This window comes from Corvus moneduloides, chromosome 6 (assembly GCF_009650955.1).
Source record: "Corvus moneduloides isolate bCorMon1 chromosome 6, bCorMon1.pri, whole genome shotgun sequence".
In the NCBI taxonomy this organism is placed as follows: Eukaryota; Metazoa; Chordata; class Aves; order Passeriformes; family Corvidae; genus Corvus; species Corvus moneduloides.
Genome location: NC_045481.1, coordinates 31413315 through 31557493, shown reverse-complemented (window position 1 = coordinate 31557493; position 144179 = coordinate 31413315). Strand labels below are relative to the sequence as shown.

Here is a 144179-nt window from a genome sequence, read left to right as displayed (position 1 = left end):
TTAATATCAGATGGAAAAACAGGAAGAAGCTTCGTACAGTTTTAAGTTTATGAGTATGCAACACTGAGGAGAAAGGAGCGTGGATCTCTAACTGATGCCTGAAGGTGTTGCAATGATTCAGGTAAGATTGATAAAAAATAGCTGTCAATGACTTCTTTTTTTGGCTAGTGAAATTTTGATTTTTCTATTACTGTACTTCTCTGCCTGTAAGTTTTGAAGACATGTGAGGCAAATAACATCAGGATCTTGCACAGATGAAGATGGTATTTCTTCTGATGATGTACACAGAAGGTGTCTAAAACTCAAGGAAACCATAATGCCTGTGACTGATACCTGATTTATTTGTGAACCTGAGTTGAAAGGGACTGGTATTCCTGTATCCATGCATTTGTTACAGTTTTCTACTTGTAATTTCACTTTATTATAAAATTCAGAGTACTCCATAGGCAGTCACATTGATTTCTTACTTGGACCAAAGTAGATGAATGCTGGTAATCCCCTAAAATTAAGGATGGTATAACTGCTTTAAAAGATAAAAATCCTTTGGGTGCTCCATTTTCTGGACTCCATGAGGGTACAAGAAGAATTAAGACAACTTTGCAGCACTGCATCATAATTCACAGGCCACTGCAGTACAAATTTTCAGTTAACTGACTAGGTATTCTCCAATTTATGGCAAGAATTGTAATACACTTTAGACATTAAAGTTTAGAGCATTGTCATCCTTTCATACTCCTGCACATATGGCAGAGGCAGAACTAGAGAGTCTTACTGAAAAAGAGTAAGGTGTTTAGGTAGAAGTGTATTCTAGAATGTTAAATAGAATAAAAAATAATGGGTGCGATTTTGAACACAACTCTCTACAGATGAAACTAACTGCAGGACCATTCTGTGCTGCTAAGGAAGACACGCTGATTCTGCAGTCAGAAGAGCCTGACTTCAAACAGCCACCATAGCTGCATAAACCACTTGAAAAAAAATTATTAAGTTTTTCCATTTACAACTGAGGATGACAATTCTGTTCTTATTTCACAAGTATAAGGAGACAACAATTTAGTTAAGTTTTTATAAAATACCTTCTTCATCTAACTACCATGTCTGATGGGAAGCAGATGCTGCACAGCTCTTAATGAAACAAAATACTTAAACAATTACCATGTTATATTGATGAAGGCCTAATATACAAAGCTGCCAGATGCTTTGTATGTCTAAACAATATAGAAATTTTTCTGGGAATTATACGAACAGGTAATTATTGTAAACTGGTTTTATTATGTTGCCACAACAGTCACAAAATGACTTTTTTATGTCTGTGTTTACTTATAGATTCAGCTAATTCAGTGCTGTAAAATAACTTGTTTGAGTTTTACATAGTGAGAGTAGAGTAACCTTTTTTTTTCTGTCGCGTGGTTCTGTGGTAATTCAGTATCACCACATCTCACCCACCCTGCTTCGTCAGTGGATGATTACAGAATTGCCACAAAGAGGAGAGAGAGGTAGATTAAAAAACCCTCAGGCTGAGAATGACATTAGTTCTCCATCTCCCATGTCCTAAATAATGTCACTAACCATTATCCTAAACACAACCGACAGCAAATCAACTTCTGTTTTCTGTGTAAGAACAAGCATGGGATGATCTCTTTTATAGAAGGCTCATGTTTCTATGGGTGCTAATGGGTAGAGACTGAATTTTAACATACAGTCTTACTGCATATCCTAGAGAGAGACCAGGTTTCTGGAAGTTTGAGGAGAAAGCTGCTTAAGGAATTTGAGAGACCTGAAGATCACTAGCCAGGTGAATCTAAGTCCATGGCTAGCATTTGGTGCTGCATTTAATTTTAGCAAGACACAGACAGGAAAAATATACTCCCTTTCTTTTTTTATTTTTTTGTTAGATGATACAGTATTACCCCTGTAGTGTCAACTTTTACAAATGCCACAGTCATATAAGCATATTGCATTGCTTTAAGTTACCTGTAGATTTACATTTCTTTTCCCAGGTGTCTTTTAAAACTGCTCCTTAACAGAATGTGGGATAAAAATGTTGTAGGCATTATTTCCTTGACTGGTCATTAGACTCTACAAAGTAAACTGTCCTTCATGGGATAAAAGCAAATCATAGTCAGAAAAGTGACAGAGCCCCATTAGGTGAAAATATTGCCCTTTTTTGTTCACTAAGTTACCATGGGGCACATGATTATGATTATTTTAAAGCCACACTTCATTTAGATAAGTAATCAACTCAACGGAATTGGCTTTATAGAACTGCTGAACTAAATCTAGTCACACATGTAAGCTTTATGAAATGAGAAAACCTTTGCTACACTGATGCACCAGCATAAAAAATAATGGTGAACTTTACATACCATGGATATGCAAAATAAAATTGCAAGTGCCAGAAATATTTAAAATAAAAAAGAAATTGTGCAGGTAGTGAGTGTATTCTGAAAAAATCTGCCTAATTCTGTCAATTTAAGGCAGTGTAAATTACTTCAACTTGTAACACCAACTTGTTAAATTAGTTGTCCAGTTAAAAGAGTGTCAGAAATTTGATCCTTAATTAAGTGTTGATATTAATAATTCTGACAGTGTTAGGGTATCTGTCACAAATATTTTAGTTTTGAAGTATGTTACATGACACTACAACTGTTAAATACTTTTTCTGCACAGAGGTTATGGTAAACTGTTAACGGTGTATGGTGTTGCCAAAAGCAGCAACTGAAATGTAAAAGACTTCAATTCCTTGTAAAGTCTGCACTTCACAGTCTAAATCAATTTGTAAACTGTAGACAAACAGCTAAAGGAAATGCTGATTTGATATTTTAATAGCAATGAATAAATACAGGTACTTTCACTGGACAAGTGCAGTCCTTGTTGTTATCAAAATGAATGCTAATGATATTCTTGAGCAAGTACAAGGTCTGTAATCACACCAGCATTTTCCCCTTCAGTAAGTGTATCTTTAACTAGATTTCAGATGCTCCTGTAATTCATCCTGTATAATCCAGTAATTGCCAACAACAAAGAACAGAAGACAAAAGCAATCGACATGGCAACTTCAGAGTTAAGGGCAAACAACATGTGGTACTAAGAATGCAGAACTGAAAACCAGGGCTCCAGCTGAGTTCTCCTTTAGTGGTTTCTGCTTGTTGTGTTGCCTCCTTGCTTGCCACAGTCTGACATGAGCCTTCCCAGCCACGGTTTCTATCAGCACATACTGGCTGAGTACCAACCAAGAGACACAATCAGGGAAGGTGCACTCCCATCGATGCTGCGGAAGCATAACATGTCTGAGCTGAAATTGTCACTAGATGAGTGCAGCTGTGCTCTGTGTTTCATCAAATGGGGATAAGAATCAGAATGACCATCTGCAACATCTTTTCTTTTGTCTCCTCAATCCTTTATTTTAGTGGTGTGGGGATTGGCTTCTGCTGGAAACAACTGCAGCTTCTATGGGAATGATTAGGCCAACAATTTGTGGAATCATAGTTTCTGCCCTGAAACTGGGGACTCAGCAGGCTTGTACTGAGAAGCTTTAGGTAACATGAAATTGATTTCATTAAACTCAGACTTCTGTCTTCTCATGTATTAGCAAAAGATGTTTTAGACTGAAATTTGTAGTTTTGAAAAGCAAAAATGTCTTCCATTATTATAAATACTGACAGAAATGTGTGTAGAAATCACTGCAGATGCCGAAAAACATGAAATCAGCAACTTAACAGATTTGGAATTATGTTGTTGGTTGTGGTTGTTTTGGCTGCTTTTCTTACAGAGAAAAGAGACAGAAAACAGGTATAGAAGAAAGAGAAAATAACTGATAAAAATATTATCCAGGTTTTATTTGATGCTACATGGTTATGAAATCAAACAGTGTAGTAGTCTAAAAAAGCCAGAGTAGAAAAGAAAACAAGGATAGTGTCGAATGGGTTGTAAAAGAGCTCCACCAGTCACAAACTGATAGGTAGCTTTCTTTACCAATTATCCAAACTTTTTAAGGGGTGCTCATAGCACACTGTAGCTAAAGGTAATCTGAGCTCAAAGTTTTGAATATCTTGCTCCTTTAAAAGGAAAATTCAAAGGATTTTGTATCTCTGTGGGGGGGGAAGGTTCAAGTTGACTTCAGTAAGAGATGTTTTGGTCTGACATAATTACAGCAATATGTTACAAGATGAATATAGGATATTATTGCATTGATCTTATTTTTAATGTGTGCGAGTATCCTTCTTTTATGTGATTACCAGTTTATCACAGAATGGATAAAGGAAACCTTATGCTTTTCCATTTTTACTTCCAGGGTTCCATGAAGAAAACAGAAGTGTCTGTTCTAAGTCATGTAAACTACCCAAAAGCATCCTGCCAAACATGAAAAAAATAAAGCTGCTGTTCTTGGTGTTTTCAGTCACAATATTAGCCATGGGAATTCAGCTTGTCAGAAATTCGGGTTTTGCTGTTATTATAGAATGAAAAGATGGCATTTTGCTGCTGTGGAATGGTAATAATATGCACAATGGAATCTCAAGTCCTACTTCTTGGGTAAGTTCTGCCGCAGGAGAACTTGAAGATTACCTGACAAGAATAAATAATGGTAAACATGAAGTACTTTTCAGTGAAGCTGGCAATGCTGTGAAAGAGATCTTTCTTGATACACGAAAGTAGGGGCACATGTGAAAGAATTTAAATCCTGTACCCAGAAGTTCACTCAGAGCAGTTTTCAGTACTAGTACTGTAGTGCTAGTACTACTTACTTAGATCATCTTCACAAAGTTCTTAATAGTTTTTCTGGGAATGACTGCAGGAAGGGAAAGGGAAAGGGAAAGGGAAAGGGAAAGGGAAAGGGAAAGGGAAAGGGAAAGGGAAAGGGAAAGGGAAAGGGAAAGGGAAAGGGAAAGGGAAAGGGAAAAGGAAAGAGAAAGGGAAAGGGAAAGGGAAAGGGAAAGGAAAGGGCTATATGTGAGATGCACTAAGTCCCAAATATTTAAAGCTAGGGATGTTACTGGGTTTCTCACACAGAAACTGTTTTGAATGAAAAAACCAAAATCAACTCAATGACAGTTCATGTGGTACTGCTTGTGATCGATGGACATTCAGTATTTTGTTTTACTTTTAAACACCTCATCCAAGATAGCTAAAGAACAGCCTTGTGGATGCTGTTTCTCTGATCAGAAGATGGACTAGACCCTAAAACAAGCCAGGTTTTTACTGATCTACTTGTTCTCCCTATCAAAGCCATGTTAGCAAGCAACTTCAAAAACAAGTGAGTAACAGTACTTCCACTTTAAAAGGTTCTTTTCTTATGAATCTGGATAACTTAATTCTATTACAAAGTGGCCATTTATGATTTGTATAAGCAAAAAAATCACAGGAGGATGTGGCTTATTGAGAGATAACCATATGCCCCATGGCTTTGCTATTATACCCATAAATACTCACTTAAGATGATCCTCTCATTGAAGTTGGTGACAAAACACACACTGTTCAGTGGGAGCAGACTCATGCCTTAATGCAAGAAACACATAAAACGCTGTCTTCTTCAGGTTCTGGAAACCTCATGGAAACCTATGGGATTCTTGAGCAAACATGGACCAAAGTATGCAGACTGAAGTGATTTAGTTTGTACTAGTAGGATGGGAAGCTCTTTCTAATCGTGCTTGATCTGAATGAAAATCAGAGCGTCATCTGTTTGAGACTAATAATATTGCTATACATCCTTTCATCTCAGAGCGAAACAAGAGCTGACATTCCTATTTATTGTGTTATTTTGAACAATTTCAGTGCAGAAATAAGGAAATACTTGGTTTCAAGGTTTTCCCAATGAAATATTTTCATATGGCCAAACTGAAGTCTTTTGCTTAATACACAGGTCATGTGTCTTTGATGAAGTACCGTCCATCTAATTGGAAAAGAGAGTTTGACCAAGAAACACTAGTCTGCAAGAGGAAATAGGAGTATGAGACGTATAGCAAAGCAGCTGCAGAGGAATATTGATTTCAGTATGTGCTGACTTCAAATGAAACATTTCAGATTAGTTCAGCAAACCAGAATATTTGGTTTCATATTCAGTCAACCGGAAAGAATCTTTTTCTTGATTTTCCTAAAGGGAAAGGGAAGGAATTCTACACAAAGGCTTTTCTCCTGTGGGGAAAAAAAAAAAAAAAAGATATTACACCATGTTTTCTATAAGGAAAAAAAGTAGCCCAAAACATTTTGATATAAAGTCTTCAGCTAGCTCTGAGGTTTATGAAACCCCATGATAGTTCTGCAGGCCACACCTACTGGTAATAAAAGACAAAAGAAGTTGCTTCTTGACTGCTCTTTAAAAGTTTTCACCCGGCTAACAAAGACGCAAGGTTGATTTTATTTCACGGCTTCTTGCTTTAGTGTGGGCAAGATGACATCTGCCAGGAACTTCCTCTTAATGGCCAAGAATTTTGATGAAATAAAAAAAATAGAAAACCTGAAATTAATTAGCACTTTTTTTTTTTTAGAAGTGTTAGATGAAGAGCCACTGACTTGGAGACCTTTCTATGGTACAAGGTCCTAAAGTAAATACTATAGTAGCATAATATTGGCTGCATTATTTGGTTTCCTAAATGCTATCTATATCTTAGTTCTTTTTTCTTATTCAAACTCTACTCTCCTTCCTAGACCTCTTCAGTACAAACACCTAAACCAAATTGTGTTCGTCATTCAAAAGTATGAGAGAAGAAGACAAAAATCAGAACAATCAGCCAGCTTTGCAGCCAACAAAATTCAAAGGTACTTGTATAGCTGGGAAACCCTGCCTCTACTAAATTCCATTAGAATTCACTGACATCCTACAAGTGTAAGGCTGCCATATCATCAGGTTTTTTTAGCAGAAAGTGTTATATGTGAATTTTGTTTGGACACTTGTGTGAGATACCAGTGCTTAAGAGCAGTGTAGGTGTGTGACTTACCAGTGAAGGCTGCAAAAATTGCATTTCAGGAATGAAAGTCCAGATACATGTGTGTATGTGTTTATGTTAAAATGGAGGAAACAGGAGTATTACAATGAAATAATGCAAAGTACATCACACATCCATGGGTTGTTTTATTCAACTGCTTTCTCTGCAATTTATCTTCATTCTTCTGGAAGCTGGTTCTTAAAGGTTTAAAAACTGATTACTCAAATAAGTTTATGCAAATGACCAATCCATTTAAATTGCAGATGAGGACCATTTATTTCCCTGTAGTGAATACAAGAAATATAATAAAAATAAATCAAAATCAGAAGTTTTAGGCAATATCACTGCTAAAGATTATTCTCCAATTTTGGACTGGAATCCTGATGCAATTGTTCAAAAAATCCTCATTCACACAACTATAGGACTTCCTAATATAAGAGAATATGCCAGGTAAGATGTAACAGCCTCATTTGCTGTAGTATAAATGACTCCATTAGTAACAATACTCTAAATAAATCTATCCATGCCACTTAGTCTAAGTATACAACAACTTAGAGCTAGGTTAAAAAGTGCTGGGAAAAATACTTGCCAGTATTGCCAACAGTCCAGGAATCTTTCTATGTAATTATGTGCCAGCCAGTTTTCACACTCAATTCAAATCGCTTTGTTTCTGAAAAATGCTGCTGGACAAAATATATTTGGTCAGTGAAGAAACTAGGGATATTATTGTGTGGAAATGGCTAGATCAGCCTATCTAGAATAAAATTAATGTGAAATTCAAACCAACAGGGAGCATATCTAATCTCTTAAAAAATTTTTTTAAGCTATTGCGAAGTTATGTCTTGGCACTTCTCTGTTTCAGCCAGAACTGAAATTGGAAATGCCAAAATATAGTTCTTGAACTACAGCTGACCTGAATGAAACAAGGAAGCACTACAAAGTCACAAGACAGACTGTTTTTAGGAAATTGCCATCTAATTTCCCAGCTGGAGAAATTTGGATGAGATCAGGTAAACTCTGGAAACTGCTAAACTTCTGGATGTGTATCTGAACTGAACTACCAATCCTTTGTGACTCATCTGTTACTGAAGTCCACATTTTGTGGATGACTATAAATAAAATAGTTTTACTTTGAGAAAGAAAGGAGGAAACACAATATACTACAGAAATCAGAGGTTTGCCTGCATTATCCTCAAATTAGAACTGTACTGTACATTCAATTGTACTGATCATAGTGATTTAAATAAAGGGTACGTCCCTGAAGTCATTGGTGCTAAACTGGTTTATCTGGGAAAATATTTCTGCCATATCTGTTCATGACACGCAGAAGTAAACTGCAGATATAGTGGGCCTTATTAATCCATGATATAAACTTCCACTGCTTCAATGCTATTTCATTAGGAATAAAGTTGATGAACTAATCTTAGCTTGTTTCTCTTTAATCACTGGCTTTCAATGTTGTACTGGCAAAGCTCATAATGGTGACTGTGTTGAAATGGTGCTTGTAGTCATGGTGGCCTAACCTCTGTCAGCCATATCTGTTGTTTATCTATGAAGAAAAGCCTGCCTTTTGAATCTAGTATGGGTACTATGTAATCTAGGGCTTGAAAATGAAAGTTGTGACCTGGTTTTGCTCTTTAAAAAAAAGATGTGTTGAAGATTGACAGAACTCTTCCTAAGAAGTGTTAAGCTTTTTATGAAACTTTAACATTTTTTTTGTACTTTTCATCAGCCTGAAGTCTGAAAATGAACCAACACTATGAATAAGGTGTTCCTTTCCTTGCAGACAGTTTATAACTTAATCCTAGTTTAACTATTTAAATCAGCAATTGCCTCTATATTAATTTTCTTAAGCAAAATGGTAAACTAAAGTAATTTCTTTTATGTGCATAACCGAGGAATATGGGAAAATACATCACTTATTTACTTAGTTTACAAAGTTACAGGGGGTGGGAACTTTCAAGGGACTGGATTGAAATGAGATAAAAGTCAGGAAATGACCCCTGCGATGGGATCCCAGAGGCGGCAGATTAGAAACAATGTCCTCTTACAGCTTCTGTAACTTCGGAACATACCATCCCAGCACACAGTTGGGGTAGTGGAACCAGCCACCTGAGCTCCAATGAGCAATAGTTTTGTGAAGTATGATCCCAAAGAATACGTCTGTATGTAAAGAGCGGGGAAACAAAAGCAAGTCACAGCTGTGTTTCAGCGCTCACGCCAGTGCTAAAAAGGAAGTCTTCATCCCACTGGACTAATTCAGGATGCCAAAGGGGTGTCCTTGGGGAGTTTTGTTCAGGCAGAGAATCCTGTGTCGGTCAGATAGCGTGCTCTAGCCAAGCTCGCCGTGGCCAGAGCGCGGTGCGGAAGGGAAGCTGCTCTCCACGCTGAATGGCGCCTTTGTTTGCCCTGCCGCAGCAGTTACATTCTGCAGGCCCTGCAGATACAACAGTGGCTGTATGAGAGTGGAATGGAAATGAGATTTTGGCTCCCCCCAAAAAGTTCTGCTTCTTTCCATTAAAACTGCAAAGGAATTCTGGCAACTGAAAAATAACCCTTCCTATCGAGCAATATTTTCCTGCCTCTAAAAGCCAAAGGAGCCAAAAGCATAAAGTGAAGCTAAAATATGGCCTAGATGGGCATATTATAGGTTGAACATTTTATAAGTTGGTCACCTTCCAAAACAGAACCAAGGCTTGCTGGCAAATTAAAGACAAAAATCATATAGTGGCTGCAAACCACCTGTAAATCCATACATTCACTTAAGCCCTAAATGACAGTAGAACTGCAATGCACCTAGGACTGACCTGTTTGCTAAACAAGTTCTTTAGTATGTACTAGTTGAAAAGGTAAATAATTAAGCCCTTGATCTGTGCACCTTTTTCAGTCTTTTTCTGGGCCAAAATCCCTGTCTGTTAAGAAAGAAGGCCATTTTAAAATGACCATAGATTGAGTCTTCCATGCAGGGGTAAACTGCCAGCAAGCTATGGGGTGTCATATTGTCTTTTCCAACTAGAGGAAAGGAGTCTCCTTCTTTGGCTACTGTCTAGTGGGAATCAGCCTATTAATAGAGAATTCTCTACTCTGTTTTCATAATTCATTTTAGAAAAGCAACATTGAGAGCTTTTTTCCTTAATTGTCTGCTTCCATACAGACCTTGCTTATATTCAAAGCTTATATAAATGTATAAAAATATCTCTCTATATATAAAATATCAACATTTCTTTGAAATGAGACTTTGGGATAGTCTTCTCAGAGAAACTAGAGCTGTATAGCAAAAGTGGTGCAGGAAATGTATCATGTATTACAACTGAACTATGTTACTACTTGTGGCCTGATTTACTTTTCTATACAATTTTATGTAATGAAAGGGCAGTTTGTTTGCAGTAGCAGAGCTATTTGCTATTGTGATCATTGGTTTTCGTACCATATAGCTGTGATTGCTTCATTCTAATGTGTGTATTATAGTTCTAAGACTCCCAGTAGTTTTTTTGATTCACAGTGGTTCCTACAGCCTGTATGATTTCCTTTCTAATACTTTTAGTTAAGGGAACTCATGAAAAAAACCTCTTACAGTCATGTGGAAAATCTTACAATTTAATTTTGGAAATGCTTCTGTTACTAGCCCTTTTTCAAACAAGAAGTCCCATTGGTGTAAATAAATACAGGATTTAGGATAGGTAGAACTCTTCATTTGTAACAGTTCACTCATAGGCTCCAGCTGTGTGTTTTTTCAGGGAAATAAAGGCAAAGTAAGAAACTCTTATATTCCCTTGCATGGCCTAAGTATTTCGTGAAAGCAAGCACAACTACAGCAGCAGTTCATCTTTGCAAGTTTTAAGTAGCACCTTGATCAAAGCAATGGCATTCATCACCTTCAAGGAGATGCTCAGCTGCTGAAAAGATCAGGTCATAAATATTTAACCATTCACGAGCACAAAATAACCAAAACTATACTATTATGTACCTACAAGAAATGCTATTAAAATGAATGCTCTTAGTTAGGGGTGGATGGAGTGCTTGGGAGGAAATCTTTCTGCCCACTATATATAAGCATTGTCAGTGAATGTGAATAAAGAATTTGAACCTGGGATGGCAGAATTTCCAATGAGGTTTTGTGAAGCCTTAAAGCTATAATTGAAAAGAGAGCTTATTCAAACATAACTTGTGTGCTAGATGCTGAGGCTTGAAAATCTGGAACACAGCAATCACAAAGGTATGTTTAACCAAATCCACGGAGGTAGTGATCAACAAACTACAGTTTAAGGACATTTGTTCATATCCATGCCTAGGAAGTATTAACAACCAGACCTACATGAATGTTGTGGCTATACATGGATAGCAGTTGAAGTGAAATGAAAAAATAAAGAAATGGTAAATATCCATTTTTAAGGGTACATCTAGTAATTCTTTCAGCTTAAGTTCAAAGTTAAACATCTTTAGCTCTCAAAGATACATAAAGATAAAATATAACCTGATAGAATAAAGCAAAGCATTCTTCATAAACTGGTGCAATCAGTAACACATTCAAGATAACAGTATCTAAACCAGATAATTTTTGAAAAGTTAAAAGCTTTATTTGCTTATTAACTTGTGGGTGCTTTTCTACACTTGTTATTTACCTAGAGGCTAGAGAAGTAGAACAAAGCCGAGCCTTTATTTGCTTAGCAACCTGTTGAGAATTGCACAGAATTATTTTTAAGTAGGTCCAATGGCAGCTCTTTTGAATTGCGTGTTGAGTTTTTGTTTACCTTGCTGTTACAGCAATAATAGCAAGGTGGGGTTGTATTCACACAGTAGGTAGGACCCTAAAATTCTGAATGCTTCATTGTTTACCAAGTCACCAGACACATGAGTGCTGGGTTGGCCCATGTTTACCCAAATCCTGGTCCACTGACAACTAGGTGTGGCTTTATTGGACTGTTACTCACACAGCTTTGACAGAGAAGCTCAGCTTCTTAGCTGAAGTGCTTTAAGGAAATTATGGAGACATGCAGGGATGAATTAATAAATTTATGGCAATACATATTAATTGGGAATGTTTTGATTATGGGAACACAATGACCAAGGGCCGGAAATTAACAGTCTGTAACAAAGAAAAAAAATCTGTTTGTGCTAACTTTGTGGGCAGCAGTTAAATAAAGGGAACATCTGTTTATCAAAGGCAATGTGCTGCTTCTAATTAAACCATCATCTTGTTTGATGCTAAATTAGTAACTAGGGATGCAGATCACACCCTTAAACAGACAAACTTTAGACTTCTCTCTCCAGTCTGCTACATTGTCAGAGAAAAAACCCCAAAGTTTCCTGCTTCATATTTTGAATAGGTGTTGTCTCATAGTTACAGTAGTAAGATTGAGGGAGATATTATGTAATGCAGTCCTTGCTGCAATGTGTGTTTAAAATTGCAGCTTAATAACTTAAGGGAAAATTTGATTGAGCAGGAGTTTAGCTGCTGTGAACTTTAACCAAGGAAGGTTGTCATATTGTTTACAATGAGAAGAATTTTCAAATGCTTTGAGGAATAATAAACAATTTTAAATACTGTAAGTATTAGTTATGATCATAAGGCCTGAGTCTTTGAAGTAAGTTACTACATCTCTGAATGTCTCATGTCCTTCAGATAAAATAGTTTCATTGCACAGCTGATCTATTCCAAAGGAATTATGACACTTGCAAGAAAAAAGGAAAATTTAATAGTCATCATCTAAAGCAGTAAATAATGACATAATTTATTTTTTAAAATTCTCATTGTGCTTATTCATAGTGAAGGAAAAAAAAGGAATCTCTGCTCTGTTTCCTAGCAGACAGGTGTGGTGTTTGAAAAGATTTTAGAAAGAATATTTTGGCAAAGCTGGTATAAAGTAGCTACAGTAAACAACTCTCTTTTGCACCTCCCTTCCCTTACCATGAGAAATATCCTGTATCGTCAAATCTACAGTAACACAGAAGGTCACAATACAGGACATATATTAAGGTCACTACACATCCAAGAATAATTTTCAAGATGTTGGTAAAGTCATTAATTTTAACGGTATGATGTCCTGATCTACAGGTATCTCAGCCTGCTTTTGGAGGCTGCCTGCTTAAAATCCTACTTAAGAAACTATAAGTTTCTCCCCTTCACGGTCTCCTATTTTTAAGAGAACATGTCTTAAAACATGTTATGTTGAAGCAACAGCCACGTGGAAACCTGTCATTACCTCTTGGGATGCTGTTGCTGTTTGTCATTACAGCATCCAACCAATACACATAACATGCTCCTGTAGGGTCAACCCTTGGGATCACAAGAAACCATTAGATTTTTTTGTTGTTTTATATGTGTCCATAGCCATGGTGAACAAGATACCGTTTTCTGTCCAGGTTGAATCTGAATTTATGTACTTTCTACATTTGAGTGTTTTTTGATTTTTTCAAGAAACCGTAATCTGATACATTTAAAGAACGGTTCACAATATTCAGATTATTTTTAAACTGCCTGAAGGGGATAGAAATATACTGCACAACTACCAGGTATGAATAATCTTAGCTACTAACTCCAGTAACCTTTTCTCAACAGCCTCTCTTGTGGTCACAGTCCATGCTTCAAAAAACTTTATAGACTTATTTAAAATTAGATTTTTTATTATACTCCAGGATGGCCACCCGGAATAATAAAATCTCTCCCATCCTTGTATTAAATTTGCAAATCACACCTTTCTTTTTCAGGTTAGAAGAAGAATCTTTTTTGGACACAGTTTACCATTTGGTAATTGGGCTAGCGTTTTTCTATAAATACACCGCCCTCTTATAAATTAAAGAGGAATAGGAACAATAAATAGAGAAACTTTCCGGTGTCAGGGATTAAGTCCAAAGTCATTGGCTTCTTCTGTGAGTACATTGACAATTAATTACTAAGAATGCCTACGTGCATAAAATACTGGTCCCCACTTCTGATGAAAGGAAGATACTACAGCCTGAATTCGAAGTTAATCATGGACAATTTCGTTTTGTACAGTCCAGTACATTAGCATTACTTTATTGCCTCTGAGTGCTTCAAGACAGCATTTTTGTTACAACTAACTCCCCATGTCTATTGAATATTTCTGTATACTAATACTCCGAGGTTGCTCATTTGGTGACTTTGACTAGGCACAACTTACTGCTTCACGTTTCATCATCCCAAGAAATCTGTTTTCCTTGTTATGTTAGGTCTTTCAACTGGTCTACTTTTGCATTCAGAACACTTTTTTTTTAATGACATCCTGTTCAGAAATTACTAAGAACTGAGGAACTGAAGGATGTTTGCTTGATTAACTGACTCAGTTCTTACTAGTGTATATTGTATAATTTGCATCTCTGCACAACAATCCATTCTCAATGGCTTATGCCAGAGCTTTATAAAGGTGCTGCTCCTCACAGAATGAGAACACATATATTTATTGAATACCTGGTAAAGGAGAATTCACAAGGATGCAAACCTTTAATTTAGAACACAAATTTATATCATTTAATTATTTCTAGGAATACGTAACAGTGACTCAGAATTGATACTTGCCTGTTCACTTTTGTCATAAAAGGAAATGTTACCTTTGTTCCATTGATCAGCAAATATCCTTTGGAAATTGAGATGGAGTAAAAGGTGAGAAAATACACTAGAGCACTGAATTTATAAATCTCACATAGTTCAGGAACTGGACAGGCAATTAGTAATATTGACAGTGAAAAAGTCTGAGTTAACAGCATAGTTTAGGGGAGGCTTCTTATATGTAAAGCCTGTACACAGATTTTCCAAGGTGGAAAATGGTAACTTGATCCCATAATACAACTTTGCCAGTATTCATTCTCTTAATTGTTGTTTCATTATTTTTGAAGAGCATAAAATATACGTAATTTGTACCATGATTATAGAGCTGAACAGCAAAGGTGGGGTTAGCAGATACACGTTCACAAAAGACACGTAAAATTCATGACTCAGTTCACAAATATGAGTTCAACAACAATAACCCTTCCTTTCTCTTTCCATTTTGTCCATACTTTGGTTTCCTTAGGAAAGAAACACAGGTGTATACAGTAGAAACCACAGCACATTCCAGCCTTTGATCTGAATAGCTGCAGGTCCAGGATTTTGTTGGGCAAGCTTTGGAGCATATTTTAGGCTAGACACAGACAAAGAAAGGCTCCAACCAGTTCAACAGCAAGTGAGATTAAATGTTTTTATGTTTTTTTCTGGAAGGAAGGGAAGAACAACTCATGGTGAGATAGTTAAGCAGAGTACACTGTGGAAATGCACAAGTACAAAAAGCCACACCAAAGAAACTGATGGCTAGATCCTTACCATGGTTTTGTACACCAAGATGAGAGAAAAAAATAACATGGGAGAAGACAGTGAAGATTCTCAATAGACTGACATTACTGTATACCATTAACTATTTGCATGAATAACACCACTCCTCCTGCATCACCCTTTTTGGTAATGTGTAGATGATAGTACTGATTTAACTCTTAGAGAAACAAGCTGCATGTTAAACATCCATAAAACTCAACACATAAAATTTATGAAAAAAAATTACTTGCTGCAAGCTGAAATCTGAATTTGGAGGAGCACTTAGGTTGATGGTGCAAGGGAAACACATACTGAAACACATACTGAAACGTATACTGAAAAACATGTTGATGAATAAACTTTCCATAAATATCTTCTCACAGCATTAAAGAGAGAGTTGAAAAAAGATAAATCAAAAGCAACAGATGGCCAAACAATCTCACGTGAGGAAAGAAAACAGCATATTCAAAGCAGACAGCAATTCACTTGAAAACATGATAATTGCTGTTCAAAGCTCAGACTTGGACATTAGGGAATTACTGGTATCCGCTACCAATCCTCTACGTGCTGCTAGAAATATATGAATTAATAAAAAGAGTAAACAAAGCAAGCATAAGTAGAGAAAGAGTACAGCAGTGTCATTAGAAGTCTCCCCATGCTATTTGTTTTCTTGATGGAATGAGTCTGGATCAGAGAGGGAAGAGTGTTCATGACACATCTGGATAATATGAAGCATTTGTTTGGCATTTAGTACTGTTTAAAGGTACAGAAAGCCATGGAACTTGGGCTGTGTTTGATATTTACAGGAAAAAGAGCTGCAAGACCTCACATCAGATTTGCTTCAGGAATGTAGCAGTAGATCAAAAAACCCAGAAGTGGTGAGAAGCCTCTCCAAATAAATATTTAAAGAATGAAAAAAGAATATTAACACAGAGTACATGACAGTTCTGTACACAGGAAGTAAGTTTCTATGTAATGTGCTTTATGCTAACTAGAAACAGTTTTGAGGGATACAAAATCCTCATGCACAAGCTTTTGCTATCTATGGCTGCACATATTCTCATGTTCGAAATTAAATGTAAGTTACACTTAGAGCATGGTGCTAGTAACTCCAAGGTTGTGGGTTTGAACCCTTTACAGGCCATCCACTTAAGAGCTGGACTCGATGATCCTTGTAGTCCATTCCAACTCAGAATATTCTGTGATTCTGTAATCCTTGTGTGCTGTCTTAGGTTTGACAATGAAAGGTCTTACCCAGTCTATGAGAAAGAATTGAACAAGGCAAGGCTCACACACAGAAATTAGTATGATGTCTTCAGAGTCAGAGAGCACTGACTTGGACTGTATGGCCTTTATATTATGGTATGGTGTTTTTCATTAGGGGTTTGTTTCTTCTTGTAACTCTGTTTTGTTTTCTTTTCTTTGGGTTTTGAACTATAAATTTTTTAGGTCTTTTGTAGGTCAAAGATGTTCATGCAAAGGGAGCAGAGTCCATACTTTAGAGTCTGGGCAATAGGAGCTATTACATCTCTTCTAGAAATGGCAGGCATTGCCATGATTTCAGTATGTCTGTAGAGATTTGACAACTGACTAAACGTATACTTTTATTAGCTATTATTAGCAGATATGAAACTGATTCCACATAATTATCACTAAGCAAAAACTCTATTTCATGATGCACTTATGCAAGAGCTCAAATAGGAATTTGGAGGCAAACTTTGGAGTGATACACACAAGTTATGGCTGGATAACTCAAGCAAAAGTGAATTTCAGTATTGTGGCAGTGACTGCATTTTCAGTACCCAACAGAAGCCTGAAGCTTAGAAATGCAACTGTGTCCATTCCTTTCAAAGAAATACATTTCTATGTTTTAGTAACAGACTGAGATATACAAAAAAGTATGAGCTTAAAACTGCTAACATACCAGTGCCAAAAATATAAATGCTCATACACCCAGCACATCAATTGCTGTAAACTGTCCTCTAGTGTATTGAATATGCTTTTACGATGGGAGAATATGGCATTACGTATTTATAGTTTTTGATACAGTTAAACAATAAAAATATTTTAGTTCTTTATTTCTTATAATGCAAAAACATTTTTATCATGATACTTGCTGTTAACATAAAATTACCACTGAGCAACAACTCAGCCAAAATTATTATACCTAAGAAATCCTGCCAGCAGACATCTTGAAAATGCAGCTCCAAATTTTGTACCTTAGGTGGATGCATCAACTAATTTTTATAAGCTTAGTTTATTGACTAACACGGTGAAGATTTTCAGTAATGCTAGTAGTTTAATCTTTTACAACTAGGATGAGTTTTAAATGAATCTGAAAAGAAATAAAGGTCTAAAATATACTTGGCTGTATTGACCTCTGTTCTTCAAAAACGCAAGCGAAGATAAAGTGGGTCTAAACTCGGATATCCATCACAGTTAATGTTGTCCCTCAAAGAATTGTATTCCATTTCCACAAAGCAGTACACATTTCTCATGTCAACACTTGATACACTTAAATGTTAACCATGTGTCATCTGAAACTTGAAGCTGGTGAACCTCTTCTTTGGGTTTATATTTACTAGAAATGACTCTGAGAAAGATTAATCATGGTATTTAAAAAAATATATTAAAAAATGCAGTTCTTTCAACTACTCTAAGCTGTGAAGAGGTACATACGTAGTCAACAAGCTGTCTCTGCTCATGGTAGGGGCAGGGAAAGGGAGAGATGGCGATTCATTCCACCTATGCTAGACACTTATCTTTGGATGGGATGAATCACCCTTTGGGAGTCTCTACCTCTCTTCATTTATGACAGAAATGAAGATGACTTGCTTAGACTCGATGCCTAAATTTAGATTACTAAAATTAGATGGGATGCATTCTATTTTCATTCATTTATTTAATTAATCCAGTTTAAAAAATGATCTATTAGTTATACTGGAAAAAAAAAAAAGTGGTGCAATTTTGTTGAAAGCTGTAATAATACTGTCCTGCCTAGAACAGCCTGGAGTTTAAGTTATGTGTGGGTGAAATGAAGTATCATCACCATTTTACATAGAGGGGATTCAGGATGCAGAAAGACAATGTGAATCACTCTAACTTGCACTTAAACTTTGTGTCAGAGTAAAAAGACAGTGATAGCCTGTCAGGCAGCACAAAAAACATTAGTTCTTCAAGAGAGCCCTTGTATTTTTTTTCACAAATAGATATAATACATAAGGTAAAAGTGCTGTTCTCTTTTAAACATACCTGGAATGGTTTGGACCAGACCTATCTAAATGGTAACTAATCTCTTGGCATTCACTGGAAGAGCTACAGTCAGCCTATGTGATCCCCCACCAACATGCTAGAAGTCTGATGACACCATGTTGTATTTCCAGAACCAAAAATTGCTACAGACTAATCTGTAATTATTCCAAAGCTACATGTTGCAAAAAACCACCAAGAAACAAAACAGCCTTTTTCATGGCTTTGGAAAACATGGTATTATACTTTCAGATTTGAAAAAAGAGAGTTATCTTACTATGTTTTACATTTAACCTTTGGCAATGGATAGATGTTATTAATCAGAGCAATTTAACACAGAGAAAATGCCTTCCTGAATCTTATTTATTACCCCTTGAGAAAATGTCTGGTAAATTCATAATATAATAAAGTCCTATAGAACAAGACTATAGCTATTAGAGCAATAATGTTTATTGGAATACATTTGGAAATAGTCCAAATTACCCCATTTTAATAAGTATTTCGTGCTTTTAAGGATCATTTTTCCAGTTATTAATACAGAACAATGTTAAGGTAACAAATTAAATAAAGATTTTGATATTAAATGAAGTAAGGCCTTTTGGGTCAAATGGGAGATTTACAACAAATCCTAAAAGTACTGCACTGCCACAGTCCCACTCCAGACTGATTATGATTTATAATACCTGCCCCATTCCTCCATTTTTTTGTGTGTGTACATATGAGTTTGTGTGTAAGTGTACATACACATGTATATAAACGCATGTTCTTTATGCCAAGTGTAGATGCCAATTCCAAGTTCAGTTAGTAACTACACTAAGCACAGGAGAATTTGATTCCTTTCAGGAGTGGAGAGAAGAGTGCCAGACATTTTCCTGTTATTCTATGTAGAAAATATTTTGGAACATTTGTGGAATATTCAACTTAATAAAGGTAATTAACATGTGTGTGAGACATTTTTGCCTTACTCATCTGCATCTTTAATTTGGTCTGCTGCACACCATATTAACAAGGCTGCTGCATGCTATATTGGTGAAAAGTCATAAAAATGAAATGTTTTTCTCTTCAAATACACAATTTTACAACCTGCTCTGTTTAATTTTAATCCTTGAATTGTTCATGGTAAGCATAACTTGTATGGATTATGAAAATACCATCATATGGAAAGATTGCATTAATGCCTGATTTTAAGAGCAAATGGGGATTATCAGAGATTTTTATGGGAGCTGCATTAAAATACATGATAGCATTTCTCTGTTGCTTAGTGTAATGTTAGAAATACGTTATGGGCTGAATTTCTCTGTAAAAATCCACATTATTTTTTCTTCTTTGATATCCAGAGCCTCTTCTACCAGTATGTCAAACAATTTGCTTAAATCAAGAGTAGCAACATGACAATGGCATGGTGTATGTTTCCAGTCTGAACCTTTTCTTTGGATTGTCAATGAATATCCAAATATTCAGAATGTATAAGGTAGAAAAAAGAGTTGCAATTTGGCAGACAGCTTGTGTAAACCACTGAATCTTTTGCAGAGTGGCATTAAAACACATTTATAACAGAGCCATAGGCAATCTTTTGGCAAATCTATTACATGCTGCTATCTTGAAGACCATCTGATAACAATCAACTTGGCCAAGAAGGCCTACTGTTACTCAAAAACTGGTTAGAACACATTCATCACAGTGATAGATAGATGTAATCCTAATAGGACTGTATTTGTGCCTGGTTATGCTAGTGGTCCTTATACTTGGTATTTATTCTTCGCTACATAGGCAATCTAGCTAATGATATTGTCTCCCATTTATTTGTTCTTCGTTAATCTTTTTTTTTTCCCTGCATTTTTATTACCACACACAGCTGGTTTTCTAACAGAGATGCCACAAATACTCTGTGTATTTTCTAGCCTCATGATCTTTGCCCTCAAAATGAAATAGAATGAACATCTGTACTCTCAAAGATGCAGTGCTGTTTCTTGTTCAAGTCAAACATGGAAGCATAGGATCTTCTCTCTACCTCTTTTAGCCTTGAATTAACTTAAGAATGCACCTTAATTTTTTAAACATTTCTGATATCTTAATGTATAAAATTGTGTAGTTGAATAAAATATTATTCCTTATGTTTTCACAATGTGGTAGCAATTTTACATTTCAGAATAGAGCATCTGTTTCTCTTCTTTCGCTTGGAGGGCCCAGTTTATGCAGTCAGACATGAAAACTGTAAAGCCATCTTTGTACCAATAAGGCCTTGATAGACTTTGAGATACTCTTTCTCAATTTGTCCTTGCTTTCACTAACACTGAACACACAGTAAGCAATACCTCTCAGATGCCAGTAAAATGTCTCCTCAAATGTTATCAACAGAACTACCTTAGATCATCCATCAAAAGCAATTTTTACATGTGTCAAACATGGAAGGCTTCAGTGAGAGTGAACAATCCTGGATAAACTCTGCACTTTAGGTTAAAGCAGTCTGCAAAGGGACCACTTACTGGGGATATTTAGTAGGGTTATTAAATTTCCCTGTAAAAGTGTGCGCATATATATATATATATATATATATATAAAATTGCAGTATTGGAAGAAATTAGTCTACCAATGATAAAGTAAATAACTAGATAATGAATTTCCAACAGAATTCAGTTATGCAGGATGAACTGAACAGAAAAAGAAACCAACTCTTTCACCTTGTCTCTTCTCATCATATTATAGTACTATTGGTTCCGTTTTGGCAGATTTGAATGTTCTGAGATCTACATAGTTTCCTTAGGAACCTGGACTGCTGAAACCCCTTACACCCTTACCATGGGCAGTGGGGAACCTGTGTTCCACTCCAAATTAACAATCCCTTTTCGACTACTACTTGCAGTGCAAATATTGCGATACCAAGTTGACTGTGGTATCTAGGGATTTACAACTTCTGTAACCAAGCTTTAGGCTTCACTATTAGATCTTGGTTTGTTCTTGTCTATCTACAATGGCTAACTGCAGCATTTTTCTTCCAAAAGAGCCATTTAAATCAATAAAGAAACAAAAATTCAAATGAATAAATAGAAAAAGATTTCCTTAGTGCTGAGACGTCTGAAATCAGAAAAGTACACTAATTTTACATTGCATCTTTTTTATACCTAGCTCTTACTTACTCACAGATAAGCCTTTTTGGGCCACATCTGATTGCTCTGTTTGCCCATGCATAGTATATTGTGGGATATATATTTTCAAATTGGAAAGAGTACAAAGAAAAATCCATGAAAAATTAGCTGAGCTGTAAGAGACATGACTGAAAATAATACATTTAATCTATCAATCTATTTAACTTAGAAGCTGGAGAAAAGAGATGGCTGTGATGTGAAAAAAGTACACTGATAGACAATACTAACTTTAAACAGTTATTTAATCTGAGGAAGAAAACTAAATAATTTCTAGATTTAAAAATGGACTATTAAGCTAGAAGTGCACTTACACATTTTAACTATGAGAGTGAAAATACATGCATAAAAATTAAGAATTATGATGTCTTGATTATAAGAACTCGAACGTGACTATCTAATGGTAGCCCCAAAATTATATACCACTAAAATCAAATGTAGGACTTGTTATATTATATGGATGTCAAAGAAAATCCAAATGATCCACCGTTAATGATGCACTGCCCACCTTCCCCATCACTCTATGCAGTTGTAAGTTATATAACATGAACCTTAACAGCAATGAGTTGCTGTCAGATGTGGTAGATGTGGTCAGACTAGCTCAGACCAGATCAGCTCAGACCTGATCTTCTAAAACCGTAAAGCACTGACTTATTTTCTGTTTTGGCATCTACTTCAGGTATAGGGACATTTGGAGAGGATCACATTCCACCATAATTCTACAACAGTCTTTCTGTCCTCCATCACCTCCTTAAAACAAGCTTTCAATTTGCCTTAAGAAAAGATTAATTTTCATTTAAGATCTTTAGTGCCTGCCAACACTCCTGAATAGGGAGCCATTTTCCTTACTTAATGTCAAGGACACACACATTAGTGATCCACGTTTTAACCCCTCCCCTCCACCTGTAACAGCTGTACTGGTTATAGACTGAATGAAGGTTAAGTGTGCCAGTCATACTTTAAATACGGTGTTATTATATTTGCCCTTTGATTAGAGTACTTGTAATACTGAAAAAAGGGGCTATTCCACTGCTATATTTGCAGGAAATAACATGAAAGTGTTACAAGATTAGTGTGGTAAAAAGTATATTCATCAGCTGGTCTAATATCACTGTATGGGGAATATGGTACACATCTCCCATCATCGCTGTACGTCTACAATAAATTCATATAATGGCAAAAACAACTGCAGTTAAACTAACACAATTTAGACATATTTCTCACTTCACCACAAGATTAATTTTTATTTATCTAATCTAATATTTATTAATTATCACTTTTATCCCTTTTTAATCTCCTTCCAAACTTGCTAGGATATTTTAAAATCATAGTGAGGGCATTATAATGTATACAGGAACCTTGAATGAATTTGCTCGGATAACCAAAAATGTAGTTGATTTTTTCAGATGGCATTTAGGCTAAAGAATCTCTGTTTATTTTTTACAATTGTTCCTCAGATGAGAGGATTCCTGTAGTGTGAGAGCTCCTTGTTAAATAGATTGTATATGCATCATATGCCATATGATCTCCTGGTAAAAGCAAAGGTCTAGCAGACAAAAGCTTCTCTGGTTGAAACATCAACCAAGTTCATAACTCATACATACACTAGGACATGTGATCTTCTTGTCCTTTTAGTCAGTGATAGTGAAAATTGGCTGAATAGGAGAACTGAAAAAACTTCTGATAAATATATTCTGGTTTCTAGAAATTATCTGACTTGAGACAAAACATTTGAGAATTAGTTAGCACTGTCAAACCTTAATGTTTTGATAAGCACTTGAGACAATCTTGGAAAAATTGCTTATACTGATTAATGAGTAAGCATTTTGTCTTTCATTGACAGAAAAGAAAAATTTAACCTCACTCATGCTTTCAAGACTCTCATAAATTTGAATGTCAAGTGGTAGGAAGGTGAAAATTTGTTTCCAGATTTCTATATGGAGGAAGATGCACAATTGTTCAATTTTTTTTTTTTTTTTTTGCTATAGCACACCTAAGTTACTGAAATTCTTGTTAGAAATATCCCACATAATCTTTACATTTATTCTTGTGGATTTAGAAAGTTTCCTCTAAAATTTTAAATAACATGTCTTCTCACACAGGAAAGATGATGACACAAACTTCTTTCACCATAATAAAAACATTAAAATGATAAATACATGTGTCCTTTATTTTCATGGCATCTGTCCTTTCTACTAAATCCTTTCAACTTTTCTGATTGAGTAATGACCTACAAACTGGTTCTATTTCTGAAACATCCAAACCAGCTACTATTTTCTGCCAAGTTGTCTATCCAGGAATCATTAAAGGTTGCTATGCCTAAAATTGTGGAGCTTGGTAATTTCTGGGCATGATATCATCTGTTTATATATTTTCAAAATCTACCATTTGAAGATATTTAATAAGAAAGCAGGGAATATGAAGGAAATACGACAGCTAAACACTAGCTGCGCTTCTGAGTCACAGACAAAAGGAAGCTACAATCCTCTTTTCCACTCACTCCTGCACTCAGTTCTAGTGAAAATAGTGAATAAAGAAGATAGAGGAGCAATTCAAAAGCAATTGATTATAACCTATGCCTCTCTGTCATGATGCTTGACAGTTCCACAGTATCTGTAAGAAATGTCTTTGTTGCTGTTGGGGCAGTCACGACACACACGGACAGTGCCTCTTTCAAGGGCCAAAAAGCCATTTATTAAACAAAGCAGCTTCTTTTATACACCTTTTGTTTGTTATCATTCGTGTTACAGACTCATTGGCTCCTAAACTACGACAATAGACTCATTGGCTATTATTAACTTCAATATACTACCATTGGCTACCTATGGCATAAGCATTCAAGCATTCAGAAAAATAACAGGTGCAGATATGTTGCTGTTTTCTCCTTCTACTGTTTAACTTTCATGCTTCTGTTGATACTACGTTCCCATGGGTAAAAACTAATTTTTTTTCTTCTCACGGACTTTTCTCACAGTCCTTCTCTAGCCAAAGTAACAGGCCTGAGCCATAATTTTACAAAGGCAACAAGGCCTTCATTTTATAAGGTTTTACTTAAATGACATATGTCTTTCCCAAGGGTTGTCCTGGTGGTGCACGATGTGACTAAGTATAAAGTTTTCCCTGTATAAATACGCTAATAGCATAAATCATGGTGAATTCAGTATGTATTTTGGGCAGCTCTGACACACAGAAACTTGTCAAGAGGATGATACGAGCATTTTGTATTTTTGCCCCTTTCTGGAAAAAAAGTAAATTAATTTAGACTTCCCCATAACCACAGATAAATATATTCATATAAAAGAATTAAATATTAATTTTCCATATTTAGAACCATTAAAATAGAAGTCTTTAACATGTCATAACACAAGATGGCATGCTTAAATACACCTGGAAAGTAGTGTTGAGATTATTCTTGTTACTCATAAATGCAACCTCATTAGCAAGGATTTATGTAAATGATAAAAACATGCAGATAGGCACACATTCAGTCTCAGATTTTCTTAGTTTGTAGATAAGTTGCAACTTTAGATGGTGTTCATAATTTGAAATTTTACTCTGGATGCATTTTTATGAATAGCTGGTGATCTATAATTCGTAGGTAGCTCATTGAGTATTTGATATATTCAAAATTATTGATTCCACCCACTATAGGATAGTCAGTCTATATAAGCTAGTTAGTTTTCCTCCATTTTAGAATCAGATGTGTGTAGCTAACATTTACCAATGTAAATACAAAATTTGGTGAAAATGAAATTAACTTTCAACACAATGATTTAATAATCATAGTAATATGAATAACATGGTATATACAAAAAAACCTTCAGAAGACAATAAATCATCTAAACATTAGTTTTTCTCGTGGAAAGGATAAAGCTTATAATGTTTATCACCAGAAAGGGGTTCTTCTCATTACATTTTGCTTGGTCAGGTCTGCTACTCTACGCAATTTGAGATATCAGCAAAACAGGAAATATAAAGGAAGCTAGACTTCCTCTGCAGCCTTGCAATTTCAAACATGCAGAATGCAGATATAGCGACAAAACAAAATCGATGCTTCTCCCTTTGATTTCTCAGGAAAAAATCTATTTCCTAAGCCATTTCTTTTTAAAACTCTCCAGTTTTCACATGTCTATTTATGGAACACAGTTCCCCACAAGGACAAGGAATTAGGCTTGGGATTACTTTCTGGCATAAAAATATATTACCACAACTATTTTTTTTTTTGTATTGTAAGAGTCCAAGATCATATCCCAGTTGTGCTTGATGCTGTTCAAACACAAGCTCAAAACAATACCTTTCTCCAGCTTAGAATGAAAAGATGAAAAGGAGATAACATTAGTGAAACAAGGAGACAATATTCTTCAGCAAGACAGATGGTAGTTTCAGCCATTGAATCACACCCCACATTTTCTAGTTTTGAAAGAGGATGATATATTAGCATATATGACCATATTTGGATGGCCATAGGGACTGCCTCTCAAGCATGAGAAACAGCATGAGGTAAAGGATGCAAAAATGTTATAAATGGTTCTCAGTCAAATGGAAGCTACTGTTGTGGACCAGTTAAAGGCAGGATCCCATATTATCAGGTAGTGAGGGAGAGCTTATAAAGAGCTTGGAAACTGCATGCAAATTATTTGAGTTAGTACAGAAGCTTAGACATGTCCAAGTACTGAACCAGGGAAACAATTTTGCAGAAACATTCTTTGTACGTGCTCATCTGAAAAAACCTGCCTAGGGAAGAGACAGCTGAAAGCTAAAAATGAATACAACAAGATGTGAAGAGGGGCTTTTGCTGTGTGAATGGACAGAATTATTTTAATTCTGCAGAAAAAATAAAAGCTAGCACTGAACTAATATGAAAACTTATAAGAGGTAAGAATTGCAAAAAATGCTCAGGCTAACAGCTTGAACAGGCAGGATGCGGTATTGCTCAGGATGAATTATGAAGTGAGGGAGGCTTTGGGGAAGGACTAATAAGCTCTGGTTTGATCATGTTGAGCTTGAGCTGACCCTCCACAGATACAGAAATTTTAGTTTGCATATGAAATAAATTTGTAGTAAACTAAATGCAGATAATCAGTATGAAGCATCAGTGAAACAAATTAACTGATTTTGTGCTTATGCATTAGACTGCCATTAGTCAATGTCCAAAGTGAGAAAAGAAATGGAGTTCTTAAAAGGCTGTTGGTGAGAGCATGTGAAGTATGCCTTGCAAGCATGCACTTATACCAGAACATGGCAAGAAATTGGAGAACATCTAGCACAGAACTGGAAGAAAAAGTATAAGGCCTCAATTGTTTAGATACAGTACATGAATATTTGTTGATCTTAGCAATAAGGGATGAAAGACAGCAGGCAGTTGTAGAGGCAACTAGAAACAAAACAGTTCTTTGGATGGAAAACATACATATAACTATATTGTGTATGAGGAACTGAATGAGACTGAGAAATGGAGAAATAGGATGGGAAGGAGATGGGATGCATGCAGTGGGCTGCATGGAGAAACTGGAAGACAATCAGGTATAAGACTTGTATTTCTTCACAAGAGAGACAAAAGATGGAAGTGTAGAAAGACTATGGTGAGAAGCTAGGCCAAGCGAGAAGGTAATTTTGCATTTTGTTCTTGTCCTCATTTTTTATGTGAGGGGTTGTAAAGGCAACAGGGAGAAAATTAAGACAGTAAGTGGACATGTGAAAACTAGAGCTAAACTTGTAGATTTGTCAATTAATGAAACTGAAAAAGTGGTCAGTCTTTATAAAGGAAAATTAGCAAAGATTAAATAACTGTGAAATAAGAGGAAGTCTGGCTAGTAAGCAGAGATCTTAGGGCTTCTGACTGGAGCTACTGAAACTCCTTTTCTAATCTTAAAGGCTTCCAACTCCTACTAAAGTGTTAGTTTACAGAAAATCTCAGAATAGGGGAAAGACAACAAAAGACACAAGAAATGAAGGTCTCACCTTAGTCTCTGCATGAAGTGTACAAAGTTTATACAAAAACAACTCAATCAAAATCTGAGGACCAAGACTAGAGGGAAGAGTTGCCTCCACCAGCCCTCCAGCAGGATCTGAAACACATGCACTGCTATGTTATCAAATTCTGTCTTTTTTAAAGAGATATTTTCATATCTTTGCTAAGACATCTCTTCAACGTATTTAATAAGTGACTTTATTAGCAGCATGAATAAAATGCATCAACTTCCATTTACTATCTGAACAATAAATGTTTTCATACTTAACTGTGAAGTGCTGAGAATTGTTTTCCCAAATTTAGTGACCAGCATTCTAGTACAGCTATATTCATACCTGATTCAAATCAGTGTACTACATATTCAAGCAATTCAGGCACACACTTACCAATAAATTACATTAAGAGTCTTTCAACAGATTCAAGAAAAAACAGAACCTCAGCTGCCAAGTGTCAAGTGATAAAGGAAGAGAAGGTATTAAGTTTATGTTAAGCACCTATACATACCTTCTTCTGTGGTCAAATGCAAAGATGATCTAACCTTTCTGCAGGGAGACAGGAAAAATGCTGAAAGCAGAAGTGGAGAAACCCATGGAGTTATAAAGAAATGTTTGAAAGACTTTTGACTTTATTTATAAGTCACGACTAGCCTTAGGAAAATCTACCCTCTCTAAACATAATTTAATGTGCCTGAATTTTGCTGTATGTATTATTATTGACTTCTATATGGGACCAGCTACATTAATAGTCTTCAAACTAACTTCAAAAGTAATTGTTCTTTTTCAAAGTGGGAGAGTTTTAGGCACTCAAATGTACTGATGCCTTTGGATTTTCACAATCAAAATGTTTCCTAAAACTCAGGATATTTATTTTTTAAAATGTGAGAACATCTACTGCTTAATGATTCTATATGTGCTGTCCTTGTCACAATTAGTAGCAGCCCTGTTAGGGTCAGGGCTGTTGTTGATATCATATGAGAGTAGAGAGTACAGAAAGATGGAAGTCCAATTCATAAGTACAATCTTGAGAGCACTGTCATCCATGGGCCTTTGATATCAAAGGAAAACCTGTATGTAAGTACACTATATGCCAAAGGAACAAACTCATGCAGTACAGGCCTCATTTTTTATGCAAAATTTACATCATTTTAACTAGTAAATTAGAGAAATTAGTCATGGTGAGATTTTCCTCTGCAATCACACTAACTTCTCTAAAGTTTCAAAAATTCATGTGCAGAAAAGAGCATGTGAACATTGATATTTCAAGAACAGACTGAAGGTTCTGGAGAACATACGCCTTATTCTGACTGCAAGAAGCACTTCTTACTTTAATTGAAATAATGGTTGACAGGATGCAGGGAGTGGTCAAATATTATAAAAGAGCACTGAGAACAATTTATCTGTTGCCAGATCAGCAGAGCTTCCTCCCTAGAGATAGGCACTATCTAGTTTTGCCTTGATCCATTGCAAATTGTTGCCGGGTAACTTGAGCTGCTTCCCTTTTAGGTCAGTTTTTATTAGTTGAAAACCTTTTAATTACAAGCTTGACTGCTGCAATATTTTTGTTGTACAAAAACATGACCCCAAATACCTACATAAACCATGTGTAATTCCTGGCACTGCTTTCCCACTGCTATCTCTACACCTACTTATTGTCAGGATTTTCTGAATAGTTCAATCTATTTGTTAGGCTAAAGTATCAATTTTGACACAAATAGTTAAACATTCATGCTTTTTTCTGAGAATATATTCTGACCATCTCCCTGTTCATGGGATGCTTTCTGCTCTGTGCCAGTCAGCCTTCTGCCTTTTGCATTGAATGTGTTCCTTCTTCTGAAGCCTGCCTGGAGAAGCTTTCCCTGCAATAGTGTGCAGGCAGGACTTTCTAGGTTAAAGTCCTAATCTTACCACTGCACATTATTTACTGCCATAAATATAATTTGTTCTTATGGAAAGTTTTCTTTATCTTTCCAGTAATCCTAAGATAGAAGAAAAATCAGCCTACCTCTAAGAAGCACAAATTAAGAGCAGTAATCACAGAATAGTCTGAGTTGGAAGGGACCCAGAGGATCATTGAACCCAACTCTTAAGTGAATGGCCCATACCTGGATCAAACTTGTGACCTTGGCACCACTAGCACCATGCTCTAACCAATGGAGATAACCTCGGGGTTTAATCAGGGGAGATTTCCTGATCCCCAAGTGAGGTCAAGCTATTCCCACACCAGAGCAGTCCACTAGCACGAGGCAGCTCCTCCTCCACTCCATGTGGTACCAGAAGAGTAAATGTAAAACCATATGTAAGACTGCATGTTTCCAAGAGCTTTCTGAACTGGCACAGCTTGTAGCATAAGGGAAGTATTTTTTAAATGCACATGAAATATATTAGGACATAAGAACTGTTTGTGTTGATTTGATGAACCCCCAGCTGTGGGCTGCTGGGTGTTGATGCACAGTTACTTTATCTATCAGTCTACCAGCATATGAAAGTACTGATTTTGGTGATTAACAATCAGAGCCCAACAATAATATAAAAAAGCATTTTGTTAGCAGCACTGTCATATTTACCTTGCAATTAGTCTTCTTTTTCTGGTAGAGCATTAGAAGAGCCAAACATGGAGCAATTTGCTCCAGAAGTTATACTGCAGGCCCACATGTGGAAAGCCTTTATTCTTTCCCTTTGATTACTAACCAACTTCAGTCACAGCAAACATGACTCAATATGTAAAAAAACTGCTTCTAATAGGAATACTTATAACAGACAACAGATTATACAACCAAATTTACCTCCAAAGGTTTTAAAGTTGCCTAGCTACGGGATTGGAAAGGTTGAGGAACTCCCTGCTAAAGGCAGGAAATGAGGCAGATGAGCGCTTGAGGACTGAAGCTTCAAGCTCCACCTAGTGACAAAACCTTATCGTTGCCTCTAGAGATAACCCCGGAGAAAGCATAGGGTACCATGAAACGTTCCAAAACTCTGGTGTAGTATTGGCAGGAAATGACAATCAGATCCAAAAGAAGCACAGGGATTTTTGTTCGTTTGTTTGTGGGTTTGGCTGGTTGTTTTAGTTTTTTAAAAATATAAACATAACTTTAAAAAACAACTCAAGGGACACTAACTGGCAATGGAATGTTCAATAAAAGTAACACCACACCATCCCGAGCTGAAAAATATGTCTCTACATAGGGCAACAGTGTGACCATAGTGACAATAATTAATGAAATTACTCCACTCCTTGGGAAGGAGATTTTTGCATTAATGAAGGAGACTGAACTCTAGCAATCTTTAATATTTTTTTTTTAATAACAAGAGTATTTTACACATTACATTACAAGATTCCTGGTGGGATAGCAGTGAGATTTTCTTCACCAGCTACAACAAGAAGTCCAACATTGTTCAGCAAAAAATCTGGTGAAATGCTTATTTTATTTTATAAATATGTCAATAAAAGTTTTCCCTTATAGCAAAGAAAATAAGATTTTGAAGGTTTTTGAACTAACCAATTGGACAAAAGACTGTGAAGAGCAAGCACATTGTTTCAGAGAAAGTACTGCTGGCTTTAAAAAAGAAAGCTGTATTTTGGTGTATTCTTCATATGTGGAGGAAGGCATTCCAGGTTGTCTGGATGATCAGAAAATAAAAATTAACTAGACCACATTGATAATTATAAATGCATTATATATTCTGTCAATACCAATGCTCCAATGTTTCATCAATTAATTTTTATATAAAAATAAAAAATACATAATTTCCCCCCCAAAGTATATGATTTAGTAAACATCTAATATATTGATCTTTATCTTCTGTTGAGTATCTGAATATACCTGGTCTTCAAAAGCAGACAAAAATTTTCTTGAAGAAGAAAGACTTATAACCAAGAGAAGTCTAAGGGTGTGGATTGAATTGCTGACTTGTTAGATCACAATGTCATCTGAGGTCCAATAATAAGAATAGTAATACTTTGCTATCTCAAAAAAATTAATAAGTTACTTAATTCATAAAGTGCCTTGACATAGTGACATTTCTCTGGAATACATTATTTTTTTCTCAAAGTTCCACTTTTGGTTTTGATTGCAATCAGAAAATCTAGTGTAAAAGGGAGCACTTAAGTTAATAAGACTTATCTGCAGAAGGACCTGTTCAGATTTAGATGGGGAAAGGCATTAATTTTGTTTTATTCAGGCTGTCCTGGCCAAAGTTCTAAAGTAGCAGATGACAATGAAATGACACGTGGAGCTTGAGACACACTGTATTGTGAAAAACAATATTAAACTATGTTTCAAAAGCATGCAATTCAAAAGAAATGCTGACAAGATTTCTTATATATGTGATATCTTGAAGCCATTTGTCACACTGAATGTTGTCACATTCCTGTGTTTCAATTAAAGAAAAGACTGTAAAAGTAACATATTTGCAAGACAGAGAAGAGAAGCACTTACTGGAATTGTATTTACTGTTAAATTGTTCCAAGGTTCCTTTTAATTTGTGGTATTTTAATTCTATTTAGGGTGGCGCCTGCTAGTGGAATCTGGCATTGAGCTACTGTACTTATGCTGTTCATTACGGAATGTACTGTGTTAAGGATTGCAGTGCGAAGTATGGGTAATTGGGAACTGATCTGTTACCATGCTGGAAAAACATGCAATACAGGTTTCAGCAACAGACTTCTGCTGATATGCTAGCCTAAACTGTTTACTACACTGATTTTGTATATAGAAGAGGCTATATTATGAGTCTTTTAGCAATTTGTCTACTCTTTAATGCTTGCCTGTACCTATATGAATGAAACTATTGCAGTAATTTGTCTTGGTGCAGATATAATTTATAACAACAAAACATGACTTTTCACATTCATATTGCCAGGTGGAGCAAAATAAGTTGTGACGATGGCAAAAAACACATTAATGTTGTACAACTATAATTACTCTGGGGATTTTTCTTGAATAGAATCTTGCCAAGAATTCACAAATGAATCAACACTGCTGGAACATACTGAAAAATTGTAGTTATACAAATACTATTCAGATCTTGCTTTAGAGTAAATAGTCAGTGTATGTACTTAAGAAAAAATAGGTTAAATTAAGCAGAATGGCTATTCATTCAGACCACAACAGGAAGAGAAAGGGGCTAACACAGGAGGATCTGCCAAATATCCCCAGTGCGTCACACAGCCGGGCTGCAGAGGGATGTGCTGAATTTCAATGTCTTCTCCCTAGACCGACACTGACATCCATGCAGTCCCCTTACTGAGCTGGATTTCCTCTCATGATGGCGCCCAGCCTCTACAGCTCAGTGCTGGAAGCTGCAGAGCCCTGACTTTTATGTACATTTTTCCTTTTACTGCTTTGCTTGCTGTGTTCCTGGGGAAGCAATCATATGATCTGGTCCTTGCATACAGCCAGTCTCAAAGGGAAGCGTGTGCCTGAGTGTTTCCCTGGACTGGGGCCAGAAATGGCATCTCACAATGTTGGTGTGGACTCACACTGGTGATGCACTGGTGCTCTGAGGGAACCTCTGGTGTTAGCCCAAGGGCAAGCAGGAGGAGTCTAAAGTAATGACACTGGTTTGTGGTTTTTTTTCACTGAGAATAACAGAAAAAGGTCAAAGGACCTACTGCAATTCACTGCTGACCTCGTGTGCAGGTGCCACTAGACCTGCGGGGCTAAGGCTGGGCCTGTCCAGGTGAGGCCAAGTGGGCAGGAGGGGCCTCCTCATGGTGTAGCCTCCACACCCCTGGCCCTGCACTCACTCCTGGCCCCTGGGCAGCCACGCTGGATGGCCATGGGGAGGAAGGAGAGGAAGCAGGGCCTTCCCTGGGAGGTGTGTCCTTGCCAGCTCTCTGGAATATGGAGCCTTCTCGGCCACAGGCTGTCCTCAGCTGGAATGGTAGCATTTCTGTATGAAGGGATCTTGCAGGGTCCTGGTACCAGCTGGGTGGACACCTTGGGCCAAAGTCTTGCCCAAAGTCTTTCATCAGAGTCAGTTTCTGACACTGGAAATGGCTGTGTGCTGAGTTTTAGTAAAACTGCAACTGCTGCAATTGCTGTAAAGTTTCTGTATGAGAGACTTAAACTAAAAAGGAAAGGCAACAAGGTTAATACAAATCTGGAAAGAGGTTAAAATCTGAGCAGTTAATGAGAGTATTGTTTTTTGTCAAAATGTAGATTTAAAGCATCATCAAGACATAAAATAGCAAAAATTTTATTAACTATGAACTATTCATAACATACAGAAGTTCTATATTCATTTGAAGGGTAAACAGACTTTTAAAAGCCCTTCTAATTATAAACAGTGTTTCAATTAGCAGCACTGCAGATTTATTTTTTAATCTAATCATCAATGATGCATTTCAGTGATATAACACTGCTCACTCACAGATCTCAAAGCACTTTGGCTTTGATAAAGACAATTATTTTCATTTCACAGAGATGGTTTAAGACAAGAGTGTCTTTGTCACATGTCTAGGAGAACACAAAGCTCATTTCCTTTTGCCAGGGGCAAGTGTGCTAAGAAAAGATGAAGAAATGCCTGAGACACATTTATTTTGTACAAACCAGCTGGGTCTGGTCAAGGTTTGCCAGCTTAGGTGGGGCACCAGGCTGATGCAGCCAGCCCCCAGCTAGGCTGGGCTAGTTCCTGCCTTGTATTTCTAGTTTCTTGTGCACATAGAGTCTGGCTGTACTAGCAAAATACACACGAATATGACTCTGATTCCTGACAGTGAAATACCATGGGGGCTTTTGCTTGTTTGCATGCAAACTGAATCAGCAGAATTACTGAACTTGGTTGAGCATGGGACTCACCCATTTTGACTCCAGGGCCCACAACAGTCAATGCCACTTTGTATGGACTCCAAATCTTGTGGTTCCTTTTTAACTTGGAGTTTAAATGAGCTCAATATTCAAGCAAAACACTAAGAAAGACATCGAGTGTCACATGGTTTCATGTGGTTTTGATAAAACTCTCTCAACAGGACCAGGCTTACTCAAAACTTACACAAGGATTTTCCTTAAGGTTTTTCTAATGGCAGCTGAGTTTTGAATTCATGACTAATTCAAGGCCAACCTAGTTTCACAGACGCTTAGAGTCTGCAAAGAAATTTTCTGAAGCTGTGATTCCAATCTCTGTTAATTTATTATGAGAAAACTGATGACAGTGGCAATGGTCAGTTGTGGATAAGGTTTCAATATGGAGAAGAGGCTGCTGTTTTGCAGAATGTGCTGTTGGTCAAAAGTGCATTTTCAGTCCCATTTTGCAACTTAGCACATCCTTCCTTTCTCTTCTGTCTTGATGCTTCCTGTACAGAAATAGGCTGATACTGAACAGTTCTCCCTACCTGCTGAAGTGGACAGCTCTGTTTTGACTTTGTGCAATCACAGGTGGAGAGACTGCTTTAATTAATGAGCCAACTTTCTCATGAGACAAGCAGCTATCTGATTCATGATTTTATCTAAACTCAGGTCAGTCTGTACCTATATGTGAAAGTAGTTTTAGTCTTGGTTTCTGTCTCTCCTTATCAGTTCCTTTCTCTATCTCTCCCAAAACTGGATTATGGTTTAGACTTGAGATGTTAATTTCATCCATTATAGAGCAATTATGCTTAGGAGTGACCTCTGATGCTGTTTCGGTAAGGGAGGGTAGAGGACAGCTCAGGATAGACTGCAGAGGGATGCAAATAAACACCTGAAAGGATTACTTTTCCCTCCTATATTGAGGAAGAATGATGATAGGAATTGTAAGTGCCCTGTTTACTAGTACTCTTAAATTATATTTGTTTTAGTGTTTCAGTTATAGCTTCCCTTCCTCCTTCCCTCTCACAAACCTACTCCAAACTGCCCAACATGGAATTAACACATGTAGAAAGCTCCTCTTTCACAAGAGTCAGCCAAAATCCTACTAGCGACCTGTACCACTAGGTGTATTCCCTCCACTCCTTCAGCTCTCTAATGAGTCATCACGTCCTGCTGAGACTGTGCTCAGTGACTGGCAGCAGTGACTGGTCTGCCAGAGAGCCACTGTAGAAGCCCATGTCTGTCATTAAGCTATTCTTAAAATAAAAAGAGATTTTGTTGTTGTTCCTTATTGTATGTTACGCTTACATAGCTCTTGCCCTAAGCTTAGATTTCAAAATAGTAAATAGACAAAACAACTTTTAAACTGCTGTTTGCTCTTGCCCTGGGAAAAAAGGTTATGCTACTGCCTGACAGAGAACAAGAAGCCTAAACATTGTTCACAGAGGCTTTAAAGCTGCTTAAATAAGCAAAACCAGTTTTAATATCTTTTTCTTAAGCTATCTGATTTTCACTAAAATTCTCCAGGACATGATGATCTTGTTGGTATACTTTCAAGATTTGGCAATTGAATAGTTTTAAACAGTTTTAAACTGTTATTACTGCTTTCCATTTACAGTAGCAATACATCAATTTTCTTAGAGGTTTTAAGATAGATTTGTTAGCCAGCCATATTTTATAGATTGCTTTTCACTGAGAAAATCTCATCATATTTTGGGGGAGAATTACAAATTTGGAAGAAAATTGAAATAAGAAGAAAACATTTTTTTCCTATATATGCAATGCATTTGATTGTAATCTATGGGTTTAAGCCAGGGGTTTATGACTTTTCCTGTTTTTGTTCCAATCCTTTGCTAACACCAAATTTCGGATTTTGCTGGTAGGCCTAAAGAGTATATTTAATTCTCATGTCACCAGTGAGCATAGGAATTAGGGAGGAACATTAAGCCCACTGTTGCCCACCAGAGAGACTTGAAGATTCCTTCTCTAGAAGAACATTTAAAAGTCACAGATCACTGAAAAATCAAGACAGAGATTGACAGACACCTTGACATTAGCATAATTATTATGGCATTCTGAAGCAAATGAATAAATAAATTTTTGCCATTTAGCTTCTATGGAGTTTTCCGTGTAGACGGGCAAGCTCAGAGCTCCTTATTTTCAATAGGAAAGTGAGGTTCTCACTGAAGACATTTAAATCCAGAAGGTATGGGTTTTGTACAAATGCCAGATATTATGTAACTTTACAGTAAAGTGATGAGTCAGTGACATCATTGACATGTGTTTTAAAAATAGTGTCTAATTCATAGAAAGTGAGCTACTGAAGTCTCTAATCACTCGTCAAATCCTTGTCATTTTTGTAGACTACTGAAAATTGATTTCTTTGCAGCTTGTGCTATCTTGACTTACTACAAGAGAAATGTCATTTGATATATTTGCGTACGCATTATAAGCAATTATATCTCCTCATGGTTAGTGGGGACAATAAGGAAAGAGGTCAAATGCACTTCAGGTGCATATATAGCACTGTAATTAAAATATTTTTCAATTCTGGTGATTAGAATAGAGAAGGCAGACTTCTAAAATGCTGTAAACCATAACTGGTGTCAAGTAGATAATTTGGAAGCATATGAAGCAGTTCAGATTTACCTCATCATACAACTGCTATTTTTCTTCAGTGCTTTTGCATTTTCAGTTAATACATAATTCTTTTTTTAAATGAAGAAGCAAAATGATGGACAGGAGATGATCAAGAACTTTTAAAATTTTCTGAGGAAAATTCAAGTACATAGTATTTTTGCTTAGATGAAAGAAAGCAGATTTGAGATAAGAATTCAAAAAAGGTAAATGGGACATATAAAAAGCAGATGATCTCTGTGGAGTAGAAGTGGTTAGAAGGCAATTTCTATGGGTTTCACAGAATGCCAGGATGTCCAGGAAGCTTATGTAGGTGACAGGGCAAATTACCTCATGTGTGGGTAGGACAGTCTGACCAGAATCCAAAACTAACCAACCTTAAAGCTTACTGTCCTTCAAATTCGACTTACTATGTAATGTTTACTCTACTGAAAGTCATTAAGACCTACAGTCTTTTTCATTATTCAAATAAGTAACTCTTATAAGCAGCTCTATGAGCAGCTATTCATAGGCTATGGAAAGTATGTTCTGAAATCAAACCTGAATTTGCCCTTAAGAAATATTCAAAGCCTCATCACTTTGTCATAAAGAACTGGACTGACGCCTTCTGAGTCCATGTTTATTGACAAGTCAGGTGATAACTTTGTTTAGATGGCCCGTCATGGACTTTTCAAAACACTTTTATGTTTCAAACATTAATGTAGCAATCAACATCATCAACCAAGCCATTTCAAGTTAATAAGACTGAGGGTCTCAGAAAATATTTAGGAGTACCAATGAATAAAACAGGACCCACAGAAAAGAGGAGATACCAGATGAAAAGCTTTATCTCAAATTGGGATTTTTGTTTAGAGACAGTGTGCTTAAAAGATGTGTCCAGGATGCCAGAGGTCTGTTGGTCATGAAAATGGTGTTGCCACTCCTGCTTTTCATGCCTGGTATCTTCTGGCTGAATGAAACACAATCAGGATCCAAAATTAAAACAAAGCTGCATATTATAAAAAAGTACATTATTGGTTTTGTTCTTTGTTTTTGGATCTAGAGATTAGCTTTTTGTCAACCCTTTCCTGGAACTAAAAGTAATTTCATGAAGGTTGAGCAAATACAGGGTGCTTTTCTGCAAAAATGGTATGTAATTACAAAATATTATATCATTTTCCACACAGGTTTAAAAGCCCCTGTGAGGCTTCAGTTTTCACTAAAATGCAATGGTCTAGTTGTAAGCTAGGATACAAAATACAAATTAAAAGAAAAATCTTGAGGCAAACATTAACCAAGGCCTCTGTAAGGGGCATGAAGTCCAGGACTCAGGTTTCACTCCAGACTTGTCATTCAGAGACTCATTACTTATTTTTTTGTTTAGAATCCTCAAAACCAAATTGCAGGTCTGTGCTGTTGGGATACTGAGAAAATACTAGTGGAAAGAAACCACAAAAAGGTTGCATCCTAAAAATAAAGCATAGGTAAACAAGGCTTAAATACTGTCATAGGCTAGTGGTTGGTGACACCATGTGAATCCTTTCAGAATACAAAGTTTGTATTACCACTGAGTATTTAAATCCTAAATGTTTTGAATAAAAGGTCAGTGGGGTTTAGAAAAAAACATATGAATGGGGATCTTTCTCATGCCTTACTAATCTGAGAATATTAGTACTTTGTTGGAGGTCAAAAACTGTCTGGGGATGATTTTGGAGCAAAGTGGGTGCTACAGGGCACTGGAAGCAGAGGAGTACTTTATCCAGTCCCTCTTCCTCATTCAGTCCTTGTCTGTGACTCACATATCCCATATATGTGGCAACTCTAAAGGAGTGCTGATTGACAGAGGAAGGGAAATAGAGCATGACCAAACTGGTTCCTTTCCCTCTCAGTGCTATAAAACCACATGAGTAACATTGGGGATCTCTGGATGTGATAGAGAACAAAAACAGAACTAGAGCAGGGTGCAGAGTAGATTCACTGCTTGCCACTGTGGGGAGAAAATTCATATGGCTAAAGCTCAACTGAAGTTGAAGCTGGCCAGAATTGTGGGGGACAATAAAATGAGGTATTTTCAAGTATATTAATGGCAATAGGCAGTGTAAAAATAGTATTGTCCCATTACAGGATGACGATGGTCACCTCACAAACAGGGACTTGAACAAGGCAGAGGTGTTTAACACATTCTTTGCCTTTGTCTTCAACATGGATGATGGACCAAAGGGCTCTCAGAGCCCTGAACTGGCTGACCATGACCACAAGAATCATTAACTCCCAGTCAACCCTGAAATTGTGTGGGATCTGCTGCTCCAGCTAGATCCCGACAAATCTATGGGGCCTAATGGGGTTCATCCAAGAGTCCTCAAAGAGCTAGCTGATGTCATTGCAAAACTTCTCTTGATGATTTTTTTAGCAGCCTTGGGAATTCGGAGTTGTCCCAGGTAACTGGAAGCTGGCAAACATCCTGATTTTCAAGAAGGGCAAGAATAAGAAGCCCAGAAACTACAGACCCGTCAGTCTCACTTCAGTGCCTGAAGAAGTTATGAAGAAGATTATTCTGGGAGGTATTGAAAAACACCTGAAAGACAAAGTGGTCATCGGTCACAGCCAGCACAGCTTCATGAGAAGAAAGTCCTGCTTATCAAACCTGATTTCTTTTTATGACAAGACAACCCACCTAGCTGATCAAGGGATGCCAGCTGATGTAATCTTTTTAGATTTAAGTAAAGCTTTCAATACTGTCTCTCACAGTATCCTTTTGGATAGAATGTCCAGCACACAGCTGGATAAACACATCAAATGACGGGTGAGCAGCTGGTTCATGGGTTGGGTGCAAAGGGTTATAGTGAATGGGGTGACATCAGACTGGGGACCAGTCATTACTGGGGTTCTGCAGGGCTCTATCCTAGGCCCTGTGCTCTTCAGCATCTTCCTTAATGACCTGGATGCAGGACTAGAAGGGATACTAAGCAAATTAATGGATGATACAAAACTGGGAGGAGCTGTTGGCTCCCTCAAAGGCCTGGAGGCCCTACAGAGAGACCTCAACAAATTGAGGCTCGGCAATCACCAGTGGTATGAAATTCACCAAGGGAAAGTGTTGGATTCTGCACCTGGGATGGGCAACCCTGGATGTACGGACAGACTGGGGGATGAGAGGCTGGGAAACACTGACATGGAAAGGGACCTGGGGATCCCGGCTGACAGAAAGTTGAAAATGAATCAGCAGTGCTCTGGCAGCCAGGGGGGACAACCGTGTCCTGGGAGGCATTGGGCACAGCTTCACCAGCCGGGCAAGGGAGGGGATTGTCCCACTCTGCTCTGCACTTGGGCAGCCTCAACTTGGATACTGGGGGCAGTTTTGAAAGCCACAGTATAAGAAAGATAGTAAACTATTAGGGACTGTCCAAAGGAGAGCAACAAAGATGGTGACGGGCCTTGAGGGGCACCTGTATGAGGAGCAGCTGAGGTCTGTTTGGCCTGGAAAAGAGGAGACTGAGAGGAGACTTCATTGCTGTCTACAACTTCTTCATGAGGGGAACAGGAAGGGCAGGCACTGATCTCTTCACTGTGGTAACCAGTGACAGTATCCAAGGGAATGGCATGAAGTTGTGTCAAGGAACGTTTTGTTTGGATATTAGAAAAAGCTTTTCCACCCAGAGGGTGGTTGGGCACTGGAACAAGCTCCCCGGGGAAGTGGTCACAGCCCCAAGCCTGACAGAGCTCAAGAAGCCTTTGGAGAATATCCTCAGGCACGTGTGATATTCTGTGATACTGGGATTCTGTGAAAAGTGAATGCCATGGCTAACTCCATTAATTACAACACCGGTATCGACACATTATGTATGATATGGTATATATCTTCAGAATCACAGAAGAGGGTGTTTTATGGGTATGCAATCCATCCCTGTGCTTGGCCCAAGAGTGACTATTTCAGTACTATAGGGACCCATCAGTAGCCACAGACTACACTACAATGAGCAAATGTGCTTAAACTGGGTGAAAATTCAAGTTGGCTTCTATGGTTCATGGTGCCATTCAGGAACAGACAGCAACTTAGAAATCCAACTTGATAAAGTGTTCTAGCTTCCTTAAATTAAAATTTTTGTACGGAAAAATGTGAAGATATAAAGCACATTTTGAAAAGTTTTTTGTCCAGCACTGATTTAAGTTTTGAAGTTACCAAACTGAACATTTTATTTAAGTAAAATGAATGTGCTTCAGAGATCTAAAATAATAGAGTATTTGCTTAATAGGCTTCCCTGACTCTCTTACTCATCATGTTAAGTCTCCTGTCAATAGCTGTTTTTATTCCTAGAAACAGTGATTTTAGTTAATGGTATCCATTTTGCATTTGATATTACTTGTCTTTTACAGAATATAACATAAAAATGGAAGCTCAACTAGCCCCAAAATGCACGTTCATCTGCATGCTCATCTGCATGCTACAGAAAAGATTATATATGTAGAAATCTGTAAAGTCAGAAATTCTTCCATAATCACTTAAAGGTATAAATAAAAGATATTAATAATTACCAGTATAGAAGTCCAAACAAGGAAAGAAATGAAAAACATTACATCTAAAACTTTTATTTAAAAGTAATTATTTTTAAAAAACCTATTTTCATCTACCCTGATTAACTTACACCCTTAGTAGCCACCGGCCACATGTATACAGAAGCTCTGCAGTAACTTTTCCCATACCAAATATACACACTTCCTCAAAAAATGGAGAAATGACTACTGATAGAAGTCAGAAAAAGTTTAAAATGCAGAAATATTTTCAGGCTCAGAAGTAGCTTACAGCCATGCAGTTAATAAATGAGAAGCTTGCAATTTCTTTACACTGTCTGAATTAGCAGGTGCAGAGGGAGTCAGATGGAATGGTAGATTTTTTAGAATCAGAGACAATCTAGCAAATAATACTACTCAAAATGCTGTAATCCAGTCATATTGTTTTAATTGGGCAACATGGTATTGTGATAACAGATGGCAACTCCATGTGAACAGATTCAGCCAGACTGATAGCATTCTGCCCCAGCTCCTCTGAATGAACAGCTATGTGCTTCCAGTTTATTTTGCAATAGCTTCATTCAGATTTCACACTTGCATAGACACTGTGCCATTATGAAAGCAAATACCATTTAAGGCTCTATGCATTAGTGTATGGAGATTTCACGGCAGCTTCCATTACTGAAATTTCAAGTTGGTTGGAGCTGTAATAGTTACTTAAGACATGACTGGTATCTGTCTACCCCTGGCCAAAGGTTACTATTACTGGGTTCCCTGCTGGCTCCGTGGCTCACATGCATGAGCACACAGACACAGGGATGGCTTCAGTAATATTAAGCCAACAGCAAGGATTTGAGAAGGGTCCTTGCTTAGAGTTCCACAGAAAGCAGTTTATTGCTGTAACTTGCAAAGGGTTCTAGAGGCAAATGACCCCGACCACATGACAGCTCGAGCTTAAGTACAGGGGTGTGGCTAACACCAGGAGCCAACCGGGGAATCAGAACTGGGGTACATTACCATAACTGAACAAGGCATCCTGAGAGAGGCTTCTGTCCCTCACCATAACCAATAAGTCTTTGGCACCAGAGACTGTCTTACCAAGAACTCTCTCTGTCTCTTGTACCACAGGTCAATCGACCACCGCAGGTTACAGTTCCTGGCTCGAAGTTAGCAGAAATAACATATCTAAATCTTAACTACTCCATCTAGATGGTGCCAGCTGACATCTGTCTTCCAAAGTGGTTTATCCTAGGACACCAGGCATTTTCAGTGGAAGTGCTACACATGTTCCCCTCTACTGACTCTGTGGTAACTCCTGGCAGAGAAATGGGATGGACAGCTGGAGGCAGAAACATCTTTAATTTCAGAGGAAGGATTTGCCAGAACTTGCTTCTCAAAATTCTAAATGTTAATAGCTTCCATCTACAGAGATAAGAGCAGTTTCTAGGTCAGTGGACAGCTAATGTAGTGCTGCCACTTTGGAGAGGGAAATATGTTAATGGAGCACTTTGTCAAAAGATGCAGAAGCATCAGCTACTATGTTCTCCATAACACTCTTCATATCTGTGCACTACACAAAGCAGCAAAATATGGGAGGGGTGGAACACAAGTCAATTGTCTTACCCAACCCGTAGGGCATTACATCCTTTGGGATATGAGAGCCTCAGCCATTTGCTTCCTTCTATCAGTAATGTTCCAGGGGTGGGGGAGGAGAAAGAAACCAAATGTGAACAGACTCTGGCTGGCTCCTGTGCTCTGTGTGCTTTCTCACTCCCTGCAAACTCTCTCAAGAACAATTGTAATCCAGCTGAAGTTTTTCCTGGCTCTTGCCCGATTTAACAGATGTTTAATAATGGTTCTGGATCACTATTTACATGCTGAACAGTTTTCTGTTAATCTGAAAAATTTTTAGTGAAAAAAGACTGTTGGGGAGGTGGTTGGAAAAAAACCCCAACAAAACAAACAAGAGGAACCCCAAAAATATAAAAAATATTTTATTTCTCAGGATGTATATATCTGATCAGCAACAATTTAGCTGCTTCCAGAGTGACTTTCTTAATGCCCCAGTACTTGAAATGATTTTGTAGTACATTTGGCAAGCAATCCTACGAGAAGATCATGATGTACAAAACCATATTAATTCCAAACAGCAGGCTTTATCTATCTCAGCTGGCCCTTATATGACCTGTCACATTATAGTAGCTAAGCTCCTCACAATCTTTCGGGTATTTCTCCTTAATGCTTTAATGAAACACAGAAGTGCTATCTTCTGCATGTTCTATAGGAATGGTCTCAAGCATTGCTATGAACATGACACTCACCCTTTTCCCATATCTTCAGAGCTAACTTGTAAAGCTGTGAAGCTTCAGGCAGCTGCTGACAGCTTTGTTGGCTGTAACAAGCCACAGAATTAAAGCAGTTAGGTGACACACCATGTACTTTTAAAGTGACTATCCAGGTATTCCAGGAGCCACACTTTCAGACCTGCTGCCCACAGCCTCTTATCCAGCTAGAGGTGACTACACTGAAGACTGGAGTTCCTTACTAGACAAAGGAGAGTCATAGACAATTTTAGGACATGAATCATCTGCTTGAAGAACAGATGAATCACACTCTTCAGTGCCCGTGTCTCTTCATTTGCCATAGAAAACCCAGACAATTATTGGGCTAGAGAACTCTACATTTGTTCAGACATTCTCATGCCCTAATCTGGTCATGAAAACTGTCATTGCAAGATCCACTGAGGTTGTCAGTCACCTGAAGTAAACTACAGTCAGTAGGTATGCCTAGGTATTTGTGAAGGTATCTATGTCAAAGTGATTTGTTTGAGGTCTCACACAGTACAGACACAAAGTCTGCATCTCACAAGCCTCGGATCAAAATGTTGTCTATTGATCTGTCTTACCAGTCGGGTGGAAATGAATAACCATTATAATGGCCACAAATTCAAAAGTTGCATATAGAAGGTCTTTTTGTTCAATAAAAAATGTCTTAATGATTAATTGCAGGAAGGAAGTGAAATCATGCATGTCTCTACCCTATGGAGCAGTCTGAAAAGAGTTTGAGCTATCCTTGTGTTTCACTGTCCTATGAAAACATCTTTAAAACTTCCTTAAAGATTACTCTCCTAATGAGAGGAGGCCATATGTAGGCTAGTGGAGACACAAATGTAGGTTTTACTCCGCTTCTCATTTTGTGTGTCTTATACTTTGTTTGAAATGGGGATTTCATTGGGTTGTTATGGGACATCTCAGATGTCTTCCCCATTGAACATAGAGTTTTTCCACTTGAAGCTCATAAACTACCGTACCTCCTTTTTTTTTTTTTATTTGCAAAGGTGCAAGGAAGGCACATACACGAGAAACAAGGAAAAAAAATACTTTTATGACATAAGGAAAAAAGAAAAAATTTAAACTGCTATTTAGACACCCAGTTTTCACTTAAAGAAGAAATTAATCCTCCAAAAGCTGTGGTCTTGAGGAAGATCATCAAAATGTGAAGGGAGTGTTACAGATGCAGAAATGCTTGTATTTACTTAAAGCCTGGAGCTCCAGCTCTGAGAGATTAACTGTCCCATTTGCTCTTGCCTCATGCTGAAGAAAAGGTTTTTAAAGGATTGTTATTTCATCACTTATCAAAGTAACAAAAGCAACAATAGCAACAACAACAAAAGAAGGAAAAAGAAAATGAATAATTTATTACTGTGGTGACATGTCAGAAATATTCCTGGGCACCAAGAGTGGGAAGGAGGAAGAGATGAGAGTGAGATAGAGTACAAAGACATTGCCAGAGCTGGATCTGAGCATGTTCTTAGTTAGGAGAGATCAATGTATTGCTGACTTAAATGTTATGAAACAGTCAAAAGAAAATCAGTTTGATTCCTATTTCATAGTTTCTAATTCTCATTCAGCTAGTTTTCCATTGTGTTCTGTGGATCTTCTACCAGTTCAGCTCAAAAGAAAAGAACTTCACCTGGACTTTTAGGCCCTTTTGGCTTTGGCACAACCTCTGGCACAACCATGAAGAGCCAGGAAGGTGCAGTTGGATATGAGCTCATAGGCAGCCCTATATCTATTACAGGTAATTGTAAAAAGGCCAGAAAAAAAATAAAGCCAATAACTAAACATTGCAGGATCGTAAGGTAAAAGCGGGGCTTTCACCCTTTATAACACCCTAAAGATTGCAGCTACCAGCTTGTAGAGAACAGTTAAATGTTTGACTCAAACACCTGAAGGGCTCTCAGGCCCAAAGGTGGGAGCCTGGCATTTAGAACACCAGGTCCTGTGAACTCTTTGCTGAACTATTCCTAGAAGATGCCATGTTTTTGAAATAAGGAAAAGGAGATGCATTTTACTACATATCACATCCAGCTTACGTTTGTAGGAAAGGATATTAACTCTTCCTCCTTAATTGACAATGTAGTTATACAGTAAAATGGAGAACATTTTTAAGCTTTTGTTGGCATCTCCATTCAGTTGGTTAAATTTACTTCAGACTAAGAAAAAAGGCCCCCCTATCTTTTTTGCTGGTTAGCAGAAAATGAAATATTAATTAATTTTTCCTCAGATTTATCCCAGTGAAAGTAGAATCTAGACATCATATATTAGGCACCTAAAACCCAAAGAGATTACATAAAACTGACATGAACTTATTTTTTGTTGTTTTAATTTTTCTGACTCCAGAAAATATTCATGGAGGTAGAAGGGAAGAGGATCAGTCTTCTCCTTAAAATGTGAGAAAATAACAGTGCATGAATTGTAATTTGCACTACTTAAAATTAACCATAAACAACTATATACTTTTCTAAAATATGCAAGAAAGAACAAGTTTAGCTTCTCTGTTGTAAAAAAAAAAATGAAAGTCAATTAATTTTCCATCCTACTCTTTCGAAAGAAAATATTAAAGGTCTATGGAAAAAATGAACAGGCATTTGGCAAAACCTGGCTTCTAACTGGCAGCAGTTATTGCATTACTGAAACCCATTCATAAATGCTGGCTGCTTCTTCCCTGGAAAAATGCCAGGGAATTACCCACCCTGGTGTCTCTCTTTCCAGATACACCAATCCGTACTCTTAAGTCTTGCTGACATGCATCAAAATTCATTCTAAAGTAGGCCTTTTGTGCCACTCCAACTAACTCTAAAACAGGGCAAGTAAGGACCACACCAGTCCATCTAGCTTGTATCTGTGGCTTAAGGTATCGGACAGATATATTTTGGTCTTCAGCTATGTTTGCAGCATATATTAAAAAAGCACAAGGCAGTAAAGCACAGTAAACACTAGCATTTGTCAAATGCATATCATCTGAAGAGCTCAGTATTTCTTTACAATCAGGGGGAGCAGCCTCTCTTCCTTAACTAGTTAATTTTACTTCAATGCATTCGTGTTATTGCAATCATATGCTCATGTAAATTACAGCAAATTTAAAGCTTTAGTAAAGACAGGCAATAATGTGAATTTCCATAAGCCTAATTCTAATCCTTTCTAGTACTCTAATGTATCAGTAAACATGGACAGCTGTTGATACATATAGACTCATTCCACCCACACTCTGAGCAAATCAGATGTTGAGTAGCTCCCATTTGGGAGTTCAAGCTAACAGGCACAATGCCTAAGTTAACAAACTTTGCTTCTCTTTCTGGCATGTATGCTCTCCTCACTACCACATCCTGATGTACTTTCCCCACCCCCTTTAGGAGTTTATCCTGAACAAGCAGGAGTTTGTGTGGTGTAAGAAATTCATAAAGCTTTGCACCTTCACCAAGTACTTCTTCTGTTGGAAAGAATGATCGTTGTTGTTGTTGTTGTTATTCTTGTTGTTATTGCTGATTTTGCAGTAAGGTTTGGTAGACCCACTAAGAATCATGGCCGTGGCATAGGGCGGCTTTATGTTATAAAGAAACAAAGCTACATACCCGGGAATTCTTAGGGTACATCGACATCTCGTGGACAAAAAGAATATAGCACATCAATTCCAGGCAGGATATGGCAATTTTAACACTATATTTGAGAACATATATAAGCTCAAGATACCTATCTTGACATTGAGAAGATTGAATAATATGCACATCTTCTGAAGGAAAACTTCTGTGTATTTATCTCTCGAGTTTGTTTGGATACCTTTGCAGTCTGCAATGATTTCTGCGCTGCTGCAGTTACACTGCTACTGGTACCTCTAAGTTGTACACTATTATACAAGATGGTTCCAGTACTAGTGGAAGTATACAGGTGAAATATATAGCATAAAGTGTGCAGGAGCCCAAGAAAATGCACAATTGTGGCATCTTCATGATGGAATAGCCAGATAAGGCAAAGACCTCAGTTCAACCCCTGTGGAAGGGCAGACTACTATTGCTGTTTACAAATAAGTCATTTTACTTACAGAAATTAGGTTTTTCCCCCGTCATTATTATTTCTTTCCTCTGATGCATCCATTCCTTTCCTCTCTGTGAAGGATATCTCCAGGAAATAGAAGGGGACAGTGCAAAGCAGATTCCTGTGGCTCCACATTGGCTGCATTTGCACGTCTTCACTTTAAAGAATCACCAGAATGACTTATCTGATCTCACGATTAGCAAGCCAGCCTTGAGTTGCTGTATGAAGATAGTGGAGCTTCTGAATCTTCTGCCATGACAGAACCTAGAGTAAGAATTTTTTAAATTTTTATTTTTTCCAGATGACTGGTTGACAATCTGTGGCCTGGGAGAAAATGTTACACAGTGATGGCTCTTTGTTTCTCTTTGCATCTCTAGATTAAAAATACCTAAAACTAAGTTTAGTGCTTTCTTAACAAAACCTCTCCATAGGATTAATTGCTGGAGTGGTAAACAATTGGTGGGAAAAGCAGATTGCAGCGTCACCAGAGAACCTCTGTAAGAACAATTGTATCATAAGATCGTAAGATTTGTTTGTATGAAAACCAAGAGGAAAACATAGGTCTTGCATACAGCTTTCACTGGCAAAAAAAATTATCTCTAAACATTTTGATCCACAGCATTTTATCAGGGTTATTACTGAGACCACCATTGAGTTATAGATCTCGAGAGTAAACATAGAGACATGGTGATTTGCCTAGAATCATCCAGAACATTTGTGTCGAAGAGAAATATCATCCACAGCATCTCATGGCATCTAAGTGCTCTTTTATACTTGTTGATGGCCTTTCAATGCCACGTCTTGCATGGGAAGCATAAATTACTTGTTTTGGCCCCCACATGATACTTCACAACCATTGCACCTGCATTTTACATATTTGCGGTGTATCTCACTGTAGTCTGAGTTCTCATAGGCCAAGCACAAATAGCCAGCAGATCTATGATTCTCAGTAGAAGACTGGTGTTGGCAGCTGGGGAACATGATAAATTCCATGTGCTAGCATCTTAATCAGGTTTTTTTGTATTATATAATCTGAAAGTCCAGAGCCATATTTATCCAAGACTTTAGCATCCTTATAATCTCCCCTCTGTCCTGTGATCTGATGCTGTCACACCATACAGTGAAGATGCCTTCATCACAACAGAAATGTATTCAGTTGTGTTCTGAAGTGCTCATGTTTTCATGAACTTTACATGAGTTTTGCTGAGTAACCATTTTTGGTGCTGTTTTCACTGAATTACTGACACTGTTGGGGCTGCCCAAGGCAGCACCGCGTCCAGCTGCAGACGTCCTTGGCTTCAGCTGCTGCAGGCAGGGGTTGGCTGCAGCAAGGAGGGAAAGCTGTCAGCTGCAGCTTGCAGGGAAAGCTGGCTCCTTCGCAAGGAGCGAGCTCCGAACAAAGGTGGTGTAAAAGCATCAGCATAGGCAAAGGACGAGAGAAGAGTCTTTGTGCAGGTTCCCACTGGTTTGTTGCCTGCAGAGGGTCCAGGAACAAAGACTAAGAAATGAGAGAGAGCGCAGTGTTTTATACGGGGGTGGAACTAGGGGAAACAACCAATGGGGATCGACTGAGAAGGAGGGGACAACAGGGGAATATCCAATAGAGATAAGTTAAAGGAAGGAGTTACATGAACCAACCAATGGGGCATCGAAGAAGGGGGAACTTTCCAGAACTAATACATAGGCAATTAAGGGAAATGCATAAACATGAACTTATACATAAAACTGGGTGGAGAACTCCTGAACATGTAACTTAGAACATGTAAACTAAGAACCACTAGGTACATGGGCACTCGCCGTAACCAGTGAGAGTCAGACCTCTGTGTTCTGGAGGCCTGTCCACCAGTCCTCTGAATGCTCTGCTGCAGTGGCCACTGCTACATGCACTGCAATAAATTGCTAAGTTAACTCAGATACTAAAATTGAAGGAAAGCTTGAGAACATAGCATAGTGTGGAATGTAAGTTTCAAAGGTTTGCTGAGTCATGAAAGCTACATAGTTTTTTTGCAAAGCAAAATTTCAGAATTTCCAACTCTATTGTACAAAACCTGGGGAAAAAGGAAACTAACCCCCAAATAAACCAGCTTTTAAGGGTTCAAAATAAGAATCTTATTTCTTGGTCACTGCTGGTTACTATTGCATTGTCTGTATGACTAAAACAAACAGAAATATTTACCAAAAGAGGCTGAAGTTAACATTATACCAAAAAGGCTGAATTAGACTATATTAGGTCAAGGTTTATTACAGAGTTACTAAATTTATTTTTAACATTATTATGGCTAATTAATCTATGCATAATACTAAACTGATAAATTACTTTTAGGATCTGAAATTATGTCTTTTAATGGTGCTAGAGCATACCACATAGCAAAACAAAATGCTACTAAAGTGTTTTCTACTGTGGGGAATGAACAAGTTTTTAAGATGTTATAGTAACTAGCAACTATCTGAGTAGTTCCCACCAAAAATCAACCTACTGTAATTCTGAGATTACTTTTGGAACATGCCACTGCCTCAATCACCAGCATGTTTTTGATTTTTATGTTTGTTTGTTTGTTTGTCTGTAAAGGTTTTAAGTGTTTTTCAGTTTGGATTTGAAGATTTTGGTAGGAGACTTGTAAAACACCTGTTATGCTAATTTGCAAAAGCACAGGAACAGTCAAATAGTTATTTAAAGCATTTTTTAAACATTAAACCAATTAATTTAAAACACCTTTTATTGTCTTTTGCATCTTTCACTGTTCAATTTTTTTAATTTTTATTTTTAATCTCCAGGTGGGAAAGCTAAGAGCTGGCAATATCATAATTGTCCATGGTGTACAGAAGCTGTCCTGGAATAATAGCAAAGGTAGGACAAGTCCTTTGGGGTAACGATGGTACAACAGGACAGATGCTCACTTTAAGAACACTGCCTGATGTTCGTATCTTTTGGGGCTGGGTCTGCACTCTCCATGACAGTGACTTCCCCCCAAGCTGTTGGTGTTTGGTGAGCAGTTTAGCTTTCTAAACAAATGAGGCCGATGTGATAACACACTGCACCCATCTGCAAGGTTTTCTTCTTCCAGCAACTTTGTAAAGGCATAATGACACAAGGCCATACAGCTGAATGGAGCAGTAGAGGAACGAGACCTAAACCAGTGCATCCACTGAGAGAAAGGCAGGCAGAATCCAGTCCATTGTAGAGAGTATCAGCAGCTATACAATGCACACTTACAGGGAGCTTTGAAACAACATTAATAGATGTGGCTATTAGAATCCCTCAGAAGGAGCTCAGTAGGGCAGGGGGTGAACAAATACCATGGGAAGTGGAAGGAGCTGAGAAGAGGGCAGATCTCATGAGTGGTACAGACTGTGAGGAAGCAAGGCTTCTTTTGTTTCCCTGATTGAATAACTGACTGGTTTTGCTTCCACTCCATATAAATGATGTGAAGTTTTGTGGCCTGTGCTACTGCTGAGATCAGAGGTGACCAGAGGTGATGATGGCTTTCCCTGCTGTTAAAAGCTCATGAATTGTGGCTGTTTGGTCTTTTGCAGTTGCATGGAAGACATAAGAAAGCAAAACTTGATTTTTGCTTGGATTAGTCTTTGCTTGTACTTCCATAATAGTGAAAGATGTTATGTCAGAGTGAGTGCTTTGGGGTAATTTGTTTTTTGCTTGCTCTAGAAGGCCTCACTAGTGTACCTTAGCGACAATGTTCTTTGCAAAGGAAAGGCAATGCTAACACCATGATGTTAGCCTTACTAGAACTGACAGGCATGCCAGTTAGCACCATATGGGATTTTGTGAGGAAGACAGCTGTTATCACTGGGAAGTGTATTGAGATTACTAAACTCTCCTCCAAACAACCATCAGTGAGTAAAGACTATTGGCACTCAAACTTGCATGGACAACTGGATTTTTATTGGATAGAGCAAGACAGACATAATGATAAGGAATAATTCATCTTTAATTTCTCACTTTCAAATGTCCAGCCTTTTGTCTCACAACCAATCACACTAATTATTAAAAAAGAAGTGGCGTTTAAAGTAAAACAGAACTATTATCTGATAGGCAATTTTAGGCACTCTTAATGACTGCAGTCTGTATATGTCCAGTCTGTACCAAATGTAAATAGATTTTGAACTGATCCAAGCTGCAAATTTCAGCTAACATACTCTGATTTCAAATGAGAAACTTATTGATACTCATTGTCTAAGAGTCAAGAATCAGACTTAGATCAGCCTTTCTACCTTATAGAAGGTTCATGTCATGAACAGCTGAATGTAGTGCCTCTGTCCGCTACCTGGATGCATGTCTGAAAGTAAGGGAATCCTGAAATGCTAAGTCAGCCCTCCAGCAAGTAAATAAGAATACAACCCTACATCAGAGATTAAAGAAAGATCCAGGAAGTCATATGCCTATCAGTCTTACTTCAGTCCTGGGGAAAGTTATGGAACAAATCCTGCTGGGTCCTACCACAAGTTGGTTGAAGCATGTGGTTAGGAAACACCACATGGGTTAGGGTTCACCAAGGGCAAATCCTGCTTGCCAAACCTTTTTGCATTCTGCAACAAAGTAACCTGCTTGGCTAATGTGGGGTGAGCAGTGGACACGGTCTACCTGGATTTCTCCAAGGCTTTTGGTACAGTCTCCCACAGCCTCCTTCTAGAGAAACAGATGTGTTAGGGTTCTGGACAGGTGGTATCTGTGGTGGGTGGGGAATTGACTGACAGAGCCACCCTGCAGGAAGACCTGGATAGGCTGAAAGAGTGGACTAGCAAGAACCTTAAGAATTTTAACAAGGACAAGTGTAAGTTCTTGTACCTAGAAAAACATGGTACAGGAATTTAGCAGAGGCTGGGATCTACTTGGCTAGGGAGCAGCTCTGTGGAAAGGGACCTGGAGGTCCTAGTGGGTAGCAAGCTCACTATGAGTGAACAGTGTGCTGCTGAGGCATAGAAAGGCAAGTGGATGCTGGCTTGCATCAGTAAGGGCATCACCAGCAGAGATAAAGAAGTCACTAGCCCACTCTCTTCCACACCTGAAATGTTGCATGCAGCTTGGGTCCCCACTATGCAAAAAAGCTGTGGACAGGCTGAAGAAGGTTCAGAGAAGGGCCACAAAGATGATCCAAGGACTGGGAAGCCTGCTGTATGGGGAATGGCTGAGAGAACTGGGTTTGTTCAGCCTTGAGAAAAGAAGGCTTAGGGGACACCTCATCACTGTGTTCCAGTATTAGAAGGATGACTACATAGAAGATGGAGACTCCCTTTCATATAAGGAGTCACACAGAAAAGGCAAGGGGTAATGGGTACAAGTTACTCCTGGGGAGATTCTGATGGACCCAAAAAAACCCTTTTCACACCGAGAACAAAAAGAATAATCTCCCAAGAGAAGGGGTGGTTTCCCCACCATTTTAATATTTGGCTAGACAAGGCATTGGTCCATCTTGTCTAGACAGTGCTTTTGCCAAGAAAGGTTGGACCAGATGATTCTTGAGGTCCCTTCCAATATGGTATTCTATGATTCTGTGATTATGTTTTGTATTTCTGGACATTAAGGTGGGTATGTCCATAGTCTCCCTAAATTTCTGCTCTAGCCTCAAGTCTCTGGAAGGAAAATTGGTCTGCTGCTATGTAAAAATGCAAAACAGTTTAGAGTCAAAGTTTATTCCTGGCATTAACACAAACTCCGTACTTAACCCATATCTAGCAAATCAGGTATTTATTTCTTTTTGCCTCAACTTCCCTGCCTATGAAAATAAAGCTACTATCTCCTTACCCACTATCAAAGTACCTACAGAACTAATTTACATCTAAAGTGCTTTGAGCTCCTGTGACAGGAATCATTACAGAAATATGAAATGTTCTTGTTATTTTTCCCGGGGAATAAAAGTATCCAGTCAGTCAGCCAATTTACAAGATGCTTCAGATGCTTTTCACTGTGGGTATCTCTGTTTTCCAGGCTTCAGGAGAGTATGTCCAACACCTGATAGGTTTGGTTTCCCTTCTCTAAAATGAATGATAGCTGTATTTTGAAACAGAGATAAGGGAAAAGGGGACAGTGAAGGATAATGGCAGCAGTTTGGGCTGTCTCTTTTGGCATGGCCTCAATCCTCTTATCTCACCTAATGGCAGAGTGAGTGCCAATGTTTATTTGGCCATTCTCATTCACCAGCTGCTCCTGTACCATGGTGTTTTTCTTCCCAGATGGCAGCACGATGTTCCATGATAAAACTGACACAAAAAACAATGCAAAATTTGTCTAAGAGAGGTTCAGCAAGGATGAGAAAAACAGCTGATATCTTTCAGAGCTAGCCAAGTTTCCTGACCTTGATGCCAGAGCAATTAAGGTTTGATTTGAACAGGGGGTAAGAAAAGAAAGGCCACCACCAGATTTATCAGGTATGTTTTGGGAAGAGGGAAAAAATATTACTACTCTTCTCCACTTTCTGGCTCTGTGACAAAATCAATTGCTGCAGTCTGAAAAAGCTCCCAGAAGTCCTGTATATTAGCAGGTCTTGTAAACTATTACATGCTCCCTAATTAATGCCCTTCTAGATACATATATTGTGATATAATTCAAGTCAACACTGTGATGATATAAACAGCTGTATTTTCCTGAGTTTAATATTTCATTAGTCAATATTTAGTAGTATTAAATAGAGATATAATATTCAAATGATATTTATGATTTTTAAAACATATTATCTCCGAACTTTTATTTAAATTATTGCAGAAAAGATGTAATGAAATTGTTTTGTTTATTACTCTAATCTCTCTGAAAGCAATATTTTTTCCCTACAGACTGTACACATATGTTTACAGTATTTTTTGTTCTGCCTTAAGATCTAATAATTTAAAAATCTAGTAAGTTTAGAATTGCACCATTTAATGGTCCTTTAAAATACCCAAAAATATTACTTCACTTATATGATGAATCCTTTCAAAAGTCTCCATCTTCCATCTTGCAGTGGCAATTACAAATTACAAGATTTTTTTTTTCTTGTGGATTTCTAGTTTTCTTGTGTCCTGTGTTCTGATCTTAAAGCCAAGTAAATAATGTTAAATTCTGAATATCTATAGATATACATCAGAGGATCCATCTGTGAGCCTAGGATTTTTGATTAAGTTTCTACACATGTGAGACATCCTCATGCCAGATGCTAAGCCACTTCACTCATGCTGCTTCCTGCAGGAGCCGGCACTTGGGATACACTGTTCCTATCTCAGAAGTTAGAATCATAAACTCATAAAATATCCTGAGTTGGAAGGGACCCACAAGGATCATCGAAGTCCAGCTTCTGGCCCTGCACAGGACACCTCAAGAATCACACCATGTGCCTGAGACCACTGTCCAAACATTCCTTGAGCTCTTGCACTGAGGTTCTTGCTGGCTCTGGCTGCTGGCAGCATGGGTGGGGGCACCTACACCCTGCTCTGAGTCCAGTAGCTGTTACCAAATCCACTCTAAGGTCTGTTTCACCAGTAGCTGCCCCTTAGCCTTTACAGCACACACACACCCTCACAGGTCACAGAGTGCTACTAAACAGAGAGATAGTTTAAAAAGTATTTAATACTTTTTAAAGGACAGACTAACAGAGCAGCAACAATTTTCATGTGGCAGTCCCCTTTTATACCCATTTTGGTCTACTTTGTTTTTCTCTAGACCTCTTCCCTTAAACTTTCTTGCATTAATTTTGCATAGTCTCAGAAAACCCTCTCAAACATCCCAAATCCTCACGGTCATCTTTTTTCCTCCTCCTCCTCAGCTGCAACATCCAGGTTGTCTCTTTCTAATGTGATACCTGGTAGATGCTTAATAGCCCTCAATTAGTGACCGGACAATTTCTGTCTTTGGTACTGCCTTGTTAGACCTTGTCTACTAGGTCTGTGTCTCTTTGAGTTCTTGTTATATCTTTCTGCATTGAAAAGTACTGAATAATCTTAATGAAGCAGATGCTTTCACATAAACCCCAGTTATTCTGGTAACTTAAAGACCCTCACTCAGTTTTTACATAATGTAGTCCAAACCCCTCAAGTTTATACTATTAACCTCTTCTGCTTTACCTACAAATCAGTAATGAGGTATGCTGAAGAGGACTGCGCAAGTAGCAAGCCTGCAGAAGACCAAGATCACGCTCTGCCAATCACTCCACGGGTGCTTGTCAGACAGCAGTGGAGTGGTTCAGTGTTTTGGTTTCTGCTCATGGCAGGTTGCAGTTTAGTGGCTACAGACAGCGCAGCTAAATGTCATGTGCTCATGTTTGGTTCACAGGTGGTGCCTGAGCTAGGCATCTCTAAATGAGAAACTCCAATGTTGTTTGAGTGAAAGAGCCAGAATTTTTGTTGTGGAATTGATAGCAGTTGCACAACTTCTGGTGTAGCCTAACCTTCATGAGAATGACAGAGAAGCTTGTACCATGTCTTCTGCTAGAAAAAGAAATGGTCATTCCCACCTGATAATCACTGCCCTCCCCTGATGACCCCCATCATCAGATCTGCCAAGAGGGTACTCTAGAGCACCTGCTGTTCCCCTTAGAATGAGTTAGCTAATCCTGGCATGTGAGGGAATCCTCATATGAGTAATTTAAATGAGAGATCCGAGGGACAGGTAACATGCAATATGAGATAATAATGAAGAGACTGTATCACTCTTCTACTGACACTTGGAAAAGATTGGTTTTGTCAGTGTGGGTTGCAGGAAGACTGCATTTACTGTTATGGCAAAGGGGATGAGGTTACCTCAGCTGTGCAAAAGCTTTCAGCATTGTACGGCCCAGAGCTAGGTACTGAATATATCAAACCCTTAGCAAAAGTTTTCGTAAGGCACTAGGGTAACAGTTCCTGGTTCTTGGCTTTTCAATTTATTGAATGTTCCCTGGGCTGGAAAGAAGTATGTGGGAAATCATTATTCTCTCTCTTTCAGTCTTCTCCAGTCCGTTTATTTGCAGCAAATGCCAATCAAACCACAAAAATTACCACATGAACCTCTTTACCATTCCAAATCTGAGCTTTCATGAAGAGAAGCAGCACAGATAGATCACTGCAGAAATCACCCTCCCTGCAGCATGGTTTCTCTACATTCCCTTTAAAAAAAAGCATTCACTTTGCAGATACTTTCCTTACAACCTCTGTACCATTAACTCTTACAAAATTTCTCTTAAGAATCGGCAAAACCATTCCAGGACCTGACTGGAGCATTGCTAGCCTCAGTCAGGTGTGTTTGAGCACAGCCACCCTGTTATGTACCACTTTGATCACTAACACCTAAGTAAAATGGTATGGATAGAAAATACTGAATATTTACAGAAATCTGTGATTCAAGTACAGAGATAGGGAAGAAAATTAAGATAAAATCTGTGAAATAATTGGATCATCACATAAATTTGTGTGTCACCTTATATAGTAAAGATCAATGTACTAGTAAGGAAAAAGACTAAATTCATTAGATAGATTATATGTTTTTTCTTCCATTCTGTTGCAGGGCTCTTTATGGTTTGGTGACATGTAAGAGCAAATTCTTGGCAAAAAGAAAAATCTCCTTTGTACATTCTCTAGCTGTACTATTTCAACATAATGGTGATATAAGCCAATGTTAATGTTTTGGACAACTTTTTGCCTAGACTCTGGACAGAATATTTTTAGCAAGACATTGCAAGCTTTTAATCTTGTATATCTTCATCAAGGGAACACAATAAAATAATGCAGTGTCAGCAGAGGAACTAAAGTGCAGTTTCAGACCATTTGATGTACAACAGTCTTTCCTGGCTTACTACCCTCAAGTAGAGGTGTTTTACCATGTGGTAAAGTCTATATCAACTCTCTCTCTAAAAGCAAATTCTTCTTTGGAGGGCTGACAAAGATCACTTATCTCGTGCTATAATTCTGTATGTACTGTATTCATAAATGAAGTGATATTTCACTGAGTGAGGGAGCTACATGTACTTTCCTGGAAGAAAATAAAATATCCTAAAGCAATGAAAGAGTTAAGAAGGTCACAGGATTTGCCAAGTATCATGATGTAATTCTTTGAGTCTACTCATCTCAGAATAACTTAAGACTCTGGACAATGTCCTTTTACTTGAGATTCCAAAAGGATCAGAAGACTGTCTCTATAAACAAGTGGTAGCTGACTGAATGAAAACTTGGTGCTTAATCAGGAAGTCATTCTAAATTACTGTGGATTACCTAGATTCCGATTTTCTTCCAATACAAATGAAAATATTTTAACTAATATTGTGGCTTAGAGCACATTTAGGCTTAAAAAACCCACTGTGTAAAAACAATTTCTTAATTGATCTACTCACTGGAGTGCTGAAAATACAGTTTTCCCCTCTTTTGAAGCCTCTTTCAAAAGTGCTCAGGAAAGGAAAAGAATCATAGCAGCTATTGTGTCTCGTGCATCATTGGAATTGTCAAGCAGGACCTGAATTTAACTGGCATATTAAAAAAATGCCTACTAATAATAACATTTAAATAATCTTTAAAAATGCATATAAAGCAAAGACCATTTTCTAGACTGGTCAGACAAAAGATTTCTTTCACATCAACATTAATAAACATTTATTTTTTTTAAAAAAATACATCAAATTAATCACTTTTCTGTTAAATTCAGATACGTAACAAAGGAGATTGCCTTCTAAACAAGATTTCCTTTTCCCTTTTTCTGGAAGACCTTTCCTGACTTATATTGCATTAGCACCTTTTGTCATAAGATGTGCTGAGGAAAAGAGTTTATATATAGAAATAATTATTTTTTATATTTTTATACTCTTTTGTGTTCACACATGAATGCCCACTGTAAATGCAGTCCCATATTTTGAAGGTAAAATTACTGATTATGCAAGCAGGAAGTTATTATAAAGACAGTTCAAGATCCAGAAATATCTGGTAGTTTATCTTAACCCCACATGGGTGTTTTTGTCTTAATTTTTACATCTCCACTTTGATTCCATGCAAAAGGGCTTTCTTTTGTTTTTTTTTTTTTTTTTTTAATTTCACAAGGAGCACTTAACTGGCTAGAACTGCAAATAATCTCAGACCCCTGTAGGAATCCAAAAATCTTGAAATACTCCCTTAGGTCAACTTCTGAATGTGTAACTCACAACTCCTGGACTTTTCATCATGCACAGTATATACTCACAGAAACTTAATTCAGTTGTCAGAGATCAGGATTTCTGAGTCATGGTAGTAATTACCTTTCTGAGCCCATATAGCAAAATGAATGAGACATAACATCTGTTTTCTGGTTTCTTAAGTAAACATCTATTGAGTGAATTCAATCATTGATTAACTGTTCAAGCCAATGAGACATCACATTTTTCAAAGTCAGAAATTATTACAATTTCCATTGAGCCTATGATGTAATTAGAACAGAGTGGAAAACAATTTACTCAGCCTGTTAAAATGTTTGAGATTTCAAGAATTTTCCTCATATCAAGGAAACCTGTAACACCTTCCCAGTGGCTGGAACCTCCAATCTACTGTATGAGAGGTCAAAACTCTGCTACCCTTAATTCAAAACAAGAATGTGCGTTTCTCACATCTTTTTAAAAGCCAAACCACTAGGAGATTGGCTATGACTCTGCTGGTTTTGATCTGAAATTGCATCATAATGATAGGAATGAGTCATGACTGATGTGGGGTCTGGGAAGCAGGATTCATTTTGAGGTTTGAAGGTGGAGCAATACTAATAACTGGACAAGATTATTCAAATCACTGTACTAATTTACTATAGGGATATATGAAGGGACTAAAGTGATTACATCTTTGCTGAAAATAAGGGTTTGTAACAAAGCCACTATTTCTGTGTTATAACTACCACACATCTATATTTTCTAGGAATCATTCATTCCTAGCTCCAACATAGTTTTCTAGAGATGGATTTCTGATACATACATCCCAATTCTTTATGAAACCCCTGCAAAAAACATTCTGATTCCACAGGATGATCTTGCATCTCATTGCAGATGAATTAGAGAGGTAACGTTGGAAGAATGGGGAAGGTCTACAGGATGAATTAGAGGCTCAGAAACCATAGACAGGAAAGAGTAGAAGTCAAATGTGGAAAGACTGGGGACTAAGAAAGATGTAGGATGTATCAAATAAAGTAAGTGTGTAGGAAAGGCTGGTAAAGGGTAGGGGCAGTATGACAGCAGAACAACTTTGGATGCATGATTTCTGTTGAGTAGGTAAAATCTAAACTGGGAATATTGATATAGTATTGCTAAGTACTGGGGATCTCTGAAGCTCTGATCCAGGATAGTTAGAGTTGCAAAGGAGGACTGTTGCATTAGAATACCATCAGCCCTGACTGAGACGTGTGACTGATCTTCTCACTTCCATCATTTTCCTTCTTAGGTTGTATTGCACTGTTCTCTTTCTTGACTTGATAAAATACTAAGTACAGTTTTCTCTCACTCTCTCATCATTACGAGATAAAACAGAACAAATTCAGAGTATTGAGTCCTCCTGTTTCCTCTTAAGTGTCCCTCCTTCCTTCTTGTCATCAGATCCTTTATAATCCCTGCTGCAGGTAGCAGTATCCTTTCTTAGGATGCATAAAACCTGTAGTCCCGCTTGGATGAACCCTGAAGTCAGGTATTTAGGTATTCATTTTGACCATTTAGGTCATTCTCTTGCCTGACTAGAAATCTTTCTCAATACAAGGTAAAATATCTTCCCAGCTAATGCTATATAACAAATACATATTCACTCTCTAAGACATGCTCACCTCTAGGTAAATCTATTGCTCTCTTTAGAATTTACACCAGATGAGAATTCTGCTCTTCGTTAGTAATTCACTGAAATACATTACAGAACCCCAAGAACCCCGTGCTTCAATGCAGGCAACTGAGTCATAGAAACTGCAGAGAACAGCAACTAACTCCTGCCTTTAACCCCAAACTTTTATCTTCAGTCAGTTTTTCCAGTTTTGTAAATTCCTCACAATTCTGATGGGCTAATTCTGATGGTCTCTTGTCCAGTGAGACATTAGTGTCAAATTCCTCCTGGACTTCACCAAAATCAAAATTTCATTTTATTGTTTTATTAAAAGGTCTGATTCTGGAAACTGTGATTTAAATGAGATTCTTGGCTTTCATTCACTCCAACAAAATTTTTTTAGGCTTCACAGTTGCCAAAATAGATTGAGAATATGAAGTCTTAAAACTCTGAACCAGAAGGTAAGTAACCCTCCAAGTGTAAATGTAATTCCCAATTTTGTGAGTGACTCATCGAGACATTTAAATTTTTGGAGTAGCCAACACTGGCAAATTAATTGCAAAGGGCAAGAAGAATGGGTGATGTATCTAAACACTCAGTACTAATCATGACTTAGTCTTTTGAGAATATTAACCAGTGTAGATGAAACTAATACTGCTTCCAAAAGAGTGAATATAAGTTTTGCTAGCTTCACAAAATCAGCGGATTTGACCCCCAAACCTTGTAATTTTGGCAGACACTCAGGAAAATTTGCGATATACTTCTATCTGTGGGATCCAATGAGTCAGGTCTCTGACACTGAATTGGAAACTATCAAGAATTTTGCATTTTCTGAAATATAGAAGGAAGCACATCTAGTCCACCTAGCTTTGTCAATTCTAGATTATTTCTCATTTCAGGGTAACAATTTATAGATAAATACAGATTCTTCTGAACAACTTCATGCTCTTCCTCACAGGAAGAAGTAATTTGAAAAATACTAATGAGAAATGGGATTATAATTCTGAATGGCTAAATGAAATAAACTCACAATGAAAACATGTATGCTTAAAAAATTTTCAGTTGATGTTAGACTAAAACTCGGGACCACCTTTATTCCTGTTTTTTTTGTCTTCACAGTTAGTAGCTGAAACATGCTGGTCTTGGTCTGCAGGCAAATATTCCTGTTATTATAATTTTTAATGGCTGAAGTCTGTTGAGAATACAGATCTAAACTAGTAGCCAACATATCTAAAAAATTCATGCTAGTCTCTTAACTTCAGCATTTCTAGGGTGTTTTCATTCTGAATAAAAGTATTTTTAAAATGCTAGTGTACTCATAAATAAATCTCTGGGTAGGCATCAGCAAATTTGACTTATCAAAACTACTCCCTTTATTCTTTCCTAGTTTCTGCCTTGCTTGAGGAACTTTTAAGTCCCTGTCACATCCCTGATAGTATCATTACTTCTCTTTCCAGCTCTTGCCCATAATATGGAATGGTCATACTTAATATTTTCTGGTTTATCTAACACATGATAATGTTGCCATGTAATAGTCTTCTCATTCTCTGCTTAATTAGTGTGCAAAGCCAAGGAGGATTTTGAAAATTGGCAATATACTAACTACTTGGAAATAGTATGCTCCAAAATGTTATAAATAACTTTTGTTTAAAATAGAAAAAGCCATGTCACATCTACATGACAGAAGGGGTATTGAAATTCCTTGCTATAATACAGTATGATATAATATAATACTTCTTGCTTAGCTAAAAATGATATTACAAATGACTCCTCTGTCTCCTACCTGCTTACAAAACTCTACCTTTTTTTACTCCATACTACCTGACTCTTCATTATATTATGAATAATACATTGCATCCCACATTATAGGAAATGTATTTACAAATGGAGCCTAACTGCATCATCAGATGTGCAGTTTGGAACTTTGCATTTTAGAAAGAGCTAAATGATTGAGAGCACTTGAAAGCAGCTTCCATTATTTATGTTACAGTCATCCTGAATTTGGCTATCCTCTAAATCTGTCGATTTGAGCCAAGTACCAAGCTTTAGTGTATTATTGACTTTTAAACAGTACAGTCCATTGATTTAATTGGAGAATCCTGATTAAAAATTGATGTGACAATTTGCCCTATTGCCCTCAGTCTGCACATAAAGCTAGTACTGATGTAAGTCTGTAGTCATTCATATTCAACTGCTGTTCAGCTAGTTCTAGGTAAAATTGCAGCTCATGCTTTTAGAGATAATACCAACAGCAGTAACTAGATACAAAGACAGTTTCTTTTATGAGGAAGGGCTGGAAAATGATGTTGTGAGCCATACTCACTTCCTACTAAAATCTTCATATCTGTTTGAAAAAGATTTTTGATTCAAACATCTCTCACAAGAACAGAAATTGGTACTCCATAGGGTCATCTGCTAAGGTTGAATCATCTGTCTCTGCATCAGTGCTGATGTGATCAGAGAAACAGAGGTTGCCCTCTGTAGAAGGATATAAGACTATCTGTGAAGAATGTCTAAGGCCCAGTACAAAACTCATAAAGCACTCCCTTGTAGTTTCTTGCTGTATTTGTTGAGCATGTACTTTCAGTGCACCTGTTCTTTCCTTCAGTAACAGTGTTCCTTTAGCTGAAAGGTAAAATTTAAAGGTAAGACAATTGCCCTACTGATGCCATCTAAATCAACAATTTCTACTGATTTTCTTATTGAACTTGATAGAAAATTTAAACACTACTTAAAACTGAAATTAACTACATTGTTAACTACGTCTGAGATTCATTCTCAGCACAAATTTGGAGTTAACTGCCAGCAATAACTGAATATATTTCAAATTATCATAATAGGAAGTGTTATGGAGGAAGAGGAGTTGAGAAGATGTATTTTTTTTTTGGTTTTAAGAATTATTTTAACAGATTAAGGACCCAAAATAAAACCAAAGAGAACCAATGGAAAGGAAATTTGCACAGATTAAAGTATGACTGGTCTAGACGGTCACCTGGATAGAATATTACATATAGCAAGATGGCCCAACACAGACATATCAGCTAAACTTGTACAATCTCCACATTTTTAACTGTATATAACATATAAAAGAAATGAATTTGACCTTTTACTGCATTGTAGATGTTGGAACAAGAACTTAGCTGGTGTTATGTGAGTCTCCGTGCCACTGAAAGCCACAGAGAGAGTATGATATAACTAAAATGTTCAGTTCAGCAGAAATTATTCTGTGAACTATAATTCTTCTTTCCCTGTGCATATACATTCCAGGTATAATGCCTTTAAGTATAAATACTTCTTGAGGCATCACAATTGAAGCCCAGCATTTTGAGAATTTAATGTCAAGGCATGAATGGGTTGTACACACAATATGAATACTGAAGCAAACCATATACTAGGATCTCATACGAAATAAAATGCGGTTTTGTTTTGTTTGTTTGTTTGTTTGTTTTTGGTGGGGAAATTAAGTTTGTATAACATTCAACACAGGATTCCTGTAAGTGGAGATTTGTGCTTCCCCAAAAGGTTATTTGGTTTAAAAAAGCCTGCATGCAATTCCTGCGGCATACCAAAAGAGGGCACCTAAAGCTTTCGGTATAAAGCCCAGGAAATCTGCCGGAACTTGGATTACTTTCCAACAATATTGAAGGAATCTTCTCTCACTTTACAGCATACTAAGCAGAAATATAAAGTCTGTCGCTATACAATGAAATATAACATGCAAAATTTATACAGCTACTTTTAAGGGAAAACAACATTTCGGTATATTCACATATCCACAAAAAATAATGTAAATCATGGAAGAAGAAGAGCAAACATGCAGTTTATGAAAACTGCGATAAAATTCACTAGAAGTAATTGGTGCCAGGAGACAGAAGAGGTGACTGAACGCCATAGCTGTGCAGACTTTTTCCTAGCAGAGAAGAGTGGACTGTCGGGAGGCAGCAGATCCCCATTGCAGTTAGCGCTGCTGTGGAGTCAGGCTTAAACATGAAAGGCTGTGTGATGAGCCCGCAAGTTTGAGTTGGCAAACAGAAAGTACATTCTAGAGGTGCATATCTTGTGCTTGCACATAGATAGCAAAAGACTCATTTCAGAGGAGGCATTAGGCACAGGCACTTGCTCACAAATCTTTCTTGAGTCAGATTCCAAACTTTGATATGATTCCGTAATTGTCCTCTGAGAGTTGTGTGTTTGATGAGTTTCAGCAATTATTTTTTTACCTACCTGTCTATGATACATATTTTCCTATTTTCTAAAATTAAGAACACTTGAATAATAAACTTCCTTAAGTCGTAACAAAGATGTTTGAAGCGCAACAATTTCATTTGCAACAATGTATAATAGCAAACATTACCAAGGTACAAGAGTGTATTTGTTGTAATTGTATATACATTAGTTACAAGAATTTGCATTTAACAGAAGTCCTCAGTTATAAGTAGCTTTTCACCAGCTCTGGTCTACCAGGGGATTGTGAAGGTATTTCTGCTTCACAGAGATGTTTATTTCAGATGCAAAAAAAAAAAGCAAACCAAAAACCAACCAAAAAACCTCCAACTTAATTCAAAGGCAAAAAATTAAATTAAAAACCCCAGACATTTTATTTTCCACTTGCCTTTAATATGTACAAATGTGTATATATCTCAGAAAACATGGACACAGCAAATATTCAACTGTTGCTTTAGTGTAGATGTTTAAATGTCTCACCATTTGCTTCTATAATTGCCTTCCTATGCCTGCTTTATGAGTAACAGAAAGGAGATTTTCAACTGTAAAAATGTGAAATTGAATCCCCTATTTAATGATTGTACATATTCTCTGTTCTTTGGAATGTGATTAGTGATAATTGACTGCATGACAGGGAATGAAAGAAAGAAAATAATTGTACCCCTTAAATATTTATTTAATCCAACCAGAGTTATTTGCCCTAAAATATCAAGCAAGAGCTCCAAAAAGAACATAAAGGAGTCTAGAAGATACGTGGTTAGAAAAGGGGAATAAAATCCAATTGCTTTTGACATTTCTAATTTCATATGTCTTGGGTATTTTTACTGTTGTTTTTTTTTTTTTCTGTAGCTTAAGAGTTTGTCTGCTGGACACTGATGTATGTTTTTCAGTTTATTTTTAAAAATTCGAGAATGTATGAAGGTATTTCATAAAGTTACAGTGATAGTTTTGCTTTGTTACTTTTATAGCTCAGGTGGATTATACTGTTACATTCAGTGAATGAAGATGTGAGTAGGAAAATTGAGAAATAGATAATTTTAAAGTAAAATATTTTGTTATTAGCTCTTCTAGATATATTCAGAATAAAATATCTTATTATTACTGCTTATGCAGTTTGACAAGGATTTTTTGCATTTCCTTTCAGTGCCAGTACCCTTTGCAGGTAAGCAGCTATGGCATGCTCAGGGGATTCACAATGCTGAAAGGTGGGCTACTCTGGAGGCTACAGACTTGACCATCTAATTTTTCAGCTACAGGAATAAAAAGAACTTTTCATTTGGGTTACCTGAAATCTAGATTGTGTTCACAGACCTAAATGGAGCAGAACAGAGGGAGGAGCGTAGGAGGGTTGCAGGGAATGTATGCCTTTCAACAGTGCCAGGGAGTGCATATATAGTGGTGCAACATGCTCAAACATATGGGCCTACATTTGGATGCATCTGTTTTGGGCACCCAAGCTGAGAGACCTAGAGAGCTGAAACTTCAGCAGACCTTGGGAACTAGCCTCTGAATATCGGGCCTTTCTATGCTGTCTCAACTCTTGTAAAAGTAGTCACTAATAATCACCAATCATGTTTGAAAATACATGTTGGGGAATATTCTCCACTCTGCACTTAGAAAAATAAATGACTAAAAAACCAAAGGTTAGAGTTCTAGGTTTTCTTCGAATCTGACACAAAGTCTGAAAAGAAATACTTAGTAACTGGAATAGCTGTATCTCAAAGGTTTAACCTGGCTTTGGTTCGGTATGCTGAAGAGTATTGTGCTTTAATGGCAAGGGACAGATACAGAGGAATTTTTAATGCTTTTCTTTGCTAGTTTTGATTACCTCTAACAAAATGCTCAAGATGAAAACTTTCTCCCTTGCAAGCCATTTCATATGTTAATTAAACCAGTTCATAAACCACAATCATATTAACTAGAATACTGTTCCAGTACAAGATATGTATGATCCTAAGAGCAGCTGTCTGAACACCCTTCTAATACAGCCATATACGATAGCTCAAGTAATATAAAACTGTTCCAGATTTTTCCTCAGTGATGTGTGCTCAATATAAATTAGTTTGCTATGAAAAATAAAATGACAGCTTTAGCTAGATTCAGGATTTCTTTCCCACAGATTCAGTTCTTTGATCAAAAACTACAGTAGATTGAAGTTTGCTATTGTCAACATATTGTACATACACAGTGTGTTTATTTTTGTGCACTTTTAATGTATTTAACCTTACTGTCTGTTCCTTTAAAGCAAAGAAACTGTGGCTCAGCATCTTGAATTGTCAAAGCAACCTATTGCAGATTTCTTTTTATAGATGAAAAGAAGCGTCCAGATGATGAATGCTATTCACAAAGTGATTGCTGTGGCAGTCATATCATGTCTCAAAGTACACATGGCTGTGTAAATAGAAACTACTGAAACTTGTTCTGACATGTAAAACTTTTTCCATGGCATATGAACTTTTATGTCATCTAAGCAGATTCAGCTGGAGCTCTTACTAAAAATGCAAGTGCTTTTATTTGCTTTTTAAATGTTGTTGTCTTTTTTTTTTTTTTTTATTTTAATATCACTTCATTGGATGGGCCAAAAGTCAGATATTCCTCTCCCCCATGAGACCCTCAAGTTTAACATTAGAAGAAGTTTTGTGACAGTCTAGTAAACCTTTAATGAGAATTCTTTTTGTGACAGACAGATGTAAATGTATCCCTCTAATCCTATTCTTTCAGGATTTGTCTGCAGATGAATGTTAATAATTAGTAGTTGCTTTCTCCCTCCTCCTTCCTTCATAAAATTGTATTCTTCATAAATTCATCGTCTTTTTTTCCCCCTGTTTTCTCAAAGTACCAGCAGCTCTGACAGCCTCCCTTTGTTCTTATGTTTATAAATAATTTATAATGTAGAAATATCTCTTCTTAGTCTTAAAAAATAAACTAATGGTTGAACATAACATACTGCCAGGAGCAGATCTACCACTAGCTTTAGAAAAAAAATAAAAAAGGAAGGAGAAAAAGCTTCATAATTAACAGAGAGAAGAAACATCACATGGAAATCTATTTATCTGAGTGAATGCTGATTTTTGTTTGCAGATGCTAAATGCATCTGAGCTACCCTCATTTTATGCTCTGTTTCTTTTCTTTTCCAGACTGCACACCTCAATTCATTCCTTAAAAACGTAGCTTCTTTTAAATGTTCTGAACAAACAAAAGGCTACAACATGGACTAAGTTATCAGCATAAATGTGTTTACACTGGTGTAGGTGGTTCTCTTGAGGAATATACCAGCCCTTATACTGACACTTCGTTGACTACTGCTGTCCATGTTGTAGATGCACTGCTAACAAAAGTCACACATTTAGCCAAGACATTCAGTCTATTGTCAGCTGCATATGAAACAGCTGTTGGTGTTGGGATTCTTGCAAAAGAATTCCAAAGGCTGTACTGCAGTAGCATATACTTTGTCAAGAACACTCTCACATGCAACCTCAAAGAACCAGCACTCAAATTAGAATTGAAATATACTGAGTTTCAACACCTACTGAACACAGAGGAGTGATCCTGTTTCCAAATGTTTGCATGGCTCTATTATTGTTGTTTTATGCAATCACAGCAGGAGCAGTGACCACAGAAATGACTAGAATTATTATTAATTAAGGTAAATACGAGTGAACTTGATATTGCATTGTCTAGCCTAATTCTAGGAAGGAATCTTTATTTTGCTGCAGGTTAGCATATCTCAAAGGAGATGGCTTAAAAGTCACTATGTGATAAAGTGGATATATATTCAAGTAATTTTAAAAACAATCCTAGCACACAATTTAGATAGGGATCTCGACATTACCTCTCAATGGCTGCCAAGATTTTTAACCAAAAGTGAGGTACCATATAATGTCCTGCCTCAAAATGCTCCACATGGTGGTGACATCAGTGAGTACATGACTTACTATTAAACTACAGAACCTATATCCAGACTCCATAATTACACAGGAAAGTAATTTGGGTGCTATGTTGCTGTACAAGAAGTGAGTGTAGATCTATTTTAACATACTTCATTTTAAATTCCCCACCAGGTGCTAATTCGAGTCTTGTGTGCAGGCTACACTCAGTATTCACCTACTCTTCAAGCATATTATCCCAAATAGCTATAATTGAATCAATAGCACTACATAATTTAAGGATAGGAAGTGAGAGGAAAAAGAATGCCTTACCTAAGGTACACACACAGTAGAAGGTGGGGAATTTAGGCAGATATGCAAACCCAGTGTAGAAATAGTTATGACCTGCAGGGCTTAGCTTTGGATCTAAAGGAGGGTTGGAGCCAAGACTAGTTTGATTTTGCAAAAACCAGGCCAGCTGCCCTTTGTAAATTATTCATTCTTGCTTTTGGCTTGTTTCTGACTTTGGAGAGTGGAGTGAGTTTTGGCCATAAAGAACACTCATGTAAAATCTTTTGAAATAACTGGTATGGGAGCTTTCTGAATAAAAGAAGACGTCACTCCTAGCAACTCAGACATGAATCTGCACAAAAACGGCTTGGAAAGAGTGAGTTTAAATCTCCGTCAGGTGTTCAAAATCAATCTGAACCCCCTTTTAAGGAGTCTGATCTTCTAATCCTCTACCTTTTCTCACCCCTTGCCTTTAACACTACATAACAGGATTCTCAGCTTCTGTTAAAATACATTTTGTGATAGTCTGTAAATCTCTGCTGAGATTGTGGATGCTTTCAGATCTTACAGGGTGTGATGCGAGGATTCAATGTTTTTCAGGAACTCTACATTCAGAACAGAATCCTGCTTGAAAATCCCTGGGTGCACACATTGTAAAGAAAGCAGGAAGACAGACCTAAAATAGAGTATGCATCAAGACCAGAATTTCATCCAAAGGTAGCATGCTTCTGAGGAGACATTTGAAAGCTCAGTGCAATCTTTTAAAGGAAACTTTTTCAGGTTCCCAAAGGCTGCTCAGGATCAAGAGAGAAACAAGTGTCATGGGAAGGGAGGATGACGTTGGAGGGAATGAAACATTTGATTGCAAAGAAGAGGAAAACAGAGAATGAGACTGGTATAAAAGCATCTCAGACAAGCATTTGACAGTGGTAACTTCATCTTTTAAATACTGTGATGCCAGCACACAAATTAACCCTTAAATGCTTTTGCATTTAGCTTTCACCTATCACATCTTCATGGTAAAATGTCTGCCTAATGACACTAATACATTACTTTTCAAATTTTCACTAAACGTCTTTCATGACTATATAAAGCATTGTAGTTGCAACACTACTTTCTCATATAAATATAAATATAAATATAAATATAAATGTAAATATGTATAAATTATTCCCTAGTACACAGGTAAACCCACTTCCAATGCATTCATAACCTCTGCTTTGTTCCACTCCAAACCTTAGCTTGAATGAACACCTTGAGACCCTAATGCCGGAAAAAGAGATCAGGACCCAAACATATATCCAAATCTATTTCTCTCCCTGCTCAGATTATAAAATGGACTAATCAAAACTTCAGCTGAACACCCCTGATTTTTGTTGGTGTCAATTCTTGATCAAAAATTTTTAGCTGAGACCCTTTGCTGCCTACAGCAATGTGTCTTTATAGAACAGAAACAGCCTGGCTCCCTGGCATTATTAAGAAAATACAGTATACAAAAGCTTTAAGCTTCAAACCATACAGCATGATTATTATGATAGCAGGAGATGTCAGGTGGAGACAAAGACACATGGATAGAATTGACTTAAGGCACGTCATCAGAAAGTAAGGGTGATGTGATCACAGTACTTATAGCATATGCAGCAGCTGTACAATTCTACATGGCAGCTTCCATCATACCCTTCACATGAAAAAAAAAACCAGAGAAGATTCTGAGTAAATGATGGTTGAATACACAATAAATTGTAGTGTATGACAAGACACTTTCTTTTTTGTTTAATATATAAATCAGGAGCACTTATGAATTAATATCAATTAAAATAATGTATTTGCTTTCTTTCGACAGTTATGTCAGCCTCATTAAAAGCCAAGTGCTAAATCTTCATTAGATTTTTCAATATTAAAATACTTCCATGAAATATAAATTAACATTTAACTTGTTGCTGGTCATATTAAGAAAAAAGGAGGGAGCAAAACCCTTTGGGATTGAAATCCTGACTCAGTTAAATCAATGGGACTTTTGTTTCTGAACTCAGTGGGGCCAAATAATTCCCTCCCTGTTGACAAGCGGCAATACCTTTAAATCTGGCAGAGAAGCAGGCCTCAGGAAGTATTCTGTTTCGGTCTATATTCCTGACTAACATGATGATGGTTAAAATTTTCAGAGTATCCTTGGTGACATAGGGAGAACATGTGCCTGAATAAGAGTAAAAATGTTTAGATTCCTGGGTAGCTTCAGTGTTTTAGGAAACCTTATGGTGTGCCTAGAATTTTAACAATTCTACCTCATAAAACGACACAGTGGTGTTCTCCCTAGAATGATGCAAAATCTACTTCTCAGTAGATGAAACCCGCAAAGCAATGAGCAGTTCACATGTGAACACTGGAATTTCTATCAGAGAGCAGACTGTCACTGGTGCGCATCTGGAGGGACGTGCCCTGTCTGATGAACACCCCAGAGCACTGAGTGGTGTGTGAGGCTGTCTCACAGCTCCGTGTTGTGAATCTTCCCAGGTCTCAGCTCACTACGCAGCTTGTGCAAGATTTCCCAACGGATATGAAGCTTAGGAAGACGGATAGGTCAGGAAGGGAGAGAAGCTGAGTAGCTGCAATCAAGTTGAGAGAAACCACCATAATGTGCATATTTTCATAGCTGTGATAAGTGACTACCCCTCCTTTTCCAATAGCTGGAGTCTTGAATCAGAGCAAACCTACCTGGAAAACTGGCCAAGAATCCTTTGAAATTGCCAGGCCACCTTTCAGAGGTATAGTGCTTGCTGAAGAAGCTGGCGAGCTTTTCGCCGTTCAAAAGGAAAGGAGATATATTAACTGTGCTTCATCTGAGTGTAGCGTGTGTGGAACTGGGAGCGCAGCGCTCTCCTCCCTGGGCCTCTGCATCACCAAGCCACAAGGTGGTGGTATGGTGTCACTTTTTTTTAGGCAACAAAAAGAGGTTTTGTTTAATGAGCTTGAACTCACAAGCCTGCTCATCTAGTGAACTGTGACTTTTCAAATACCAACCTATTAATGTCAAAGGCAATACTGAAGGGAACAGTTCTGTTTGATTTAAAAAATACAGACAATGTGAAGTCCACTATGCTCTAATATCTATCACCTATGGGGCTCCATTCATGCCTAATGCTTTATTCAAGCTAAGACCTAGTTTTTATATATCAGATTAATACATATCTACAGCTTTGCACCTTTCTATTTTGATTTTTTTATTATCAGGGCTCGCCGGGGCCATTTTCATTCCCTTACTATAGCATCTGCAAGCAGGTGGATTAGAGATAACTCTCATTGTGCTTTGTTTTCTCCTGACACTGTCATTAATCATTCCTTAAGCCACACTTCAACTTATAGTAATCAGGACTGGCTGTTCCCAAGCTGCACAAGAATTGCCTTTCACAATGTAATGTGAAATTGGAAGCGAATGGCTGAAGCCAGACGCTTCTTCTGCATTCCCCATCTATCTCATCATTTAGGTATTTATCCATCTCAGGCTTGTACAGGGAGCATCTCTCTCCTTCCCATGAGGACACAGATTGCAACAGAGGATCAGATTTGTTACCCAGGCTTTGGGCTTTGATTGTCCTCTTATAAGTTTGGGATTAAAGTGAAATTTCCCACAGGGCTATGCAGGATTTGCTAGCATTTAACTGTTTAACCTGGCTGTTTGTGAATGAGAATCCTGTGGTCAACTATTCCATAGAGAATATTATGGTAAGCCAGCTCTGAATGGCAGATATTTTGGTAAATTCCTGTAAAGACTGCTACAGTTGATTCCAATTAAGTTCATACCTGATAACAATTGTTTTCTTGTACATGATGAACAGTAATCTTATGATAAAAAAAAATTGTCTAGTCTCTTGTGAAATACTCGTCAGCTTCAGAAAAAATGCAGACCTTCAAAAAGTTGCAGTCATCTATTTATGCTTCTAGAATCACTGTGCACTAATTTGTCTTGAACTAGGTCATATCACTCACTATGTAGAAGAGCTGTATTCCCTTCTTTTTATCCAATTTTAGTAATAAGTATAAGGTAATAATATCTGTAGTAGCACAGCAGTGGAATGGACAAACATTTTAAGCAAACTGCACTTGATGTATTAATAAAGACAAATTGATGGTTCTGGAAAGCATGCTGTTAAATATGTAGCCAAAACAGATGTATTTTTCCTGGCATTTGATATGATTCTTGCACAAAGGGAACTACCTATAATGTGCTATTCTCCACAAAACTGAAAGCAAGGGGAAAATTTTTCAGTCCACGTTATCTATCTTTCAGTCTTAGGTTTAGAGCCATTTAAGGAAAAAGATTTTAAAACAAGTCAAAATCATTTTGTTATCTAGTTTAAAAAGACTGTATGCTCAACCACTGTATATGTATTCTATTTAATGTGGATGTGTTTTTAAAATGCCTAGGAGGATAGTGCTCATTTCATGTGCTTCTCCAAGAGAGACATAACACCCAAGCAACTGAAGTACATAATTTAACAAAACATTTTTGCTTGCAGTGAAATCAGTTCCCTTGGAGGGAATGGACTGAATCATTAAACTCAATTTTAACCCCACTCCCTGAGAAATTTTTACATCTTATTCAAAATTTTGCTTTTTTTTTTTTTTTTGTTGTCTAAAAATGAGCTGAATATCCAAAATAAGCTTTCATGGGATTTAGTTTGGGGATAAAAATCATAAATATTTTTAGTCATCCTTTTAAAAATAAAGAGTCACAGAGACCTCAAGGAAAAGGCTCATGGATATTGTCAATTACAAATCTATAAATTCTATTGCAGATTCTAATTGACAAATATAAAAGACAAATATATTACTTTTCTTGTTCACCCTTCAACTACATGATGAACCTGTACTTATGACATTGTTCTCATGTTAACCAGTGTCTCAGTGAAAAGGAGCAGTATTTGGTTGTATAACGGTACCTGTGAAAGCCTCACTGCCTGAGTGAAAATTACTAAATATCTTTGCCATCGTTTACTCTTTCTCTCGTAGCATTAAATGATTACTGAAAATCCTTTCTATTTATATGAAATATCCTCTAGATTCACATGAGTAATTTTCAGCTGTGTATAATGCTCCCAAAGTAACCTCTTCATTTCCATTGTTTTAGTGTGAAATCATTTCCTCGGGAGATAATTAGAGTTGCTCCATTTATTGCATTAAATGATTAGCATGCACTTGAAATGATTCAGTATATTTTCCTTTATTGCTGATGACTCTTAAATATGGGCCTACATTTTTAATGGATAAATTAAGATTATCTTGACATTTTGTGGCTGCCTCAGCAGCAAAACAAGGCAGACTTTCTTTTCCAAATACACACAGGTGTGTGTTGAACAACACACATTAGTTGAAGGGCTTCTATTCACCTGACTATCCCACCTGTCTCAGCTTAAAGACCAGTAATTTTGAAGGTAAAATGGGGGTTTAAATGTACCAAAATTGCTACTGCTTCTGTTGCATGTGTGGTTAGTAATTATTCTTAAGTGTCATGGGATCAGAATCCCAGCATCTCAGCTAAAGTGTCTGCTTCCTCTGAACAACCAGCATCTCCTTCCAAATGCATATAAAATTATTTCTTACAGTGGCAGACTTGCACTTTTTTCATTTTATATTAATTAATCTAAATGAATAAAAGAGTTTTTCTGTATGCTAACTAGTGAACTATCATCCTCTCATTTATGAGAATAAATTACCCTAGAATCGGTGAAAATATATCCCAATTAATACTCCTTATTAAAACTGAGTAAGGTTTAATGTCAAGCTGCAGCAACAGCTTTAAGATTTTCTTTTAAGAATGGAAGTCTGTAGTACTAAGCAGATTGGCTGCAGGCCTGAGTTGGGACCAGGTATTTGTGTAACCAACACTGTGACAAGGACTCCTACAGCAGTTGCCAACACTGACCTGGATGTGGTGGATACGAACAGTGACAGAGGTCAGCAGAATTAAAAAGGCTCCATTTTCCCAAGACCGTGCCATGTCATTCCCAAAAGAAAGCCAAGGAGATATTTAACTGGATTTGAAAGCTTGGTTCATTGGAGTTAAATAACCTACCGCACTCGAACTACATTAGTGGATGTGAAACTGATGTCATTATTAAAGGATACATTCTCTTGTGGTGGGATACATTCACCTATCTCTCATTTCTCAAACTTCACTATGGTGCAAAGACTCCTTACACATCCAGTCAATTTAAATTCAAGCATATTTTGTATTTAATATGTCCTAAATATAATCTATTAGAGATTTTAATGGTAAGGAATGTTTTTATTCTCTTGGCAAGATTTTATTAGAAATTTTACTTTTGAAGAGGAAATATACAGGTTAACTGTGGCCAGACAATGTATCTCATGTTTTATCTGAAAATCCACTTTGCTATTTCAGTGAGTAAAGTCGCTTTTTGAAAAAATATACAAACTGTGACTGTACAGAATATGAAAGAGAACTGAATACTGAAAAAAACAGTATTATAAACACTTTTGTAGGTGTGTAATGCAGTATAAAAAACCACTTTCATAAAACTGCATCTTAGGTCAGAAAATAATATTCTAAATGAAGTGCTCCGTACTACAAAGAGAAAATGTGTATTTTTTTGCCTTACTCATTAAGCACACACAACTAATCTTTCTACTGGCCTATTTTCCATCCAGAAAGCCACTCCAGATATTTCTGTCTTACAGAACACTCTAAGTAAAAGAAATATTTCTTCATGAATTCAGAAAAATTGCTCATGTTGCATGAACAGGAAGCAAACATATTTGGGATAGTAGATCTCACCAAATCCAGTGAACTGTGCCCTCACAAGCAATGTTACTGTTTCAGGTAGTGCTGCTGCATGGAAACAGCAATGGCATGCATGGCTCCATATGCCTGGAAACAAGCACTTTTCCTCTTTATTTCTTAGTTGATCCCCACTTGAGTCAGATTCTCACCTGTGTCTAAGCAGCAAATTGGACCACAGTGTGGTCATACAGGACAGCCTTCCTAAATTTAACTATAAAAGTCCAAGAAAATACTTAATTTGGTTGTTCCTTGGACAATGGTAAGAGGAGTGGGGGTGCCTGCTGGAATTAATCCCAAACAGTGAATAGCTCTATGCTCCTAAATGAAAATTGGGCAAACCCAGCGCTGTTCAGCCAAGTTCTTATAGCACATGATTATGTTCCACCAGTAAACAGCTGGTTTATATATATATAAACAGGAGGTTTGATAAAATGGGGCTCAGAGATTGCTTATGCTCTTACTAAAGTCATAAATGTGACTCTTCTTTCTATCTCAGTGATACTGGACCATCATAACTGGAGGTGAAAGTCTGCTCACCTCATTAACAACAAGCAATCCTATTTACTAGCCCCAGGACTAGAACACGATGTAGGCACATTTATCCTTTAAAACTTCAGCAATATAAAAGCACACCATTAAATAATAGCACTACCATAGGAGTATTATACAGAAAGTGCCATAATGTTGTTTGTATATGACAGGCATTTTTAGTGTAAGAATGCTGAAATTCTACACTGATTTCATTAAAGCATAAATGACACAACCAAAAGATGGAGATACTAATGTATGGTGGTTAAAACTACACTTCTTTGTAGGCTTTAGAGTATTTTTAATAGATTCAAAGCATGTTTTTAATAGATGAAGTTATAACAATACCAACAGTAGTGGCATGAAAGGTTACAATGGATGAACACCATCTCTCTCAAACATTTATTCCATTTAAGTAAAAATACTTGATAGAGAGCATTTCTATTATTCGCAAGAAATCATGAAATATAATGGTTCCTAGCACTCCTTTTGTAATAGCTTATTTAAATACTTGGGGCTGCAATTCTGATTCCCACTTTGTTCAGGCTTCACAGAAATACTTCTTACAATTGATCACATTTTTATTCTTTATTGTATTCTAAATAGCCTCTGATTTTTCAGAACCCAAGACTAAAAATTAGGTTTGCAGAAGTGAAAAGTACAGTCTTGAAAAAAAACCCTATACACTTTTCTTAACTGAGGAACAGCAGCTACCAAATTGAACAACAAAACTATGCTATGAATCATTTTGTGTACAGAAGTGCTTTAAGGAATTGTTCCTGAAGTCTAAATGGAGCTTGATGGGCCTTTTCTAAACCCTTAAAATCTGAAATGACCTGAAGGTATAAAGACCTCTTGACTTTGGATTTCTTTTCTTTGTAATATTTTCTTCAGCGCTTCCAGCTCAGACTACAGTAGTTTTCGCAAAATTAAGAAACCCAGTCTGATAAGAAGTTATTAAAATTCTATTTATCATTTTATGTTTACTTATTGTAAAAAAAAAAAAAAAAAAAAATACTTAAATGAGGAAGTAGGAATTGAACTTTTTAATGATGAGGTTTGATATCAGTAGTTTATAGATGCTATATTTCCAACCTTTCTCAAATTATTTAAGGACTTTAAATATATTTATTATGAGCCCAGGGTAATCTCTCTATTGATATAAAACAGTACAAAGTCATCAGAGCTCTTAACTTACATCTGATGAGGATAAATATCTTTTTTTCAGATTTTTTTTCAGAACAAATCATAGAATCATAGAATACCAGCTCAGAAGAGGGTCTCAAGGATCACCTCATTCAGCCTTTTGTGGCAAAATCATGGTCCAGACAATAAAATAGTTATTTTAATTTCAGAAAAATTGGACTTCTATCTAAAGAGCAAATGAAAATGAAAATTTATAAACAAAGAACCAAAGGTGTATTTGCATTTAGTCCCTGTCAATTTACATTCAGACAGCAAGACTGGAAGATGTGATGTGACTTAGGTTGGTTGTGCTGTTTTGGGTCAACCACATTTTCCATGATAAAATGGCATACTTAGGTAGAATTATTATTAAGTATTAAATTTTAATTTTTAATATTTTAAGTAAGAATTAATTAAGAAAAAACCCAAAATAACTAGTATTTTAGTATAAACTGCATTATGCTACCATGTGAGGCAATTAATAGGTTCAGTACTGAAATCAACCACTGAATTATATAAATTTGTAGGTTATTGCTTTGCTATTTTTTTTATAAAACTTACTTACTTTTATGAGATCTCTGTATCATTATGATGTGCAAATGAGTGCATACAAGATTTTTAAAGGATGTATTAGCTAAATGATAAAGAGAAGCAACTCTTTTATGGGCATATAAGCTCTCTAATGTCAAAAAATGCCACATCTCCTAACTTTCAACTCATTCTAAAATGGTTTAATATGATAAACTTCATATGGCAGAAGTATTATCAGACTACAGCATGGGACTCTTAGAGCAGTCAACAGTGCTCTTTTAATATTGTTCCCATTTGCATTTTAAATAACCAAATGGTTTTCAGGCATTTAATAGAAAAACATTTTTTTTTAAATGAATACCAAGAGACATTTGTAAATAGCAGCACAAATTGCTCCTGGGCTATAAACCTGAGTGCCAAGTTTCTCTCCAGTATGAATACAGACAAGTGTTAAAAGTCTGAAAAATGGATTCCTTAATGGATATACTGGCAGACCTGTAGCTGTAATAGAGCTAGAATGTTCCTCTTTAATAAAGATATCATATTTCATCTCCTAGATTACACATAGCTTTTCTATTCTAAATAAAATATTAGAACAAGAATTTTTTCCCCTGCATATCATATTTAAAAATGTACAAGGGAATGTCATCCAACAATTTGTAAGCATTGAAATTATTTCCTTGAAAACAATAAAAAGTAATCCCTAAAGATATGGTAAATATACAGTCCCTTTATTGGACAAACAAAAATAGATTATGCATTGCTTTTTCAGAATCAAATACATCTGCTTTGACTGAGGCAAGGAGACACATCTGGGGGCTTGAATTTTACCACAGTCTCTGTGACTCTCTGTATTGTCAGTGCACCAGTAACCTTGTATTTAACCAGATTATTTACAGTCAGAGCCTTATAAGATCACACCCATTGCTGCTGGTGTGAGGGAGGGAAGGAGACCTCTGAAATTGAATACAAATGTGATATTTATTGTTACATTTATTGGGCTATAACCATATATCAAATGTGCTAAATTCACAGAGATAAAATAATACAATCACATCAAGACTGAAAATTTAATACCAGACAGGGACCTACAAGTTCCTTTCCATCTCAGCTTGCTTTGTAGCTCATCTGAACAAACACTCTGCCCCGGAACTTACTGGAAAATTCTTGTCTGCTGCTTATTAAATGCAGGGGCTATTTATTTTCTAAAAGTTATGTTAAATGCATGTAAACCTACTTGTACACCTAACTTGTAAAACAAAACATCTGTTTGCTTGCTTTTGTCAGAAAAAAAAAAAAAATTAATAATCTCCACAGATACATCAGTGTAATGGTAGGAGGACAGCAGATCTAAACTTTGCTATTAATATGAAAATACATATTGGTCTTTGGAAGAATTTTGACTGTGGGGTAAATTAGTTTAGATTTCACCTGACTATATTATCCCCAGTTGCTATGCTAAAAATGCAGCTAGAATGTAATGCATATTGGCAGTGTCAGACTTGAGAACCTGACACTGGTATGGCCAGAATGGTTAAGCTTTTCTTTTCACAAGTGCTACTTTTGGCTTTAGAGAAAGGGTTCAAGAAGTCACTGCATTCATAGATCCATTATAGTAGAAAAGCAGACAATATGTTTGGGAGGTGGAGCATGAGTTGCCTAGATTACACCATATTTCCTTTTGGTTAACCACACACCAAGCTCCAACTAGAGAAACAGCCTTCAGCTTGTGCCTTGCTTTCTTAGACTGAAATAATGATCCACTTCAGCGTATATGTTTTCTAATATACTTTAACTACTCATTCCGTACATACCCATATAACATGATTATGTTTCTGTCAAGACCTAAGTGGTGTGGATCGACAGCTATAGTAACCTGCTAGAAGAAAACTAAACAAGATTCAGCCCATATCACTCATTGATGCCTGTAGGTGGAACAGGCCCTTGTTACTGACAAGTGTTGCAGGCATATTCCACACTCCCTTAAAAATAGCAAATAAAAATAAAGGTGGATAGGAAAAAAAAGGCTTAGCTTGTTTTCAAATGGCTTTCTTAATTTCCCTAAGGAAGGTCTTAAAAACTTAAAGTTGGATGCAAGAGAAGTATTCATTAATAAATATTTTGGAGTGACTTTCAAATGCTCGGGGTAAGGCCTGGGTCTTCCATCTTTTGAACTGATGGTAATTTGAATGGCTTCTGTCTGTGGCAGAGGAATTATGACAGCTTTACACTCATGTAACAGGCAGAAGAATTCAACACTTGATATAGAGGATGGAACTTTATTCTGAATGGGAAAATAAGGCTGTTGTTCTTTCCAGTAGGGTAACTCAAATTTATTTATAGCAACCTGTTTTTTGTTTGTTTGTTTGTTTTTTTTGTTTTTTTTTATTTTAAATTGTGGCAGTAGCTGAGATTTGAGCTTTATGAGTAAATTAACTACTTCTATGGGACAAAAAAAAATACAGGCAGCAACAGCACAGAACCAGATAATTCCTCTTAGACAAGAGAGATTGTGGTTACTTTTTCTGACAGCTGTGCTTGTAGAATTTGCAAAATGATTTTGATATAGGTTTTAGGGATTTTTCTCCCAATTATCTTTTTTTACACAGAATACTTTCATAATACTTAAAAATGGTATCCTTTATTACAACTCTTATTACAGTAAAATCGATGGAAGCCTGAGTGGTGGGTGTATTGTTATGACACTTAAGCTATTTGTAAATATTGCTCAAAGCTTTCTTAGCATATTTTAGCAAGGCAACATTACAGCAAAGTATAATTTATTGCACATGATATAGGCTGTATGCTTCAAAGACAATCACACTGGAAAACAGACTCATGAGAAAGAAGCCACAAGTGTGTCTTGCTTTCCAGTAAAAGTATTTGTTTCAGTCTTTGGGTTTGGAGTATTGCTCTGAGATCACAAAACCCACAGAGGTGGGCAGGAGGCTGTTTTCACTTTGCTTTCAGTGCCCAGTCATAAACAGCCAGTACCCTGGTTGGTGAGATTTCTCTTGCTTCTGCAGCTCCCCTTTCCTACTTATGCTTTATACTGAAGCAAGCTCCTCTGATTGCAAGATTGGAGCCATGACACCAGCATGCTTTCATTACCTTCTCAACCCAGATACAAAAAGAATGCACTGGTTTACAGTAATATGACATTCAGCCAGGGCTTTGTTTAGACTCGCTTAAAATTCTTCGAAGAGACCCTGTAAGAGGAGTGTTAAAATTGTAAGGAAAACCTCAGTGAAGAGCCTTCCAGTCTGTACCAGCCAGCTTGTAAAAAAGAATGTAAACACCCCCTACACTTTCTGAAAAATAAAATGTTCTAGCTGCCAGCCTGAATGATAGGGTCTAACAACAACAAAAATATTTATATTGCCCCTGCTCTCTTTTATAATCACTTCCAGTATATAGTTTATGGAAGATGTTTTACACATTTTATATTTAACAGTGTGATCTTATGGTAATCTGTACTCAATAGCAAACAGGGAGTTTGACCACTGTCTGGCTGTTCAGTAGAGCCTTAACTGCTATAGCAAGTAATCCCCAGATACTGATCATGCATCATATATAATGAAGTTTTTATATTCTTATTATAGTAATAAAGGATGATTTTTTGACATTTACTGCCAGAGAGGCTGGCTCCACCACAGGTAAATGTTACAGGTTTCCACTGATGTCATGCTGGTGAGGAAAATACATGGTGACTTTAGTTCTGAAACCCCATATATTCTGAAAAAGTTCCAAAATTTGTTCCAATCTGGATTGCCTTACTTGGCCATTACTTATACCAAGAATGAATCAAAACATCTAAGTAACTATATAACCCCCACCACCTTTAAAGTCCATTCAAGTATATTTTTTGGCGTTTCTGGGTTTCAATTTAGATGTTTTCAATAAAATTTTTATTATTGTTTATACTATAATTTTGTGGGGGGTGTGTGTGTGTGTCAGTTTTTGGGCTATTTATGTCAAGTAAAATAACTGACTGGAATTACGGAGATTTTCACTAAAACATGAATTGGAAGATTTGACCTACTGTTAATAGGCTTGATATTCTTGTTTTCTACTTGTGTAAATCTACGCCTTACTTTATTTTTTTACCAAAATCTTGGTCTAAGAGTAAATAGAATATTTTAGAAATAATACTGTGACTTCACAGAAATGTTTAGATTAGTGATTTTCAGGGGGAGAAGGAAACAAAAGCATCTGAAATCAGTGTAGAGATACAAGAAGGTGAGAATTCAGTTCAGCCCATTATGACGTTAAATTAAGGCCATGCCTTGCTCTCCCTGAAGTCAATTAAGCTGTAATCTTTCATCATTGTATCATTTTACAATCACAGGGCAGTTTGCATTTCCTTCTACCTTAAAAAATAGATTCTGGATCATTATAATTATATGGACACATTGCACAAGGTATTACAATCGGTTTTCCAAATAAAACCCTCCACTTTGACAGTGCTCTGTGTTCTGACAGGCACCTCGCTACATACAAAATAAAACGTGTGTGCAGAATCTTGCATGTGCCTTGTACAGTGTGTGTGTTAAAGGAGGTGACAGTATGGAAGAGGATAACTGAAGCAGCTACTCCACACGGGACCCCTATGAATATTCATTTTGAAGCAGTCAGTCCTGTTAGGCTGCTACGCTACATTTTAAAGTAGTGATCAATAAACCTACTATAAATAAATAAACTACACATTTTTATTCCTGTTGAATATTCTAGTTGATTCAAGCAAATTAGTTACAGTGTGTGAAAACTCCCACCAGGAAAAGATGTTTAACTGGTTTTTTTTATTACAGTTTACTATATCTAGAAACATTTCTCACACTGATGATTTACCAGAACTTCAATTTACCTCTGAATTTTATACTTGCAAACTAAAAGGGACAGCAGGGTTCTACTTTTAGAATTTTAGCACCATTAAATACCAACTAAAATTACCACACTTGCAGAAAAGGAGGATAAAAACATAACAAACTCCTACTCTTAAATTCTGCTATACACTTAGAAAAGTAAATAAATACACTTTAAAAGATGGAAGCATTTCCAATTAAAAATAATATTTACATTAGGATTGTAATCACATTTCCTCTCCAGTGAAATAAGGAAACCTGAAGAGACATCAGATATATTATGAACATCCTTAAAAAACCCACCTACCTCAGGAAAACACGGGTGACACAAAATAAGTTAATATATTTTACAGACCTTAATATTTGTGGTTCTGAATGTGAAAGCTGTAAGCTGAAGAATGAGAAACTCTGAAGATTTCATTTTAAGAATTTTAGTTTTTTTAATGAGTTTTAGTTTTGTTTTTAAAATGCATGAAAAGAACATTATTTATACAGAACACATATTTTTATAAAGTGCAAAAAAACCCTGTGTGCTGTCTTAATTTTCATCTTAAATTTACAGACATGCTACATGGCAACAGTATTAAAGCAAAAAAAGGAGGGATACATTTTCCTATTCAATAAAAAGCCATGGAAGTTGCATGGGGTAGAGTCTCTAGGAAATCCACTCTTTCTTTGAAAAAATGTCAGTGGTGAGATAGGAGATTGGCATCACAATGAGCAAAATATAGTGAGGGCTGATACGGACTGTCAGCTAGAATTTGGGTTAAGACACTGACTTTTGTCTGCATGATGCCTACCTTCCAAAGAAGATGGAAGATGCAAAACTGAAAGTTACCTCTTTCTGGTTAATGTGGTCTATACAAGTGAATAATGTATAAGAAGATGTTCCCTTGATAATGTCACAATTATTCATTGTACAGCTATAAACTCAAATATTCACATTAACAGCTAGGTATTATTTTTCTTCTCTGAAATTAAGTGAGTGGCATCAGTGGTCATAAATGAGAGCATTCATCAAAGGCGTAGGCCATGGCAGAGGATTAAGTGAATGCTGATGAAGTGTCCAGATTCCCATAACTTGGAATGGGCTGCATTCAGCATTCCTTTATTATCCATCTGCCACATAACAAAAAGTCTCATATATTTAATGCAGGTTTGCCCTCGGCCACGTAATAGGATTAGGAATAATTTCTACAAATTTACAAAAACAAATCACATGGGAAGGCTTAGAATTTGCTAATAATTTCTCCATAGCTGGGAGATCAAAGGGATGTAAGAGTCCAGAGCCAGGCGGTAGTTTGACCCTGGCCAAGCTTTTTTAATGAAAGGGTTAATCTTCTCAGAGGTGACCATAGAGGAGCAAATAGTGTGACCAAAGGCAAATTCAGGCCTCCGAAAATAGGAAGAAAATCGTCTGCAAAGTATGACAGCAAGAAAACATGTACAGAACAACAGTACATTTTCTGTCTGAAAAAAGAAAATAAAACAGCAAACCACAACGAATTGTTTTTAAGCAAAGTGTGACTGGCAGGAGAGGGGGTTTTGGTGTAGAAGGAGGAATGCCATGTGGAGGAGAAGCAGCTTGCAGGGTGGACCAGAAATATTACTGTTTCTTTCTGAGTAACAGAGAATAGGCTGAATGCCTTCAGACTAAAACCACTCTCTATTGTCTTCAGGTGAAAACCATCTTCTCCAAATGTGTGTGAAAGCTTTGGTCAGTTGGTTGTTTTTGCCATATGTTTGTCCTGTTGGTTTTTCTTCAGAGAAAATGCAGTGTAAACACACACTACCTCATAGGCAAGTTTGTGGGAGGACCTGAACAAGTTATCTAGTGGCGATTTTTCAGAAATGTTCTTGGTTTGATGCAACTCTTGGTTAAAAATGTTGACTTCTTGGAAGCCAACTCCACCTCTCAAACCAAAGCAAGTATCCATATAAGAAAAGACAGGGGAATTAAAACAAAAAAAAGAAAACAAAAAAAGGAAATGAAATGAAGGTATTGGGAGAGTGTGTGCCTATGTCTGTGACTGTATTTTGGGAGTTTTTAACCCCTTAGCAATCACTAAGACTGTCTACAAATTTTCACCCTGCTGGATTTCCTTTCCCACTCAATAAAGTGCAAAGGAAGAATGCTAACATCAGCTGCAGGTGGCAGGTATTTTAATGTTTGCATCCTAAGTGGTTTTAATGAATTTTGGAAAGTATAGCACAACGGAGTGCTAGCTTTTTCAATTTAATAGAAATCATGTAATCATTCTCATTTTTGGTTCCTGACCTGTTGTAACAAGTTTGAACACAATGCTTATCTGTGGTTTTCCTTACCTACTGGGCTACCCATCAAATGGCAGATCAAACAGTCTGATTGCAAGTAAAGCAGTGAATAATTTATTACAGCTGCACAAAAGCCCAAGCAGACATCTGAGCTTAAGCGAAGGTATTATTTCTCATGTTTCTCTTCTTGGAAGAGAATTTTAGGCCAAAAGTTTACTTCAGCCTCAAGATTAACTTAATATGAACCTGTATGTTCCACCATATTCTTACATTAAATAAGAAAGCAGGAGTACTGATGACAGGGAAATAAGGAGAAGATAATTCCCAGGAAAGAACAAAACATTTCCAGGCAGAGCATCTGTGTTTGAACGTGGGGACTGCTCTGCACTTAGTGTACAAAAAAAGCCCCCCAAAAGCTGAGGAAAAGGGTCAGATTAATATCACTGGGGAGAAAACTTTTTTTTACTTTTCACAGACAGACTCCTATCAAGGTGGATAGAAAAGAAGGGCGCACTTGCACATATTAGGCAGTTCAGCTCTTTCCAGGCTGTGACACAAGGAGATTTCCAAAAAGGATGCCAATGAGTATCTAAAATGAAAAAGGAACATTTTTTTGGCAGTATAAACTGGACCGAGGTCACCAGATTTATTTCACTCAGCTTTCTCGGAAGTCAGCAGTTTATAATAACTTGATATTGCTACCACTATGGACTGAAATTAAACGTGCTGTAGATATAAGAGACCGTAAATTCTTTTCTCTAGTTATCCTCACATTCTCTGTTTATTTTATATAGATCATGGTTCATTCCATCTCTCACATTTTAGGTAATTCCATTTAAGAGGTTGAAATCCAGACTAATTTTTTCTTTTTCATGCACAGCAGTGCAACTCAGCCTTCTGATAAAAAATTGGTTTTTGATACTTCCACAGTGTGTACAGGTATAAGTATCTTGTAAATAACTTTCAGGGAGGGCTTGAGGTCAGTATTTTGTGCCCCACAGTCTCAAGTTGTGATGGTCCTAACAAAAAAACCCCAACTACTATCATCCATCACAGATCAGAAACAGCAAATGCTCAACAATTCCTGTTTCTTCAGTGACAACACAGGTATGTAGACTCATGTGTGTATCAGAGAGGCAAAAGTTCTAACTAGTGACACTTATCTTTAGTGGGTACTTAGACCATCTTTAGACTAAAACTCCTAGCAGTTAAACAAATTTTAGGCATCTGGTTTCGCAGGCTATTGGCTGGTTGTTAACATTGCATGGTAAAGACATGAGTCCTCTGAAACCGTTGTGGAAATTAGAAGTTGGGTACCCTTGACTAACTCTTCTCTTTCAACTAAGGTTGCCAGCTACCTAAGTGAGGTAGCCAAGATAACTACCCAAATGTGAGCTGTGTGAAAGGACTCAGATTTTACACCACCAGTGCCCCACTTCACCTTATACCCAGTACAGATGTTATGACAGTGCTCTTTACTGATGAGCAGCACAAATGCAATAATGTCCCCTCTGCCTTAGGAGTAGAATACTCCACAAACATGTTACTTATGACTATTCTGGTAATTTTGAGCCACAAATTAGTTTTACTGTAGTTTATATAGTTTCATAAAAACAACAAAGTGTCTGGAAATTGAACAATTTTGTTGAATTTTCACATTATAGGAGATTCAGTCGTATGACAAACCTGGATCTAACACGATTTTCAGGCTCCTATCACTTTTACGAAAATTTTAACACAGAACAGCATTTTTGATACCATGTAATATTAACCTGATAAGCTGTTTGAAACAGAATGCAGACATACAATGAGTATCTCAAACCAAACTGTTGGGATTCAGCATCTGATTAAGACCCTGTATTTCCTAGACATCAGGAATGTTCAGAGTTCTTGGTTACAGCCTTTTCCCAGCTGCATCTGGAAACCAGTTTTGCTTTTCAGTCTTAAGTAGCTGCTCGTTTAATGGTCACTAAGGCTGACCTTTATGTGTCACGGTGCCATTCAGTGGGATAAAGAATGAGATGCCTTTTTAGGAAATCATACTATGTGTTTACAAGCAGCTTCTTGACCTTAACCAAATGATGTGGGGAGCAGCAGATAACAATCTATTGTGCTTCCAACCGTCCTTCATGCCAGACCTTTGAGGGCTATACTGCCCTCAAATGTAAGGTCGTATCTCTGCCCTACACCTAAGGAACAATAGAGATTTTAATGGAGGTTCAGAAATACTTGGTGTCCCCGCTGCAAACCAGGACTGTAACCTTCCCTCTTACGCAATGGGACAGAAGAGATTTGTTGGCTTCCTTCTTGTGAGTTCACGTACCAAGTGGTAATACTTTCCTCTTGCTCCTTTCAATTGACAGATGACCTTATTGGCATTTTTTTATTATCTCCTCTGAGGAAGGGAAGAGTCCCAGCACTGCAAGGAAACTAATGAGTTGAGAATTCTGTATTTTCATTGCATGTTGGAAATAAACATGATGAATAATGCCGTCTTCCTTAATACAACTTGCTTGCACAGGTAAATGAATTGGATATGGGAATACCAAGATGTGCTCTTCAGCATCAGTATCGAAAAGCACTGTAGACCAGTTCTTTTGTATCTTGGTATTTTTTCTCTATATATTTCCCCATGAAGACTACTGAGATATCTATTAAATAACTTCAGAATAAACATCACCATCTGCCACATCACCACCAAGCCCCTAAGACATTTTTACTTAATTCACGGTCATCACAAATGCATAGGAAATAAATAAGGGTAAAGAAAATCAATTTGGAAAAAGATGTTTAGAAACATCTTTCAAGAAAAGTCTGTGAGAACTTATAAGTGATAAATAGACAGTTTTAAGACGTAATTTGCATAATGAGGATGGAAACAAGGAGGGAGATTTAAACATAATTTCATTACCATTTTATCATGAAGTCATTCCCAGAGCCTTCGTACTGTATGCAACAGCAACAGGTTTACAACACAGAAAATCTAGATGTTATAGAGAACTGGTAATGAGAGGAACAAGCATTTAATCTTTGCTAATTCAAATCCAGACTTGAGGTCCTCAGATATCATTAAGATCTGGCAGCTGTCTCAGCTTATGGACTAGACGATAACAATTTACATAACAAAAAAACCCTGTCAGAGCTTAGAGAAAAAAAAAGAGTAGTCCTGCTCTTCTTAAGGTATTCTCTGGACAGAGAGGTACAGTTGCTTCATACTTCAATCATGAATGAAAAACACATTTCTAAAATTAAAGAAAAAATAACTTCAAACTTAAACCTTTTCTGAGACCTACTGTTCATTTGTGGACACTTTAAATGTTAATGAAACTTCTGATACAATCTAATACTATCCATTGGTTTAGGAAATAATACTACATGTCCCTAGAAATTCTATCTCTCTTATAGTCTAAAATAGTTCATACCTTTTTAAAAGGCACAAGTAGAAAGGAAGACACAAAATTAGTACAAGGTTTACAGAAGACGTAACCAGGACCAGCACCTAATAATCAGTGACATCACCTTCAGGCCAGCTTTAGCAAGAGAGCAGGACTCCCCTCTCTCCAGTACCAATATACCACAGCTTCGTCATGCAGTCACTCACTTTGCAATCATGCCAAACAGCACTGAGATTCATACGGCAGTGTATGCAGTTTACTGCTCACAGTTCCCTTTTACTATCTAAAGTGCTCAAAGCATTTTTTCCTGTTAGCAATAATACATGTTCAGTTTTGAATTCTCAATTTAATCCTATTAGTCCAATCTAATTTACTCAAAATCAGTCCCTTTTTAACAGTTTTCAGACTGAATAACACTGACTAAAACTATGAAACAGAAGATTTTCTTTCTTGGAGAAGTTTAGCAGTGGAGTGATCACTGCCTAATGGCTGTGAATTTTTCTATTTCTCTTTTTCCATGACATTTTACATTTTGCATAAAGTGCAAACCATCCATCTCTCACAAATATAGTGCAATGTAACACTGCATGAATTACACTGCACAAACTACAACCCCATAGTGTTCCACTGCACAAGGCTGTGCTCTCCAGTCATCTGCTTGAAAAGGCTGGGAGCTGCTGGAAGCATGTGAGATGGAGAAATACAAGCAGTGCATAAATGTTGCCTATCCAATAACTATAGCTCATCTTCTGTAAACTTGGGTGCCTTAAAGCAGCCAGTGGGAGTGCCTTAAGTGAATGTGGCTAGCTCCCATATAAGTACAGTCTCCATTTTCCTGGTTAATGGAGCAACTGTAATAGATGCATATGCAGTGTTCTAACTGTTCATGAGTTAGCCAGAGCTATGATAAACTCACCCTGTGCTGTGTTGGGGTGGCTTTGCCTGGTGCTTCCTGTTACTGGAATGTGTCGAAGAGCAATATAGGCTGGATTTCCGTGCTTTAGCATGGTACCAAGGGTTGAAGGGTTCACTAGGTTTATCCCTGTGTGGTATGAGAACAACCATGCTATTTCTAGTGACAAGCTGTCCCTGGAAGTAATACAGTCTTCCATGTAGTATCACACCTAACATCATAAACTCCTGCAAAGTTGCATCTGCAATTCTAACACTATCTGCAAGACAGATAATCCCAGTACTGTTAATTAAGAGTTAATAATACTGAAAGCCTGTAAGAGGCTGAATACATTTACATTGGATTTTAAAACTGCCAAAATGCCTTAGGAACATAAGCCTCACTGATCATTCAGCTCCCTGTTTTTGTAGCAGTTTTTGACTGGTATGTGCGGGCGTACCAGATCAAACCCCCACTGTTATGTCAGAAAAGAAAGCACTAACTGACATCAGTGAGACACGAGGAGAGAATATCACAGCAGAGATGAGTGTACTGCTTCTCCTCTGACATCAAACTTTCACTAGCTTCATACTGACTACACTGAAATTACTCCAGTTCCACACCAATATGAGTAATATGATGATCTGGAACCACACAAATGATGCAAATTAGGAGAGGAAAATAACATGGGGGAAAAGGGACCAATTTGAACACAACACTAAACCCTGCATTTTTATCTCGGGAGAGGCTTAAGTAGGGCTGGTCATCCATTTCTTTGATAGCTGGTTACTTAGGTCCTCTCATAGCTGACAGCTGCACTGCAGATTTTGCACAGACTCTAAAACCTTTGTGATATTTCAGCCATTCTAGCAAATTCACAATTTCGATAATAAATAATGTACCCCTATAAAGTCACCTGAACACCCTGAGAGAATTATAGCCTTTATTATGTACAATTGGGGGTATGTTAATCCTTACATTGAAAGATTTTTTTAGTGACCTGTCGGAAAGTTAGATAAATTATCAGAAATAGCCAAGTAAAATTACACTAAATGTCCTTTAGTGGAACCATTGAAATGCCCTCTGCAAAATATAGGATTGTTTAGTTAGAGGAGGAGAATCCAGGGACAGACAGACATGATCATTTTTTGTGACATAGCTCTGAGGCTGATTACTTGAGTCAAGTGACCAATCTGGGAACTGTGAACCTCTGGACAGTCATTTTTTTGCTATTACTAGTGGCTGTTTTAACCTACTCACCTATTAATCTACCATGTATTTTCACTTGATTTATGGAACTTTCTTTATGAGTAACATTTGGTAGAATAGTACCTTTAGTCATTCAAAACAAGTCCTTTGCCTAAATCCATCAGAACATTTGGGTAATGGCTTCCAAGCAACAGAAAAAAAAAGGAGGAGGGGAGGAAGCTCGTTTAACACAAATATTGCAATATAATTGAAATTATATTAAAAAAATTAAATTACTTTTGTGAACTTGTTTAAAAGGGTCAAAAATGTGTTTGAGCTGTACAAGATTAACCTTTACTCGTTTGGGAAAATGCAGACTTCAACAGCATTCCTCTGCAGTGGTTGCACTTGCTAAAAGTTTAAAACAGTAATTTTTTCCCAAGAAAGGTCATCTTGAGCTAAAATGTCAAATAAATTATTTAGATTACTGAATTAGAAAAGTGAGGATCTGACAGGCTGAATTTTTTATGCACATTAGCCACAGTCAGGGTCTCTATATGCTCTTTCTATTAAGTGAACCCTCTCTTCCCTTATTAAGAATCTCTCCATTTATTTCAATATATTCTCCTTAAGATGTATCTTTGCATCTAAATAGCTGGTCCAATTTGCTTCTTACTTATATAAAACAGGAAGCACTTTATTTGACTGTTGCTCAGCATTTCTCCAGTATAAAACTGATGTAAGAAAGAAATTCTTGCCACTAGCTTGTAGGGGAAATTAAGTGTCCAAAAATTAATCTTCAAAGCCTCCATGTAAGTATTAAATCCTAGATTCTAGCCAAAGAAATATTTTAAGGAGAAGGAATATTTTGAAGGATAGAAAATTAAAGGACTGAAATGGAAAGGGAGTAACTTTTAAGTAGATAGTATTCACAATTATGTCCCTATCTTGAAGAAAGTTATCTTTGCATGTAGCTGCTCATACACAGGTTTCCCCCACAGGTTCATATCCATGTTTCCCATTTTTCCTAGCACTCATATTACTGATAATTACTGGAGGAAGTAAAAGACCCTCTGTCCAAACATGGTCCCATATAATTCAGTCAAATGACAATAAAACTTCCAACTTCGTTTTCCAAACCCAGTATTTGCTCAGCACTATATAAAACAATTAGTCATTATTAAGCTCCTCCTAATTTGACTTCTGCCACATTTTTTTTCCTCCACAGACTATGTATGCTGTGGATCAGTTTAAGTTCTCTTCCTGAGTAGCCAGTCCAAATGCTGGAGGTGCAGAGCCTGAAAAAAGGTAAGACACTTTCAACTTGCCAGCAAATATAGCCTCCCTCAGTCCTTTCAAAGTCCAGCACACAAGGTGCCTAACCTCGCTGCCCACTTTGTTAATATGCAAATACTCCTGAGTTGTATGATCTCAGAGCAAGCTCCTGTGTAAGCCTGACAGTGCATGCAGTTAAGGATTGTAACTATGTGTGAGTACAGAGGCAGCGCAGCTGCATGGGAACCCACAAGGCCATACTGGGGCCTCAGCAGTGATCCACTCAGGAGCCTCATCTCGTTCCTTTCCTGGCTGTGAGGCACACCTTGCATCACTGCATAGGGGAGAACCCTAGCAAAGCACAGCTGCACATCCTGGAAAGAACTGAAAGAACGCCCGTGTTAATGCACATCAGAAGTACAGGTAAAACAAGCGTGTCCGTGCGAGGAATGTTGTCGTGTACAATTGCACGTAGTCAAATGACTTTAAACAAGATGACAGTAGGCAGAGCTGCCCTCATGCACTTATGTCTTACATACTTTTTTATTTTTAAATGCCTGAGAGTTTTGTGTTTGTTTTGCATATAAAACACCTGGCATGTACAGGACAAGCTTCCTATCACCCTAACCTGAGTCTGACCTGTTTTAACTTTCTGTCTTGAAAAGGCACCAAAAGTACTTAGTCATTTGTGCATCATTGAGAAGAGGGATTTAGTGATAAGACAACCATAGACCTTACTCCTTGGTGATTCCTTCTTTGACGGGGTAAATCCCAGAGAAAAACAGTGTTAATAGAGCATGACATTTTGAAGAACAGAGCTCTAACTGTGAACATTTCCGTTGTCAAGCCAGGTATTATGCTATGATAAAGAAAAAGAAGTATTAAAAGAATTGTGAAAAGCTCTTGGAATTAAGTTTCTTGCTGCTGCATTACTGTAAAGGCCATTAGCACCTCTCCCACTCAGGGGTCTTTCATCTTTCCTGCTATGAGTTCTTCTTTCCTGGACTTGTTCATAATTTACCTTTGTCAGGTCAACAAAGTGAAAACTGTGATTTGTTATATAGTCTAAAATACTCAAGGTTCCTTTAAAGGTCTAAATTTAGGCACAAACCATTTCTTTTTTGAAAATATTGCACACTCTACTCACCTCTGATTACAGCATTTGCAATATGAGATAAAACACAATGGGGAGAAGTAGAAATAATAAATTTGATTTAAACTTTAATTTGCAAATAAACAGAAGAAAGATTTTTAAAGAGTTCTTAAAAAGGTAGAGCAAGCTGGAAAGCTGAATCTTGAAAAGATGAGGTAGGCCAGTAAATCATCTTTGTAAGGGTTTTCACAAGCAGCTTGAACAGATCTTGATGTCATAACTTTTGATCATCTTTGTTGTGTGAAATACCCATCATTTGTACAGTTTAATTTTTCATGTATTTCCTAAGGTAAAATTAAGTAGGATCATGACTATTGCCGCAATCAAAATAAGCATACTAGGTTTTTTTGTTACTTTTTGCTTCTTCTCTCCCCCCACCCCCCTGCCACCCCTTTCATTCATAATAGTTATGGATATGTTCTGATCTAAAGTATTTGAGAACATTTCTTTGCTTCCTCTTCTCAGTGATTTATGTGCTTCTTGATGCTAACATTTTGGGACTAAAATGATTCTGCAAAAAGAAGTCATACTGATAAAAGCCTTGTGATAGAAATGTATTTTGCCCTATTTGCAGCACAGTGCAACACTGGTGAAGCATTTCCCTAGTTGTTTTCAGGAGAAGCTTTATGTCCAAAGGGCGCCTCAGTTTCATCTGTGTAACAAGGCTGCTTCCAAAGAGACTGAACTGAGACCTGATTTATTGACTTACTAAGATGGTCATTTTTGCTCTAAGGAAAAATCTGCCTAAGAGAACTGACTTGATAGATTGCTATTTTATTTTGCTTCAACAATTTAAATTGAACTAGTACCAAAGTTCTACGTGTCAGTTCTCTAAATTCCTTTTCAAATTAACACTGAAAAGAAAATCCATCTATTCATATATATGTAAATATGCAAAGCCAGCTGCCAAACAGTGACATTATCCACGGGTTCCTGTGGGCTTGCAATAGAAATGAATGGGAAACTCTTCTAATAGTGCCAGGCTTGTATGATATTTTTGCAATAGGTGAGAAAAAGCAGCATCGTTCCAGAAAAAAAGGAAGAGCATTTACCAATTGGAACATGGGCAGATGTCACTGATAGCAGATGGTTTTAAAACTCGCATTTTAAGACAGCAGCTGCCTGTCTGTGTTATATTTAAAAGGGCTACCCTTGGTTGGAATATTGGATTAAATGCTTTTGTAAGAAGGCAACCTCAGCAGTAAAAAATGCAAAAAATATCAGACAGATATAAAATCAGATATTCTACTGCATCCCTCCCAAAGCTTTACTAGATAAAATACCAAAACGATAGAAAGACCATTTGTGTCAAAGTTTGTAGAAAGAGCAGAGACCTAATTGCTCTGAATATTTTTAATCCATATGACTCCACAATGCTGTCTTAATTCAAGGCTATTCTAGGACTCTTTCAAGAAAAAAATGGGTATATTACGGAAGAAGTCCTCACTGAAACCTTTTCCAGTCATATAAAGAAGAGGAAGAATACAAAATCCTTCCTGGGGTGGAATAACCCCATCCAACAGTATGCATTTCAGACTGACTAGCAATGCAATAGTAGTGTGGGGGCTCTGATGGACAACACTTGGACATGAAACAGGCACATGCCCTTGAGGCAATACCACTAACCACAGGGTTTTGTGGGCAAGAATGTAGTCAGTGCGCCGAAGAGGTAATTCCAGCATCCATGAGGCTGAACCTGGAGTGCAGTGTGCTGTTCTGTTCCCTTGAGAGTGAGAAACTGGAGAGAGTCCAGCTGAATGCCACCAAGACAGGTATGAGACTGGAGCACATGATATATACACGCATATGAATGATTTGTACAAACATACTCAGAAGCTGAGGCAACTTTGTTCAGCTTGCAGGCGAGAGGCTGACTGGCTTATGTTTGCAGTCTTTTGTACCTTGTGGGGGGTTATGGAGAAAAGGAAGTAAATCTCTTCTCAGAGGAGAGACGTGTGCATGCAAAGGTAAATCACAGCAAATGGAAGCAGTAGCAAGATGAATTCAGTTTGGATATTAGGGGGAAATAAAATAAACCCTCAGTAAGAAAAGTGAAGCACTGAAACAGGTCATACAGGGAGGTTCAGCAAATCCCATCCTTGGGGATGTTCAAAACTTGACTTTTAAAAATGCTTTTAGTAGTCTGTATGTAATTGACTTTCCAGATCAGAAGGAATTACCATCTTTAAATACTTGGATCTTCACTATACCAGGTGATGATTTTAACCTCTATCTGGGCCTTCTATTTTTTACTCGCCTTCTGTCCTTGTCTAACTTCTTTCCCCATTCGTTTTCTTTTGAAGTAGTCTAAAATTTTTTTCACCAGATCACAAGACAGAATTCCCATGTAATTGACTTTGACATTTATCATGAAGTATGGTTAATAAACATAATAAATCTTGAACTCAGACAGACAGGTTTGGTTATCCAAAGCAGGACTTCCACACAGTTCCAGCAAGACCCTGTAGCAAAATATGCAGAAAAAATACTGGGATCAGAGTTTCTGAACCATTAGAAGTGGAAATAATTGTTTAAGCATAAGTGCAATAAATTTAATAAGTGTTTCAGTATTCTTCTGAATAACAATGATATTTCAATGAGAAATATCTTACTAGTTTGTCTCTCCTATTGCAATTCAGAACATTTTCTTCATTTTAACACTTGCACTGTCTCGTATTTTTAAAAGAAGTTTTTTGAAATCTTCACTTGGAAACCTAAAATTCTTTAAGCTTAGTTGTGTATGTCAGAATTCTTAATGTTGTACTCCATGTGGTCAGATTATCCAAATACCTGTAGATCAGCAAGAAAAGTTGATGCTTATTCAGCTTTTGATGTCAACATTTTTGTACCTAAAAATGCACATCATTTAGCCAGAGAAAAGCATTTGCATGGGAATTTGCTTGTTGTCCTCACAGGCTACTAAAAAAATTAAAATACATAAAGCATCTGGCTTTGGTTTCTGGATCTGGCATGATATATCAGTCAACAACTTGCTTTCTGATTTGTATTTTTCAGCAGGGAATGGACCTTATTTTAAGAATATCTCAACCATATTTTCGTAGAATGCTCATATGCATTGATGCAGGCATGTTTAACATATGATGCAGACAAATGTCCTTCATCTCTGAAAAAAATCCCTATAGGCCTTTTGAACCTTGCTCTGGAGAACAGAATTTGGCCTCTGCTTTTGTGTCTGTTTCTTGGTTACAATTATAATCATAATTAAATCACTACCTAGATAGATATGCTGTAAGGGAACATATCCCTTACATTTTTCTATTAAATGGTCAGTACATTTCTGAACACAGACATGGGTCCCTAATGTCCTGTTAGCTGTATAAACCTCTTACACAGCTTGGCTGGCATATGACTTGAACAATGCATTTTGAATTCTACATAATTCCTTTTTTTTCCAAAGGCTAATTAAAATCAATTCCATGGCATTTCTCTGCTGTTAGAAAAGATGCCGCTGGTAGATGTTTCAATCATTAGCAATATGGTGCTGCTGGATTAAAAACAAATTTCCAAATAACATAGCAATGACAGTTAGTCTATGATAGTCCATGGAAGTGTTAATGAAGAAAACCTCTTCTGTCTCTATACCTGAATATTTGTTGATGCCATCTGAAAATAGGCATGTCAAAAAGCAGTATTTTTTTTTCTATTTTAAGGTGATGTTCACTGCTTTTAGTTATGCAAATTTAATAATTTTCTGAATGTCACAAAGGATTCAGACTTTAAAAATATGGGCTTTCATAATTGTTATAAATATGAGATATTTCAGAATTAAGTTCTAAAGGTAAAATACTCTCATACACTCTGGCTACATCTAGAGACACTCAAACTTTGTTTGAACATAGCTCCAATGATCAGCTCTTGAGTATTTTAAGTTAGGCTGACTGACTGAAATTCTACACTTACTTTACACAATGTAGTCTGAGCCTAGTCTGAGGTCAGCATCAAAACATTTCTGAGAGCTTATAGAACCCAATGCACAACCATTAGACCAAATGGAGCCAAAATCCAGTCTTCATTGAAGGTCAATGAGCTTTGTGACTGAAATAGCCAAAGTGAGGATTTTACTTCAGAAATTTGAAAAACAGCGATGTTAATGAAAAGTAAGCAAGAAGACTTTAATAAGCATTTGGAGAGAAGAAGCCTGATCAGTAGAAAGGGTTATTTGTAATTGAACAAGAGTCAGTGCAGCACAGATATCACAGCCTAAACTCACTTTCCCTTTGTGCCTTTTTTTGCAGTAGGGTTGCTTTTTGCCTAGCATTTGAGAAGGAGCTGCCATTACCTTTCATGTGGAATTATTGTAGTTAGAAACACAGCTGAAACAAAATCTTATTTTTTCTGAGTTAAACAACTGTAAACGTACTTGGTGCACACATAGAAGTAAATGTCTTTGTTCTGACGGATTTGTCACAAGAACTTGTATCTGAGTCCCTTACTCCTTAAATAACTGGTCTATTGGTTATTATGAGTTGTTGCACCTTATCTCCATCTAAAGAAGCCTTCCCAAGCAAATCATAATTAAATTTGATGGATTCCCATCAAATCTACCTGAGATACATCAGTGTTTTTCACTAAAAAGAAAAATATTGTCACATGATTCATAGCTAGCTCTTTTGATAAAAACAAACAAAAATATCTGGTCTTCTCCCAATATTTTCTTGCTGATTAGTACATTTGGTAGTATCTATATTCATGAATAGCATGAAAAATCCACAGCTTTTCATTAAAAATAAGAATAAAGAAGAAAAATTTTAGAAAAGTTTAACAAGTTGTTTAGGTAGAGGTAATATATCAGTGATGGCATATCTGAGACAAACTCATGGGTTTTACATCCTTTCTTAAATGGGTACTACCACTCTTTCCTGTGTGATAGACATAGTCCTTATAGACTAGGACCCATTTCATAGTGTAGTTTTCTAAATGACTTATGGAAGCTATATCAAATGTATAGCTGAAACCAAGTCAGATGGAAATCTCCACTCTGCCCTCATCCACTGAGCAAGTTACTTCATCACTGATGGCAATCAGTTGATCATACATTTGCCACTGGCAAACCTACATTTTATCTTCCCAATTGTCTTGCCTTTCATGTTCATAGCAACAGCTTCCATGAGGGCCTATTTCATAACGTGTCCTGGGATAATGTGGCCTGGGACTGACTTGAAGCAGACTCCTCTGTTGTTTCCCAGATCTTCTTTTTGGGAGGTAGGTATATATTTGTGCTTTTCCAATCATTGAGAACTTGACCTGTTCTCCACAACCTTTCAAAGGTGAAACAGAGGGACTTTGCTGTGCTTTTGGTCAACCTTCTGAGCACCCTCATACCCATCCCATCAGGTCACATAGACTTACATATGTCCAAAAGCTGCAGACAGCTATTAACTCTCTTCTTCACTCACTGGTTCATGGTTTGCTCTGTTGTTGCTTCTTGGCACTGAGACTTGGGGGCTAACTTTACCCTTGAACACTAAAGCACAGAAAGCATTTAGTATTTCAGCTTTTTCTGTATCATATTTAATTGACCTGTCAGCTTATACTAACTTGTTCAGCTGTGGACCTGCATCTTGTACCTCTGTTTGCTTCTCACATACTAGGGCCTTCTTTGTTATTCCTGGCATCTTTTGCCAGTTCGAGTTCCAGCCAAACTTTTGCCTCTCCCACAACTTCAAGCAATATTTCTATGTTCCTCTCTGGGTGCCTGTCCCAGAGTCACTGCTCAATACCTTATATTGGTATCTATAACTGATACCTGTCTTTGATTTCTCATATTTTCAAAAATTTTAATAATGAGTAGAATTCATGGTAATGGTGTCAATTTGAAAATTGAAAACAGCAATAAGTGAGTTATTGCTGTGTCAATTATCTTTTAGGTTCCTTCCTGCGCAATTGATAAACTGTTTATCAGTTATTTTGACACTGTTAGTGAAGTTAAAAAGGAATACCTTGTAGCATTATAGAGGTGTGTTTCAAAGTTCTATCTATAAAATTTTAAAATGAGTCCATGATTAATCAAGCTGCTACTACAAAAGATTGCATATGTACATAATGAATGCTGAAAGGATTGTGTGTGCTTGTGTATAGAAAGTATTTCTATGAATAGTACAAGCTATAGACATAAAGAAATGAGAGAATTTTTATATAGGCATCTTTGAAGAGACAGCATGAGAAAAAGGAACTAGAGGCATTTGATGTGGGCTGGCGAGGAACACAGAAAGTGTGCTCTGTGAAATGTGCACGTGCACATGCAAAGCATACATTTGTTAGGGACACAAGAGCGTATGCCTGGAGACATTTATAGAGAAGAGTATTTTTTTAGTGTGTATCTGTGTGAGGGAATTTGGGCATGGAGTTATAAGTCTGTTTATGTATAGATAAAAGGAGAATATATGTATTTATTTTTAAGTTAGGGCAGTGGATATAAGTGAGGTGATATCAATGTTTACTTCACATACATATTTACAATGTACGAACCTATAATTTTAATTGGAGGGATTCATCTGTAAGAAGCTTTGTTCGGTAGAAAAGTGAGAAAACAAAGTGGAAAAAAAGGAAGTGAAATAAAGATAATGAACTACACACTAAGATATAATAAGTAATTCCTTATGTTCCCATGATAAATATTTTCACGCTTTCAGTGTATCACTTGGAAATGTGTCATTATTTTCTCTATCGATAGAACTAAGTTTAGTCACTATTTATATGCCCAGGAAGACAAAAAAACACTGGTTATGTTTCCTGTTGTTTACTTCAAATATTTTTAAACAATAGCCCCACTCTGCCAAACAATTATTTTCGAAAAATCTATCAGTTTCTAAGAAACTTTGCAGGGATGGAAGAGTAGGTATATTTTTCTTTTTGTGTGTTTCCTTGTAAAAATCTTATTCTGTCATAGACCTGTACTATTAAATAGCTTGCAGCACTGATTATTACTCCTGCTTTGAGTGGCACTTCCCACCCTGCCAGTCATTATCAAAAGAGACTTTGCTGCTAATTTCCTGGAAGATTCAAATGCTTCTATTTCAAGGTCATCTCGAAGGATAGTTTAAAGAGCTTTTTCTGTAAAATATGTATATTTACAAGAGCACGCATAAATGGTCACCAGGGAAGATAAGCTATCAGAGAGTAAAGAGATGTCTTTCCTTATACAGTTCACACACCAGTGAAGCAGATAAAATTGGTTTTGTACCCAGCCTATGAATACGCTGTTAGGAACTCTGTCCTGAAAATTGATCTACTGAGATAAAATTCAATGCATCTCTTTTCATAAATATCTAACGGTGGCATCAAAATTCTACTGCTCTTGCCTGAATAACCATCTACCTGTCGTTCCAGCAGGTAGCAGGAGTGACTTCATTCATGTGCTCAAGAGACACCGGAACAGGCTGCATCTGTAGGTAATTAGAGCCTTAGTTTTAGTGCACAAAGATGTAAGTCCAAGTTTACAGTTATTAAAGTCAGATGCATGACTGATTATGAAAAATTAAGATTAAATCTGTGTTTATTTTTAATAACAAAGTGATCCAGTACTCATTAAATTGTCTTTTTTCAAGTTCTTCCATGCAGCTTTGTATTCCTGGTCTTGTCTTCCCTCTCACTAGTGCATCAAAAATTCTGGCACACTACACCTCCTTAGAAACAACCAGGCTGTAACAATACCAAGGCTCACTTTTGCTCTGTTAGTTCCCTCTGTGGTCATGATCCACCTGCACAAGCTTAACATCAGTGTTGTATGACATTTTTATATGGGCATAAGTGTGCATATGGGCTTTAGTGTTCTCAAAATATATGGTCAGTTCAGTAACACAAAATCAGATGTGGGCATGAGCAGGCATATAAGGACAACTCACAGCTGGAAAGTGCTCAGAACCTTCTTAAATGATACACAACTATCAGCAATTTTAATGTATTGCTGGAAAGAAAGAACTCACATCGCAGTGGCTGTTAAGTGGCATCTCCTACAATTTTCCCCTAGAGATACTGTTCACTTCTCTTCACATTATGCTTTAGGTAATACAGAAACTCCTAAAGTAAAAGGCAAATATGTGAGAATTTGGAAGATGTACTAGCCAGTATAACTGAGCCAGTTGCTGCTAGATCAATAGCTAAAAATCCTGCTTACTTCAACAGGAATGAATGCAGACCCTTTATTTCACAAAAAATCATAACTAGATGTGATCATTATGATGAAGGCAGCTAAAAATCTCTGTTTACATGTAATTTAATATCCTATAAACAGCCAAGGTGCAACACATTCCTTTAGAAGAAATCCTAAGTATTTTACTTTTGCTTTATTTTGTACAGTGTGTCACAAGTAAAAAAGAATTTAAAATATAGTTTTAATTCTATTTTATTTTTAGCTAGTGGACATCTCATGTCAAAACACAAGTTAAGTGAAAGTGCCCAAATCTAGTTCAAAGAAGATGATGTGCTGTAACGATTAAAACAAAGAAAAAAAAAAGAATAAAAAAAGCACTTCTTTTCTAATGCTGGTATAGTTAGCAATTTCGTGGAAAAACTCTATAGAAAACTTACTCAAGCTTTTGTGATAACGCTGGACAAATCCAGCTTATCTGCTTCTTTGCTCAAACCACCTTAGGAATCAACTTACTGGAAGAGCTTTAAGAACACACTGCTGCATGGATGCTTGGGAAGGGCAAATTCAGTCCTTTATGCACCAGAGGGAATCGGTGTGGGGAATGAAAAGGTGATCCCACAGTCCTCCTGTTGATTGTATGCTGGACTTGAGACGGGTCGTATCAACAGAAATGCCTTCTAATGTGTAAAACAGAAGGATGGATGTTTCCTGGTGAGGAATCATTCCATTTCCTTTAGTAACATGTTGATTAAAATTTCTGCCTAAATGCAGCAGAGCTGGAAATAAGGCATTTTATAAATTAGGCTTAAAAATTTGGAAAGTATATGAAATGATGAAATTGTATAGTAGTCACAGAGCTTTTTTCAAATTGTGATTTGTTCATTAATAAAACATGGCAAACACATGACCATCATCTCACATTCGCTATGAGACATCTCTGTGTCAACTTTCAATATATCATTCCTCCATTTGACTGATTTTGAAAGATGATTCCTTTACAACACTGATTTCAGCTTCTAAACTATTCACATGCATTACTATTCCATTTAAAAAGGCCACTCTTTTTTCAAGAGGCCACTTCAAAAGTATGACAGAATTGGGCTCTTAGACAGCACATGCATAGAAATATTTGTGTCCCTATGAAAACAAAAGATAAACCAATCCTTGAAAGAAAAGATATTTTTCCCTGATCAATGTTTCAAAATGCTTATTGGGAAAGATTTTAAAATTCTAAGTTTTTTAATCTGAATAATTGTATTAATTTTAATATGTTTGAAAAACACTTGCCTCCTTATAAGAACTTGTTTAGACATTTCCATTTGGTGCTTTGTTGAACAGAGGTACTCTAAAACAATTTATGGCTGATTCCTCATGTGTTGCTGATTCACTTCAGCATAGGAAGGAATTTAAAACTGATGCAAGCAATTCAGCTACAGAATAGGAAGACAGAGAAGAAACCTTAACTATCTTCTCTCATTTGTATATCCACTAACTCTTGCATCTAGATTCACTTAAACTTAAGGCTTGTGATCTTGTTTAATATCAGCCAGTAATAAAGAGCTCTTCAGTGAAATACAGCTATATTCCTCTATTAACTGGAGCTCTTGAAGCAGTCATTGTGGAAAGGGAAGTCTAAACCCTTCAATGTCAAGGCATTTAGAGGCACTCTGGCATCAATCAAGGTCTGCGTCCAGTAAGTGCCTGCTTACATTTACATGAAATATTCATACAGCTTTCAGTTTTGTTTTTCTCTCTCCTAATCATCACTTTTAGGAAGAAACTACAATCATCACAGTTAAGGGAGGGTGTTATGGGACGTGTAGTACCTTTCAGTGTCAGACTTCCCGCAGATAACTAGCTCTGTAATGAGGCAGCACACTGTACAGACTACCAAAGGTCTTCCTCACAAAGCCTAGCCTTGTTATCGTGCACTATTCATCTTCAAGTACACAACTTAAAGCAAATTAATTAATTGGCCATAACAGATGTGCCAAAAAGTGATTTCAAATCTTGAAAAATATTTAACGTTGCCTTTAGGTGAACAAGGTTTCCCCTCCCACACGCATGTGTCCTCCAAACACAGCGTTCAGGTCTTCCACTATGTTCTTTTAATTGTAGAAGCACATGAAATGCTTTTAGACTGAGAGTGATTTATTATTTTCATATTTTTCTGATGCTTTTCATATGACTATACAGAACTTTGGAAATGTCAGGTGCTATATCCTGTGAATTATTATTATCTATGTTTGGCTAGAGACCATCACTAGTCTTTCCCCCACCTTAAATATCACATCACCAAGTCTGTAGTAGTATATGTAACATCACTGATGGTTCAGAATACAGTAAATATATCATTTTTTGTTTTTAAGCAAAATAATAATGTTTGGAGTTCCTTAGGAGTGTGGGCCAAATGGAAACACTGCACATTGGCTTCTGAATGAAATACAAACAGCATTTCTCATTATTCTTTATTTAGCCTTAGAGTAAATTTGTTTACTTCACCACAGATGGTAGTAGAACCTATAGTTTTCTTTATTATCAGACTATTAATATGAGAAATTTATGTCTTATAAAAACTACTAACATTTAATGTCTTTAGTTGCTGTGATTTTGCTGCAGAAATAAGAACAGATCATACAATTCTAATAAAGTGGAAAAATATAGAATGTGATGCTGGAATTACACATGCAAAATGATGTTCAATCATTAACTTACAGTGTGTACAATTATATTAAAAAAAACCCCTTAGGATTTACCATAATGTTTAGTATTATATGTATTAAAAATCTAAGATTATCAAGGAGAATATGAAAAACAAATTTGCATGATTAGCACATCACATACTAAAATATTCAGGTTTTTTTCCCAGAATCTTCCTTTTCTCTCTCTTTAAATGCTCATACAGCAAAATAACAGCATTTGCATTATGCTCTCATGTTGAGTCTGCTGGCATCATCAGTTTTGATTTTTCTCACAGGAATCTGGATTCTCTAATAAATTACTATGCCAAAATTGAAGCTGATTGCCTAAAAATTGAATATAAATTTCAAAGTACTGAAACCTAGGAAAACATCCAAAAATGTCAATGTATTTGTTATTTTTAAGAAGCTCAACATATTTGTTTACTTTTAAAACAGTTAAAATCAAAGTTATCCTCTTTTATTATATTCCCTAAGTAATAATAAAAATAAAAAACCATGATCACATTGTGCATATGGGAAGAGAAAAAGGCAACTCTGAGTATCTGTTCATCTAAAGATTATAGCATAGGTAATCAAAAACAATTTGAAACAATTTGGGCCTATAATCTTCATTTACCTCAAATAAAGACAGTTATACTTAAAAAACAAAGAATACAATTGTACTGTTGTTGAACGTAAAAGCACCTACTACACAAACCCACAAGACATTCTTTTTCATTCTTCTGCCTCTCTGCTTGGGAAAACCCATATTATAAGAACAAACTAGACCTTGAAATACAGGTGTTCTTTCAGTTTTCCTTGATTTGGAATGAAATACACTCCAATTTTTGTTCATTTTAAGAAAAGGGGAAAGACAGAATCTACTGACATGAAGCTGTGTAGGCAAGACACATTCACAGCTAATTTATAACAGTGAGTAAAGATTGCACGGTATCTGACTCAGAACAGAAAGAGAAAAATCTTCCCTGAGGAAGCCTTGCTGAGTTTTAAGAAGTAATTCATGGTAAACTTCTGGAAGATATTGTGAGCAGTATAAGCAGCCCTGTTTTATAAGACACTTTTCTAACTTACAATGTTTCTGGACTAGGATCAGATGCTGTGGTGTGCAAAGATCCTCCTAGGAGCTGCTGATGGCCCTTGATTACTACCAAATTTAGTGAAATCAAAGATACTCATCACATTCCTAGTTTCAAGCTGCTAATGTATGAAGCATTCTTTTTCTGCCATTTTCTTATCAGCATTGCAAAATATTAGTTATGATAGTAATCTAAAGTGTATTCTTGTATGTACACTATTGCAATAAAATCTTGTCATTAGATGCAGCATTTTGTGCTTTCTAATTCTGTTTTATGTCAATAGTATTTCCAAATGTTCAAGGTCTTGATAGATAAGATAATAAAAAAAAAAGTCTGTGTTGAATGGTATAAATAGAACATAGACAAACGAAAATTATCCAGAGGCTATTTGGGATTCAAACATCCTTTAAACAGAATTTAGAATTAAATTGCCACTTTTAGTGAACTTTAAAAAACCCCAAACAAACCCCTGAATTTAATATAAGCTACTTACAAACCCAGTTGTATTCATCTCTAGTACTACCCACCTTGATTAAATCAAGTCCTCAGGATGGAAATGCAGTATTTCTCTAAGTCTGACTCACAGAGTGGCATAATCCATTAGTCACCTCTTTGCATGTAAGCTTGGGTAGATGTTCAAAGCTGAGTTCTGGTTTTTGGTCTGACAATATCTACTGAATTTTTTTTTGAACATTTCAATGACTGATAGATTTCTGCTGCTTTTTGGAGGGTTTTTGGGTTCTCTGAGGTGATTTCAGAATGGTATGCGATCAGTTGTGGTTTGGTTCATATTTTAAGCTATGCTGAAACCTGCTGAAATTTGAAGAGTTTGAACCAGGAGTAGTCCATCATACCTGTGGGGTATCTTTAATGCCACAAGTTGTGGGAACTTAAGTGTAGTGTTACCTTTGATCTTACTGCAATGATTCTGAACATAAGTGGCAAAAGCAATGTTAGCCAGACATAAAAGAATTGACTCTCTCCTGTTCTGCTTCCATGTCCTCAGAGCACTGAATAACATTAGGCTCTGCTTTGTGTGCATGTGCATTGCAATGATTTCTACTGTAGACTTTTGCCAGATGCACAAATGTAGAAAGGCTACCGAACACGGAATGCTTTGGAAAAATTACCTCCACAACAAACATGGGTTTTGAAAATATTGTTCGTTAGCAATATTCTCTCTCTACTGGGTTTACTCTTAAAACTAGTAAACACTGTTATGCATGAGCGCCATACACACAACTGAAACATGCATCTATCATGTTGAAGAATTTTCACTTTTTTACATGGATCCCAGGTATTTCTTTTAATAAGTTTGCATTTCTGTACTGTCATTACTTATGTGAAAAGTATCCAAGATCTAGCTTTGTGCTTTGTATTATTTAAAGATGCCTTGAATGCCCTTTAGATGGTTAACTATCTGACGTCATCAATGACTGTTTGTCTAGCCAATGCTATAGGCGTCAATGACAAGAGCACAAGGCTGCAAGTCCAGCTTCATAGACATGTGCAGCCCATGTACGATCAAAAATGGATTGCAGAAATTCAAATGTGTTTGTAAATGTCACTTCAGATTAATTTTTTATTTTTTCCCCCTTGCAGTATAATCCAGTATGATCCACATTACTTATTTTTAAATGATGGATAGGTTACCATCCAAATTATTTGTAAGACATAAATGACCATTGTATGTCTCTTTGAAGTCAGAGGATGTATTCTGTATGACTCAATCATTAAATCATCTTACAAATGTCTAACAAAGCACCTGCATTTAACCATACTTCCTATATTTACATTTTTGGCCTCTTTCTAAGATCAGGCATAAATCCATCAGGCCACTTTAGAACTTCTGAACTTCCTTCTTTTACATATATACTGCTCATTATCCAGAAGTTATTCTGTCCCCTGTGTTAAATTACTTTATGCTGCAGCTTAAACGAACATGTCTTGCTTTCATCTGGCATTTCAAATAGGGCAAAGACTGCTGTACAATTTCCAAACACAACTGTGCTAACAGAGATGAATTACTACAGTTTATATAATTTATATTAGGAATTCATAGACCTAGCAAAAGGGATTAGTACATTTTATTTCAGGGTAGGAGATGATCCTGTCATTAATGGTCGATACTTTCATCATCTTTTAAACCTGAGGAATTTCCTGGGTGACAAGACTGTAAGGACATATCAGGGATTCACAGCTGTGAGCTTTATCTGGCCTTGTACTGCTTTACTTTCAGTATGTGGACTACGTTCCATCAAAACTGGATTAGACTGTCAATCATGTCCTGCAATGTATATTGTATTATGATTTTTTGAAAATGTCACTGAGATCAGAGTAATTTCTTGGCTAATTGCATCTCGTCTCTTCTTAATACTGTGCATTTAATGGTTTCATTACCTTACATGACAATCACAGAGTCTAGTCCAGCATTAAGGGCAGTTTTACTCTTCTTTATAAAAAAAGAAAGAAAAAAGAAAATGTAAGGAATCCTCAATCCTTTTAATAACATGGAAAAAATATTTAAGACACCTCTATATTTGATTAAATGAAATAAAAATGTGTTTGTGGTGCTCATATTGTTCCCTGTGGTCTGAGTATACATACTAGCAGAGATTGTTTCTCTAATCCCAAAAGCACACCTTATGCTTAGCACTGTATTTTCTTCTCTTCTCCTGTTATGGAAATAGATTAAAGAAAATATTAACCTTTAAGAAACTGTCACTCATTACTCATAGAGCTTCCATTTTATATATGGTTTTCTCAAGGGAAAGTCTCCCAAATGCAAAAATATTTATGTTTCAATATTACCCATTTAGGCATGAGAGATTCATTTAGATGAATGTTATAGTACGTTTCCCGATGTTTCATTAAATGATAGTTTGCCAACAGCAAAAGGTTCTGATGATATGTGTCAGAGGTAAGGGATTTGTTGGAGGAATTGTTCACAAAAGTAGTGAAGTCAACAAACTTGTTTTGGTTGAAAATAAGACTCCTCTCAGAACCCAAACAATTACAGCTGTTAAGGCACTCATATATACCATCAGAATGCTATGACTATAAAAAAACAGTGATAGGCCTAATTTAGGTGTTCTTTAAGTTGTTATAACGAGTACTTAAACTAGGAAGAAAACACTGCCTAATCAGAAAGGTTGCATGAAGTACAAAGCAGTGTAGGGGAAGGTGGTGATTTAGTATGGGACTGAGAAAACCATGTTTTCAATCATTGTATTACACTACCTCTGCCACACCGAAATACAAGCTGTTACTCATCACTGCAGTCTATTACATAATTACATGCCTAAAGCTGAACACACACACTGTTTCCTGAATGGTTTTGGTTCCTTTAAGCAAGGGAGAGGTTGTCTCCAGTTTTGACATTCAACTTGCCTCTAAAAACCCTCATACTCCACCTGGCAAGGCAAAATATGTGCACTTCTATCATTCTGCAATCCCTCCTTTTATACTCTATCAACTAATTGCAAGCAACAGGGGAGAGAATACACAGTGAAGGTAGGCATATACTGCCAAGGGTTTCCTGGTAGGGGTGCTTGCAATGAAGGACACTCTTGGGTTTGAATCTGACAGCAGCTGGAAAATCTAGTTCAAATTTGCTGTGGCAGGTAGAAAGAGTGCAAATGTTAAAATATCCAAGGCGTTTGTAAATACTCTAACTTGCTAGCCGTCTGTGTGGTTTGCATCCAGTTTGTGTGGATTGCTCCTATCACTTGTATAAATGTAAGCTGACATCTTTTTAAACATGCTTTCTATGATCATTTGGTTGAGAATGCCTTTTATTTAAACATTACAACACATTTTATTGATATTCTTGCAAAATAGGAATAATGATTAAACACTGCATAAAATTACAATGCATTTTGCTGGAGAAAACGGATCTCTTGAGTGGTTGCACATGTGCAGCAACGAATTGCTTAACTCCTGTAAGTTTCAAAATCAAGAAAAGGTCATTAGTCTCTCACAAAGGGACTACTTACACTGTTCTGAAACAGCTGACAATCCTGGTGAGGTGGGGAGGGGAGAGAGATGGAGAAAGCATGACAAAACCAGGACTTCCTTAAGCTAACAATGAAACATAGTCCTGGCACCTTGTTTTTAATTCCATTTTCTATTACATTAGTGTTCGGTCTCCATATATTTCTAAGAACAAATTGAGTTAGTGATGGTTTTAAGATAGGCAAGTCATTGCTTAAAAACATATGTACATTAAGATATTATGTCTAAGGACACTATCCAAGCCTATCAGAAGGAATGAATTTAACAAGCAGTGGACGTGTAAAGGAAACTGGCCTTTCTCCTATGACAAAGGTGGGGGGCGAGGAAGAAAAGGAGGGAGTTTTACATTCCCAACAGTTGCTAAAAATAGCTGATTTATGTGCTAAGATATATGGGTAGAGAAGCAATTAGTTTCTACCAATTAAAGGGAATTTCTATACATGCTTTTTGTTACGTATATCTGAAAAACACTGTGATTTGCTAAAAGTCTGTTAGTAGGAAAGAAAGAGGGAAAAATCCTCCCAAGAATCTTTTGATAACCCCTTTTCCTTGAAAGCACAGCACATGTGAGAAAACTGCTCCTTAGATTAGCACCTTTGTCTGCAAGGCACACATAGAATAATGTTCTGTGAATCTGGTTCACAGCATGGGCTGTGTGATGCCCTGTTGGTCACTTCTTCTAACAAAATAGCTCAATATAAAACAAGCAAAATAAGATTTTTGTTTTAAAAAGCACAATTTATTTGTAGTAGAATGTATTAATCTTTTTTTTTTTACTGTGTTTTAACTTGTACTGACATCGACTGCGACCTTTCTTGAAGGGCATGAACATGAGAGGGCCACTATTTCCAGGAGACGGGACATTGCTATCCTGGTCAGCCTGGAATATTTTGGGGGTGTCTGTTGACCCTTGAACATGATTGAGTCTACTTTCCAATATATGACCTAAACTACCATCTGGTAGCACTATGACCGCACCAGGAAAGGTAAGTGCATTTGCTCTGAAGTAAAATAGACCTTTGAAAAGATTTTATGTCTGCGGAAACAGCTTTTGAGTCAGAAATCACACTTATCCATAAAAAGAAAAAAAAAAAAACAAGACACATTTAAGAAGTAAACCCCTTCTTCTGTCTGCTGTGGTAAATTCATCCAAATAAGCAAATATATTGCAAGAACTGATGTAAATAAAAACATCTGAGAAGATCAATTAAGGTTTTCTTTAAGATAAGTTCATTACAAATTTTCAGAGACCAGAGACAGAATCATACAGATGGGCTCATTTCAAAGCTTGGTAATATTGTCAAAAAATCTCTTCATGAAAATTTTCTCAAGTGGTCATTCTTGGACAAACCAGGAAAGTCAAATAAGGATAGGAAGAAGAGAGGACACTAAACTATTTTTTCACCTGCAGTTAGTTAAATCATCAAGGAATTTGGGGACTGATTGATGATGAGATGTTGAGGATTACACCAATACCTTCACCTATAAGATTTCAAGCTGTTTAACATGATTTCCTGATGAGTGAAGGGCTTTACCAATATGTTTAGATTCTATGGTTAGTTTAATGTTGGTGTAGGGTAGGAACACTCCCACTCCTCCCCAAAAAGCAGTAAATGACATAACAGCATGTCTGTTCAATGGGCTCTCATCTACCTATGGACAAACTAAACCCTATATTGCCTTTCCTTCTGCCATACTAATGATGTGGACAAAAATAGTATCTATCTGAAAAAATAACGATGGTCTTTACACCATGTAACTAGTGAAGAAAAATTGCTATGATATGTAATGTGAAAGGCATTTCAGTGAAGATCCTTAGTAAGCCTCAAAACTGAGGACCTGGACTTTGGGTCAATAAGTCTTCATAAATTTCACATAAGCTTTAATCTACATTGATCTTAGGTCTCTTCACACTCTTGTGGTTGCAAGTACTTGAATAACTTCTGTTTTACCAAAATACAGAAATGTAAGTGGAAGTTCAATAAAATGACTGGAAGCTAGAAAATTCAGTCTGCTTTGAAATTAAACATAGAAAACCCTCTAGGCTTGCTTTTTCTCTAATGTTCATCCCAAATTCTATGAAGTTATGGATTTGACATCATCATTGGTCAGAGACTTGCATTAATAATTCCTTTTTTTCTTTATGTCTACTATGATCAGCCAGTTGTTTCGATGATATTTGATGATATTCAAGATGGGCTTGAAGTAGATAAGTGGCTTCTTCTACTCCCTCTCTTTTTTCAAAGTGGGGGGGAAAAGAATGCCGTACTAACTGCATGCTATCAAAATACTTCCCTCTACTTTCCAGGTCTAAAACTACCACCAACACATCTATTATATAAGGATTACTTGCTGCTTGAAGGGCAGAATTCATTCACCGTTAGAAAAGGCAAAAATTGAGATTTATTCTCATTTCAGGTTTTGGAAAAAATAATTTCACATTATTTGAGTAGGTTATTTGCAATACTCCTTTGATGTACCACCATAGTGCATATATCTGATTTTGAAAGAAATATTTGTAGGAGGTTGATTGACTTACCAATAATTAGAATAAAATTAGCTTAATTAATAAGAATTCATCAAAATATTTCTGACTAGAAAACCCCATATTTTTATTTGCTTTTTAATTATACAGTCTACTCTTTTTTTTTTAAATTTAAGTACAAAAATTAGTGTCTTTTCCCCCCAGGTGCCTCTAAGAATTTTCCTCCCTTTGACTGCAGCTGATAGAAAATACACACCTAGCAATATCCAGGGCACTATGGAAGCACATTTCTTATTTCTTTGTTGATCATTTGACTGATTTTTCAAATACATTCATACCATATACTATGTGAGTTTTGTATTGTGTGTGTCTATGAGAGGAGGTTGTGTCATAGAATCATAGAATGGCTTGGGTAGGAAGGGACCTTAAAGATCATCTAGCTCCCACCTGCCTTCCATGAGCAGGAATGTCATGAACTAGATCAGGTTGCTCAGGACCTCATCCAATCTGGCCTTGAACACATCCAGGGATAGGGCATCCACAGCTTCTCTGGGCAACTTGTTCCAGTGCCTCGTTCCCCTCAGAGTAAAACATTTCTTCCTAACATCTAATCTAAACCTGCCCGCCTTCAGCTTAAAACTATTGCCCCTTGTCCTGTAACAATCTGCTTGTATCAAAAATCCCTCTCCCTCCTTTTCATCAGCCCCCTTAAGGTACTGAAAGGTTGCCATGAGGCCTCCCTGGAGCCTTCTCTTCTCCAGTCTGCTCAACCCCAGCTCTCACAGCCTGCCTTTGTAAAAGCAATGCTCCTTCCCTCTAATAATCTTTGTGGCCTTCCTCTGCACCCACTCCAATAGGTCCATGTCCTTGTGCTGAGACCCCCAGGGCTGAATGCAGCTCTCTGGGTGGGGCGTCACACGGCAGAGTAGAGGGGGAGAATCATCTCCCTTGAACTGCTGGCCGCTCACCTTTGAGTACAGCTCAGGATGCTGTTTGCCTTCTGGGCTGTGAGTGCACACTGTTGGCTCATGTCCAGATTTTCATCCATGAGAACCCCAACTCCTTCTCTTCAGGGCTGCTCTCATTGACTTCTTCTCCCAGTCTGTACTCATGCCTGGGATTTTCCCAACCCAGTTACAGGACCTTGCACTTTGACTTGTTGAACTTCATGATGTTCACATGGGCCCACTTCTCAAGTTTTTCCAGGTCCCTCTGGATGGCATCCTGTTTTCTGTTGTGTCAACTGCACTACTCAGCTTTGTGTCACCTGCAAACTTGCTGAGGGTGCACTTGATCTCACTGTCTGTGTTGTTGATGAAGATATTGAAGAGTACTGGTCTCAAGACAGAGCCCTGAGGGGCCCCACTTTTCACTGGCCTCCAGCTGGACATAGAGACATTGACCACAACTCTCTGCCTGCGTCCATCCAGCCAATTCCTTACGCACTGCACAGTCCATCTGTCAAATCCATGTCTTTCCAATTTAGAGATAGGAATGTCATGTGGGATTATATGCAAGGCCTTACAGAAGTTTAGATAAATGACATCTTTCAGTCTTCCCTTGTGACAATCATTGCTGTCAGTCCATCACAGAAGGCCACCAGATTGGTCAGGCACAATTTGCCCTCAGTGAAGCTGCGCTGGCTGCCATGGATCATGTCCTTCTTTTATGTGCCTTAACATATTTTATAGGAGGACCTGCTCTATAATCTTCCCAGGCAGCAAGATGAGGCTCATTCACGTGCAATGTCCCAGATCTCCCTTTCTCTCCATTTTAAAAATGGGAGTAATGATTTCCTCTTTCCAGTCACCAGGAACTTTGCCTGATCACCATGACTTTTCAGGTATGATGGACAGAGGCTTGGCAATAACATCAGCCACTTCCCTCAGGAACCTGGAATGTGTGTCAGCAGGCCCTATATACTTCTCATCCTGATGGAGGAACCTCCAAGTAATAAAATCCTACAAACACGAAAAATAATTTAACTCAAATGTTTATCAGGAGCTCTGAACAGTTTATTTTCATGCTAGGTATGCATTCACGACTAGGTGAATGAATACACGAGATCCTGCGATGGTTTTTGTGTTATTGAGAAACAAAGCGTAAACCACAATGAAGAAATCTGTTTAATGTGGTTTTATTGATTCCCACAGAAAAACCTTGAATCAGCAGAAATTTCCCTAGAATTCACACAAAATATTTAGAAAAACAGATGTCCGAGTTCTGTGTTGCTGGCAGATGTGAAAAAAAAAAAGTTTTCTAAAATTAAAATTTGCATGGAGTTGCAACCTAAATAAGATTCACTATTGCAAATAAAGTCTTCAATCTATAACTGTCTATGCTCCAGCACAGCATGAAAAATATCTGGAGAGAAATAGTAAATAAAAAGAATTACTGCTAAAATCAAAACTAGAAAGTACCATTTAAAAATCTGGCATAGCCGCTGTTCTATAACCCTATAAGCAGTTTATTCAGGTCTGATGCTCTAACACTATCAATAAAATTAGCAAAAAAAAAGTTACAAGTGGCTAACTACAGTCAGAATTTTGCATGGCTAGATATTTTTATTTCATGATGATTTTGGTTTAATCAGTTTCAGTTCTACAGTTGGTCAATCCTTCGGGGGACAAAAAAAAAAGGTTTTAGAGTTTGACGTGATTCCTTTTCGAGTCACATTGACTTTAATAAATACAGATTCATGCCTCTCACCCTGCTTTAATTCACAGGCCAGTCTGGATATTTGCAAACATGTTTATTAGGAGGAAATACTTTATAATATTTTAAAACAACTTCACAGTATTTCACATGCATAATAATTAATGCTAAAATGTGCTAAACATTGGGGGTTATAAACATGATTGCTAATACACAGCACTTATGCAATTATGCATAAATAATGCCACATCCTCATAAATCATTACCACGTGAATGTAGTAATTTTGCTTGTAGAACTGCTTATTGGCTGGCCCTAAAGTGTTTCCTAAATCTCAGGTGGACTCAAGAAGCAAAATAAGGAAATTAAATGTGGTAGAATTCCTCCTCCCCCATTCACATCACACACACACACACTCATCCAATTTTGGGATTTAGATATAGTGAATTAAGAATGTGGATCACATTTATGCAATTCTGATTTGGATGCAGATACTGCTTATATTTTGAAATGCTTAGAATGGGATTTTGCTTTGTGCTTGCCTGTAGAAAATCTCTTCATTTGCCATTCTAGTAGTAATATTTAGCTTTTATTTATTCAGTCCAAGATGTGTCTTTTCTTGCTTCTAAGCAGCTGGGTTTTGTTTTCCCAGTGAAAATCTAGCCTGTGTAGATGAGAGCACAGACTTAGAAAAACAGAAGAGATTCTCCTTGCAGCAGTGATTCTGTGGCACTGCCCAGTGGCAGTACCACAGTGTCACAATAATTTATCATATGCAGAATGGGGCAGTATGAATCTGACTTGTTTAAGTGCTTCAGTGGCCTTATTTCACAGACAAAATGTGGGACAGGGAGCAACAACAGCAAAGGGCCCTGCAAACCCGTGGTTACACAATTCACCAAACACATTTTCTGAAGTTCCTGAATGGACATGACAAAAGTGGCAGAAAAATGGGTCTCTGACTACAACACCTCTCCAGTGGGAACTGGGAAAATTCCTTCCTCTTCTTGAGGCATATTGTCTCCCTCAAACCTTTGTTTGTACACTTTCTTATCTAAAATGAGAAATGGAGCACCAATTCAAGGCTCAAGCATTTATCTAAATAGCATGAACCAAAATTTACATTTTAATTAAATATTAATTGTATTCAAGCAAACAATGTTAAAATATAATATTATTTTGTTATTTTATATCCAGCTGAAGCATTATTACGTTATTTATTTGGTTTGGTGGGGTATTTTTGCGTTTTGTTTGGGTTTTTTTTGCTTTTGTGAACCTGCTGCTCTGTTATAGAATATTTATAATGTAATTCTTATGTTGGTCTTCCCAGAAAATACAATACAAATTTATTATATACCAAAGTACATTGCAACATTGGGAATTACTATATTGCCTTTACATCAAGTGCATTGCAGTAGTGCTTGTAGGCCTGGCACCAGTTGTGCTTAGGTACAGTATAAACACTGAATAGTCTGTGACCTGAAAAGTTTGTGGATTAACACCACAGACTACCTCTGAACAATACTTGTGTCTCCCAAAGAGGCATGGCCAATGCAAGGCCCAGAGGAGCAGTGGGAGACATGATTTATGGCAGTACAGGGAAAACTATCCTTCCATAGAGCTGAAAAGCACACCTCCTTTGTAAATGCACCCATCATCCCACAGTCTGAGGGAGGGATGACACCATTTTACATGTCCTTGTTATTCTTCAAGTAGTCTGAAGTACAAATGCACTGCCATGAGGTATAAATGCCTTTGCATACTGCTCCCATTCACCATCTCAGGGCCAGAGGGCAGGGAGGATTTCTTCCCACAAACACTGTCTCTGGGGAAGAACCATAATAGACCTACAGTCTAGATTTTATGACTCTAACCCTAGGCAGCATTGAATGGCCAGAAATTATACAATCACAAAGTATTTTTTATATCTCTAGAAAAGAAGAAAATTTTATTTCACAGGAAAGTGTGGTGGGCCAGTGATTGGTAGGGACCAGTCCTTAGAAGGTAAGCCCAGCTGGAAAAGCTGCACTGGGAAATTTGAATGCCCTCCTTACGATTTATTTTCTTTTATTTTTATTCTTGCTTGTACTTAAATGTAATAAAAAATATTTTTTTTATTGCTAAGACTCAGAAAAGATATGGGGGAAATATATGAACATTTTCTCATCCATGCGAAACACATTCTGCCTTTAAAATATAACAAAGAAAAAGAAGAAGAAAAAGAAAGTATTTTTGAAAAAGCCTTTTAGGACCATAAAGAATAACTTTTTTCACCATGTGTAGAGAAGACAGTATTGCTGGATGATGATTACCTTTATAACAGGCCTGCTAAGCACTCTCCATATGTGGTATGGCTGCATTATGCCTCCCTCTGACTGTGTGCCCAGACGAGGAGAGAAAGGAAAGTGCACATGAGGAAATAAATGCCTGTGGGATTAAGTTTTCTACAACTTTGCTCAAGTGAAGTTATCCTGCTGATATCAACAGCACAAACCAGATGAGTAAAGCTCAGCACGTTTACTAGCGTTTGAGAATTACAGCCTTCATTTGCGATTCAAAGCCCAAGCCTGCTGCCACTGAATCAATAAAAGAGTTTTTCCATTAGCTACAGTGGTGTAGGACTTCACCTCTACTCCCGATTTCTGAAGACACTTTACTGACATTAAAATGCACTTTGCTTTGTAGCACAGGCACCATGAAGAAAAGAAGGGACATTTGTTCTCCAGCTTTTGGATGTGTTTACAGTTTCACTGTAGGAATGAGTTGTCTAAATGGGTTATCATGCCTAAATGAATTAGATTTCTGGGAAAACTCTACATATAAGATTTATATATTGTCTGACAGAAACATATAGTAAAAAACAGCATGTAATTGCCATACTTCTAGAACCAATTAAAACTCATTAAAGAGTCCATAGCAGGAGCATGTGTTTAAAAAATCACTTCAAGTCTCTGAAGGTATCATAAAATGTACTTTCATCATTCACACAACATCTACAAATTCTGATTGGCATTTCCTCCTTCCCTGAAAAGAGAGTCTGGCTCAGTTTGCAGCAAATATGACAATAGGCTGTGCAAATGTACATCTGAAACACAGCCCTTTCGGGGTTAAGCATTTAAGCTTATATGAGAGATCATCAGTTTCGGGTCAAAGTGCTGTTCTTAAATGATCAGTGCAGAACAGAAAAAAAAAAAAGGCATTGAAGTGACCTTGCTGAGGGTCTAAAACTGTGCTAAAGCCTTTTCTGCATGATTAAGTGAGCAGAATCTTAGATTAGCTAAAAGCAGTGCAGAAACATAATGAGTTCACTTATTTTGGAGCATTTAATAACAGTTATAGACAGTTATGTGATCAGGCGGAGTTATGACTTATTCATTCTTTCATTGCTATTAAAATTACTGCATTTGAGGTTTTTAAAGTCATTGAAATAAAAAAGTCTGATTTATGTTAGGAGAATTTAGCTTGCCCTTTGGTCTCTCCATTTTTAAATGATATAATTAGACTTTTTAAAGACCATTCTAAAAGCATTATTAGCATTTTCTATAGCTGAAAGTAAATGCATGTTTTGTGGGTATTTTAATTTTAAAAAGAAGAAGAATAATACTTGATACAAACAGCAATAGGTTGTTACAAAAAAGAAGTATTTCATAAAATTTTCTTAAAGGTTACTCTGTGCATTTATATATATGTGTACACACTGAGATGCACACATGCCTAAGTGTGAGCACACATACATTTAGTGTATATGTGAACATGCATTCCAGATACACAGAAAAATAAGCTTGTTTGGGAGATAAAGGCAAGTAGAAGAGCAAGTTCCATAGGACATATTAACTCCTGACCTTTAACATATTACCTCACAAATTACAAAGCCATCCACCAGTCTCAAGGGAGAAAAAGTGCTTTGATCAAAACAAAGGGACTTGCAGGTGTTTTGAATTAACAGTAAGTGATAATCATTAAAAAGCACTAGGATGAGTATGGGATTGTCATGAATGTATGCACATTTTAACACACACTCAAGTCCTAAGTCTTAGCATACACATTACTTTAAAATTATATTTGCATATTAATTATTAATCCCTACAAGCATGCCCAGTGTTTTCAGTAGTAAGAACACACATTTTATATATCTGATTTTAAACTTATTCAAAATATTCACAATACACAGACCCACAGCTGAATACTTTCACACAAAACTCTGTATCTTGCTGCAAAGGCCAAACAGGTGAACCAAAACACTTTCCTTTCACATTTAAATAACAAGCATTTCCTACATTGTTTTGGCTTAGAAAATAAAATTTCCCATAAGATTAAGAAATTTTGCTTTTAGTTGGGCCTCAAGGGAACATATCTTTGCTTACAAAAATCACACTTGCAACAGCTTCCTTAACTGAAAGCTCTTTTTACGTGTGTGCCTTGTATGTTTATTCAGTAGACAGTCTGGATTGCTCATTTTGCTGCTCAGAATGCAGTGTGCTTTTCTATTAAAACATATTATTAAAACTAAATCAGAAAGAAGCTTATTTAGTAGTCATTTCATGCACATGACTGATGGGAATACATAAATTATCAGACTAATATCTGATTAAAACTTGATTAACATGCTAATAAATTATGCTAGAAATGTTGGGGTTTTTTTAATTTCTCCACTTTTACTTAAACTTCCTAATTGACACTTCAATTATTTTCTTCTCTGAATTTTTGCCTTCCTTATGAATAACAGCTGAGATAAATTTTTTCTTTGCCTGAACTTGATATGAAAAATGATCAACTATGATTATTAAAGCTCTCTAGTAATCTGTTAATTATTATTAAAAAAGCCACCTAATTTTTGTTTGTTAAGTGGAGACCATTATATTTATTGCTGACAAAAAGGTCTCTGGAATTCTGACTCCGCAACCAGGGCATGACACAGAGACAGCACAGAGGACTGCCAGCTGGAACATCCTCATGCTTTGTGCAGGGTGACACTGACTTTGGTCCATCAGCCTCACTGCTTAGGGAGATTATAGACTAGTCTGTACCAGCTTCATGTGTTGCTGCTGCCTGTGTGGAAAAATACACCCATGAATCTTGTAATGCAGACTCCTGCCCACTAGAGACTGATCTCAGCCCAATAAAGCATGTAACTCTGGACCCTCACAGTTTAGACTTGAACTATGGTCAGAAAGGTGAGAGGCCAAGGCTTCATCCACTAAGCCATTTACCCCTTTCCTTTGTAAGGAAGATTGATTTTTAAAAAGCTATTAACCTTCAGCAATTTATCTCATCAGATCATCTTCATTTTGTTCCGCCTATAATAAGGCTGTATTATATAGTTTAATTCTTCACTTCATTCAGCTAGACGATCTAAAAAGAAATAGATGAAAAAAAAAGAAACAAAGAGAGAGAAAAATTATCAAAAACTTTGCAATGAAAATGTTATCGGGAAAACAAAAGAAACTTCAAATGGTATCACAAGTCTTGGAGACACAATGAAAGATGTAAGTGTGTATACATCCCGGTTGGACAAAAACTTTCAGTATTTCTCAGTCTTTCACAATGAAAGGATGATATGCCATGCTTACCTAAGCTATTCCCAAGACAAAGGGAGAGTATTCTACTTGATTCTTGAGCTGACTCACAGAAGCATCAAGACAACCCATATTCTTTCATTTGTATATTGTCAAATAGAGATGCTCTCTCAGCAAAATAGAGCAGCTCTAAGGAAATTTGGTATTGAAATTTATCTGCTGGTATAGAGAAAAATGCCTCAGTGAATTACACAAAACGGTGGACTGTTTTGGCAACAGTGTATATAACTTTAATTTTCATTGCAATAAAGCAAGTAGGGGTTGCTTGCTAGAAACTAAATTATTTCTGGTTTAATGATTGATTTGGGGAAGGAAAAAAACCCAACATGTTTTATGAATAATGTGTTTGCATTAATGACTTTAATACATCTGGCTGAACTTTGTGGCATGTACCAATTTAAATTTTGCTTGAATATGTAATGATAAAAGCAGTTCTAAGCATTTTAGGTAGAATTGGATAGTGAGTTTGCTCATAGTAAAGGTTCAAAATTATTCAGAAACTTAGGTCCCACTGACTTTCAATGAGACTTAGATTTTTAAGACTCCTAGGTTCATCCATAGAAACATGCCTTTCTTTCTTGTGTGCATTTATAAAATGCAGCGCACCAAAAAAACCCATAATTTAAAACCCCCTAACTCTCTGTTATCTTCAATTGGCTTTGGATCAGAACAAAATTTTTGACTCATTTTTTAAGCAGCTCTGATTTACTTCAATGGCTATTTTGCTAGAGAAATGACCACAGGATAAGCCCAGGAATGAGCTAAACACAGCAGGTCATATCTCCTGGTTGGTTTTTCTTCTTTACAATCACATTCTTAAGTTTATGCATCTGAAAACATCTGCTCTTTTTTTTCTGGCACTTGAATATTTAGTTGGTAAATGTGAGTGCTTACAGCTCCTCACTATTTGACTAAACCATGCACAGCAGAAGTCTGTTTTAATTTTGCCTGTGTTTACTTAACACTCCTGAGATAAAATCTCTTTTATTTTGAGACCATGTGAGTAAGCTGGCATTTGGGCAGATGCATAAAATTTGAGAAGGGTGATACTAAATGTTGCTACCAAAGCCCTACTAAGATACTCAGAGAATCAACAAACTACTCCAGTTCCCTAGCAAGTGATTCTTTGTCAACAGAACAGGGTACAGGTAAGCAAACTCTGGCAGCAAAAACCAGGGGAAAAGTCTCCTGCAAAATAGTATGACTCTCTTTCTTTGCAAATGAAACCAGCGATAAAGTAACTCTTCAGGAACTGGTTATAAATCCACTTCATACATATTAAACAGTATACAGTGAATAGGATTAGTAATATCTTTTGTCTAATTTGTCAATCCAGTTCTTAGTTCCCCACAGTGCTTCAGTCAAATACAAAGACAGTCTCAGTTACTTTTCCATAGATTAAGTAGCACTTGAATTGATATTTGGTGTATGGGTTGGGACTTTGACTGGTAAACACTGTGACTGATGCTGAAGGCCAAAAAAAGGCAGCAATGAGGAATTAAACCAATAGACTTTTGGTTGACTTGAAGGGCAAATCCTCTCTCCCCATTTTGCTGTGAAAGAAGAGTCATTCTCTCAACAGAAAAGAAACCTAAAAGTATTAGTATAACAATCAGTGATTGTTTTAATTTCTTCTTTCTTTGCATTGGCCTAATTTATTTTCATGTGTAAAGCTGAATTTTGTCATTGCACAACAGGAAAATGCAAAGGCCAGTGGTCAGCCTAGCTGTGCCTGCTCATGCTGCTTCTGAGCCCTCCTCAAAAGTCAGCTCCAAGGTCATGAAATGTGGAATTAACTGAGAGAAATTTTATCAGAAGCATCTTCTCCCATGCAGCTGGAGAAGCCTGCCACAATGATGGTGCTGCCCAGTAGACTGCCTAGTTCACATGGAGCGGGAATTTCAGGTATAGTCTTCAGAACCTGCAGATAACTTGTTTTCAACTGCAGTGACACAGACATACAGAGAGGCATATTAACTAGAACATAGTCTATCACCAGACTGGGTGGAGTGGCAGAACAGTTCAGAACTCATATGGATATTCCTGCCTGGATCTCTGCAACAGCAAGCCTCTCCTCTCTATCCTCTGTCATTATTCTATTGATGAGCCACTGTGTAAACAGATAGGTTTATTTGCCTTATACTGATCATAACAGAGATGCATGAATAACCAACAGAATAATGTGAAACATCTTAATTGAAGAAAGAAACTTATTGGATTATAACATAATACTAAAGTCATTGTTCCAGACATATTTGTAACAATTATTTTTACCCCATCCCATTTTAATTTCTTATTTTGTTTTACCATAAGAATTCATCTCCAAAAAGAAGGAAAGATGAAAAATATAAATACTATTTTGGTACTTCATAATTTTTTTGCTACCTAGCCATTCAAGATAGCTACCTATGTTCACTGACCTGCCTACAGCAGTCCTTATTTCAGTTAACGGCTTCTATGGGGTAACTGTTAAAGGTGGTTGTAGTTGATTCATTACACTACTTTTGGCATAGCTAATACTCACTTTCATACTGGAATAGTCAAGAACTCACATTCGTTGTGAACAAGTGATTATTGCACTCTGTTGGAGCATATAAAGAAGTGTTAGCTTGTATATCTTGTTTTAAAGGTCATAGAATTTTGAAAGCTGTAGCAGAAGTAAAAAGAGAAAACAAGGTGAAAAAAGGACATTCAGCTTTTCTAATTTATTTCTTAATTTTATATATTTAGCCTCATTCAACTGCCAGCAAAGACAACTAAAAAATTCATGCTAAATTCAATTAAATTGATCGTCAAGGATCTAGCCTATCGTCTTCATCATATTTATTCCTAAGAGTCATATTCCAAACTGCTGATATAACACGACCGTGTTTGTGTTTAATACCATTAGCTGTTATTGACACAGGTGTAACATAGAGACACAGAGACAGGTGTAAATATCTGTGTCTGAAGATGAAAGACAAAGCTGTCTTTGGAACCACTCTTGCAATTCAGGATTATGGATACGGTTGTACTGATATTCTGCTTTAGAACACTGCACACAAAACGCAGTTCCCAGCTCAGCAATGGTTTTCACATGCAATCTTGTTCTTACATTAAAACTCCTCCAGCAGATGCAACTCATTCTGCCTTAAGCCTTTGCCAGGCAGGACACTTCAGAGACATGAGGTCTGGCAGGTGAACATGCTAATAACACATCCAAACATGCATGTAACACATACTATCCACCCACAGCTGCACAGGTCTGATCCTGAACCCACAAATGCAACTTAGTCAACTTTACTGAGCTCAGCATCCTGAGCACAATGTCAGGCTAACATGGCCAGACTCTACCTAGAACAGAGCTGGTGCATGCTGGCAGTGCAGTTGAGAGCAGGATTACGCTCTGTGGCAGTGGATAACAACAGGCCATGCTCCATTCCCTCACCACCTCACGCCACCTGTCTGCACAGGGGGACAACACTGCTGCCACTCAGTAAATACATACCAAAGAGAGCTACACATGGGCAGTCTGGCACTACAAGCAATGCTGAACTCTGAACAAAAGAAATATGACAAACACTCATTGGGTACATGAAAAAAGGACTGGTTATTATATAGGTGGTTTTGGACAGTGAATTTTTCCTGAAATATTTTAATGAGTCAAATCTGGTGCAAAACAAAGAGTTAACAGCCAAAAGACAGTTACCTAAGCCCTTATGTACATAAGTTTTACCCATGTCTTATTTATGGAAATCCTGATTGCACTGAGCAAATCATTATTTTTATGCAAAAACCCCCAAGCATTTGGTAACATGCATGTAAAACCATATAAGCTTGAATGTTTGACTCAAAAACAACAGGACAAAGGGAAAAAAAAATTAGTAAAATGTTGAAGTCATATGCAGCAGGTAAACTCCCAAAGATCAACAAAAATTCTTCACAGAAGATATCAAGGAAAAGGTAGCATTTAAACTACTTAACCTGCAGCAATATTGTCAGGAATGTCACCCACAAGTACTGATTAGGCTGTGACAAACAAGTTTGTCTTTACATGCACATCCTGCTACCAACAATGCCTACTTGTTTTAACTGTGGAGAGGCAGATACCCTTCCTCATGACAGGGCTGTAATACTTCTCTTAATTTAACATGCCTGAAGAAAAATCTTTAGGCTACCACTAACTTTTGGTATGTTTAGAGCAACTACAACTCACAGACTGTAAGTAAGTAGGAAAAAGGCCTAGTTGCAATTGTATTCATTACAAGGCAAAACAAAGCAAGCACAAAGCTTAAAAACCCACAATTAATGGCAACACCATTCTCAATCCTAACTCCAAGAGCCAACAGCCTGGACAAAAAGCCTTCAGGATACATCTGCAGGAGACAAAAAAAAAGCTTGTTGCCTGGTAAGTACTTAATGGTGACTTGACTCTGTAGCTGCTTTTTGATCTCCTATCTCCCAGTTTTATGGGGTGCAAACCCAGTCTGAATGTCTTCATTTTCTTTCTTCATCTGATGTAGTTTTTCTCCTTGCCTCTCACCAGAAAAAAAAAAAAAAATCTACCTTCTTGATTTTATGTATTTTAACTGAGCCTAAGAGATTCCACCAAAATATGATAACATTTAGCAAACTATAAATAAATATTTATATATCACAGTATTTGCAATGATGTACTGCTGTCTGAATTTAAACTTCTTTTCAAAACTCTAAAGATGGCCCACATAACAAAGGATCCAGGCAGATGTCTCTTTCAATAGTTTTTAGTATGGCAAATCCTCTAAATAATGAATTCCTTCAGAGATTCACAGACACTTCTCTCCCTGGGCTTCAATCTTTCCAACATAAACTATGATTTTCACCAATTTTCTGTGTTTGAAATAAAACTTCAGCAGCCGTAGTCTGGTGAAGGGAGAGGGAAAATAAAATGTTTAAGAATGAGTAACTCTTGACTTCTTATCTAACTGAGTTTGCAATTAGTCCAAACCGGTTGCAAGACTTCTGAAGAGATGAGCACTAATTCTCTTCACAGGCTGTCAACAAGGCCTGCTTACTCCCTTATATCATCAGTGCTGCACAAAAAAATCCCCAGATATAGGTGAAGCAGGGAGGTTTATTTGTAAGCCACAGAAATACTCAGGAATAAGAACTCAAAGAACTGCAAAATGGATTTCTCTGGGATTTTCCATGACACTCTTAGAGAATAGCAGAACTCCTCTGTCCTTCCTCTGTCTTTCAGAGTTCCTCTGATGATCTAGGCTTCTTTAATACAGCACTCACCACATCACTCTTCTTACTTGTGAAATACACTGAACACAGCAAGAGTCACTTACTCAATGGATTTCTAAGTGTGAAAATATAGAAAAAGTGATGTTTTTCCAAACTCTAAGGCCCTAAAAAAAATCCTATTCCATTCAGAATGCTTCCAAAGCATCTGTCTTCATGACACTACACTGCAAATGAACAAGAATCATGAGATTTGCTTTAAGCAATCTAGTACATTAGATGCCACCATGCACCACTATGCAGTGCCAATAGCCCAGCTCACAAAACCAAAATGGCAGCTTTAATGTAGCCTGCTCTCGGGCTAATCAATCCCGTCTGTCCCTGTACTACTCCAAGTTCAAAGCTGTGCTGAAATGCCTATATCTCTTTGAGTTCGGGAGCTGACAAGGTCTGCAAGAGCTTAGGGGTCTCTGGATAATGTCTGAGTAGAGCACTTGGTTCTTTGGATGACTGCAAACAAATTAGACTTGAAGTGTACAAGGGAGCAGGGGAAATTAATAGAAGACAAGATGAAGTGAAAGATGTCCAAGCTGAAAAATAGAGGATGAGACAAAAAAGGGAAATGTGAACCTAAGAAGAGGAGAGAGAAGGAAGAGAACAAAGGTGACCTCAGCAGTAGGCTCATGTCACCTTTGTTTCATCAAGGAAAAATTGTATCTCACAGGGCATGATTCTCCCTGTTTCTGTCCTGATTCCACTGCAGAACCCACAAAAAATTTTGTCATCTGTGATTGCCCTTCCTCTCTCTTCCCTTCTCTTCCTCCTCTTTTTTGATTGCAAGCCTTTGGAGCCAGTATCTGGATATTGAATGTGACTTGCAGAATACTGGGAACCCCACCATGACATGTCTATGAGAGATCAGGACTAAGACAAAATATTAAATAAATAAAACCCACAATGCTCATATATTTGGATAAAAATGTTCTAAACCAATCATAAGTGACATTTTACTGTATCCAGCAAGTGATGGGTGGACTCAACAATTTTAGCTAAATAACATACTGATTTCAAATTTCAAGTACTTGATAACGTAAATGAATAAAGTTCTCTTACCACCAGGACATATTTAATGTTAGAAGTTCATACTTCATGAAGCAGTTTAAGAATAATTTTAAAGTCATGTGTCACAATCACAAAAATCTTCTGTGCTGCACAGTTTTGTGATGATTTGTTGCAGAAACAGCTCAGAGTGTGCAACAATCCTTAAAGTGTGTCACACAGTGCCCATGGGGCTGGCATTGCACACCAATGACAGAACAGCACAGTAGGAAAGCAGAGGTGGGATGTGAGGACTGGTTGACAAGACAGTGGTCACACTGAAGGGAAAAAAATGCACAGGTGTCTGTTCATGTTCTGGTCCCACCTCAGACGTGTAAATGCTATTGATGCATTAATTTGTCTCTGCATACATAATAAGGGAGTCATTATCATTTCCCCTTGTGGAAGAATGAATCAGTTTAACAGCACAGAGATGAATTCAGTACAGTGTACCTGCAAAAACCCCATCCTCACACTCCTGCCTTTTTCACACATTAATTCACACCTGTCCCCATATATGAACAAATAAACTGCTGAATTCTAAACCAGGTTACAATACAGAAGCTTTGAAAAAGGAATATATTTTTTGTGCACAGTGAACAGCTTGGATCCTTTTCCCTGAAACTTTATTGTGCTTTGTATTTTATTTGGATAACAGTAACCTTAACATATATTGTATGAGTTCATAACCTGAAAGTTAATTACCACTCACCAGAAATGGGAACAGTGTTGTTCAGAGAGGTCTATAACTCTCTATATAGCAATAACCTGAAGAATCACTACATGAAAATGGTATTGCAAATGCAAATGGTGTTGACTTCCTCCAGTCTCCAGGATAAGTCTTAACCTACTTTCAAAGAAATATTTTATGGAGGAAACATGGTTTATATTAATAGAAACAGGATTTAAAATTTGAAGATAATTTGAAGATGACTTTTATTATTTTTCCTCACCCATAAGTGAATTCTGATATTTTCATTTTGCTTGGAGAATTCAAGCTCTCCATCATGAAGTTAATTTGAATTTTTGAAAAAGTAACAACAGAAATTAATTTACTTTGCAGAGAAACAGCATAGTGTTAAGACCAGAGGAATAAACGAAACCTGAAACAAATTTGAAATGTACTGTTACACTAATACAATTAAATTTTCATTATTTTTTGAGAAATTTTCTTCATCAACTTCCTAATGACCAAGCATTTTCCTAAACTGAACCTCCCTGAGGATGCTGCCTCGTGTTTCACCACCTGCCACTACTAGGAAGTATCTGATACTGGGGTGTTTGTAACTGCACTTCAGGTGGCCATAGAGTGCTTCTTAGACTGCCGTTCTTCACCAACAGACTCAGCTCTCTCCACCACTCCTAAGAGAACACATTCTCTAGGCCCTGACCATCTTGGTGATGCTTTCCTGGACTCACACACCATAGAGAGACTGTGGGGGTTATCCATAGGCAATGACACCCTTTACCCAATTTAATGCTGCCCTCAGCCCTGCTTTGAGTGAGTTTTAGCCAAATGACTTCTTCACAACCCTTCAATGACTCACTGCACATCCAATAACTTATAATTGCAAATGTCTTCCTTGCTTTTTAGACGAATCAAGCCAATTGTGTAGGTGATAGTAAGAAAACCAGATGTCCACAGTACGTACAGATCACACAACCATTTGGGTACAGGGCATCAAATATTTTTGGCTTTAGTTAGGTATAAAAGTATGTTGGAAAGGAATTGCAAGCTGATTTAGTTGATACTTGAATATTTTCAAATTTCTGAAACTTTTGTATCTTTTTAACAGCAATTAACATATTTATTAATGGAAAGCTAAGGATGTGTCTTGTATTTCTTCAAAACACTGATTTTAAGTTAGTATGAAATTTTCAGAAAATTGAACCAAATTAATCTATTTTCACTGATTTTAAGAGCATGAAAATATATGTTTCTCTCATATTAGTGTAAGCAACTGCACCTCGTATTATGCAAAACCAGATAACTACATTTCATGCATTTTCTTTACTGAGAGACAAAAAAGAGACAAATCGTCCCCCTAACTTCTTGCTGGTGGAACTTTATAATGAAAATGCTATTCAAAGTGCACGAAAAGAAAAAAAGTTTACTAATATTTTCAGTAACTTGATGAATATTAAATGCCAATATGCAGCTAAATTCTTCTAAAAGCTGCTTATACTTGGCTAGCAAACCATATTACTCCTAGAAGAAACATTCCTATATCTATGACTGCAGATAGGCTGGCTATGCCAGTATATCTATTCTAAATATTGCAGTAGATACTACATTATTAGAAATAGCTATTTATAGGTGTGAACTACTAAAGTGGAAATCTCTTTTAGTTTAAGATCCTAAGGCATTTTACTTGAACTCTAGAAAGGATTTTAATAGCTATATAAAATGTTTACAGATTTACAATAAAATATTAATGTAAGTAAAACTTCATGTGTGGTTTAGGAATATTTATTTTGTATGCTTTTTTTGTAAATAAGTAAATAGTTGGTTATAACCCAAAGATCCAACTACAAAAGTGGAGAGAGCAACAAAAAAGTTTACATAGCTGAGTCAGTAAAACACAATTGAAAAATTTCACAGGTGTAAAAGAACAAATCTGTTTACAGACAATTCTCTCATAGAGCAGTAATGATTTCTCTTTTTAAAAAACATCACACCCTAGTTTTGCATGAGCAGCATTAATGAGGAGTCTGTATATAAATCCCATAAAGCAGACTCTGATCTAAGAAGTCAAGATATAGTCACCCTGGAGCTAAATATTCTCAAGGTAGAGCGTGAGGGAAATATTGCTTCATAGGCAAATATTTGTGATTTCACTGTTATCTTGTCCTTATAAGCCTTATGAGAGTTGGTTGAGGTCACTTGGTCTGTACAGCCTGGAGAAGAGGAGACTGAGGGGAGACCTCATTGCAGTCTTCAGCTTCCTGTGAGGGGAAAAGGAGGGCCAGGTACCCATCTCCTCAATCTCGTGACCAGTGACAAGACTTGAGGAAATGGCATGAAGCTGAGTCAGGGAAGGTTTAGGTTGGATATTAGGAAATGGTTCTTCACCCAGAGGGTGTTTGGGCATTGGAACAAGCTCCCCAGGGAAGTGGTCACAGCACCAGCCTGACAGAGTTCAGGAAGCTTTTGGACACTTCTCTCAGGCACAGGGTGTGACTTTGTGCAGGGACGGGAGTTCCGCTTGATGATCCTGATGCGTCCCTCTCAACTCAGCTTGTTCTGTGATTCGGTGTGAGGAAGTTGCATAGTGGAGGTGCAGAAATGGCAAGTCAGAAGAAAGGTGTACAAGCAAAATCATTTGAAGACAACAGTAAGGGGTAGCACAATGGCTGGCTTAGATTAAAACATAACTGAAGAGACAGACGTTTCTTCTCAGTGCTTGACAGGAAGGAGAGATAGACTGTATGACTGGAGTGAAAAGGAAATGCTGCTGAGCAGACATGATGTGATCCTTTGTTAACCTTAAAAGTCTATAGAAAAGCATGAAGACATAGAAAAAAGAACTTGTTGCTTTTCTTTTGAAGTTGTGGTGAGATCACTTGCTTTGAAATATTGACTGCCATCAAAACCACACCTTTTCACAAAGAGGTTTTCTACTTTTTCATACTAACTCATTAAAAATATAAGGCCATTAAACAAATAATGACTATACTAAACATGAAACAGTGATGAATAGCATACTGAAGTGCCCTTTTTCTTGACCAGAAGATGAAAGATGAACTTTCCTGAAAAAATAGAAATTTATAATAAAATAAAGCCTAGTTAATATTTAGGTGCTTTGATTTCAAACTAGGTATGAGTGCTGCCCTTTAATAGCCTGGAACAAGATTCTGGAAATCACTAAGGCTCCTTTTAAAGGAGCATGGTGTGATCCTTTCTTCATAATGTGACCAGGTCCTTGTGTAAGTAATCCTAATGAAGTCAAAGGAGCTAAAAATTAATTTAACTTTTTATCATTGTCTTTAGAGGTGTTAAGGATCCATAATACAGCCACCACAACTTTATGTAGAAAATAAAATGAGAGAAGGGATCACACATTGTAAATTATTACTGAATACTAAAACCTAGATTTGTTTATTTTAGAATAAAAATAGTACCAAAATATTGCTGAATGCTTATTCAGTCCACGGACAGAAAGGTGGTATGTGTCTGTGTGAACATTGACAATTTCAAATAAATACCCTGTCACAATACTAAACTATTTGAGAAAATACCCTAATAAAATAATAATAGTAAAAGAGTCAAAATGCATAATTTTTTAAGAAATATTTGGTAATTTGAAGAGATGTTGTATTTCTAATTTCTTATATTTCTTTTCTAGTGCCCAAAGATGCACATGAATATCTTGCTTCAAACACTGCACTTCTTTTTTGCGTGATATATATGCAAAGCTCAAGGATTATCAGATAAAGAATATCTTTTGATGGCCTTTATCAAGGGTAACAAAGGTCATGAAGGCTGTCCTTTACACAGACTGCGTCTGAATTTTTTCTAGAATATTAAGACACATATCAATATGAGCTGTCATTCAACCTTGAGGTGCAGTTAAAACAGAAAAATGATGACTGGTACTTGGTAGCTACTTATTTCATTAAATTGGTCTGTTTAAAACAGAGTGTGAGATTCAGGGCAACAAAGAGTTGTGTGGCAAAGTGACATCTCCTGAACTCCATCAGTGGAAGGTAAGTCAGATTAGTCAGAGTGAACACAAGTTTTAATTTCTCATAGCAGAGATCATGTCCTCACAGACTTAGGTTTTCTTCTACAGAAAATAAAGGAATTTAATCTTTCCAGCCTAGCAAGTAGTAATCTCTCCCTAAGGAATCACTGCTTACATAGATTCAAAGGTTTTGTACATAACATTGGTATGTGTATCACTTGTAAACTTGCAAAAATACACTGAAAAAACATACCAAATTATATAAATCCCACTTGGCCAGGTAAAAATCTCAAGCCTGTGCAAGTGATACTACTGTTCAAGTCTGGTGAGGTTATAATAGGAATTCCCAGAACTGTCACATGAATGAATCAAGCTTGTGACTGCACAGCTGAGAATCTTTCACCTTTACCCACTTCTGATAAAGCGTATATCTTTTTATTCATAACATGATTGTATTGCCCTGAAATCTCAAGTACTGCATACAGACCAGAGGGGTTCCATATAGATCAGAGCCCAAAGCTGCTTTCAGAATTCAGAAGACCTCAAGATGAAATTTACTTTTAACAAGTCATCACTGGAGACTAGCACAATTTTACCAGGTATCTTAGAACAACACTCAGTATGTTGCATCCTCCTCATGCTTGAAGTTACATCATTTACCACCCTGACCACAATTTTAAGATTAAAACTCAGCAAAATAGGAATTGCACAATGACACCCAAACAACCCTCATTTTTCAGCATATTAGCAGGTAAAAATCACTCAGAAAAGGGTTTTCTCTTTTACTCTCTTACCAGCAAAGACTTATCTAGCAGATCACTTGAGCACCTTCCCTGTCAGCAGGAAAGAGAGCAACACCTTTATGCCACATAACTAATGATGCAAACATTTGCTCAAATCAGGAAGCATTGCAGTTAGCTTTTATCTAAAGGCAGGACTGTGAATGGTACTTGTATTGCTGAAAAGATGACTCATTTTGCTTTGCACTTTGCTGTCACTGCAAACTTCTCAGCATCCTATCCTATGACTGTGTTCTTCTCATGGACGTGAAGCAGGTGTTTGTTTACTTTACAGTTTGTTTTGCAGACAAATTTTCATTCAGTCAATGGTCCTGTTTGAGTCCAGGAGCCAGAGATGCATGAGTTCTCCTCTTGGCCTTGAAACACTTAATGTGAATACATCCATTTCTCTGTAATTTTATCTCCTTTGAAGGAGTGCTGTAAAGAGTATCTAAAAATTTTCAAGTACCTTACAAAGGTGATCACAGAAAGAAAACTATTGAATGAGACATGGGAATGGAGACTCACCAAGAATGAAGATACCTGAGTCACCTGCACAGCTGTAAATGTCACCTTAAAGAGAAAATAGAATTAGTTACAAATGGATAAAAGAGATAATTAACAGATTAAATATGATTTAATTCAACAGATGTATTTAATAGATGCAAATACAAATTAAGAAATATACACGTATCCACAAATTGGTGCTTGTAATTCCCAGAGGCAAAGCTTCTGAGCTCCTATCTGCTCTTATCTGCTTCTTATTCTCAATTTTGGCTTTAAAATACTCAAGCAGCACATTTTTAGCAGAAGGACACACTTTCACTAAGCATTCTGAATTAGTTATCTCATATTGTTCTTGACTCTTCCCATCCTGCAACTTTTAGCTAATAAAAACTTCAATAGCTCTCATCATCCATCCATATATCCACCTTTCTGAGCAGTACATTTTCTCCAGCAGCTGAGGAAACCTATTTCTGACCCGAAGACAAGCACAGCAGGCTTAGCAAGTGTGAAGCTATTTTCCACTTATGATGTCCAGAACAAGCACAAAGAAGGAATTTGCCTACCAAAGAAGACTCTTTTCATTATCCTTTCTATAGACTTCTCTATATCCACTAAATAGCTGAACTTCCCCACTCACACCTTTACATGAACAGTTACATTAACTAATCTTTTTAACATACTTCCCCAGGTTGTTTAGTGACTGTTTAGTGAGCATGGCTCATTTTAGCAGAACCTTTGGCAGTTTCTGCTCTAAGCTTAAGAACTTCAAAGAAACAAGAACACAAGCAGAACCGTTGGGTATGTGACTAAGTCACGATCTCCCAAGCCCTGCTCAGCTAATGGAAAAGTAACATAGAAGTTGTTGTTAGGATCCTAAAATCAGAAGCTGGATGCCAGTTTCACATCTGCATATTTAGGCAGTTTTGAATAATAGTAATTTTATTCATGCAAGCCCAGCTCAAATCCAGAAATCACTGCTTCTCTCTGACCGAGCTCCCCAAAGGATTTTATTCCATAAGTTTTTGTACAGTTTGACTTAGCCTGACTTGCTTTTACACATCTAATGCTTTTAATATATTCACAGTAAAGAAGACAGTAATGCCTCATTTTTTAGATCTTGCTGGCTGGAGGCTGGGAAGTACAAGACCTAGATTTCATTCCCTCTTCTCATGGAGAATGGGATGAATGTTTTTCCCTTGGAAGAGACTTGGATTCTGACCATTCCCATGTTTTTGACATGAAATACTAATTAGATGAAATATATATACTGATTTGAAATTAGTAAAAGTATGGGAACCTCTTCAAATAAAATGGCAGAATGTTTTCTTAAATACTCTCTAATTTTTCATTTCTGGTTTCAAAATGGCATTTCTGTTCAGACATACAAACTACCTACCAGTTCCTAATAACTTTAAGCTGAGTTGGATAAATGCCTATGAAAAAATCAGGTATAAGATCTCTCTGTTTCTTAACTCAATATCCAAACTTACAGGCTATGTTTGAAATATTGTTCTTCACTTTTCCTCAAGCCTTCTGTGCTCTAAGAAATGAAGTAAAATGTTTTGAACTCATAAGAAAGACTGTCAGATCTCCTGAACTAAGAAATGAAAATGAAACTAATAAACAGAAAAGCCAAAAGCTAATAAAAGGGAAAATGCAACAAACAGCACAAAGCCTAAAAATAGCCATCACAGGGCTCCAGTTCCTTGGCTTTGTGGAATTTAAAGGTCCAGGCTCCTGAATGCAAGCAGGTGAAAATGATTACAGGAGAAGTGTGGACACAGCCTTCAATACAATAAAAGCCTTCCCTCTCTGGAGGAAGGCTGTATTCCTGTATACAGTATGCAGTCAGGATATCTCAGCACTGTAAAACCTGAATTTTAGAAACACATTAATTCAAATGTTAAAACAGTCTGTTGCTAAAGTTTTGAGAACTCTGATGTACCATTTTTCCTCAATGTATTATCTTAATATAAGCATAGGTCTCAGACTTCCGTGCCAAGTGCAGTGCTTGGAAAACTAATTTGATTTTCCTCTGTAAATCTTGCTTAATATTTGTCCTTCATTCACATTGTATTTTTTATTGCGAAGCCATACACCAAAATATTGTAAAAATCTTGTTATTGTTATTAGGTAGGGCACCTTAAAAAAGAAATCTTCAAAAAATATATCATAGATTACTGACCTATGTTTAAATTATATTTTCGCCTACTAATAATTAATGTAACAGAGTGAGCAATTGAGTAAAAGGTTATATCTATAAAATTATTAAAAAGGATTAAATTATGCCCAGCAGCTACTAGTGAAAATGCACCCAGCCATGGCTATCTATACTGCAGTTGCACTGTCTCAGGTGGAAATTGCATATTAATGTGGCCCATTTAGTTTATGCTATAGACTTCTCTGAAGAAGGAACAGTGAGCCGACTAAGATAAAGTACTAATGGAACATAATAAAATGCGGATGCTGATATTGAGATACTAATGGCAATTTTGTACTTCTGCTGCTTTAAGTACACTATTGTTAGTTACTAATTTTAATTTCTTCAATTAGTAAGTATTCTATTAATGTTGAATCATTTTTCCCTAAGAGACAAAAGGTAGAATGACATTCCATCTAGTAAACACACTTTTATCAGAAGAAAAAAACATTTTAAAATCAATTATCTTTCAACGGCTTTTGCCCTTCTGTAACTCTACCTAACATTAGTACTCATTTTATTCTATACTTTATATCTTATCAGAACATCTAAGGACCTGCCTAAGCATAGAGGCTACAGTTCCAATATTCAAACTATATATTAAAAAGAAATAGTTTATTATTATTAGTTTCACTTTTTAATCAAAATTGACTATCTCTTTTTTGTTTAATGACCTTTGCTACTGTCTAATCCTTAAGTCTTTGCTGAAGTCCAGAATCTAAGAGTACTTAATACAGATCTTGTTTCAGGGCTGGAACATACATGGTGATACTTCAGAAGAATCCTTCCCTGTGCATCCACTTACTGATGAATTTTTTGATTGTTCTTTATATAGAAACACACAGAAAACTAACAACTAAAAATACAAGATTTAATTCAAGAATTGTCTCTAATTCTTTCAATTATCACACTTCCCCATTTCTCCTCATCCTAAAGCTTCATCCACACAGTAATTAAAAATGATTTTCCCCAGTCTGTTGACAAGTCTTCGATTTTGGTATGACAACTCTTGTTTTATAATGAGGTGAAAGGATATTACTGGTAAAGAAAAACGGACTTCTCTGCTTGCTAACGACTGTCAAGTATTATACTCCATTGAACATACTGTCTTATTGGGAAGAAAATAGTCATATGGAGTTCCAAATGTGTACTGGCATGTTTATTTTCATAATACAAACAACCATGAATTTAAGGTGACTTTCTCTAAAATTAAAAAGAGAAAAGACTCCTTGTCTCTAACACCAACTATTTCTTCCACTAACTTTAGAGGTTTTTAAGGAGCTGTGAACAAAAATCACAAACATGGAATTATCTTTTTGGCATCTTTACTGCCCAGTTAGGAAAGGGAGGATAAGCTCTGATGAAAGTTATGTCCTGTGTTTTGAAGGCTAAACCTCTAGACTGGAGGTTAAGTGTCCATCTGTGTCATTTATGAAGTACATATGTAAAATCTGGATTGCTTATTTTAAACAATATTTTCTTGGCTCTAAGTGGTGTCAATTTTCTGTTGCTTTCTTCTCCTTTTGGTATGTAAAATCTGCATAACTCTCATCTCACACCAGCAACTACTTTAGATGACCTGGCTTCATTTCTGCAATATATTTAGACCATTTTTTCAGAAAGGATTTTGTGGCATTTCTAGGTGGCTTAAAAATAATTTAGGTGGTTGCTAAAGTAAAAGGATGAAGGCCAGTTTACAGAATGCTCTGCTACCCGACCTTCATAGTGATAACTTCCACTATGGAAAGACCTTCCATCCTCTGGCCTTTGGAAATGCCTAGCTTTAGTTAGATGCTGATTCATTTCCTGCAGCTCTTTAAACACAGCCAGCTGTGTGTGTGCTGCTGAGGGTCAGTATTATTTAAGCATTGTTTCAGAGACTTCCTGTCCCTGAATTCTGTAAGAGGGAAAAAGTCCTGTTTTGCTGTTTGGTATCAGGGTTTGGTTTTTTTTCTTGGTTTTCTTTTTTTTTTTCTTAGGGGTGTACATTTCTCCCCAAGTAAAAACAAGTCCTTGGGGGAAAAGCTTCTGTAAATGACTGATAAGGAGTAGAAAAGGAAGTACAGAATCAAAGCATCTAGTTTTTTAGCCAGTTAAATACCTCCAAGTCTAGGGCATCAAAGAATCTGAAGTCTATGTATAAGAACAATGGGAAATTAAATGTATCCTTTACATAGTTTCATAAAGAAAAAGATGTTCTCATAAGGAACATTAGAGATTATCTGATTCTGTGAGCCTTAATTTATCCACTGTTACGTTGCCACAGAGTATGCAGTGACAATGACAGCAATAAAAGAAAATCCAAGAGCTTTGAGGCCTTGTTTCTCTATTTGCTTTCAATAATAATTCAGGGTTTGTGTCAAAATTATGGTAAGTATTCCCACAAAGATGAACTATTAGTGATGGGACTTTGTTTCTTAGTTTCTTATCACATCAAAAAGGGTAAGTCTTTAATTATTTTATTAAATATTCATTTTGGTGGCTGTGAAAATCTTAGAAACAAAAATATATTACACAAATGGGTTTATAACTTACTCTGTCTCAAGGCAAATCCAGCCATAAACCACATTCCCTCTTGATTAATATCTCAGCAGTGTTTACTACTCTTCGACTGCTAGTACAATGTTTATTCTGTTCATTATACTGTTTCCTGTATCACTGTGGTGTTTATTGTTCTTCTGTGTATTTTTGACCTCCAAAGTTTTATCTGCAGCTCTGTTATTAAATTCAGTCTTTCTTTTTTTTGTATGTGGATCCGTCCTGCTTGTATATTGCTGAATTTTTCAAACCTTGAACATAAAATTATCCTAATGTTAATTGGCCAATTGATTGAAGTCAGAAGAGTTAAAGTAGCCTTGGAAAGAGCCTTTGCTCTTGGGGTGGTTTGTACCGTACCAGTCATGCTGGAACCAGATGGAGTTCACCTGTCTAAATAGGGTAAAACTATTTTAGCATGAGAGTTGTCAGGGCCGATTGAGAGGGTTTTAATCTAGGTTTGAAGTGGGAAGGGGATAAGACCAAGCTCATCAGAGACAAACCAATGGGCAGCATGTCAAGTTTGGGGGTGAAATCAATAACCCAACTGAAGTGCACATTCCATTTGCTGACTCTGAATTGTACTAAGCACTCTGGAACACACTCACAGTCTTATGGGGACAAGCCAAGGACTCCTAAGGAAATAAAAGCCAACAGAGAAACACCAGAAGATTATCTCAAAGGAATTAAAATGTGTTCTTCCAGGACAGCGACTTGGCCTACAACCCAGCTGAGGTGCCTTTAAACCAATGCATGCAGCATGGGCAACAAACAGGAGGAGCTGGAAGCCAAGGTGCTACTGGAAAACTGTGTCCTCCTTGCCATTACTGAAACTTGGTGGGACGAATCCCACGACATTCTGCTCTGGTGAGACTCACCTGCAGTGCTGCATCCAAATCTCTGGTCCCCAGGACAGTAACGACGTGTGTTGGAGCGAGTCCAGAGGAGTGGCCACCAAGATGATTAGAGGGATGAAGAACCTCTCCTATAAGGAAAGACTGTGAGAATTAGGTTTGTTCAACCGGGAAAAGAGAAGGCTTTGGGGTGGCCTAATTGCATAGAAATGGCAGGATATAAAGAGAACTAAAAAATAATAGGTTTATATTGTGGGGATCCAGCCCACTGTGGAGCTGAGGCAGCGTGGTGCCAATCAATCCCAGCCCATCCCCTGGATGGAGTTTCCCGAAGAGGCAGACTCAGAGGGTGGGTCAAGGGGCGGCTCAGAAGCCTAAGCTGCACCCCCTGGGCGGTGCCCGGGTCCAAGCTGCCTCCCCCGGTTGGGGAAAAATCCCGGTTACTCAGTTGTTCATTGTTCTCTGTTATAGCTCCCTCCTCTCGGTTTTCCCCAGTGGTTCCTGTTACATTGTATCCTCCCCCGGCTTGTAACTCATTGGTTGTTTTCCCCTTTCACTGCGGTTTTCAGATTGCCTATAAAACTGAGGACAAGCCTGAGGGAGCTTCCCATCGCATTCCATCCTTTCCGAGCTTGTTCGGTTGCGAAACTTCTAACAATAAACCTGTTAGAAGCCAGACCAGAACACCCTCTCTCTTCCTCTGTCTCCGAGCTAACGTGAGCCGGTACCATCAGCTCCTGCCCTGTTCCCTCTGCAAAGAAGCCAGCTAGCTAGCTCAGCCAGCAGCAACCTTCCTGATGCTGAAGCCACTTCAGCAATGCACAGAAGAGCGCAGCTGGACTCTCTCTGACCTGGGGCACACCAGAGCTCGTGCCTCGAGCGCAAGAACTGTGTTAGGTTTAGATTAGATATTAGGAAAAAATTCTTAACTATGAGGGTGATGAGGCACTGGAACAGGTTGCCCAATTAAGTTGTGGATGCCCCATCCCTGGAGATGTTCAAGGCCAGGTCAGATGGAACTTTGAACAACCTGGTCTAATGGAAGGTGTCCCTATCCATGGCAGGGAATTGGAATTAGATGATCTTTAAGGTCATTTAAACACAAACTGTTTCTCTTACCAACTTTTCCAAACTATTTTGCTGTCTCAGAACAGCAGTGTGACTCAGATGTTGGTAGCAAAATTAATCTTTCCTTGAAGCATATGTACCATTTTTCCCCACATAAAAGGATGTTCTCTACAAAGAATCACATATGGGCAGATTATGGGTCCGTATAATCCATACAGTGACTTGGACAAGACTATGTTAAGGGAATATGCTATTTGGCAGATACTTTCACTTTCTGTGATGAAGAAGCCCCATAAACCCATTATGAACATGGAATTATCTATTGGGCTGAAACACTCCCTGCTGATTCTTCTGGAGCTGTTCTGTTGTCTGAGGCAGACATCTCTTCTGTGTCTCTGCTGAGTGTCCCAGAAATCATAAATTCCACAAATAAGTAATGTGTGAATGTATGGTTTATTGAATCTAAACAAGCCACACCAATATATTTGAGAAAAGACCACCAAAGAGAAGTCCACTGCTTAGACCTGGCTTGATTAAAGAACAGGGCATACCTCAATGTGGAGACTGAAGGTTTTAGAGACCTATATCAGTACTTGTCAGTTGAATAGATCACTGATGAAGATTGACATGAAGAAAGAAATGGGATATGCCATGTTTTCAAAGGCAGAGAGAATAAGCCATATGAATAACTGGTATGGTAGTATATTAGTTGTAAAGGGAGTAACTATATTTTCTAACTTCAGATGGTACCTAAGAGGCAGTCCACATCTTTACTCATTATTTTTTACTTTAATCTCTTAGAGATTTTAGGCATGGAAATAACACATCTATGACACTTACATGACAATTCTTCCACATGAGTGGTAAAATTATAGTCAAAAATGTGATTGGAAAAGAAGAAAAGAAATGGCAGCAAACTATATTTTCTTGTGCAAGTCAAGAAGTACATCTATGTCATAGGTATCCAGAAAAAACCAAAGAAATGAGATGTGAGAAGCAAGACTTCAGATTTGTACGATATTTAGGTTTTTGTTCTTCTCAGTCTAAGACTAGTTATTCAATTTCCTATAAACCTGCAAGTTACTGGTATTTTACAGTCGCTCCAACAGCACCCCAGACGGGCTTCACATCAGGGATGCAGGCTGCAGCACCACAGGCTCTCCCTGGTAAACACAATGTTTTTTCTGTTCAGAGAGTCTCAAACCATTTCTGAACTGAACACATTTGGTCCAGTAACCAGACAAAATGTCATGTGATGTAAACTCACTGAAAGACATGAAAAGGAGATGGGAAGGGCTGCAGCACGAACAATAAAAACCAACTGATTGTTTTGCTCCAAATTGCTAGGTAATGTAGAAACAGCCTGCTCCAGACCTGAGAGAAATTCCCAGAAATCATACAAGGTTCACTGAAGTCCTTCCTGCCCTTAAGTGGTACTGTGTTGAACCCAAGATATTTCACATGAAACAAACCAGTTTTTGCTGATCAGCTCTATTCCCAAATAAGTCAAATCAATATAACTGCATTTTGGAATGCATCCCTATCCCTTTAAGTTCAGCACTGGCTTTTCTCTTTTTTTTCTTTTTAAAATGATTTTAAATATGAGTTTTTAAATACATTTTAGGTAGTACTATTTTATAGAGTTTTCACCTACTTTTCTATCAGCTGTAAATACACGTTTAGGTGATAACTGGTAAAGATTCAAACATACGTTTATCCAGATTGGATTTCAACTTCTCTCTCAGTTGCTAACACCTTTTTAGTAGTGACCTCTTCCAGCAGATGTCATTATATTGTAAGCGGCAAACAGAAAGCAGGCAAAGCCTGTACTGCAAAACAGGAGCACCAGAAAATGTTTAGTGCTCTTAATAATTGAATGTGTGTGTATGGAGGGAGCTGCATAGTAAACAAAAACATTAGGTAATATCTTATTTTTCACACTCTTGCTCAAAATATATTCAAAACACATTTTCAAACCTTGCAAGAACAAAATGACGAATCTTAAAATGCAAAACTACCCCTACATTTGAAGTGTGTGTTTGAGCTCCCATTAAGTATCTCATTATTTCCTTATGTTATACATATGGATTGGCATCAATATTACTAAAATTTGACATTGCTGAGATGGAGTGAAACTTTTGTTTCCTAATAAACAAATGCTATTGAAATTTTTCAGATAGAAAGACAATATAGCCTGAATTTCATGACTATGGGAATTACTCAGATTCAAGGAGAACAGCAAGCTTGGCAAATCCTGTTATTTCTGAAGTATGTTATGATACTCAAATGCAAGTAATGTGGGACATATAGTCATGTACTATGATAACTGAAACTAACGGTCTGAGTTCTCATGTGTTGTAATGGTTGTAATCCACAGACATGTCCTGATTCAGGTGAGGAAATTGTTTATCGTGGGATGTGTGTAGACTTTCCTGCCCCCTCAGTTAGCAGATCTCAGAGATGACTATATGATTTCACCTCAGAGATGATTGTACACTTTCTATAACAATCAACCACCCACTGAGCATTCGTAATTGCCAAACAAATCAGAGTATATTAAAGTATCCCAAATCATGAGTACTGCACTTGTATTTCAACTGCAGTGGTATGACTCTGTTGTGAGCAGAGGACCTTTCACAGTGGAGACAGGAACATCTAGAAGAGGAGCAATATGAGGGAATGGGAAACATGACTGTCATCCAAAATTAAGCCATCGATGCTTGTGAATATCCAGCCAGCCCCTGCCTAACTGTTACTAGCAGTTGTTGTATTGCAGTAGCACTCTTGGATGCCAGTTGGAGATTAGCATTCCCATGGCCAAGTGCATGAAATGAGAACCTGGAGGAAGCTGTGGTCCAAGTGAAAGCTGCTGTGCCAAATCGTGTTTTTACAGAATGCTGCAGGCTTTCCGCACAGCAGTTCTAAACTCTCCAAACCCCAGAATAAACAGGATTATTACAGTCACTTAAAGAATTACAAAGAATTTCTCTATGACACAGGCACATAACAAGACTCTTCACAAACAATCGCACAATCTATGGAAGCACCAATTTTCTGCAGTATTGTTGAACACATATTGTAAAGATCAGAAAATCCATTTTATCCTCAAAAGGTAAGTTCTGTTATTCTAAGAAAATAAGTCATTCTTTGATCCCCTTCTCCAATAAAAAATGGAATACACCATTAATTATGTGCCCATGTGTATTTTTGTTTCCTTATGCTCTATTTTGGAGATTTGTTGACTTTTAATACCAACAGGAAATATATATATATATCTCAGCATCTTTTTTTATATTCTTATTATAAAATATTAAAAGGCTTTAAAAGGGCTTAATGATGTTCAACCTGTCCTAGTAGTGCTTCTGGAAATTACCTGAACATCAAATACTAGTGCATAGTGGAGACTGAGCTGAGCTAGAGATAAGTAACTCAACAGAAGGAAGCATGTGGACTCTGCTCATGGCTTTCACCATCTCTGACATGATAACTGAATCTCAGAATCTGTTGTTTCCCGTGGGAAGACAGACATGGTAGCTTAAACCACACTTCATGATGATGCAGCAATGGTTTAAACAACCTGCTTGGCTTCAACTGAAACAGCGTTAGTGGTGTTCATGTAAGCAGAGAGCATGGATCAGACCAGCCGTGAAAACTAACATCTGAGACAGAGAATTCCTGACAATTCCTCCCCAAAATAAATGAACTACATATAGATAAGGAGATTAAAGATGGGCATACAGGCTAGACACAACTGAGGAGCTGCAGAGACAGAACCAGCGTGGGCTAACACACCTAGGGAGAATGCAGTAACAACACGCTCATTGACACGCTCTGAGGATGAAGAACAGAGATTGGCTGATGAAGACCCAGACACACAATTGTCCATCAGCATTTGCAACACTTCTTTTTTTAGTTTTTGTAAGATTCAGGAGGATGATATAATGGTATCATCATCCCACACCACTCTTAAAAACCTGTTATCAGATGTGCTCTATAAGAAGAGAATAAAAAAGCTTTTCAGCCTTTCATAAGCAGATGACTCCTCTGGTGTTAAAGTAGAAATGTGGAAGTGTTAGATCTCTTTTGATAGATCTCTTTTGAGCAATGAAGGTTGGAAAAAATTACCAATATAAGAACTCAACTGAAATCAAGTTAGAGCCAAACATATAACAGTTTTCAGAGCAGAAAATATTGCCAGATAAAGACTACTATAATTCACGAGCTTTCGAAACCTTTTCTTATGAAACTGAAAATGCTTATCTGCAAGTAAGATCTTCAGACACATGACCAGCCATAAAATTTTGTTCCAGAAGGTCAGCAACACTATGTAATCAATTAATTCTCTCAAACTATGCCTACATTTTCAGAAAGCTACTCTTGACAATGAGTGTGATGCCATCAGTCAGTGATAGAAAACATTAGCTTTCGGGTGAGTTTTCTTCTTTGTTTCTACATAATATAAAAATTTCTACACATTTTTCCTGCAGTCTTGAAATTATTCCTCTTGAGTCCTTTGTTCCACTTTAAGTTTAAGTAAGCTAAGGTATACACTAAGGTAATTACACATACCCATATTAAAATTCTCTATAATGTATCTGTCCAATCTCTTCCATTTTCTTGCAGTTTTTTTTCAAAATATTTCTTTAGACTTGCTTTACCATAAGCATAAGAAAATGACTAACAGATATGCATTAACACTTAATCTTAGGTGACTGAATTTATTGCACATTTATGGAACCTGTACTGGAGTGTTTTCTGCATTGAGCCCATTGGGTTGCTTGCCGCTGGTGTGTGCATTTTACCCACACACCCTGAACATTGTTCCTCCACTAAGAGAAATCATGTAACACACTTCATAGCCAGCAAATAAGGGAGTACTCAGAATAACATAATTGTGATTTTACAGTGCAGATTTTAAGTCTCATTTGAAATGGATGCAGCACACACTTAATACTCCCTGAGTTCTAACACAATGTCTCTCAAAAAATTCCTCTGCTCTTTTAATTTTTAGCTGTCATGCATTAGTAAATAAGTGAGAATGCTTGTGCCTTTTCTTTACTGAGATGCATACAAAATGCATTCTCTGACTGCCAATATTTTAAAGTGATTTTCATTGTGTGTTTTACGGAACTGTTAGATATGTTGGATGAAATCATGGTCTCCTTTGAAGTTAAGGAGAGCATTACTGTTGACTTAATGAGACCGAGATTTCTTTTATGTTCAAAGTTAAGCAATGTTATTCACTTTCTTTTTTATTAAAATATACTGCAGAAAGTTATAAAGTAAATCAGTACTTTCAGTGTTGCATCCACAACATCTAAAGGCCTAAAAATGTCAGTAATTCAAAAATCCCCATAAATGGCTTTGAATGCCAGACACAAAGTTAGATAGAATTTGTATGAAGTCAGAAATATATGAAAGAAAGTGCTTTTCCTGGCACCAAATTTGTGTTGGATTAAAAAATCCTCATGAAAAAGTTCTATAAAATTTATTTAAAATTAAAATCTATCTTTTTATAAACTTACCTTCATGAAATAAAAAAAAAATGAAACAGGATTTGTGATAAAATATTATGCCAAAGGAT

The 144179-nt window shown here is 37.0% G+C and overlaps 2 long non-coding RNA genes across 3 annotated transcripts in view; both read left to right on the top strand.

Annotated features, from left to right (window-relative positions):
• LOC116445924 overlaps positions 1-8344 on the top strand; it is a 14549-nt gene extending 6205 nt beyond the window's left edge. The window contains exons 1-5 of one of the 2 annotated variants that reach the window (XR_004240946.1): positions 1-121; positions 3411-3539; positions 4295-4533; positions 6646-6756; positions 7786-8344. The exon at positions 1-121 is cut by the window's left edge and continues 6205 nt beyond it. This is a non-coding gene — a long non-coding RNA (uncharacterized LOC116445924). Of the gene's footprint in view, positions 122-3410; positions 3540-4294; positions 4534-6645 lie in introns of both variants that reach the window. The other variant, XR_004240945.1, reaches the window with a different exon arrangement.
• A 39605-nt stretch (positions 8345-47949) lies between these two features.
• LOC116446061 lies at positions 47950-95226 on the top strand. The gene is made up of 3 exons (XR_004241021.1): positions 47950-48146; positions 50653-50725; positions 91846-95226. It is a non-coding gene; the product is annotated as an uncharacterized LOC116446061 (long non-coding RNA).
• Positions 95227-144179: the final 48953 nt, after the last annotated feature.